This window comes from Gossypium hirsutum, chromosome D11 (assembly GCF_007990345.1).
Source record: "Gossypium hirsutum isolate 1008001.06 chromosome D11, Gossypium_hirsutum_v2.1, whole genome shotgun sequence".
NCBI lineage: Eukaryota > Viridiplantae > Streptophyta > Magnoliopsida > Malvales > Malvaceae > Gossypium > Gossypium hirsutum.
Window position 1 is genome coordinate 9936999 of NC_053447.1, and position 119796 is coordinate 10056794.

The following is a 119796-nucleotide window of genomic DNA, read 5'->3' on the forward strand; positions in this document are numbered from 1 at the left end:
TCTGTCTTGGAATAGACCAGTATATAATCGATAAACACAACCACAAATCTATCCAAATAAGGTTGAAAAATCAGATTCATTAAATCCATGAATGTAGCAGGGGCATTAGTCAAGCCAAATGGCATTACCAGAAACTCATAATAACCATATCGAGGTCAGAAAATAGTCTTCGACATATCACACTCTTTAACCTTCAGCTGATAATACCCGGATCTAAGGTCTATCTTCGAAAACACTACGGCACCTTTCAGTTGATCAAACAAGTCGTCAATACGTGGCAAAGAATATTTATTTTTAATTGTAGCCTTATTCAATTGTTTGTAGTCTATACACAATCTCAAAAAACTGTATTTTTTTCATAAATAAGACAGGTGCATCCCAAAGAGACATACTCAGCCTGATGAACCCGTTGTCTAATAACACTTGCAACTGTGCTTTTAAATTCCTTTAACTCAGCTATTGCCATACGATATGGTGTTATTGATATAGGAGCTGTTCCAGGAATCACATCAATCATAAACTCAATTTCACGATCAGGTGGCAAACCTGGTAATTCTTCAGAAAATACATCAGCAAACTCATTAACAACCAGTAACTGTTTTAATTTCGATTTAAAATCCCAAGTATCAATAATGTAGGCTAAAAATGCCCCATTACCTTTTCGCATTAATCTCTGAGCTAAAAAAGCTGAAATAATTCTAACAATTTCTTTTGGATTCTCAGACTCAATTGAAATTACTTCCCCTGTCTGACATTTCAAATCAATCCATTTCTCTCTACAATTTACTACAGCATCATGCTTCGTTAACCAATCCATTCCCAGAATAATATTAAATTCTTGAAAAGGTAGTAATATTAAATCAGCATGGAATTCACAGTCTCTTACTTTCAGTGGACAGTCATAACACACTAAATTAACTATTACACTTTGGCCTAATGGATTAGTGACTTGTATATCATAATCAGTAGGTTCAACAGACAATTTCTTTTCTAATACTAACACAGTGCAAATATAAGAATATGTAGACCCAGGGTCAATCAATACATATACAGTAAAATTAAAGAGATAAAATGTACCAGCAATCACGTCTGGAGCCGTAGCTTATTCTCTCGCTCGGATGGTATAAGTACGTGCAGGTGCCCTAGCTTCTAATTGGGCAACAGAATCTCTCATACCTGAACGAGCAGTCCCAGTAGCACTATTCTGGCCCGAATGTCTACTTCGTTAAGAAGTGCCACTTGCTTTTCTTTCTGCTCTTCATTCTCTTTTCGCAATTAAAGACAGTTTCAGATAAAATGGTCAGTGGCTCTACATTTATAACAAGCCCCCGCTTTACTTCTACATTCACCGGGGTGGTATTTCCCACAATACTTGCATTTAGGCCTGGGAGCATTTTGCACACTACCCACACTAACAGCGGGTCTAATAGATACCTCGTAATCTTGTTGAATCATCTTGTCATTTTTGATCGTTTAGGCATTGGGGTGGCTCGACTGAAATCATCTCTAGACTTTTGCGCAGGTAAAGCTGAAATCGACTTGAAAGAACTTCTTTTATAAGACTCTTTATTTTGTCAATCTCGTTGTATTTTTTTGTTGTACACATCTTCCATTTTCTGAGCACAATCTGACAAAATGACAAATTTTCGTATTTTCGTGCCCCCAATCATCATTCTGATTTCATCATTAAACTCTTCTTCAAACTGAATACACATTTCTTCTTCGGTTGGTACAATTTTTCGGGCGTATCTACTGAGGTATATAAATTCTCTTTCGTACTTGGCTACCGATCTGTTTCCTTAGCGCAGGTTAAGAAATTCTCTATTCTTTTTTTGTCTAGATACCTCTTGCGAACGTATTTATTTTTAAATTCACTCTAAAAAAATTCCCAAGTGATTTTCCCTTTCGACATTACAGCCACTATAGTCAACCATCAATTATAAGCTTCTTCTTTCATTAGTGACACAGCACACCTCAGATAATCTTCGGGAGAACGAGCTATTTTTTAAAAAACTCTTATCGTATTTTGAAGCCAATACTCGGCTTTGACTGGATCATCATCTGACCTACCTCGAAATTCTTTGGTCCCACACTTTTTGAGTTTTTCAATTGGAGTACGTTTACTTTATTCAGTCGCTGGAGGAGGTAGAGGTGTAATCGGAGGCTCTAGAGATAGTACAGTAGGGGGAGGAGGTTGTTGAGCCAAGTTTCTTTCTTGCATAAACTCACTAAACCATTGATTCATAAACCCCAAAAACATATTTTTAAGTTTTTGTTCTTCAGCCGGAGGAATTAGGACATTACTACTTGTCCCTTGTTCAGATGTTTGTGCTCTACTATTAACTTCATCATTATTAGCATGTTCGGATCTTTTTGACATCTTTACAACATATAAGGAAACAAATGTTAGATCAGATCATACACATCACACTATCACAGATTTATATGGCATGTATTTTTAAAAATTTTACACTTTACGTTTGTTTCCAAGAATCGACTCAATTAAGCTCTGATACCACTAAATGTAACACCCCTAACCCTTATTCGTCGTCAGAATAGAGTTACATGATATTACCAGACCTTACAGAATAAATACGAATATTTTATAATATTTAATAATCATATCAGAAACCAATAACAATTCACTCATATTGTCCCTTATATGGGCCATCGAGGCCCAAAATACGTGTTAAAAATAAATCGGGACTAAACCGAAAATCAGAGAACTTTTTCCCAAAATTCTAAAATTTTTCCTAAGTGCAAGGGATACACGCCAGTATGGCCAGGCCATGTGGGCATTCGATGTGAGGCACACGACCATGTCCCATCCTGTGTCCATACCCGTGTAACTCTCTGACTTTGGTCACACGGCCGGACCATACTCTCATGTGTTAAACCGAGTATCACACACAGTTGAGACGCACGTCCGTGTCTCTGCATGTGTGGATGAAAATAGGTCATTTTAAGCCACTTTTCTCACTCATTCTTGATTTCAACCTACACATCTCAAATTTCATACTCACAAGCCATAACAATGCCTTCAAAAAAACTAAATTCCTAGCTCTAATATTGTCATATTATCACATATCCTAACATTCTAATTTACCACCTTAGTCAATTCACTTATATGCCTATAAGTTAACCATTACCTAATTACTCTAACACATGTACCAAACATAATTAAACCATACATAAATAAGTTGATTAGGAATATAACAAAAAGTAATTCTTAACATTTACACAAACCAATCCAACCCTATACATACCATATAAACCATAATATATGTTGCAAAAACTACATGAACAAGTTGGATAGTGTGGCTTGATGTATTGATCTGATCTCTCGACCTCACGTTAATTTACAAGAACATTTAACAATACAAGTAAGCTTAAAGAAGCTTAGTAAGTTCAATGGCTTAAAATATAAATCTTACGGAACATACTATAACACATCAACTAAAATAAATTCATTCAATATATTTTCCCTGTCAATCACAACTTCAATTGATGAATGTATTTAGTTCATAACAATTCCAATAATAATAAACCTTCCAATAGTAATTTTATAACTTCACTTACCAATCCTTACTGAATCGGAGAACGACTTACGGATATGAGTACATCGTATTTAGGAGCCCGAAGGCTGCACAGAAGCACATAAGTGCTAAACAGAAACCCATAAGGATTGAACGGAAGCTTATAAGAGCTTAATGACAAAATGGGTGAGAAAAGTAGCCTCAAAATGGCCTATTTTCGTCCACACGGGTAGAGACACGGGCATGTGTCCCTTGCTTCTAAGAAAATTTTTAAATTTTGGAAAAAATTCCTGAGTACCTGGTTTAGTCCTGATTCACTTCTAAGGTGAATATTGGGCCTCGAAGGTCCATCTAAGGGACAATATGAGTGCTATATGATTGATTCTTAATGTGTAACAAAAGTTGGAAAATGTCCGTATTTAATTCGTAAAGTTCGATAATGCTTCATAACCCTATTTCGGTAACGGATAAGGGTTAGGGGTGTTACAATTTTAAGGCCACTTTTCTCACCCATTTTGACATTAACCTGTACTCAACATTCACATACACCAATATATCCCAACCAAGCAATCAATACAAGCTAAAACATGTTCTCAACGTGACATAACATCACAAATATTTCATTTACTTATACCTACCTATTTAACTCATTTCATTGATTTATCAAATTCTACTACTAATTACATGCATACAAACATTTAATATTCACAACCACAATTCAAACTATTTCATTGCCAAACCAACCCTATACATGTCATATAAACCAAAATTTATATTGCAAAAACTACCGGAATAAACTAGATAGTGTAGCTTGATGTGTTGATCCGATCTTCCAACTACACGTTAATCTACAAGAACATTAAACAACACGAGTAAGCTTAATGAAGCTTATTAAGTTTAATAGGTTAAACATTAATCTTACTGAACTTAATATAATATAATAAATTAAATTGTAAATAAATCATACATTTTTCCCTGTCAAATACAATATAATCAATAAACACACTTCCTTCAGATCAATATCAATAATAATTTATAAATCTTTCAATTCAATCACATAAGTCTCTTACCATTTCTTATTGAATCGAAGAACGGCTTACGGATATGAGTACATCGTTCTTTTTGTGCCATAGTCCAATTATGGTCTTACACATGCATTGCCATGGCCCTGCCATGGTCTTACATTTGTAGTGTCATAACCCAGTTATGGTCTTATCATTAAAATGTCATAGCCCAGCTATGGTCTTACACATGTATTTATACTGCCATGGTCCAACCACGGTCTTATCCGTCAAATTCATTCTTTTCCACGAAACGATCGTACTCAATCTTGTGTTCTACTCGTTTTAAACATTGAATTCAATTTTCATACTTTTACAATAATCTTAATTTCAACAACAAAATATGAATAAATATATTATACCATTCCTAAATTAACAAATAATCATGAAAGTTTAATCATATGAACTTACCTGGGTTGGATTGTAAAATTGGTAATAGTTCAGAGACTATGTAAAACAAATCTCAGCATCTAGTAAAACTTGTTTCTTCTTATTGATTTCAGGTTTTTGTTATGTTATTTATTGGTTTTTCATATCCGATAATTTAAATATAAATTATTCAATTTATTTTATTATATATATAAATATTTTTATATTTATATTTATTTATTTTTGTTCGCTAACGTGTATTTTGTCCAATAAATTATATGCAGCTCTCTGCAAAAATCGAAAACAAAACGCTAACACGAAAACAATACTTTTAATTGTTAAAGATTTAATTGATTATCAAATAAACAATATTTCAAAAACTTCTTTCCTCAATTTTATATCCCGTGAAATGCAAGGAGATCGGATTACCGCTTATTTATTGGAAGACCGGGTATAGTCTAGATTAATTAAAAGTTGATTGATTTGGACAAAATGACAAAATATGAAATAGTTATTTTGGCTTTAGTATCATTATCATATGATAATCTTTCAAAGTTTCTAAAGCAGCCATGCTTATACGTCACATGATATCCTTAAACAAATATAGAAATTTAAATTTAGCAATTTATGATTAACTAAATCCATGAATTGCATTTATATTATTCAATTAACTAAAACAGCCATTTCAGGAATTCAATTAAATTCTCAAAGTGAAATTAACACTTCTAACATTATCATTAAATTCCTAACCACAAATAAACATTCAATAATTTATGTAAGAAATTAACATAAAAATATTAGTTGAACAATTTACATATATTAAATTAATAAAAATAATAATTGTTTAAGTTTATGTGTTTATCAATAGCTAGATGAACTAAACAATTTTTGTAAAGTACAAATCAAAAATCAATTTGAATCAAGTTGTTTGGATCGTTTACAAAATATAAGTTAAAAAATTATGGTTACCGAATCATTTTTGTAATGTAAAAATAAATATTTTATATTTAAATTTTTGAAATAACTAAAATTAAATAAAATTATATAAGAGTTATTGATTTTTTATTTACTTGAAAAATTAACTTTTTTTTACTAATATTTATGATTTTTTTAAAACTTTATCAAATAATGTTGAAAAGTCACAAGACAATATTCATTTTGTCAAAATAAATCTAAAAACTCAAAACTCAAAAATAATATGAAAAAAATCGAGAACCGAATCCAACCCAACTTAAACATATACACCCTATAAATTAAAATAATAACTTCTCAAGTTTTTATAAAATAGGGAGGTAAAATTCATAATTAGATATAATCATGATTGGGCTACTAAATTTTAAGCTTTGCACATTCACGCATTCGTGGTCCTCTGTGCAACACATTTTAGACTACAGCTAGCATTTTATCATGCATAAAAACTTTGATGATTGCGGTCTGCAGGTTTATTGGTTAAAACTTAAGATGCATCCACAGTCCACACCCTCCCCTATTGAATTCCTAATTCAAAATCTATCATTTATTATTATTTCTCATTTGGTTAGATACAGTAGCCTTAGAAATTAATCATATTGTTGGAGTAGAGATCATCTTCTCTTTTCACGAAAGCTTAGTTAATTGTTACATCCTAATCAACCCCTTTAATCACCCTATCATTATTCACTGCAAACCAAATAATGGTCAAATATACCAATGTCGACACAAAACTATAATTTCACTATCATCCATGTTGTACAAAGTTGGCATGTACCCATAATTCACATACAACAATGACGAATGCTTTCACTTTCACACCCACACACCAATAAATAAATCAAGCTACAAAAAGTAAAAGCATGACATAAACGACAAGCATACCTATACCTTACCCATGATAGAAAATGGGGTTTTAAGGCAAAACCCTGAATGGTGAGAGAGAGGCTAAGATTGGATGTGTTCATGGCAAAGTCAGACCAAACCACGGGCCAATTTTAAAAAGAAATATAGACCTAAGACCAGTTGGGCCAAACAAACTTATTCTACTATTTAAAAAATAATAAAATATATATTTATAATAATATTATAGATTTTGTAATTAAATTTAAATATTTAAAATATATATATATATAATAAATACAAAATTTTTTGTCCAAATTTAGACTGAGTAAATCACTGGACTCATAAACAGATCTGATTAAGGTTAAAAGGTGTTTCTAGAAACACTGCTATTTAAATTTTAAAATTTCCATTTCTTAAACTTGACTTCGTATAAGCTTTAGTTAATTTTGTGTTTTTTTTTCAATATCCAAATATATATATTATTGCTTAATTAGAGAAACGTCTTATTACATCATGTAAAAGGGAGTCAAAAAAAAATTTTGAGGACAACATTAAATTGTATATTTTATTATAGTAAAAATACAATTTTACTATTTTAATAGTCTATATTTTTATAATTTTTAAAGGATTAAATTAAATTTTTATTATTTTTAAGGGGCCAAAGTGCAATTTTACCATTACTAATTTAAAATTTTATAAACTATAAAAGGTTTAAATGGAAATTGTTTTATTTTAGGGCCCTGAGTACATCAATTGCCTTTAAACTTTATATAAAATTACATTTTGATCACCCAACTTTTAAAACTATTAATGTTATCGAGTTGTTACATTTTTGCCACTCATCCGTTATCTCTGGTTAAAATGATGATGTGATATTAATTTAAGGGGCTAATAACCAATTTGGTCACTGAAATATAAATAAAATATTTTTTTGATATTTTTTAAATATTTTCTTAATAATTATTCTAAAAAGTTTTTTAAAAATTTTAAAATTAAATTAAATTTATTAAAAATATAAAATGTATTATAAAACATTATCTTATCTTAAATAAAACAACTATATTAATATTATATAAATTTAAAAAAAAAAAAACCTTTTCCCCCACCCTTGTCCCTCACCTCTCCCCCACCATCTCCCCTCCTACTCCCTCTTCCCCACCGTCTCCCCCTCACCTCCCTCCCTCTCCATCTTCTCCTATAGTGTAGTAATCGTACAGTTTTTTGGGCTTGCTTAGCATTGAGGACTATTAGTATTATTTTTGAAAATTTTGAAACCTCTAAGAAAATGGAGGAAAGATTTGAGGAAAGGGGAAAAGATGGAGGGAGAGGGCGAGGGCGAGGGAGAGGGAGAGGGGAGGGTTTTATTAATTTTATTTAATATTAATTTAAATTTTTATTTAAATTTTACAATAATAATTTATAATTTTCATAATACATTTTATATTTTTAACAATTTTAATTTATTTTTAAGATTTTAAAAAAATAGAACAATTATTAAGAAATTATTTAAAAATAAGAAATTAATGTTTTATTTATACTGCAGGGACCAAATTGGTTATTAGCCCTTTAAATTAATATATTACGTCATCATTTTAATCGAAGATAACAGATGAGTCAAAAATATAACAAATCGATAATATTGATGGCTATTACATGAGTTTCAAAAGTTAAGTGACTGAAACATAATTTAATAAAGTTCAAGAACAGTTGATATAGTTTACCCATATTAAATATACCTACTTGCTTGATTAAAAAATAAAATAGAAGGAGTTAAACTAATATTGGATTGGATTATTACGGACCCCCATTGGTGAAAAAAATATTTAAATTATATTTATAAAAAAATATCTATGTAAAAAAAATTTAGTTAATATGATAAAATTATGATGATTTAAGTTTAAAATTTATTATACTTAGTCATTTTATAGGTTTTTATAATAAAAAATCCTCATAATAGCGTAAAAAGAGGTAGTTCTTATTTACTTTCCAGCTGAACTAGAGTTCGATTAATTTGTGATATTAACTCAGTCAAATATATTATATAAAACTAGAAATCCTATCACACGCGTATACGTGTGGAAATAACAAATTTAGAACATAACTATCTATTTTAAAATAACATGCAATAAATAATGAATCGTATGATTTGAAATTAATTAATAATAACACATGAAATATGTATGTTATTAAAATGAAAAAAAATAGATTAAATTGTTTATCATGGTGTTATCATCAATCTTGAGTTGGTGTCGAGTTAACTTGTGACACTAACTCAATCAAATGCATTATTAATACCAAAAACCCTATCACACGTGTATGTTTGTTGAAACCATGTATTTAGAATATAAAATTGTGTTTCAAAATAACATACAATATATAATGGAATGTATGGTTTGAAACTAGTTAATAATAACACATACGATAAAAAATAAAAAAATAGATTAAATTATAAGTAAATGAAATTTAAGCATATGAATATGTCATGGGGCTAAAACTTTAGTCTCGCAAACCGCGCGGCCTTAGGTGATTTCTTTGCTCCGAATCTGCCTAAGTCAACCTAACTCTCGAAAGATGAGAATTCTCCTGAAAATTCTCTAAGGCTCCGAAAAATATAGCGAAAGCAGCTCGAAACAAAAAAAGCAATAAGAGAGTTGAAAATTCACAAGAAAGCAATGCACACCAAGAATTTGAGTAAATGCTCTCAAATATATTCTTTAACTATCAATGGGATGAATACAAATGAGGGGGAAAGCCTCCATTTATAGTTGAGCTCCCCAAAAACCAACTGTACAAATTGAGTTATATCGACGGTTGAGATTAAAGCCTATCTAAAATTAAGAGTTGATGTGTCGTAATTTGATACGTCAAATTACGCTCTCCACTACACTTAAAGAGCTTTCTCGAGCAATTTAGGTTTATTTTATATGTTTTTGTTAAGTTTTGGTTTTATCGTTAATAAATCATTTTTTATTAGTTTTATGTTATTTTTGAGACCTGAGTTAGTCAAATGTGTCATAGTGAACTTAATGAGTTGATTAAATATTGTAGGGCGTCAATAATGACCCGAACGTGAAGAAAATACCACTCAAGAAGGGGATCTCCCGATATCAAAGCATGAAAGTCGTGATACCCCTGGCAGTGTTGAAATGAAGAGAATTGAGGTCAGCTTCAGTGATATCGCGATACCAAGGATGGGTATCGCGATACCATGACACCCCAGGACCCCCCATTGCAGGATTGACATGGGTATCATGATACCAAAGTCTGGGTATTGCGATACCACTATTGAGTGGAGACAAAAGATTACTATAGGGATAGTCTGTAATAGCCTAATTTTAGGTCTAGTTGGAACAGTGGTTTCAGAACCACAAATCCGATGAAAAAAAATTATTTTAAAATTATGACATGGGATGCATTATGATAGAAAGGTTGCATGAAAATACTGATATGAAAATTTTATCGATTTAGTGATTAATTAAGGAAAGAACCTATTTGTATAAAATGTAGAATTTGAATTTTGGAAGCTAGAAGGGTTAACTAGCTATGAAATTGTAATATCCCGAAAATTTCTACAGTGAGAAAGTAAGATAATATCCCTGATAGGGAAAAATAAGGAAATAAAGTGATAAAAAGGGTAATTGGTTTATGTCAACATTGGTAAGTATATTATGACATATTAATTCAAGAAATGATTAAATTGCAAAAGTGAGAAAAGTTTTGTTACCCAATGGTAAATACTCAAAAGTTTAGGGGTTAAAGTGTAAATATGAAAAAGTTAAAGGACCAATAGTGTAAATATTTTAAGGGTAGAATAATCTAGAAACTAAGGAAAATGGATGAATTGGGACCAAATTGAATAGATGAAGAATTATGAGGGACTGAATTATAATTTTACCAAAGTAAGTGATGACTCAAGGATGGAATTTTAAAAGATCTAAAGGGCAAAATGGTCAATTAGAAGAAAGAGGAATCTAGAAAATAATGATGATGTTGGAGATATTTTAGATTAAATAAATAAATAAATATTAATTTATTAATATTTTAATTAGATTTTTAAATGATATTTTATTATTTTATTATTAATTTATTTAGTATATATATATGGAAGAAAAGATGAAGAATCATCTTCCCCCATGCACTCCAACGTATGAAGAGAAAAGAAAGAAAGAAACTTTCTTTTCTTTACAATTTGGTCCTCTAACCAAAAATCCTCCATTTACACTTTGAAATCAAACAAATTTCCATAACCACCAAGAGAGAAAATTGATATGGAGACTATGGGGAGCTAGAATATCAAGTTAGATTCATGAAATAAAGGCTGAAGGAGAGAGAAAATCAAGTTAAAGATTGAAATCAATAGCACAAGGTAAGAACATCAATATTTCAATATATTTTTAAGTTTGATATTATTGAAAAAGCATGGAATTAATGCTATAGTGGAGTTTTCTTATATAAGGTCTTATGTTCTTGATATATTAGTGAAGAGAAATAAGTGAAAGTAATGGGAAATATTATGGAGAAAGGGAATAAGGGAGTTATACATCTAGTAATCAACATTTTGCACTAAAACAGTTTTGGACAGCAGCAGTAGTTTAACTTTGAAAAATCACCAAAAATTGTGGGAACTGAATTAGAGGGTGAATAAAATATTAAATTAAATATTATTGAGTCTAGTTTCTTATAGAAGAAACGGTGTAAGAAATAGAGTTGTAAATCATGAGATATGATAAATTTTGTGAGACAATGTCAGAATGAATTCGGGTTCCCCTTTCCTGACTTTGGAAAATCATAAAAAATTGAAGAAAAATAATTAATGGACTTAGTTTATATTTTTAAAATCCTTAATGAGTCTATTTTCAATAGAAACAAATAGAAACATCATCCAAATCCCGTACGAGGAGATAATTGATTTTTAGTGAAGAATGGTCAAAACTGTCAGACAGCAGAATAGGGATGACTTTAAAGAATAAACTGTACTTATTGGCTACATCAAAAATTCTGAAATTTTTATGGCAAGAAGATATGTGAGTCTAGTTTCAGAAAAAATTAGCAGATACTAATTTGGAATTCTGTATCTCAAGATAAAAATAATTTAGTAACAATGACTCAGATGGACAGCTTTGAATAAATTTACAAGTAAATAGTGAAATCATAGATAATGATACTTATAAGCATGTTATATAAATTAAGGATGTGGAATGGAGAGGAGGAGGAGGAGGAAAATAAATGTATGGATATTCTGCTAGCATGGGTTTGCATTATAAATGGTTAATTTGCATGATTTGGGCTCGGGGACTAAATTGAATAAAAGTACAACTTTAGGGGTAATTTTGGAAAAATGTCAGAAATGACCAAATTGCATGAAATGAGTTGTTTTATTAAATGAAAAATTAATTTAGATCAAGATCGGGTAGAAAATCGAGAAAAATAGAAAATTACCAAAATACCCTTGTTCTTGGTATTTCTGCATATTAGCCTGGTAAGTTTGTAGGAACTATATTTTGTATAATTTTAACTAAAGTGAATGTTATTTTATGATGAATATTATATGGATATGTGTTTTATTATTGAATTTGAATTATTATTGGTAATATGTACAATTATTAGATGCAGTGAGATGATTATCGGAAGCTTGATTATGGTTGGTAGGAAATGTTGCATTATTTATATTGTGAAGAATTATAAAAGTATGTTAATAATTTGAAAGTTTAACAATTTATGGAATTTTTATAACTCGGTTCAATACATTTACAAGTGTATGAGTTCTAGTAATGCCTCGTACCCTATTCCGGTGTCGAATACGGGTAAGGGGTGTTACATAGTCCTTGTCTAACCTCAACACCAATCAAAATTAGACGATCAGGGGCATTTTGGTCACATTTTTTAGGTCTATATTCTGATATTTTAAGCCACTTTTGGTTGGATTAAAAATGAGGTACCTTCATTCTTATTGCTAGAGCATCTTTTTAGCTTAATTTTTGTTGTGATCTTCTTCTAGCTTTTTAGGGTTTAGTGTTTTTTTGGTTTCTTTAGTTAGTTAGTTAGTTAGTTAGTTAGTTAGTTAGTTAGTTAGTTAGTTAGTTATAAGTTACTATAGCTTAGTGTTTTTTATGCATTTGATGCTTCCAACTCTTTGTCTTTTCAGTTCAATCCATAGACTTAATATAGCTCAACTTTTTTTAAATTTATCTAGTAAAAATCTTATCTTGTGTGTTTTTTCCTTTACCACAATTGTTGCCATTGTTGTTTACTTTAAGCTCTTGCAAGAAAGGTAAAAGTTTTTCTCATCTTTTTCTTGTGCTTCACTTTGATGAATATGTTACTTGCATGTTGGATGATTGCTTGTTTGGAAATGAGTATGAGTAGTAAATTTAAGGTGGTTGGTTGATGAAAATGTTGGCTAGTTAATTTTTGGTACAGGGGCTAAATCGTAACAAACTGGACTAAATCGAATAGACTTCAAAACTTAGGTTGCCCCTAAGGTAAAATTAAGATAAGTGAGACCGAGAGGAAATCTTATTGGGCACCAGTTTGATAGTCTCGGGTTAGTTGGGTGAGGTCGAGAGATAAACATAACTAATTTTTCTAACTTGGTAAAATCGAGATCAAGAGGTAAAATTGAGACAATTTAGTAGTTTAAATGATTTAGTTCATTAATTCAAAGATTAACTAGCCACATGGAAATCAACCAACCAGTGTTTGTCATTGATTTGTTAATTTCGTAAGTTTGTCAATTTTTACAATTTAGTCCTTTTTAGCATTAGATAGTTAATTAGCTCAATTAATCTTGACCATGACTTGTTGTAATATAAAACTTAGTGAGTAATTAGCTAGACTCTTTGATTGCATGCTAATTTTTTTAGAAATCACTTAGTTTCAGAACTCTCTTTGGTTTGATCTTTAGAATACGTAGGTGTTCCATTGAAACACTACAAATATTACAACGGACTTGTCATACTTGCAGCACACCGCACTTAGATTGTTTGTTTTAGTGTTGATTCTCAGCCTCGATGCACACACGTCAAGGCGGCGGTCAAGAGTCCTAAATGATTTAAACTCTATACAGTCTTATTCCTTTAGGATTTACCCTAACCCTGGTAACTCTAGTTTTACTGGAGTGTTTCATTGTGTTACCAAGGCTTCAAGTAGATGGACTCCAAATATCATATTAAAAGGTTAGACGAAACAAAAGTATAAGTATCAAATTGGACAAATTAAAACTACAGATACCATATTGACAAATTTATTAAAGTAAAAGAATATTTCTTGCCATTATCCCAAATATTAAAATAAAGAAATTCACTTTAGAGAAATTTTATTCCATTACTTATTTATATTTTAATTTTAAATGATGTATTTAAAACCATTATACTTTTGGACCTTTTTAACATAAGCAACTAATTTTTTTTAAAAAAATATTTAAATAATTATTTTTGTTTTAATTTTTTTATCATTTTCTTATGACTTTATAAAACTTTATATATATTTCTATATATTTTATAATTTTTTATGATTTTTATAATCTTTTTCTAATTTTTAATAAAATTAAATATTTCTTATATTTTTTATTAAAAATTAATAATTTTTATAGCTTTTTATTTGTATCAGTTTTTTGTCACATGTCACGCTGTGGTTGTGGCACGTGGTGACTTTAACTGAAAAAAATTAGGGGCGGTTGGCTTTAACGGCCAACCGTTAAAGTTAACGGTCAAAGGACCTTTTTGATGCATTTTAGCAGTTCAAATACCTAATTGAGTGAAAAAGAACAGAGACTTAATTAATTTTTTTTGAAAAAATTTGAGGACTTTTTACACCCTTAAACCATTTAATTAGAACATAGTATGTTAACTTATAATTAAGTTATTAAATTCTAAACTTTAAAATTACTTTTTAAAAAATAAAATTTGTCAGAGGTAAGTTTTGGATATTTAATACTTTATGAAAAAAAATGATAGTGAATGGACATATGTGGAAAATTTATATATAAATTTAAAATTTTACGTAATATGTTAATATAAATTATAGGAAATTTTACCCTTTAAAAACATAATCATTTACATTAAGTTTAAATTAGGTTAACAATTATAATTGTAAAAATACATAAGCTAATTAACAAAAATTAAAACAACGTTTATATTTGAAGACATAAAAAAAGTATAGCATAATATAATATCGTAATTATACTTTTAAAATTTGAAATTATTTCAACTTACGTTTTAATTTATAAAATATTCAATATTTTAAATAGAAAGGGTTTCAATCTTAAATTTAAACAGATTAATATAATTAAATTTTATTGATTTTAAACTAAACTAATATAGTAGTAACTCTAATTTTGAATTTTTAATGATTTTTTAAAAGTAAATTCATTAATTCATTCAATAAATGGAAGCATATAATTTAGGGAAAAAAAATAACAAACAGTCGTTGTAAACGGGGAAGGACAAATTCTATCAACACAGCAAAAGCTTTAGCTTCAGCATCAATAGAACATTCTCACACGATGACAATTGGTTTTGTCACAACTCAAGCATAACATATCTGGAGTGATTGTAAGCACTTAACGCGATAAGAAAATCAGGCTCGGATGGTCTAAAGCGGCGAGCAAAAATCGACAAAAGAATCGCGCATTCACCAAACTATAGAGGACGACAACAAAACTATCCCTAAAATCACTTGTAAAACTAAAATTACATGCATAAGCAAGACTAAAAACCGTGCTATAAGAACACACAAAAACTTCTAAAACTAAAGACTTATTAAATAATGGGAAAACAAAAAAAATATAAAACGTAAGACAACACGAGTTCAAATCGACTCGTGAAATCATTTATTGTTCTGAAATATTCTCAAAACAGAAACAAATTAAGAAACTGATGAAGAGCCACCCACTAATTTCCAAAAAAACTACTGGTAGCTGGTGGAGTTTTAGCAAACGACAAACATCGTCATCTATCCATCCTAACTTGTGAAGACAATAAAGATACTCACAAAATAGATCTGCAAACTGAAAAAAAAAAGGCATGTGGAATAAATGAGAAGAAGAAAGGAAGAAAGAGTTAGTGAGGGGGAAAAAATTGTGCGATAACTAGCCTGGACCAAAAGATAAGAAACAAATTAATAGCTTGGAGAAAAAATTTTAATGATTTTTAAATTGATAAAATAATTAAAGTACATATTTTAAAAAGATTAAAAATTATTTTTAATGCCTCTAATATTTTTATATTTATTAGACTAGTTGATACTATTATAATTAATAATCCTGATAATTAATTAATATTACAATCGAAAGCTCTATATATAAAATAAAAATTAATTTTTATGGTTCATGTAAATAATATAATGAATAATGAAAGGAGTCTAGTTCTCTCCAAACTAAAATATATACTAGGCTCAATGGAAGTAATGCATGCACAAACTATACGGTTCTTATTTCTGATGCATCCAGCTCCTTGAAAAAAGTCTCTTCTGCGGAAAAGAAAGATGGGGCATGAACTAGGGAAGCATGGCATGATGGAAGAGCTGGCTGAGACAGGGAGAAACCTCGGGTCATCTTTTCGCCACTTATCTTCAAGCTTCAGGAGTACTACCTCGGACCTCGCTGTGTCCTCCTTCAGACAAAATAATGACGACGAGATGGAGTTGCAGTGGGCTGCAATTCAGAGACTGCCCAGTTTTAAGCGCTTAAGAACCTCGTTGTTTGATCACAAGCTTTTAAATGAAACTACCAAAGAAGAAGAGGAAATCAAAGTTGACAGGAAGAGGAAAGTGATCGATGTTACAGAGCTTGGAGCATTGGAACGCCGCGTTTTCATCGAGAAACTCATTACCAAAATTGAGGACGATAATCTCCGACTGTTAAAGAAACTGAAAGAAAGAATAGACAGGCAAGAATCCATATGTCTTTCTTTTTGTTTTGAAGCAGTTGTTACTATTCACGTATGAAAACCTGCATTCAACAGAAAGCTAGGGGATGATGCCTTGCGCTTCCATCCTTCTTTCAATAACTGCTAAAAGACAAAAGGAGTTTCGCATCAGTAGAAAATTACAAATAAATAAAAAATCAATATTTTTTAACTTAAAAAGTAAAACATATATTTAATCAAATGCTGAAAGAAGCAAAACCTTTTAACCAATGCTTTGTCTACCAACATCAACTTGAAATTGATTTAAGAATAACTAAAAAGTCAATCAAAAGCTAAATTATTTTATAGATACATGACTTGCAACTGAAAGGGACATTTGTGCTTAGAGTGGGGCTGGAATTTCCAACTATTGAGGTGAGATTCCAGAATTTGTCAGTGGAAGCAGATTGTGAAGTAGTTCAAGGAAAGCCCATTCCCACACTTTGGAACACCATCACCAGTGTATTCTCTGTAAGTTTTATTCCCCAGATCTTTGCAATATGTCCCGCTACTTGTAATATATCTTACTAAATATAATATCTAAAAATAGGCAATTAAATGACTGGAATCATCTTCTTCTGACTGAAACACTTCCCTTTATTAACACTTAGAATAGTAACATATTGGCTTGACCTTCCTGAAGTGTCCTCTTCTTCACTAAAATTTGGATATATATATATTCTTTTCACTTCCTGAAAGTGTATATATATATTCAATTACTCTAATGGGAGAAATTTAAGATGTTGAACAGGCTTTAACAACAGTTAGAAGATGCAAGTCTCAATCGTACAAGATAAAAGTTCTCAAAGATATCAGTGGCATCATCAAGCCCTCAAGGTTCATATTCATGTCATCTGTGAATGATCTATGAGTTTAGGCTATTTCTTTTTTAGACAACAGCTATACCAAACAAGTAATTGATAAGCTGTCGTAAACTCACTTTTTTATGCAGGATGACTCTATTGCTTGGCCCTCCGGGCTGCGGAAAGACCACTTTGTTACGGGCGCTTTCAGGGAAGCTTAATCCATCTCTCAAGGTTTTCTATTTTCCCATCAAATCCCTTTTGAATTAGCAATGTGAATAATCTGCATAAACTGACACTGGAAATACAATACAAAGTTTTAATGACTGATTCCAAAACTACAACCAAATGACATGTAGTATCTAATAAGTCCAAAAATAATGAAAAGTTTGTGGATTGGACAACAATCAGTCTTGAGGAATACTTTTATTTCAGGTCACAGGGGAAATATCCTACAATGGTTACAAGTTCACAGAGTTTGTGCCTCAGAATACATCAGCTTACATAAGTCAATATGACCTACACATTTCTGAAATGACTGTAAGAGAAACACTTGACTTCTCAGCTCGTTGCCAGGGCATTGGAGGCCGAGCAGGTATACATTACTTTGCATCTTGTACTAACAATCAAACCTTCACAACGGTAAACTGATCTTAAATGTTGTCTATGAATAAAGATATGTTAAAAGAAATTAGTAGAAGGGAGAAGCAATCTGGCATTGTCCCGGAACCAGATATAGACACATACATGAAGGTAATTTGCAAGTATCAGTGATCATGTCAGCAGTTAGAAGGGGCTGGATAGTATTGCCTTTGGAGCCACCTCTGACTATAATTTGTGTTAACAGGCAATCTCTATTGAAGGACTAAAAGGAACTCTCCAGACAGACTATATATTGAAGGTAATTCTCTCAAAAGAAAAGAATGTATAAAATGAAACTCGTTTTCTTCTCTAACAGTTTTATACATCCGTAGTCTTCTCTTAACAGTTCCACAATCATTCATTTCCTTTCAGATTCTTGGACTGGACATTTGTGCTGATACTATAGTGGGAGATGCAATGAACAGAGGAATCTCAGGTGGTGAAAAGAGAAGGCTGACAACAGGTTGTGCAGATCTATCACCTTCCAATTAAAGTTTTAAAGTTAAAGGGAACCGAGATCAATGTTCCATAAGGCATAAAGCCCTTGCAAATAGCAAGGGACCTTGCTGAAACCCTGATCAGCATAACTCCTTGAACAGTACAACATCATGTCAATCTAATAGATTTTCTATGTTCTCTTTTGATAGGGGAAATGATAATTGGTCCAAATAAAGCTCTCTTTATGGATGAAATATCAACTGGCTTAGACAGCTCCACTACCTTCCAAATAGTTACCTGTCTACAGCAACTAACCCACATAACAGAGGCAACAATTCTAGTATCGCTTCTTCAACCACCACCAGAGACTTTTGATCTCTTTGACGATATTATTCTAATGGCAGAAGGAAAGATTGTATACCAGGGACCACGCAATTATGTTCAAGAGTTCTTTGAACATTGCGGTTTTAGGTGCCCTGAACGCAAAGGGGTTGCTGACTTCCTCCAAGAAGTATGTATCTTTAATCTACTTTGTACGTCTATGATATTTTCCTTTAACTGGTATTTTAAAATAAATTAATTTTAGGTGCTTTCTGAAAAGGACCAAGCACAGTACTGGTATCGTAAAGACCAACCTTATAGTTTTGTTTCTGTGGACAACTTCATAGTTGCATTCAATAAGTTTCACACAGTCCAGAAGCTAAATGAAGAACTGTGCACACCTTTCCATAAATGTGAGAGTCATAAAAGTGCCTTGTCATTCAACATATATTCATTGGGAAAATGGGAATTACTCAAAACATGTATGGCAAGAGAGTGGCTTCTCATTAAGAGAAACTCATTTGTTTATGTCTCTAAAACATTACAGGTAATAACAATCATAATAAGCATAAATGTATAATATCAAACATTGGCAACCCATCTTACCCACTAACAAGCCTTGGATGCTTCCTACACGCAGCTTGTAGTTATTGCACTGATAACGATGACCATCTTTATTCGCACTCGGATGAAGCTTGACCTTGTCCATGCAAGCTATTACCTGGGTTCCCTGTTTTATGCTCTCATAAGACTTATGACGACCGGAGTTGCTGAGTTGGCATTAACTGTTTCCCGACTTTCAGTATTCTATAAGCAAAGAGATTGCTACTTATACCCAGCATGGGCTTATTCCATTCCAGCTGCTATTCTAAAGATTCCATTTTCATTTATAGATGCTTTTTTGTGGACAGCTCTAACATACTATGTGATTGGTTACAGTCCTGAACCGGAAAGGTTTATTATGTTAACTCAGATTATAATAGATAAATATCTAACAAATGTTATCATCTTCTAAGCTGAGTATTATTTTCAGGTTCTTCCGCCAGCTCTTCCTCCTTTTCCTTATTCATCAAATGGCAATATCACTATTCCGTTTCATTGCTTCAGTTATTAGAGATCCACCTTTTGCAGCAAATTTTGGTCTTTTTACAATAATGGTGATATTTTTATTCAGTGGCTTCATAATTCCACAACGTAAGGCCATTCATTACTTATCTGAGGAGATTAGAAAGATGTAAAGAAATTATATTAACGATCCAAACCTTCCCTGCAGCTTTACTACCTTCTTGGCTCAAATGGGGCTTTTGGCTTTCACCACTTGCATGTTCTGAAATAGGTATCGCAGTAAATGAATTTCTAGCACCGAGGTGGCAACAGGTGAAGGGAAAACATTTTATATTTTGTTGATCAAATGCAGATCAGCATATCTACTCTGACTCTCATGTTTGCTGGCCATTGTTCACTTGCAGGTTTCATCTTCAAGTGCCACCTTAGGACAGCAAGTTCTAGAAAAACGTGGGTTAAACTTCAGTGGCTACTACTACTGGATATCAGTAGCAGCATTGATAGGATTTTGGATTATTTTTAACATTGGATTCACCTTCGCTTTGAGCCTTTTAAAGCGTAAGTTGAACCTTCGCAAGCATGTACAAGAAATAATGATAGAAAAAGGAAAATTGAGGTGAATAAAATCTTTAAGTACTAACCTGTATATGTTGTTGCAGCTCCAGGGAGTTCTCGGGCTATTATTTCTCATGAAAGATTTTCTTACCTAAAGGCAAAAGAGGATTTGAGTGATACAACTGAGGAAAAAGAATTGCCTAATGCCGACTCTCTAAAAGCTCCAGCTGAAACAAAAGTTAAGGGTGAGAAGCTCTTGTTGTTCATGTAGTACTACTTTATATGATAGAGCTTTTACTGGAGGTCATATAAAGTAAACATATAATATAGATTGGCATGCCAAAATACTACAATCACGTCTTTTTACTACAGGTATGGTTTTACCTTTTAAGCCCATATCGATATCGTTCGAGGATGTGCAATACTTTGTTGATACTCCTAAGGTAACTACTCAAGCCCACATTTTTCAGAAATAAATAAATTATTTTTTAATGTCTTCTATGTATTCCCAGAAACTGAGAGAGCAAGTGTGTCCTCAAAAAAGACTACAGCTACTTCAAGATATTACCGGTGCATTTAGACCAGGAATTCTCACAGCTTTGATGGGTGTTAGTGGAGCTGGGAAAACAACACTAATGGATGTCCTTTCAGGAAGAAAAACTGGCGGTTATATTGAAGGAGAGATAAGAATTGGAGGGTACCCCAAAGTCCAAGAAACATATGCTAGAATATCAGCTTACTGTGAGCAAACTGACATCCATTCTCCAATGATTACAGTAGAGGAATCAGTGATGTACTCAGCTTGGTTGCGTCTACCAACTGAGATTAATAAGCATCAAAGATTGGTAAGAAATGTTCAAACCTTATTCACGTTTACAATGCTCAATTAAACAGCTTGCAGTCGCTAGGCAAAGATCGAAAATTCAGACCTATCCTTGCCACATGACCTCTATATCTAGAAAGGATCAGTTGCAGCAGTGCTCTTATACTTTTGCGTGGAACTGGAAAAACTGTATATACCTTATGTAGAGAAAAAAGAAAGTGTAAAAAATTGAAAAATAAGTAGCAAACCATCACCTAGATAGGTGTGACATTGGCTTAAATTGTCCCTAAGACTTTTTATACAGGCTAAGATTATATCATAATTATGAATAACATGACTAAAGTGTTTAACTCACTTACCTATCCAATAGGAATTTGTAGCAGAGGTTCTTCAAATGATTGAGTTGGATGAAATCAAAGACGCTTTAGTTGGCATCCCCCATGCAAGTGGAATATCACCAGAGCAGCGTAAACGGCTAACCATAGCAGTAGAACTTGTTTCTAATCCATCCATAATATTTATGGATGAGCCTACTTCGGGTTTAGATGCCAGAGCAGCTGCAATTGTCATGCGAGTTGTGAAGAATATTGTTTACACAAAGAGGACAATTGTATGCACCATCCATCAGCCAAGTATTGACATATTCGAAGCATTTGATGAGGTAATTAACTGGCAGACTCACATAAATGGTAATTGTTTCTTGTAATAAAATATAAACACAGCATTTCAAGAGAACTATTCTGGTTTTTTCTCTTCCACGTTTTAAATTACATGTACATGTAATTAGATGTAACTTAATCAAGCAGCAGACATGAAACACCAAAGAGCAAATAGAAGCTAGTATGTATTCTTAAATCTTTAGCTCCTCATCATAACCTCAAATATCCCTTGGTTTGTATTAAAGGAAAAATCCTCACCAAAAGTTAATTGGATATTAGGTGCCAAGCTTCTTCTTCTTTTTTTTTTTTTTTTGCATAACGTGTACATATCCTTACAGCTTATTTTGATGAAAAGAGGAGGACAAATGGTATATTCCGGAGAACTGGGTCAGCATTCTAGTAGGCTTATCGAATACTTTGAGGTAATCCTAAAACTCAATATCACTAAGTTTATTTTGCTTTACTTGTCTACATCCTTTCTAGCTAGGACCTTACTCCGAATGTTTGACTTGAAAATGGTATTACAGTAAAGGAATAGCACCCTAAATAAAATAAATGGCCTTTCTATGGTGACTCTCTTTTTAAGTCATCCAATGATCGTGATAACATTTTTACACCCTTCTGGCAGGGTATACCTGGAGTACCAAAAATTAAAGAAAACCATAACCCAGCAACATGGATGTTAGAAGTCACTAGTACTTCTGTGGAGGCTCAACTTGGAATAGACTTTGCCCTTATCTACAAAGAATCCCATCTCTACAAGTAAGTCATTATCATAAATGTGTTAAAAAACTACTAAGTTTTCATGGATTCATATTTTTCAAAAGAAAAAAAAAAGGTTGTCATGGTTTCAGCACTTAAAGGGTAAGTACGTTTGGGTATTTTGCAGTTTTTCTTTTGATTTTAGTTCGAGGAGCCATAAACACTAAACAACATTTGAATCAAACAATTTTTTTAATTTTCAACAAATCACTGAACCATCCCCATTTAGTTCTTCATAGAACTTACACATTCAGTTTAAGTGTTTAAGCATGCACCCTCTTTGCTTTCTTAGACCACTTCCCCCCGCCACAAAATAATTGAACAAAGCTTTTATCAAATAAGGTTTTGCATGCCTAACTTTTAATTATCATACCAAGGTATATAATGTTCCTTCTCTGTAGGAGAAACAAAGAAATAGTTAAAAGCCAAAGCCTTCCAGCACAGGGTTCGGAGAAACTACAGTTTTCTACACCCTTTCCGCAAAATGGATGGGAGCAATTAAAAGCATGCCTTTGGAAACAACACTTGTCCTATTGGAGAACTCCCAAATACAACTTGGCACGCTTGGCTTTTACTATTTCATCTTCTTCGTTTTATGGAGCCTTACTCTGGCAGAAAGGACAGAACCTGTAAGCTGCTTTCTAGCTGTTTTTTCTCCCTTCTTTATTACTACTACTACTATTATTATTAGCAAGATATATGCCATAGAGTTAACTAAGTCGATCATTGGCACAAGCCCTTCCACCCCCACCCCCCAAAACAAATTTTTTTTTTTTGAAAGTTAAAGGAACCATTTAATGAAATTTTATTTTATTATTTTGTTAGTCTAATACTCTCAAGCATTCTAACAAACGTAACTACGTTTACATTCAAATGGTCATATGTGTACTGTCGTCCGTTAAGGAGATAAATAGAATGCTAAAGAGGTAAGGAAATGATATTAGTAATAAAAACTTATCTCCTCGTGCTAAAATTTAAAGAAGATAGAGGAGGCGAGAGCAAGAGAAGGTAGTCAGGACATTCAAAATAAAAATCAGCAAATTAGCAAAAATTTAAGGAATGGGATTGTGTCATGACTCACTAGCATACCCTGACAATTCATTTTCCACAAGAATGCATTAAATTCCTAGCACATAGTTATGGAAGTTACTTGGTGGAAAGAGAAAAGACTTTAAATTCAATCTAGAGAATTGTATCTATTGAAAACTTGGGAGTAAAAACCACAAAAAATAATTGCTTGGAGTATATTAGGTTATATAAGTACTGTGTGACATGCTGACATCCTATTCCCCTTTCTGAAGACATGATGAGCAGGATTTTTTCAACATAATCGGATCAACATATGTTTTCATCATATTCACTGGAACAAGCAATTGTTCATCTGTTCTTCCATTCATATCTACTCAGCGTACAATAGTCTACCGTGAAAGGTTTGCCAGAATGTACTCTTCATGGGCATATTCAGTTGCACAGGTCAAAATTTTTATAGAATGCCTTCTAAGCATTTACAAGTACTATGACACCTTTGAAGGTCGCATGTCTTGGTATAAATTTGCTCCTTCATATTTGCAGGTGATTATTGAGATTCCTTATATCTTTCTTGAAGCAGTATTATTCCTGACAATCACTTATCCAGCTGTAAACTTCTATGGATCCGCTTACAAAGTATTTTGGTACTTCTACACCGTATTTTGTACGCTGCTCTATTACAAATATTTAGGCATGATGTTGGTTTCTTTGACTCCAACTTACCAAGTAGCTACAATATATGCAAGCCTCTTTTACACTTTGTTAAGCTTGTTCTCGGGGTACCTCATGCCAGGACCGGTAAGCCAATTCTATCCTGTATTGCTGACAGAAAACCAATTTCAATTCGCAATTTTTACAATTCTCGATAAAATGCTTAAATACTTCACCAACTGAATTGATGCTTTATTCGCATTATAGCAATCATCAATAGTACCACTTATTTGTATAGACATATTAAGCAACACATATCTGTTACTACTTCCTTGCAGAAATTTCCTAAATGGTGGGTTTGGGGATACTGGATTTCCCCAAGTTCGTGGTCCCTGAAAAGTCTCCTCACTTCACAATATGGAGATATAAAGGAAGAAATTGTAGTATTTGGAGAGAAAAAAGCACTCAACTCCTTCTTGGACAGTCAGTATGGCTATAAATATCAAGATTTACCCATAATAGCCATTGTACTTCTTGCTTTTCCACTTGTCTTTGCATCTGTTTTTGCATATGGTATAGCTAAACTAAACTATCAAAGGAGATAACATGCTTCTACTTGAATTTCTAGCCAACTCTCAGGCGAACTTCAGTAAAAAGTATAAATTTATTTGACAATTATTTGTAAATATACATTCCTGCAATCAGTTTTCATAACCCTTAACATACAATTCTAACCTCTCTCTATATTAACTGTTAGTCTAACAAAGAAAGGTTCTACTATTGAGCACTTGTACATGTTAGTGTCATCCTATTCTGCTTTAATTATATCTTTTATATTATTATCACTTTTTAAGTGATGAAAGATAGTTTGCACCATGAAAACAGAAACTTACGCAACTGGAACACGTTTAGAAAATCATCAGGGGATTGTAATAGTCATTTCAAGGAACAGTTGACATGGTGTTGGGTGCATCCCTCCTTAATTAGGAATTAGGGAGATGAACTTTGTTCCAAGAGAGGTGTATCACATATTTGGAGATTAATTATCCACATTCATGTATGTTATTAACTCAATTTACATTTTTCGAAGTTCATCAATTTATGGTGGATTTGTCTAAAAACTATGAATGATGTTTTTTGGAATCCTGTTGTTCTACTATAAATATGAGGCTTTGGAGAGGCTTTTGGTAGAGAGAAAGGAGCATCAAAACTCAATCACAAGTGAGTTCATCAAGAGAGGGGAAAAATAGAGAGAAAGCGCCATCAGTATGAAAATTGTAAATCATCCTAATTGGATGAGATACTGGATTATGTAAATCATCCTAATTAGATGAGATTCTGAATATAATCCTATTCGTATAATAGAAGTCAAGTTTATATTGGACTAAAGTCTCACAATTTTTCTCATTTAGGTTTCTTTTCAATTTTCACCTATTATTGCCCATTTCAGTTACACCAAAAGGGAAAGAAGTAACATACTCGTTTTCTTAACACATGGATTGTATCATTGCAATGTAACGTAAAAAAAAAGTGAAAAAGTGCTCACAGAAGAAAGGGCTTTAATCTTCCATTGAATTATGGGTATGGCAATTGGTGGATAATTCTTCACAAGTTAGCTCTGCTGCATTTGTATGTGAAGAAGATTAGCCGTTATGGTAGAATTTGAAGCTGACATTTCCGTGCATTTGGCATTGATAATATTAAAGATTATTTGATGACGGAGTGGAGTGACGTAAGTCCGTAAATGCAATTATTGATACATGTTCAGCCAACACAACGGTTAATTTTTATTGTAATTTTTTTAGAAAGATCTCTCCAGTTATTTTTAATTTTGAATTTGGGTAAACTGGTCCATCTATATAAAAGAAAATAAAATAATTTAATCTCTGTCTAGTTCGAAAATGAGTGAGCGATTAAGGATAATTAATAATTTTTTCATTTATTTTACATGATATTAATTGATATAATAACAAATGGCTTTCAACCTTTATATGTTTTGTTAACTTAATCTTAATTTTAACAAATTAAATTGATTTTGATTAAAAAAAGCATATGAAAAAATAAATAAGTTTTTTTTAAAATCTAAAAATTTTAAAAATAATATATAAAAATAATTTAAGCTTCAAAAAATAAATAAAAACTTCTCTATCGGTTTATCCTTCAAGGCTTCAACTTTTACTAGCTTTTGAGTTCGGGTTTTTAAGTTTGAAGGTATTTTTTGTGTGTTAATATTGTTGTTATTCGTGTCAAGATTGAAAATTTAATATTTGAAAAGTATATGGACTAAGAATGAGCCAATTAGAGAACATGGGTTAAATCTACAATTTTACATATAATACAAGATTAACAAAAAATTTTAATAACTGAATTTAACTGTTATTGTTTGGGTCAGGATTGAAATTTTAAAAACTGAAAAGTACATGAACTAACATTGATAAGTTCAAAAAGTATAAAAACTAAATTTGATCAAATTAAGATATAAAAACTAAATCCACAACTTATCCATAATACATAAACTAATAGCAAAATTTAAACTAATTAAATCTAGCATCCTTGCTAAGGCTTGATTAATTTGTGTGTGTTGCGAACAAAACTTTAACATTGAAAAGATTGATGCCTTCAAATTTTAAGTGTTAAAATTCAAGTTCATGATAAGTAATCATATATCGATTCATAATTTAAATTATTTTTATTCAAATTTTTATCATGTGTGATTCCTATAAAAATATATGAATAATGAGGTCCAAGTATTTCACTTTTAATTTTTTATATATTACAAATTGAAGGAAAATGAATTTCAACCCTGATTTTTTTTTTGAACCCTGATCTTAAATATACATTTAAGCACAGCTGTCGGAACTTTTGATTTTGTTCAATATTTATTTATTTTATTAATTACTTTCGTATGGGATGCTGTCCTATTTTGTCTTCCTATTATAAAAGCATCTCAATTTTATTTTATGATATTATTAATGTGTTTTAGTATATTATTTTAAATTTATCGATAGTTTTTTAGATATTTATAATTTAATTTATAGTTATTTAATAAAATATTATATATATACATATATAAAAATGCGAATATCAGGAAGGTAATCAGAATCAAAAGGGTTAAATATTGATTTAGTCCAAACCTTTTTTTTTTCTGTTAAGAAAAATATCAATTGACGCAGCCCATTACAAAATAGTTATACATGTCAATTCTATTCTAAATCCGAAAGTTCTACTTGAAATCAAAAAATTTCACCCGGTTAATTTGAACTTGACCCATCTTAATTTGACAATCAAAAGTTATCAATTTAAATCCGAATTGACTTGAACCTAAAATTGATCTAACCTAAAATTTACTTGATCCCAAAATTGAGAGAAAAAACCCGAAATAATTTATACTTAATTTTAGTATAATTTTTAAAATAATAATATTATACTTGTAACTTAAATTATAATTTATTTTGGTAGTAAATTACAAATACATTAAACACTTAATGAAAAGAATATATATCATCTTTTTGTTTACAAATTAACAAATAAAGGGAAATGATCAAAATACATTTTAGTCTGCAAAAAAAAAAACTACTATCATACAACGAATAAACCTAAAAGAATTAAAATTATATCGGCAAAAAAAATAAAAAAATATATTGTAAAGGTAATAAGAAAGAGATGTATTATAAAATCTAGACTTCAAAGTAAGTGGTGGTGTCAGGAAAATTTTTTTGAGACCGGAATAGTAAAAATATAATTTTATTATTTTAATAGTCTATATATTTATAATTTTAAAAGATTAAATTAATTTTTTATTATTTTTAGGATCAAATTATAATTTTATTATTGTTAATTTAAAATTTTATAAATTATAAAACAATTTAAATGAAAACTTTTCTATTTTAAGAGGTGTGCCACTCAGCCACTGTTCAAAGTTGAAACGAATCACCTATTCGTACAGAAATAAAATCAAAATTTAATATTAAACACAATTACAATAAATTGATAAAGACAAGAAGACATAAAAGAAGGGGATAGAGTAACATTTAAACTCTAAACTTCACAATTTTTTTTCAATTTCGTCCTTGAACCTTTGTTTTTATCCACATTCGACTCCCAAACAATTTAATTTACTTTTCAACGACCTAAAAGGCTTACAGCTTGAAATTAATGCTGGAATCGAATCACAAAAAATCCGGACATCATGGAAGAAAGAATAAAGATCAGACCAGACAACTACTGCGAGGCTCATTTATTGCTTAAGACACACACAGTTTGCGCATCATCTCTTACAAAACACGCCTTCTGTTTGCCTCCCATTGGTTAAATTGGAAGGCAGTTGCCAAATTATTTAAATGTTCATTGGTTAGGGCAGAATGATATGGTGAAGATTTTGTAGCTTCAATATTAATCTACCATACATCATTCGATAACACTTCATATTTTCTAAAACAGCTGTACTTATACATCACGTGATATGCCCCAAATATATATACAGAAATTTAATGCTAGCAATTTATGATTTAACTAATCCCAAAAAACTGCACTTATTTATTATCCAGGTGCTCTTTGCTGAAAACAAGTGCAATGGGGGAGTTTAGTAGAGGTTCAAGGGTCATAAGTTTAAAATTTTTGTAATTTAGTCCTTTATAGATATACTATAGTCCTCCTAAAAATATAAGTAGATCTTAAGTTTTAATATTTTTTGCAATTTCCCCCTTTGCATATATATATATTTGTTTTTGGATGATCAAATTTGGTTGATTTTGGATGATTATGAATTCGTCAAATTTGGAATGAACCGATTGTAATGTTAGAATATTGTTTTTTTAATCGATTATTTTTATGTTTAAATTGATTGTCATGTTAGAATACTGCTTCTTTTGAATTGATTGTTTAAATCGATTATTATGTTAGAATACTATTTTTTAATCGATTATTTATATATTTATATCTATTGTTATATTAAAATATTTTTTCTTTTAAATTGATTGTTTATTATGTAGTAAGTTGATCCTCCAAAATTAAAATCCTAAATCCTCAGCTAAAGAAGCGTGCATTTCAAAAAAAAAAAGTGTGCATACATAGATTCATTTATTACTCAAATCAGGTGATATAATAATTAATTCCCCATTTTCGGTACTCCACAAGACATCTGCACGCATTTCAAGATTCAATTAATTTGGAAAGTCGACGTTTAATATATATAAATTTCAAGCTTTGCCTGCATTCATGAACGCATGACTTTCTCCTTTAACGCATTTAGACTTTGATAGTAAAGCCGTAACCATTGACCCTAAACCTCCCTTCCACACCGAACCGCAGCCTGCTGGTTTATTGGTTAATTATGACATGAACCCACATTAATCAAGTTTAGGAATAGATATATGAAAAAAAAATTTAAATGAACATTTTAATATTTTTATTTAATATTCTTAAGTAAACCTTGAAATTATTGCTCAATTAATTTTGAAATAATGAATTCAAAGTCAGAAAATTACCAACCTTCGAGTGTACATCTATCATTTTTTTCTCATTTGATTGCTATAGCAACCTCAATTTCCATATGATATGAAATTTTGTTAAGTGGTACATCCTAACCAGAGGAGATTCTAGGGGTGGCATGGCCGGCTCCCCTAAAATAAAAAATTATCATTTAAGTTTTTTATTTTTTTTTAAAATTTAAATTAATAATGATAAAATTATACTTTAATTTCTTTAAAATTATAAAAATTTAATTTAATCATTTAAAAATTATAAAGATATATACTATATAAAAAATTAAAATTTTATACAACCCCTTTCACCTCTGATCCTAATCAACCCTTTTTATCACCTTAAATTACCGATTATAAACCAAACCATGGTCAACGTACAAATGGAGCAAAAACAGCGGATGTTAATGGGAGCCATGTACTTTTGCCTTCCAAATTTTTGCAACTTTTATTAGTAGCCTAAAATTTTTTGAAAAATTTACTTAGGTTTTCTTAAAATCTTTCATTTTGAAAATTTATTAAGATTTTCGCAACTTTTAAAAGTTAAACCTCCAATTTAAAATAATAATAATAATAAACTATCAAAATAGTCACTTTTGTTTACTTTATGTTACATTTTAGTCACTTATGTTTGAAATGTTACGTTTTAGTCACTTACGTTATCGTGTTGTAACATTTTAGTCACTGAGCCATTAATTGCCATTAATGGTATAACGGTAAACTGACGTGGCACGTTAAATCATTATTTCAAACAAAAAATTTAGGTTAATTTATACAACCGGATATTTTTTCGTTTTAAGCAGTTTACTTTTTTTCTTTTATGTTCTTTTAATTTTTTTTTTTTCTTTATTTTTCATTTTCTTCTGCTTCTCCCTCTATTTTCTTCCCCTCTTCATTTCTTTTAACGTAGTTTTTCTATATTTTTCATTTGTTAAAACTAGTCTCTATACTTTTATTTTTTAAAACAATTTAAATTTTTTGAGTGAGGCGAGCTTGTGGACTAATTTTAATAAATGGAAAACATAAAAAAAACTACGTTAAAAGAAATAAATAAGGGAGGAAAACAGAGAGAGAAGTAGAAGATAATGGAAAATAAAGAGAGAAAAAAAGAAAAGTTAAAAAAACATAAAAGAAAAAAAATAAATTGCTCAAAATGAAAAAAAATATAAGGACCAATTATAAAATTTAACCTAAAATTTTCGTTCGAAATGATGATTTAATGTGCCACATTAGCTTACTATTATATCGTTAACGACAATTAACAGCTCAGTGACTAAAATGTTACAACACGATAATGTAAGTAACTAAAACGTAACATTTCAAACATAAGTGACTAAAATGTAACCTGGGACAAATAAAAAAGACTAATTTTAATAGTTTACCAAAAAAAATGGTTGAACCCTTAATTTTTTAAAATTTTTTAAATTTCAATTAGATTTATTCTCAAAATTCCGCACTACTCAAAACTATAACTTGGCAAAATGTTGGATCCTTAATTATAATAAGCATTAACTAAAGGGAAAAAAAGCACTATAATTTCAAAAAATCCAATTTTGCAATCGGCGGACTGTATTGCTAGTCTGACGCATCAGGTTATTAGTTTGAGGATGTTCACAGATCCTCCTCTACTGATACAAAGTTTTCTTGATGAGGATTTGATTGCTTTATTTAAGGCAAAGTCCTTGGAACTTTTCATATGAGGTGTTGATCCTCCTTTTGTGTTATGCAAGCGGTTGAATTATAGCATTTAAGGTTAAATAAGATCTGCAGTTGAAATTCTTTATTATTATTATACATAAAAGTACATATATTATAATATAAAATTAAATTAATACAAATAGAAATGAATAAAGAGTCAAACAAAACTCATATATAATATATACACATGATTAATCGAAGATCACATGAAATTATGCTTATGTAACTTAAATTCGAATGTTCAAAAATTCAAAACTTCCTCTAAGTTGTTGGAAAATACTTATTAATTTTATTTTTAAAATTTATTATGATTAATATATTAAAAAAATCTTAAATTACCACACTTTATTTAAGTACGCCCTTAAATTATTTTTTTTAAATAAATAATATAAGGGCTTGTTTAAACAAAATATAATAGTTTAAGGATGTCTCCCACAAAATCCCACAACAAACATTTCACTTTGACAACCATACAAAAAATAAATTAAAAAAAAAACAATTGTTGAGTATGACTTGTATTTATTTGTTTAAAGATGTCTTCCAGTTAAACATTGTTTATTTGTTTAAATCGAATTCTGATTATTCTAGATTATATTTGACCCATTAAAATATTAAAACTCATAACACATTTAGAAAATTTTATATTTATATTTTGATGGTTCTTTATTTTCGAGGTTTTATTTTTATCTCTATTTTTTTACTTTTCATCATTTTACCATTATAATAAATTTATCTTTCTTCATAATTTTTTATCCTTTTTATAAAATATTTTCACGTTAAATTTATATATTTAATTTCTCAAATTCTTCCACTATATTTTATCAGCAATCTTTTGTACTCACAACAAAGCTTTGTTTTTGTTTCGTATTATTTTGACCAAATAATTAAGGCAATATATATATAGTGCACACATAAAGCAGCCCCATACTGTAACTTTGACCGAAGCTCAAGATTTAAAAAAAAATTGGGCCTCGCTGTATTGCATTCAACGTAGTAACGTAAGCAGCTTTAGCCTTTACTTGATAATAAAGAGATAACTAAGAGGCAAATAGAAACATGCAAAAACACGATACGGTTCATATTTATCATCCAACTCCCTGAAAGAAAGGTCTCTCTTTAGCGAAAAGAAAGATGGGGCATCATGAAGTAGGGAACCATGACATGGAAGAGCTGGGTGAGACAGAGAGAAACCTGAGGTCACCTTTTCGCCACTTATCGTCAAGCTTCAGGAGCACTACCTCGGACCTCGCGGTGTCGTCGTCGTTGAGAGAAAATAATGATGACGAGATGGAGTTGCAGTGGGCTGCGATTCAGAGACTGCCCACTTTTAAGCGCGTAAGAACCTCATTGTTCGATTTCCAGCTTTTAAATGACACTACCAAAGAAGAAGAGGATATCAAAATTGAGGGGAAGAGGAAGGTGATCGATGTTACCAAGCTGGGAGCATTGGAGCGCAGCGTTTTTATCGAGAAACTCATTACCAAAATTGAGTACGATAATCTTCGCCTCTTGGAGAAACTGAAAGAACGAATAGGCAGGCAAGAATCTATACGTCTCTCTCTCTCTCTCTCTCTTTTGCTTCGAAGCAGTTATTATACCATTTACCTTTCATGCTTGAAAAACTTGCATTTAACAGAAAAAGCTAGCGAATGCCTTGCGCTTCAATCCTTTCGAGTCTCGCTTCAGTTGAAACTAAAAAAATATTAATTAGGATGTCACAATATTTTCTGTTTTCATTTTTTTTTAATTTAAAACAAGTTTGGTAAATAAAAAAATTTAGTTATAACTAATGAAAATATAAAAACACTTTTGGCACACGTGTTCATAGTTGAGTCAGTTAGATTCAACCAAATTTGTTCATGGTATCATATCATACATATAGTTATTTAAACTGGGATAACCTAAAATATGAGTTTCAAAATTCACTCAAATTTATCTATGTTATTATTATTTTTTAAAACTTTTAAAAGTATGATTATTTTTATTTATTATTTATATACATCTTTCACTATCCTTATATATTTTCTATTAAAATTTTAAAGATAATTACCTAAAAAAATCTAACATAAATAAATTAAAATATTTTAAAATATTTTATAGTATAGTATAGTATATTTAATCAATTATGGAAAAAGCAAAATCATAAGGATTATGGTTTAATGCAATGCTTATGCATGTATTATATCTAATAGTATGAGTAACATCAATGATTCAATATATATGAAATTGATTTATGAAAAATAAGTCAATCAAAAGATAAAATATGTTATAGATTCCTAGCTTGCAGCTGACAGTGACATTTGTGCTTAGAGTGGGGTTGGAATTTCCAACTATTGATGTGAGATTCCAGAATTTGTCAGTGGAAGCAGATTGTGAAGTAGTTCAAGGGAAGCCCATTCCTACACTTTGGAACACCATCACCACTGTATTCTCTGTAAGTATTTTTTGCAATATGTCCCACTACAATTGTTTCTTACTAAATATAATATCTAAAAAGACTATAGAAAATGAAATATCTAAAACTTCTATTCATAATAGCTTACCTTACCCATCCTAAAGCAAATCAATAATACAGGTTTTCTTCCCAAATCTTCGTAGCTTTTTCAGCTTTATATGCTTAAATAATGGGAAATTCTTTGTTTTTAGAAAATTAAATAACTGGGATCATCTTCTTCACTCTCATAATACATAAAATTGTAATATTTTGGTTTCATCTTCCTGAAATGCGCTCTTGTTCATTACAATTTGGATATATATCACCCTAATGGGAGAGATTTATAATGTTAAACAGGCTTTGACAAAAGTTAGCAGATGCAAGTCTCAATCACACAAGATAAAAATTCTCAAAGATATCAGTGGCATCATCAAGCCCTCAAGGTTCACTTTGGCTACCGACTTCTACATTCTTGTCGGCTATGCATGATCTATGAGTTTAGGCTGCTTTTTAGAAAACAATAGATATACCAAAAAAGTAACAGATAAGCTGCCAAAAACTCACTCTTTTTATGCAGGATGACTCTATTGCTTGGCCATCCAGGCTGCGGAAAGACCACCTTGTTACAAGCACTTTCAGGGAAGCTTAATCCATCTCTCAAGGTTTTCTATTTGTCCATCAAATCCCTCTTGAATTAGCAATCTGAATAATCTGCATTAGCCGAACTGGAAATACAATACAAAATTTTAATCATTGATTCCAAAACTACAACCAAATGACATGTAGCATCTAATAAGTTCAAGAATAATGAAAAGTTTGTGGATTGAACTACAATCAATCTTGGGGAATACTTTTATTTCAGGTCACAGGGGAAATATCCTACAATGGTTACAAGTTCACAGAGTTTGTGCCTCGGAATACATCAGCTTACATAAGTCAATATGACCTACACATTTCTGAAATGACTGTAAGAGAAACACTTGACTTCTCAGCTCGTTGCCAGGGCATTGGAGACAGAGCAGGTATATTACTTTGCATCTTGTACCAACAATCATGCTTTCATAACAGTAAACTGATCTTAAATTGTCTATGAATAAAGATATGTTAAAAGAAATCAGTAGAAGGGAGAAGCAATCTGGCATTGTTCCGGAACCAGATATAGACACATACATGAAGGTAATTTGCAAGAAATAGTGTTCATATCAGCACTTAGCGAGGGCTGGATATCAAAGCCTTTGGAACCACCTCTGACTATAATCTGTGTTAACAGGCAATTTCTGTTGAAGGATTAAAAGGAACTCTCCAGACAGATTATATATTGAAGGTAATTCTCTCGAAAGAAAAGAAATGTATAAAATGAAATCCATGTTCTTCTCTAACAGTTCCACAATCATTCATTTCCACTCAGATTCTTGGACTGGACATTTGTGCCGATACTATAGTGGGAGATGCAATGAACAGAGGTATCTCAGGAGGTCAAAAGAGAAGGCTGACAACAGGTTGTGTAGTTCTCTCACCTTCCTATTAAAGTTATAAAGTTTAAGAGAACCGAGATTAATGCTCCATAAAGCCCTAGCAAATAACAAGGGACCTTTATGAAACCCTGATCATATAACTCCCTGAGCCATACAAAATCATGTCATTCTAATGGATTTTCTATGTTTTCTTTTGATAGGGGAAATGATCATCGGTCCAAATAAAGCACTCTTTATGGATGAAATATCAACTGGCTTAGACAGCTCCACTACCTTCCAAATAGTTACCTGTTTACAGCAACTAACCCACATTACAGAGGCAACACTTCTAGTATCACTTCTTCAACCGGCACCAGAGATCTTTGATCTCTTTGACGACATTATTCTGATGGCAGAAGGAAAGATTGTATACCAAGGACCACGCAGTTCTGTTCAAGAGTTCTTTGAACATTGTGGTTTTAGGTGCCCTGAGCGCAAAGGCGTTGCTGACTTCCTCCAAGAAGTATGTGTTCATTAATCCACTTAGAACGTTTCATGTCATTCTTCTTTAACTGATGTTTTAAAATAAATTAATTTCAGCTGCTTTCTGAAAGGGACCAAGCACAATACTGGTATTGTAAAGACCAACATCATAGTTTTGTTTCTGTGGACAACTTTATAGTTGCATTCAAGAAGTTTCAAGCAGCCCAGAAGCTAAATGAAGAACTGTGCACACCTTTCAACAAACGTGAGAGTCATAAAAGTGCCTTGTCATTCAACATGTATTCAATGGGAAAATGGGAATTACTCAAAACATGCATGGCAAGAGAATGGCTTCTCATGAAGAGAAACTCATTTGTTCATATCTTTAAATCGTCACAGGTAATAACAATCATAATAAGCATGTGTATAGTATCAAACTTTGGCGATCAACATACCCACTAACCAGCCTTGGATGCTTCCTACATGCAGCTTGTAGTTATTGCACTCATAACGATGACCATCTTTATTCGCACTCGGATGAAGCTTGACCTTGTCCATGCAAGCTATTACCAGGGTTCCCTGTTTTATGCTCTCATAAGGCTTATGACGACCGGAATTACTGAGTTGGCATTAACTGTTTCCAGACTTTCTGTGTTCTATAAGCAAAGAGATTTCTACTTCTACCCAGCATGGGCATATTCCATTCCGGCTGCTATTCTAAAGATTCCATTTTCATTGATGGATGCTTTTCTGTGGACAGCTCTTACATACTATGTGATTGGTTACAGTCCTGAACCAGAAAGGTTTATTATGTTAACAAAAATTATCTAATGTTAAAGTAGCTAAATTTTAACAAATGTTATCATCTTCTAAGCCTATTATTGGTTTTCAGGTTCTTCCGCCTGCTCTTCCTCCTTTTCCTTGTTCATCAAATGGCAATTTCACTATTCCGTTTAATTGCTTCAGTTGTCAGAGACCCACCTTTTGCAGCAAATTTTAGTCTTTTTACATTATTGGTGATATTTTTATTCAGTGGCTTCATAATTCCACGGCGTAAGTCCATTCATTAGTTACATGAGGAGATTAAAAAGACGTAAAGAACTTATATTAATGTTGCAAACCTTTTCCGCAGCTTTCCTACCTGCTTGGGTCAAATGGGGCTTTTGGCTTTCCCCACTTGCATATTCTGAAATAGGTGTTGCAGTGAATGAATTTCTAGCACCAAGGTGGCAACAGGTGAAAGGAAAACAATTGTTATTTTGTTATTCAAATGCAGATCAACATATCTATTGACACTCCCATGTTTTCTGGCCATTCACTTGCAGGTTTCATCTTCAAATGCCACCTTAGGACAGCAAGTTCTAGAAAAACGTGGGTTAAACTTCAGTGACTACTACTATTGGATATCAGTAGGAGCATTGATAGGGTTCTGGATGATTTTTAACATTGGTTTCACCTTTGCTTTGAGCCTTTTAAAGCGTAAGTTGTACCTTAGCAAGCATATACAAGAAAATAATGATAGAAAAAAAAATTGAGGTGAATAAAATCTTTGAAGTACTAACCTGTATATGTTGTTGCAGCTCCAGGGAGTTCTCGGGCTATTATTTCTCATGAAAGATTTTCTTACCTAAAGGCAAAAGAGGATTTGAGTGACACAGCTCTGCAAAAAGAATTGCCCAGTGTTGACTCTCTAACAGAAAGAAAAGTTAAGGGTGAGAAGCTCTTGTTATTTATATAGTACTACATTATATCAGAAAGCATTTACTGGATGCCATATGAAGTGAACAAACAATATAGGTTCGCATGCCAAAATAATATAATCATGTTTTTTTATTACAGAAATGGTTTTACCTTTTAAGCCCATAACGATATCATTCAAGGATGTGCAATACTTTGTTGATACTCCGAAGGTACTATGTTCATTCTCAAGCCCAATTTTTCAAATATAAATAAAATATTTTTTAATGTCTTCTATGTATTCCCAGAAACTGAGAGAGCAGGGGTATCCACAAAGACTACAGCTACTTCAAGATATTACCGGTGCATTTAGACCTGGAGTTCTCACAGCTTTGATGGGTGTTAGTGGAGCAGGGAAAACAACACTAATGGATGTACTATCAGGAAGAAAAACAGGTGGTTATATTGAAGGAGACATAAGAATTGGAGGGTACCCCAAAGTCCAAGAAACATATGCTAGAATATCAGCTTACTGTGAGCAAACTGACATCCATTCTCCAATGATTACAGTAGAGGAATCAGTGATGTACTCAGCTTGGTTGCGTCTACCAACTGAGATTAATAAGCATCAAAGATTGGTAAGAAATGTTCAAACCTTATTCAAGTTTACAATGCTCAATTAAACAGCTTGCAGTCACTAGGCAAAGATCGAAAATTCAGACCTATCCTTGCCACATGACCTCTATATCTAGAAAGGATCAGTTGCAGCAGTGCTCTTATACTTTTGCGTGGAACTGGAAAAACTGTATATACCTCATGTAGAGAAAAAAGGAAGTGTACAAAATTGAAAAATATGTAGCAAACCATCACCTACATAGGTGTGACATTGGCTTAAATTGTCCCTGAGACTTTTTATATATGCTAAGATTATATCATAATTATGAATAACTTGACTAAAGTGTTTAACTCACTTACCTATCCAATAGGAATTTGTAGCAGAGGTTCTTCAAATGATTGAGTTGGATGAAATCAAAGATGCTTTAGTTGGCATCCCGCATGTAAGTGGAATATCACCAGAGCAGCGTAAACGGTTAACCATTGCAGTAGAACTTGTTTCTAATCCATCCATAATATTTATGGATGAGCCAACTTCAGGTTTAGATGCCAGAGCAGCTGCAATTGTCATGCGAGTTGTGAAGAATATTGTTAACACAAAGAGGACAATTGTATGCACCATCCATCAGCCAAGTATCGACATATTTGAATCATTTGATGAGGTAATTAAATGGCAGAATTGCATTCATGGTAATTAGTTCTTGAAATAAAAATTACAACTTAGCATTTTGGGAAAACTATTCTGGTGCTTTTTTTTTCACATTTAAATGAAATGAACTATCGTATGTTATTAGATGGAACTTAATCATGCATTAGACAAGAAACACCAAAGAGCAAAGAGAGCCAATTATAGATTACTTCTCAAATCTTTAGCTCCTCATCATAAGCTAAAACATGAAAAACCCTAATGGTTTATGTTAATGGAAAATTCTCACCAAAGTTAACTGGATAGAAGAATTTGGGCCTAAATACATTTTATCAGGTCCAACATTTGTTTCTGCATAACATGCGTGTATCCTTGCAGCTTATTTTGATGAAAAGAGGGGGACAAATGATATATTCTGGAGAACTGGGTCAGCATTCAAGTAGGCTTATCGAATACTTTGAGGTAATCCTAAAAATCAATCATTATGAAAAGTTTATTCATTACATGTCTACATGCTTTGTAGCTTGGAGTCTAGGACCTTAATCCCTATGCTTGACATGGAAATGAAAGTATAATAAAGGAATATCACCCTAAGTAAAACATATGGCCTTTCTATGGCGACTCTCTTTTTAACTCGTCCAATCATGACAACAATTTACACCCTTCTGGCAGGGTATACCTGGAGTACCAAAAATTAAAGAAAATCATAACCCAGCGACATGGATGTTAGAAGTCACCAGTCCTTCTGTGGAAGCTCAACTTGGAATAGACTTTGCCTGTATCTACAAAGAATCCCATCTCTACAAGTAAGTCATTATCATAAATGTGTTAGAAAACTATTAAGTTGCCATGGTTTCGCCACTAACTAGGGTAAGTATTAAAGATGTCACATTTGGGTATCTTGCAGTTCTTATTTTTTATTTTTGACCGAATCACTGACCCCTCCCCATTTAGTTCTTCATAGAACTTACGCATTCAGTTAAGTATTTAAGCATGCACCCTCTTATCTTTCTTAGACCACTTCCCCCACCTAAAAGTAAATGAAGAAAGCTTTTATCAAATAAGGTCTTGCATGCTAACTTTTAATACAAAGTGATATAATGTTTCTTCTCTGTAGGAGAAACAAAGAAATTGTTAAAAGCCAAAGCCTTCCAACACAGGGTTCAGAGAAACTACAATTTTCTACACCCTTTCCACAAAATGGATGGGAGCAACTTAAAGCATGCCTTTGGAAACAGCACTTGTCCTATTGGAGAAGTCCCAAATACAACTTAGTACGGTTGGCGTTTATTATTTTATCTTCTTTGTTGTATGGAGTCTTACTTCGGCAGAAAGGACAAAACCTGTAAGCCGCTTTCTAGATCTTTTTTCACCCTTTACTATTATCGCCAATCATTTAACACCATGTTCACATAGCTATACCAAGAAATGTTCATTTATGAAGCGTCACTAAGATTTATCTGATAGAGTTGACATAAAATGTGTGTTCATTAAGAAAATATGGTTGTTGGATATTCTGATTCCTGTACGTAAGTTTGTGTTCTTTTACTAGTCTAGCTGATGAAACTTTCCTGTTCAATTTGCTAGCTTACTTACAAGGATAAATAGAATGCCAAAGAGACAAAGAAAAGATATTAGTACTAACAACCTGTCTCCTCATGCTAAAATCTAAAGAAGACAGAGGAGGAGAGAGTAAGAGAGTTAGTAAGGACATACAAATTAAAATTTAGCAGATTAACAAAAATGTAAGAAATGTTATATCAAGTTAATTAGTAAGTGCAATTAGCACACCTGACGATTCATGTTAGAAAAAAATGCATTACTATCCTAGCACATAGTTATGAAAGCTACTTGGTGTAAAGAGAAACGAATCAGATTTTATATGAATGTCAATTCATACTAGAATTGTATCTATTGAACTGAAGTAAAAACTACAAATTTTAATTGCTTGGAGTATATTAGATTATATACTTACTGTGTGACATGCTGACATTCTATTCCCCTTTCTAAAGACATGATGAGCAGGATTTTTTCAACATAATGGGATCGATGTATGTTTTCATGATTTTCACTGGAATAAGCAGTTGTTCATCTGTTCTTCCATTCGTGTCTACTCAGAGGACAATAGTCTACCGTGAAAGATTTTCCAGAATGTACTCTTCATGGGCATATTCGTTGGCACAGGTCAAAAATTTTATAGAATGCCTTCTGATACTATGACACCTTTGAAGGTCGCATGTCTTGGTATAAATTTGTTCCTTCATATTTGCAGGTGATTATTGAGATTCCTTATATCTTTCTTGAAGCAGTATTATTCCTGACAATCACTTATCCAGCTGTAAACTTCTATGGATCCGCTTACAAAGTATTTTGGTACTTTTACACCGTATTTTGTACGCTGCTCTATTACAAATATTTAGGCATGATGTTGGTTTCTTTGACTCCAACTTTCCAAGTAGCTACAATATTTGCAAGCCTCTGTTACACGTTGTTCAGCTTGTTCTCAGGGTACCTCATACCAGGACCGGTAAGCCAATTCTGTCTTGTCTTGCTAACTGAAACCCAATTTGATTTCACAACTTTTACAATTCCCAATAAAATTAATCAGTAAGGCACCTGTAAAACGTAAATAGAAGAATGGCTAGATTAACCATAAGAACATGCTTCAGCTTAAATGCTCACCAACTAAATTGATGCTACCACTCAATTTTTGTAGATAGCTAAAGTAACACATATCTGCTACTTCATTACTTGCAGCAATTTCCTAAATGGTGGGTTTGGGGCTACTGGATTTCCCCAAGTTCGTGGTCCCTGAAAGGTCTCCTCACTTCACAATATGGAGAGATAGAGGAAGAAATCATGGCATTTGGAGAGAAAAAAGCACTCAACACCTTCTTGGACAGTCAGTATGGGTATAAACATCGAGATCTACCCATAATAGCCGTTGTACTACTTGCTTTTCCGCTTGTCTTTGCATCTGTTTTTACATATGGTATAGCTAAACTAAATTATCAAAGGAGATAACACGCTTCTACTTGAATTCCTAACCTCTCAGGCAAACTTTTGTAAAAGTATAAATTTATTTGCCCATTAATTGTAAATATATATTCCTACAATAAGTTACTATGATCCTAACAAACAATTCTATCCTCTCTGTATAGTATCTGTTAGTCTAACAAAGAAAGTTTCTGCCATTGAGCACTTGTAAATGTTAGTGTCACCCTATCCTGCTTTAATTATATGATATACACTGTCACTTAAAAAGTCATAAAGCACCAAGAATACAGAAATTTATGCAACTAGAACGCGTTTAATAAATCATCAGGTGAATTGTCATAGACATTTTAAGGAACAGTTAAAGTAACTGAATTCATTCATTGCAAAGTGACGGAAAAAAGAGTAAAAAAGTGCTCACAGAAGAAAGGGCTTTTATCTCTTCACGTGAATCACGGGTATGGCGATCGGTGGGTCATTTTTTACTTCTCCAGTGCAGAATTACCATACCAAACCATTCATTGGAGAACCCTAGGCATCAGTAATCGATCAGCGTTGAAATCCTTTTCAAACCTGATTTGTGCCCATAGGAAAAATTGATCTGTCGGTTGTTTAACAACAACTTTTTAAGATAAAAGATTATTTTGCGATCCTGAATGGGTTAACGTGTATATAGTTGAAAAATGCAAAAGATCGTCAAATAAGATTAAGATTAATCAAAATCCTCCACCATCGTGATCAGTGCAACCCCTAATGTTACCAAGGTCGAAGTCGAGAATTTCAAAGCCCAGAGAGAGAGAGAGGAGTAGCATGCATGATGTATAATGTTAATATATTGATAACATTCCATTGACGACTGACCCACAAATAAATATGTATGCTACGTGTGTGTAAACAATATTACTGCATCCGGAACTTGGTCCAAACACTGGTGTTATACACCACATCTCAATTTTACTTTTACAATCTACCGTAAAACGGATTACAGATACATACAAGCCACCTATTAAATGTTAACGACTTAGGAAGAGTTATTGGACTTCAGCTAGTTCCATAGTCCAACAATTCCCACCTGAAGGGACGGAAAACATACAGAACTTCAGGACAGCTCTTAAATAGTAGAGCAACACACACGCATACTGCAGCTATTGCTACCATTGATAGCATCGCAGGCCTGTATGCCAATGACCTGCTGGCTGTTCCATACCCATAGGCCAGCTTTTGATCACAAAGCTTGCAATGTCGCTTCATGGACCTTAATTCTAGTTGGCCAATCTCAAAGCTAGAAGTTGACTCGTTATTTTGCTTCCTGTTTGTGCTGCAATCAGAGAGGGGACCGGGAACGTCAACCACCACATGCTCAGAATGTCTCTTATTAATTTTCTTCTGTACGAGGTGGATGTATGAGTAGTGGCCACGTAGACGAGCATAATCTTCAGGTGTAGAGCCAGTGCTGTCTCGAGCACTCTTCCAAGCACCGATGCCGACCTGAATAGAAATGAACAGTTGTTCTTCAAATGAAATTCAAGCCCCCGAAAAAAGAGAGAAAAGAAGAGAAATATGTTCAGATTTAACGTTGAACACTTGGTCCCAATTTCAGAGAATTCTGAAGCAAACAACTCATGTTCAAATCCTTGTAGAAGTGTAGGGGGAGTGTCTTGGCAGTTTATCACAAGAGTGCACTCTTCAAATGGGTAATAGAGACCTATAAATTATGAATCAAGGAATTGTACTCGTGGCAGAATCCAGATTGAGTGAAGAACAGGGGAATGCATTTCAGAATATCATCAAAACCATGCTAGAAAATTAAAACAATTCTTGTAGTTCCCTTCGTGGAACGCTCAGAAATAAATGAATAAGGGATTACCTTTCCAGGATCATCAGTTAATGCATCCAGTACGTCCTCAGAATCATCTTTACCAGCTGCAATGTGAAGAGGAGTCAAACCTGAAGGGCCTAGGGCATCAGGCCTAAACAAGAAGCTTTCATGAATCCCACCAGCTACCATCTCGTTCTCCAATCCTAATCTACTTGAACCTTTCTCAGGGATGAATCTTAAAAAGAGTTCCACCAGAGGTCTACAATTTTTCCTAACAGCTCTATGAAGAAGACCCATCTCTGTTAATGCAAGGTTAAGTGAAGGGTGCTCTCCTGAACCCACTACTCCATCAAGAAGAACATTTAAGAGTTTCTTTACTACAGCACACCATTCATGGTCCATAGAGAACTCCATAAGCCACTTAAACCGCCTTAGAGAAAAGGGTTCTGAGTTAGGATCCAAGTGGCCCAATCTAGACTTCAATTGACTTCTATGAAGCAGCCAACCAACTTCATGAATGAAGTCCATGGCTTGATTTTTGGCTTCCATTTTTCCAGTTCTGTCAACAGCTGCTTCAGCGTCAGTAATCTCCAGTAAACTCTCAAGCATACGGATCTCTGAACAAACATCATCCTCCGCAACTATGAAAGGAAAGAAACTGCTATTATAACCATCATCTTCAATCTGGAGAAGATCAAGGAAATGTCAACTTCAGCTATTGAAAGGCATATTCAGAATAAATTATATAAGATGCATCTTATGACATGGATGTACGTAAAAGAGAAAAAGAAACAAAAGCAAGTATTACAGTAGATTCTATTTATTTCCCACACCATGAAATGAACATAGTGACAGGAGAACACAGTGCAACCGGAAAACCAGAAATTGTCATGCCTCTACATTTTCACCATAAATACAATAGTCACAGAGCTAGAAATGAATTTATGGAAGTTGTGGAAGCACACAAGCATCTTCTACGACCCACTGTAAATACTTTAACTTAGATAAAGTTCACAACATTTCATTAAACACTTATAGCCCTAGAACATGTCTCTTCCTCCCACCCACCCACCTCCCCCCCCCCCAAATAAAAAAAAATGGAAGTCCACGCAAGGAATTACCTCAAACCAGTATTTAACACCAAACTTGGATGAATTAAAACTACACCTATTATCCACAATCTACATTGTAAACTCTCACTCCATTAAAAAGGAACTTCGCTGGAATTCACATATAATCCTTGTCAAAGATAACAGCAAGGAAGGAGGGAAAACAACAGGATCAATTATAAGTAAAAAAAAAATCACCTCAATGAATCCTCTTCCAGTCACAGTGGGGATAGAGCAAGAAAAGTTAAGATACTGAAGTTCATCCTGCGCCTTGAACTCATCATGGCTATCCATCAACTCATGAGTAGCTTCCTGGACCAGATACTTCCCTTCTACTGCACAGAGCAACCTGGGATAGGAAATGCAAGAAAATTTTAGGCTCTAAAGCAAGCATAGAAATCCAATGCAAAACATACAATGCAGTAAATCTATATCTAATTTTATATACACTCTTAAGCCATTGAGGGTTACAATGACACAAGAATAATCACTGCGAGAATAAAGTAAAGAATACCTTGTAGCTGGCTGAGACAGATTGACACCTTTAACCGAAAATTTAGCTCTCTCAGTTGCACATAGAGCAATTGGCTTGACACTCATAATTTTACTAGAATGGTTGCTTCCGAGAGGTAAAGATGTATCTACGACAACCTGACCTGTAGCATAAAAAAATTGGTCAAGACATTTGGTCCTGCATTAAAAAATGCTTCCCGTGGCCAATCATTTCAACATATCAATTAAATAAACACCGATAACGATAACGACCAAACAGACCTTTATAAATGAAAGCTATCTGATCTTGAACCCTTGTACAAATCCATCCAGTCCTCCAGAAAGTGTCATCTGAACAATCTAGAAGCCGATTCAAACTGAAACTCAGATCACAGCAAAGCTGACAGAAGATGACATAGGATTAAAATTATGAAGAAATTGACAGAATTTAAAAGCAAAGAAGATAAAAATCCATAGTTTCACATAAATCAAGCTTACCTCATCCCATGCAGCCTTGGATTGACAAAGGTAAATTGTCAGAACAATGCAACCGGGCCTAATATAGCTCTCGATGTCAGTGGGACTATGAGATAGCCAGTCAAGAATCTGGAAGTTCAAACATTTTCATAAGTATATTTTTAAGCAATAAAACCCTAAAGTATAGTTGCATTCAGAAACTTTTATGTACCTGTGCTCGCAAGAGCAGAGGAAAATCATTTGGTTCTTTCCCAAATAATTTAAACACAATCCTATCGGTACGGCTCTGCAATGGTTAAAGTCAAAAACAAATCATCAGAGGTTAAAGTTTTAATAACATATAACTTTATGACACTGTGCATATTGCTCGAGGACAGTAGGACGGGAGATAAATTCCCTGCCTATGTTATATTAAGCAGAAATTGTCCAGAATTCTCAGAAGTAAATATTTGAGGTCAGCATAACATGCTAAACTTTGTGGTTCATGATTCCTTAACAAGGCCATAACCTGGCTCACTCTACAACTATTTGAGGAGTTGGCTAATTCATCTTATCCCACATCTATCAAGTATTTTGGGTTTCTTGTGGTCTTATACTTAAGTTGGATTCCTCAATCTATTGCTGTGGTATCAAAGCTCGGGTTGTGTTCTGTTTTCTTCCCATCAAACCCCATGTGAGGTTGTCTACACATAAGCCTTGTTGAGCTACAAGTAAAGGGGAGTGTTATGCGATGTCATCCCACCACAACTACTAAGTATTAGGTTTTTGCACTCTTATATTCAAGTTGGGCCCCTTTACGTATTGCAAATTGGATTTAGGTAGGCTGCTTAACAAAGTCTTCACAGATTGATCTCAGAGAAGAGGCTTGACTACTATCTATTGTAACTCCTAGAACACAAACTTGTGGCACAATTTGAGCTTCCTTCAGAAAATTAAGCCATCTAGCAAAAGTCCTATGCGTGAGAGAGAAATTCCATGGAATTTTAATCGACCAATGGCATTCGATCAAGCATATTATGCAACATAGAGATACCTGAGTATCACCACTAGAACTAGAAGGTGATTGGGCAGATACTGAATCTGAATTCCCACTGGTCTGTGGTGGACTTGACTGATGAGAGTCTTGTTGGACCCATGAAGGGCAATCAAGAGAGCTAGTCCCCATATTTAAGGGTGCAGGAAACCCTTCTATGTCATCTGCACCATCGTCTGAGTCAATATATGTGTCATTCAAATCAAAATTATTCATCTTGACCGATCCAGCTGCATTGCCCTGGACATTGGTAACCCTAGCATCATGAGAATGAACTCCTTTCTGTGGCATCTCTGATGCAGCTTCAGTGATGTGCTGCCTAAAAGGCCGAGAAGGGCCTTCACCATTCAAAAACAAAGCCGAACCAGCTTCTGAACCTTTAGGTTCTGGCAAAAGCCCAGATATGTTTCTTCCTCCTTGTTCATCAGTATGGTTTGCAAGGCTCTGTAGAAGCTGAGGTAGCACATCCTGATCTGTGGTCTGGTCAGATCTGTTAGCTGTAATATAAGAAAAACAGAATCATCCACCCCATGAAATGCAAATACAAAATATCCCAGGCAAAAATATGATAAACAGAATCATGCTACTGTCAAGAATGATTCCAGCTCTTCTGTGTCTTAGTTCTAAGTTTTCTTCTGATGGAAAAAAGGAGAAAAAGGAAAAGAAAGAACTCCTTAAGTTCACCTAGAACATAAATTTAGAGAAAGTATAAACTAATTGAAAATTCCTTTAGCCTTGCTTGTTCAAACATGGCCATCAAATCGCCTTATACACACATACACACACACAAAAAAAAAAAGGATTTGGAGAATGAAAAACCAGTCCCATTATTCAGGAAAATAAAATGAACAAAGGTTATTATCAAGACATAAACCCATTAGCATTGGTTGTAGCAAAAAGCCATTGAGATACTTACAATGCATGTTTGAAAGTATTTTCAAGAGACTTAACAGTAGATAACCACTAGTCTGCTCATCATTCAGTGAATTGCCATTCACAACAGTGGCAGGGTTAGTTTTCCTCCTCCTTTTATTGTGGCCAGCCAAACGTCTGCGACAACTTCTCTTACCATCATCAAACTCTTGAAGAACATGAAACCTACAGAAAAAGGAGAAAAAACAAATCATCCAAAATTTTTATTTTTGGATTGGAGTACACAAAATCATCAGACTTTCTGTCTGTCAGAACTTCTACAGATTAAACTAGCCTCTCTAATTCATTTCTACAAAGCAGGGAAAATCTTAAATGCTTACCTACTACACTGCTGACAAAATCGCTGCATGACATTTCCAACCAGTGCCTTGCTAGCCTTAGAATGCATCTCACAAACTTTATGCCGTCTATGATAATCCTTGGCATTGGTCAGATCAGCCCCACAGTCTTCAACCTGACATACTGCACGATTTCCAGATCCTCCATTCAACTTAGTCTTCTTCCCACTAGTTCCCTCCCAATTTTTCATCTCCCCTTGGCTGATTGGATAGCCATGATCACCTTGGCCCCCAAGCTTCAAAGTAAGGCTACCTGTTTCCTCATTCAAACTGTCATCTTCTACAACAGTAACCCTTCTCTTCTTCCCCAATTCCCTTTTCCCTTTCTGAGCTTTCAGATTCAATTCATCAGAGCATGATGATGAACTATTGGATGAATTCCCAGGAATCCCAGATCCCAGAGGAAAAAACTGCCTTCCCATGGTATCAGCAGACATCGGATTTATCGAGCTAGCAATGAAAAGGTCACCATCCCATTTCCAGTCATTCAAATCCCACTCCACTGTCCTTTTCCCGACTGCCCGCAAATCTGCTGGACTCATACCATAAAAATGATGAGCTTCACTTCCAAATCTAGCCTCCATTTATGAAACCCAGATAACGAGAAGATCCAAACCCAGGAATTTAACCTCAGAAAACACAATTTAACAAGAAAAACCCCGAACTTTAACGCTATCCCAGCTAGAGATAGCTTCAAAACCCTAAATAGAAAAACTATAATAATTAATTACAACCGATCAGCTTCAGCTCTTCCCCAGAAGTCCAAAAACAGTACACCAACGCATCCATGATTCCAATTAAGAACAACCCACATACCAAACCAAGTTATATATGAAAAAGAGACCAGTTTTCACAGAACCCCAAAATCAAAGCACTGAGCTCTTTTCCTCCCCTTACCTCACAACATTTCCATCAAAAAGTGAAAAAAAAAACTACAATTTAACCGCGCATATAGAATCAAAGATAAAGATTAACAGACTTAACGGTTACTTGCTAAGATAACAGCCTGCAGGAAAAAGTAAGGGAAAGTGTTCGCCGGGAAGTGAACGGCAGTTGAGACAAGTTCTAAAAGGTTTCTCAGAGGATGATGAATGATGATGGGAACGTGTTTGTTTCTTTGTAGGGAAGTGTTTGGGTAATGGTTTGGTGTGGTGTGGTACACAAAAAATCATAAATTTATTGATTTTAAAAATATAAAGTCACTGATAAAAGAATACCCCTTTATTTTACCTGTTCGATGAAATTCGTGTGAGAGAAAGAAACTCGAAAATAAAGAAAAAGGGTGAGAGAGGCACAGACAGAGAGGAAAGAAACCTAAATAGTGGGTAAAGGTGCACACCGCATGTCTACAAATATAATTCACAAAATACCAAATAAAAAGTGATTAAGATATCATATAATATAATAAACATATATGTTTATATCAATATAAAATAAAAACTCGAAAAACTCTTTTAAAATAATTAAAATATTAATTAAGTCAATTTGCAATAATTAGATAATAGAAAATTAGTTCAATTAAGCTTTTAAATATATTTTTTGGTCGAATTTTATGATGAGCAGTTAGATGCTGACCTAATGGTTGACATAATATTATTAGTTTCACTGATTTTCTAATTATTTTTTAAGAATTTAATTGATTTTTATAAATTACACAAAATTTTGTTTAAAATATAGAAACAAAAAAAAAGACTATAAAGAAGCAATAGAAAATTAATTAAAAATATTAAAATGATAAAAAATTATCAAAGTTACTATAAATTTATAAAGGAAAAGTATTTTTTTAATTTTATAATATTTAATATTTTATTTTTATAACTTCTTACAATTTTTAATAATTTAAGAAAAAATTTTAATAAAAAATTATTACTCTTTTTATTTCCCTTCGTACTGCCTTACATCATATCATACCTTAATCAATCTTTATCAATTTCCTCGCATCATTCCTCCTCAACTAAAATGATTGTTCTCCACCCACCTTAAGCCACCAAATATTAAATTAATTGTCACTCAAACACATCACTCGAAACCCCATACAAATCCCATCAACATAACACTTCAAGCTTATCGATTCTCTTATTGTCAAAACCAAAGACTTCAAACCTTCAAATTAACAAAATTTTATATATTTTTGTAACTTTTTAATAATATTTAATGTGTTTTAAATTTTTAATATTTTTATAATTTTTTATTATGTCAATAAATTTTATATAATTTTCTATAACTTTTTATAATTTTTGTAATTTTTATAATCATTCATATTTTTATAATATATTGATAATATTTTATAATATCTAATACATTTAATAATTTTATTTTTCTTTCAAAAAATACATTTAATATTTTTTATATCTTTATATTCTTTTTATGATTTCTAACTTTTTAAAATTTTTCATTATATATGAATAATATATAATTTTTCTAAATTCCATTATATTGTAACAATTTTTAGGGTTAAATAATTAAAAATCAATTAAACCCTCAGAAAATATTAAAAAATCAATTAAGTCATTCACGTCAACAATTTTCAATGTCAAATGCTAGGATAGTCACCGTGTCATCATTTTTTTCCATGTCAATTATCATGGTAATCTCTATTTCAACTAACAAGTCATCACTTAATGGCCCATTAAGAACTCCAACAGAAAGCAATATTTCAAGGACTTAATTAATTGCTAACTTTTGATCGATGACTCAATTAATTGCACATTTCAATTAGAGTCTTAATTGATTTTTGTAAATTATTTTATGAACATTTTTATAGCATTTAAACCTAAAATAAATATAAATATTTCAAACTTCATATAAAGTGATAGTCTTTTCTTCTCACTAAATTTGTCATATTTTAATTTTGTGGTCAAAAAATTCAACTTTAACTTATTATTTTTTAAACTTTTTTATGAGTAAAATTTCTTAAAATATATATTATAAAAACTTTTAATGAAATAAATTCTAAATTAATTTTTGTAAATTTTAATTGATTAAAAATAATTAATATAATTAATATAATAGCCTTTTTAACTCTATCTATCATATCTAAAATTTTAACTAGCTTTTTTCATATATGAAATATAATTATAATATAAAACAAAGATTGGGATTTGGTCTAGTGAGTTTTTTTTTTCCTGCAACATATCTCATTTTTCATATATTTTTTTTCTCAAAAACTTCACTAGCATATAATATGCTAATGATAAACTGTTTGAGTTCATTGTCACCAATCAAGTCACACTAACTAGGTGAAGAAAAATTAAATTGTAGCACATGGGGTGAAAACATTTGTGTGGCAAATATTTTATTAAAAATTTATATAATAATTAAACAAAATTTTGTTAAAATGATAAAGTCGAAGATTTAAAAATATAGTATTTTAGGTTTAAGTTTTATTATGTGTAGGTTTTTATTGACTTTATATAAGTATAAAAAGATAAAAAAATAATTTCATAATATAATTTACTTGTAAAAAAATTAATTATTTCACAACTGAGTTGGTATTTAGCTAACTCGTAATATTAACTTAATTAATAATTTTAAATATAATATAAATATAATAAAACCACTAAATCATAAAAATAATATAGTAAAGATATTTATGGATGTTAACTTATATATATTTGAAATTTTATACAACTATAATCCTTAATATATATAAAAATATAAAAGAGCACATATGTGAAGAAACGTTTGAACTTATAATAATATCATTTATCGCTCTTTATATTAGTAAGTTGATATTAAGATAATAATTTATTAATATATTACTAACTATATGTTATTATTAAAAAGTAACAGCAATTATTAATTTATTGAATATAATTGGATAAATTAAAAATAATAAAATTTTATTATAAAAGTAATATATAGATATTACATATATTATTAATGAAGGAGGAATCCACTTATATTTATGTAAAATAAAAGTAATTTTACATCTTTTTGTATATTTTTATATATTTAATATTTGAAAATAAAAATAATTAAACGTGTAAACATGCGCTTAAAAAACTAATTTTTTTACGAATGCAATCCCATTTTCGTAATAACATTTTAATTAAAAATGAGTACTTTATTTTTTTGTCAAATATAATGTTTTTTTAAAAAAATAAACCAACAAAATGAATTCTAATTATCTACAATTAATTTCCTTCAAAAAAAATTAAAATTGTATAGTGTTGCGATAATGACCCATAGGCCATAACCATGTTCAACGGAGATGGCCCCATCTTCACACCGCCACGATCCCCTGCTTCTTATTTTCTATGATTTCTCTTTCAAGGAAGGTTTCTTTTTTCTGGTGCTTCGCGCACTTTGGCAAGTCGATGCGGTGGACCTGTACGGAAAAATGTTGAAAAGTAGAGTAATATTTCACTGCGACTGTTTGTAGAATATGATTCGATTTGAGATGTCGTGATAGAGAAATCACAGCCCTATTTGTTTGGTCACTCTATCACTACACTGTACACGAGGCATTTACAATCATTGGTCATACTAGACTGATTAATAATTTGTCAATCAATTTTTTTTCAACAATACATGATTACCATATGCACAAACTACCATAGAGACATCACCACGGAAAACAGTCAATTATTGTAGCATGACAGGTGAAATTTATTTTTATATATAATAATTAATTTTTAATAAGGATGACATTTTTAATAAAATAATTATTATTTTTATTTAATGTATAATAATTAATCTACTTATTTTTTGAATAAAAATAAAATACAATTTAATTTCTAATACAATTACCTCTATAATATTTTTACCACAATTATTTTATAATAATTAATGTAGTAAAAATTTTCTATAAACAGACTTAAAACATACTAAATATAATTTTTAATTGTTTTATTTTTTTACTATACCCAACAAACAAATCATATCATTTTGTAGAGTTTCTTTTTTTTTTTTTTACTATACCCAACAAACAAATGATATCATTTTGTAGTTTTTTTTAAGAAAGGGAGAATAAAACAGTTTACACCCTGAAATAGTGTTACAGTCATTACAGAACAAATCATTAACAGAGCAAGGAGGCTTCTCAAAAACTTGTCTGTTCCACTGAAGCTTCGACGCAAATCGGGGCATACCATCCGCCACCTCATTCTTTGTCCTCAATATGTGCACTAGTTGAGCCTCCCATAGCTGATTAAGAAGCTCCCGCAATCTGTTGACTATCGCCAAACAACTTGCACCATAGCCCTGCAACAAATCAACCGCCTGCAAACAGTCCGTCTCTAACTCAACCCTCCTACAACCATTTTCCCAAGCTAACAACAATCCTTCAAACGCCCCCACAGTTCAACAATCAACGGCGGACATGATCCAACCCCTTTGGTGAACCCCCACAGCCAGGAACCTTGGTGATCTCTAGCAGCGCCACCCACAGCAACTATGCCAGAGACACTCTCCCCAGAGGCATCCGTATTCAACTTTAACTCGTTTCTAGAGTTTTTTTTTTTACGTCATTAGCGGTGTATAAAATAATCATTCTTATTATATTGTGTGATATGAAATCTTAACTTACTCCCCATTATCGAAAAAAAAAATCAATTTCTATTATTACTCTGTTTCAAATAAATTATGAATTTAGTCCATATACTTTAATTTGGTCAATTTTAGTTTCAACACTTTTTGAATTGATTACCATTCCATATATTTTTTTGAATTTTGAAATTTCACTTCTAAAAGGGTAACAGTTAAATTTGTTTGGTTAAATTTTGCTATTAGTCATGTACAATGTGCAAAATGGTAAATTTAGTCCATGTTCTCCAATTAAATCATTCTTAATTCTTATAAATTCAAAATTTTAGTATTGATATAAATGATGGTCGTTAAATCCGTTAAATAACTTGTTGTGAATAATATGTGAAAATAATAAATTGAAATAACATTATACATGTGATAATATGTTTATTGCATCAAATTTTGAAAGATAACAAAATATAATAAATTTAACAGCTATCATTTGGTTATGACTGAAATTTTAAAATTCAAAAATTGTAGAGACTAAAACTAACCAAATTAAAATGCATAGACCAAATCTACATGTAACCTCCCAAACCTAGCTTAGAAGTTGTGGTCGAATTCGAAAAGTTACATTAGTCACCGAAATGGCCTAGTACAACTACCGGAGTTTACAAAACAGTAACTTTTGTTTATCTTAGTAGAAAAACTTATCATGTTCCTAAGATATACAATTTAATTTCAAAAATCGATTGATTTCGATGTTTACTTGGCAAAAGTTGTTTTCAATTTATTTCCTACTTAAAACTCATTTATAATATTGCATCAGAAATAGTGATATTCGACAGGGTTTTAAAAACCAAATTTTCATGCATCAATAATTCAATTTCCAAATTTCAAATCTAAAATCAATTTAAACCTCATGCATGCCAGACTTAACCCAAAATCCAAGTTTGTTCAAAATAAAGCAATACAGTTCTCAAATAACATAAATTATAAATAATATGTCTAGATACTTTTAAAAAATAAACTACCAGAGACGAGCCCTCCGAATGCTGAGTCCGTGCCCTAATCTTGAGAATTATCTGTAAAGATGGGAATTAAAGGGGGTGAGCTTAAGAAGCTCAGTGTCAGTCCAATCACAAGAAAATCAACGTAAAACAGTTAACAATAGACAAAGCATACGAACTAACAATTCTTAGAATAATCACAACCATATAGCAATTCAAAGTATCAGTTTTTCAGATCAACACATCAGTATAATATTTTAGAATCCACAATTTTGCATGAACATGCTTATGAATGACAATGCAATTTCAGTTTATCAGAAAGGATCCTTCCCAACTCCGCTACACACTACAGTAAGAATTCCCCAAAACTCCTCAATCTGTTACACACCGCGTTGTGGATAAACCACCACTGATTTTCTATTAATCTGCCAGTAAAAATTATGGGTAAACCACTAGTATTTTCAAATAACCTGTCACTATGTTGTGGATAAACCACAACTGTTTGAAGATTATTAAATTGCCATTTCTTATTTGTTCATATCGTTCCACCCTATGACATGCTTGTAACAAAACAGTGCAGAAACAATAGACATGCTTAACATGTATTCAGTTCAACAGTAACAGTAGACCTATTTAACATGTACTCAATAGAGCAGTAACAATATTAATAGTAGCAGGTTGTCAATATTACAGTGATAGAAAGCCTATAACATTAACATATCATACAATATAACTATAGCAATTCAACCATTAACTCACATATTCTAGAATAAACATACTATTAAGAACCCAATTGAGTGAATAAAAACTCTAAAAATAATTTAGGGTCTATATAAGGACTAAACTAAACAATTCACAATTTCTGTGTAAAATTGTAAAACATGGGTCACACGGTTGTGTGGCTAGGCCGTGTAACAACTTGATATCGTATGAAAAACAATAATTTACCCTATAGGAAGGACACGACTATGCGGCAAGCCGTATGATATGCTGAAGCCATATTGATGCCGTGTGGTTCACGAAGTCCTTAAAATCTACAGGTGCACATGGTCGTGTGGTCCACACGCTTGTGTGGCCCTAAACCTACTCAAGATCGCCATCGATTAACTTGGAAAAGACATACACCTTTCACCGTATATCTGATTGGCATTCCTCACTATCGATTTTGGTCTGATTCACCTAGATCCGTTCCTTCAAACGACAACCATACAAGTATTCATATGTTAAATTCGACGGTAGGGATTCCGGCGAAATCCAAAACAAATTAATTAAACGAATAGAAAATATTAATATCAGGGATTGACACAATGGATATACGATATCTAATCATTGAAACGCAACATACTTACCAATTCTTGGGAAAGGTAACTGTAATGACCTAAAATTCACGGGCATCAGAAAAGTATGATATCGGGCCTCCATCTTAGTAAATTGAGTTTGAAATAATTATTAGAAATATTTACGAGACTAGTTGTGTGTTTAATTAAGTTTTAGATAGGTGAATTTAGTCTAATTAAGAATAATTAGGAAAAAGGATTAAATAGAGTAAAGGGTAAAAGTTTACTTAAAGAAAGTATAAAGGACCAAAATGGCAATTAAGCCAATTCACAAGTATAAAGCGGCATAAGTAGGTAAGATTGAAGACTTTTATGTGATATTTTTTTTAATTTCATTAATAATCATTAAGGTTTAATATTAAATAATAAATTATATTTATTATTATTATTATTATATTATGAAATAAGTTAAACAAAGACAAATGTATAGAAGTGATTTAATACAAATGTATTGATAGAAGTATATACATTTGTAATAATTATATTAAATTATTAGATAGATATTTATTAGATAAATAATTAAATTATAAGAATTTTGTGTGATAAATAAAATAAATGATGACAAGTGTATGGTATAGATGATATTGTACAAATTATAAATAAAATATATATGTACATTTGTAATATTATCAATTGTTGTTAAATAGACTTTTATTAAATAAATAAAATGATTGAAAAATAAATGGTATAAAATTTATACAAGTGTAATAAAATAAATATGTACAAATGTAATTAAACAATTGGTTTACTTAATATTTAAGCATAAGATATTTTATATTAATATTATATTAATTATTTATTTAGTAATTAAAAACAATAAAGCAAATAAAATAAAGTATCAAAGCACCCAGATTCACAAAGGAAGGGAGTATTTTCCAAAATGAATTCTCCTAGAACTTCTACTACTAAAGCACCTTTATCTTTACCTAGTTTTCCTTTGAAATCTCATTCTGCTAGAAAAATTTCTTCTTTATATGAAGTTGAGTACTTCACTAAAGAAGAAAAGGTTCAAGCCACAGATTTGCCTTTTGTAAACCCTTATTCTACATACCAAAAGCTTGTTTTTTCTCCTATTAAAAGTATAAAATCTTTAATTACTACCAGCAGAAAAAATGTTCGTAAATATGAGCAGTCCTCTAAGTTTGATAAGCATCTTATTTATGGTGGTCAAGAAGAACAGTTTGTTACTCTCGAAATTCTTCCAAATTTTCCACAAGAATAGAGTCAGCATGGATATTCTTATATCCATTTTGGAGCGGTCAGACTGGCTCTAAACTATCATGGAACTTCAGGGAAACCTGTTGTATCCAGGATAGCTCTTTTAGACTCCAGATACAAACGCTATCAAGATGCCTGCATCGGAACGGTTGAAGCCACTCTAAGCTCAGGAATGGCCATAGTAGCTTTGTTTCCTAATTTTACCATGTATCTACAAGATCCAAACTTGATGGATACTCTCAAAGTTTAGATTCAAATTATTGGAGCTGAGATGGTTGAATCGGCAGTTACAGCGATTCTTCACTATCAGATAGTGTACAGAGTCCATGATCATACGTTCAAGTTATTAAATCAAGGATCTGAAGATTCTCTTCTCATTTCTGTAAATACAATAGAAGAGCCACACCGTGTTCATGTCCCAAAACAAATACCCAATCAGGAGCTGTTAAAGCTTTTGCCAGAAAAATGGGTAACTAACTATGAACAGATCCACCAACATGATCAACCGATCCGTTCCACAAAAAGTCAGATCATCACTAGGGTTGATGGAACTAGTGAGATCAAGTTTGATCATAGTCACTTGAAACAACTCCCAACCCCTCCAATTTTCTCCACCCAGATGATGTTACAACCAATACCCTCTGATGGTTCAGAACCTGGCCTAGAAGCACCACTCATACAAAGCTTCCAGCCAAATAGGAAGCCTTTGTATTTCTTCAAAGATCCTACAGGACATTGTCCTTGGGATATAAATTGTTCCTGTAATGGATGTCAAAATGCAGCATTTGATGATTTAGATGAAGAAATCCAGAAGACTCGCAGGAAGAAAAACCGTAAAAAATCAACTTAAACAAAATTTTATGAACGATGGATGAACGGAGATCCAGACATTGGTCCCTTAGGAGAAGACAATGGTAAATTTGTCTACCTTGTAAATTATTCTACTGGAAAGTCAAAACCACAACCTCCCAAGATCCAAGAACAACCTCATGTACCTCCGCCATCACCACCAAAGAAAGACCCAGATCAAAAATGGCTAGCTAAGCCTTTAAAGCAGCCATGCTATAAAAAAATTAATAGATGGGTCCAGAAGCACAACCAATTGAAGTCATATACTCAAGAGGAAGGAAAAATTGTTGCCCCTGTACAGAAAATTCCAGAAGTTCAAATGTATGAGGCAACTTCCTCTTATGAACATGAATTTCCACCATTAGAAGAATTCTCAAAAAAGGAATATCTTCATGCCCCGAAGATTCTTTCGAAATTGCAAGCAGATGCGGAAGGCCGACAAGTGAAGATTGCAGCAGCAGAAACCACTTTGAATTGGCAGACAGAAAATGCTTTGGCCCAAAATTCTGCATTGAAAAATATAGATCAGAAAGTCAGTCAGATAGACACCAAAGTCTTGAAGATAGAAAAGACAATTGATGCAAACTCCGAGATGATCAAGAATCTCATTAAGCTTTTCCAAAAAAGGCTTAAAGAAGTTACAACTGAACCAGCTGCTCCAGGACAAGATTTTTTCTCTCATATTGCCCAAAGAGAAAGAAATTCAGAGACTCAATGAACATATCAAAGCCCTGAAAGCAGGAAAAATACCATCTCCTCGACCACTGAAAAATGGTATTGAATTATTTTCCTAGGTAAGGTAGCTAGATAAGCCAAGATCATCCGAAAACGTGAAAATAATTTTTTCTCCACCTGAAGAAAAGAAGAAACCAAGCACTTATGATTTGTTTTTACAAATCAAGGCTCAAAGGGAGGAAGAAAAGTGAAAAATTACAGAAAAAATAAACAAAAAGAAAAAACTCTGGGGAAAAGACCAGTAGAGAAACATGAAGATGAACAAGAGAGTCCTCCTCCATCTCCACCTAGACAGGTATCAAAATCCTTGATGATCCAGAAGGAAAAACAGTCTATTAAAAATCCCTTAACAAATTTTTTGAAGGATTATAGTCAAAAAGTGCTTCCAAAGATATCTGTTCTAAAAGAAACTGGAATAACTCCAGAATCCCCAATTAAAATGTCAGAATCTTCAGAATCCATTTCAGAAGATTCAGAGACATCAGCAAGTTATTCTGAAACAGACTCAAAAGCCCTAAAAATAATGGCCACAACACATCCAGATGTCAAATTTGATGAAATGTTAGAAGAAAAAACCACTGCAGTTGGAGAACCTTCAAATGTAGGATCTGCATCCCATGTTTCAACAGGGAAAATGATTTTTACTCTTGATGACATTCCAACAAACAAATGGCCAGAAAGACTACAGAAATTCCATGCATGGCTTGAAACCAGAAATTTGACAGAGGAGAGCCATTATAATGTCCTGGTTGAATTTGTTTCACGATTCACAGGGATGTTAAAAGACTGGTAGAATTCTATTGATCAAGCAAACTAGATGCACTTATTAGTGTTAACTCTAAAGATAAGAGAGTTCTTTAAGAGAAGATGTTGCTCTTACAAGAAAAAAGATTTGTATAAGCATTTTTATGCGATGACAAAACTTTTCTGTGCCCTTGGATTGGATCCCAGTTTGAAGCAAGCAGTTGTTGTGTCTATTCCAGATCCTCTTCAGGTAGTAATAAATAAGAATCTCTACAGGCAAAACAAAAATATTCTCAACCTGATCATTGGAGAAATCCAGCAAGAGACGTATATTGCTTTAGAAGATCTGTGCAACATAAGAAAGATCTTCAAAGATTATCTACCTGGTGATAGAAGTTAGACAAAGCCTGTTATGACTCGTATCTTAAGATTAAGTGTGGACATGACAAGTCATGTTATTGTCATACCAAGAAAAAGAAACATTTCAGAAAAATGAAGAAATTTTCTCTAAAAATTCCCAAGAAAAAATATAAATGGAAATATCTCAAGAAGAAGAAGAAGAAATTTCACAAAGGAACAAAAGCCACTCGATGTTACATCTGCAATCAAAAGGATCATTTTGCAAAGTCATGCCCAAACAATAAGAAAGGCGCTAAGATGATCCAGCAGATACAACAAAAGTCAGGAATCAAGATAATTGAAGAAGATGATATTGAATCCCTATTTTCTATTGACGATGAGCTCAATGATCAATCAGTGTGTGCAATCCAAAGCATAGAATACAACGATTTAGAATCTTCATCAAGCGAGATACTCATGGCACAACCTCAGATTCTCTTCCATTCTCTGCTATCAAACTCACAAATTCTTTCAACCTCAGAAGTTTTGGTGCCATATGTTCCTATCTCTATCTACTTGGACAAATACAGTAAGCCTATTACTGTAATTGCGTTCATTGATGCCGGTGCAGCAGAGTCCATTATGAATCCAGATGTTTTACCATCAGGATGGTAGGAGCCTCATACTAGGCATTTTAGCTCAGCAGCAAATAAGGTTTTCACAACACATTTGAGAAGTAAACCCATCAAAATTCAATTCTTCCCAACATGCTCCATTACTACTACAGTTTTGGGATAAAAAATTCCTGGAAAAGATCTTATTGTTGGCTTTGATCTTTACACCAAAGCTAAACAATTAAGAATTCTACCAGATGGATTAAGGTACAAAAAAATGTTCAGACCTTTTGTGCCTATTCCAAAGATATTCTCAATACATTCTGAGAAGATCCAGGAAATCATGGAAGAGTTAAAAGAAAATTCATGTGCAGAATCTCATTCAGAGTTCTTTCAAAAATGTAAAAGTCCTTTGTGGAAAAACTATGAATTCTTCATCAGACTTTCTTTTAAGAAGAATGAAGATATCAATCCGACCAAAGTTAGTCATATGGGGATGAACCTAGAATATTTGAAGCTAGCTAAAAAGGAGTGCCAACAATTACAAGATGAAGGATTGATTGAAACTTCAAATTCACAATGGGCTTGCAAAGCATTCTATGTCAACAAAAGATCAGAACAGGCTAGAAGGAAGTTAAGACTGATAATAAATTATCAGCCTCTTAATCACTTCCGACAAGATGACAAATTTCCCTTGCCTGACAAAAATTCAATATTCTTAAGTCTCGTAAAAGCTCGAGTTTTCTCTAAATTTGATTTAAAAGTAGGATTTTGGCAATTGGGAATAGATCTAGAAGACAGGCCCAAGACAGGATTTTGCATCCCAAACAAACACTTCCAGTGGACAGTTATGCCTTTTGGGTTAAAAACTGCTTCATCACTATTCCAGAAGGCCATGATAAAGATTTTTTCAGCCTATAATGGATCAAGCTTTGATCTACATAGATGACATTCTCCTATACAATCCAAATCAAGACAGTCATGTCATCCTCCTTGAAAAGTTCAAGCAAATCATTTTTCAATATGGAATCATGCTTTCTGAAAGAAAAATGCAAGTTAACAGAGACGACATAAAGTTTCTTGGTATGATTATCAAGGAAGGAAGGTATCAGCCTCATCCAAGTATTGCAGAAGAGTTGAAGAAATTTCCAGTCAGAAACTTTTCTCAGAAACAAGTTTAGAAATTCTTAGGAATTGTAAATTATCTTAGAGACTTTGTTCCAAAAATCTCAAAATTTACAAATCCTTTGAGAAAAATGCTGAAAAAAGATCCTCCTCCATGGGGAATCAAGCAATCTCTAGCAGTCAAAAAACTTAAAGAAAAGCTAGCTCATCTACCATCATTGCAGATTCTTTCAGAAGGAAAAAGAATCTTGCAAACAGATGCCAGTGACAAATATTGGGGAGCCATCTTATTTGAAGAAGAAAATGGTAAAAGACGACTATGTGGATACAAAAGTGGGAGATTTACTGATGCTGTAACCCATTATCATTCCACTTTCAAAGAGATCATTGCAGTCAAATGAGGTATTTCTAAATTTGAATTCCATTTACTTGGATATCATTTTCTTGTTGAAATGGACATGTCTTCTTTTCCCAAAATGTTGAAATTCAAACAAAAAGAAGTACCTCACCCCTAACTTCTCAGATAGGCTGAATGGTTTTCTAAGTTTTCCTTTAATGTCATTCACATAAAAGGAAAAACCAATGTTCTTGCTGACATTCTCACCAGACCTTTTGAAAAATTCCCTAGAAACTTCATGATCCAACCTTCATCATCTTTCAAGGCAAAATGTAAAAGGAAAAACTTTCAAAATCCACTCTCACCATTTTCAATACCTTGCCAACTAAATTCTCACTCTGATTATCCTCTAGAAGTTCTAAGTTTGATCTTAGAAAAGAAATTGCATAGGGAAGCCATGAACATGATGCTATCCTATCAGCTAAACATTTTAAAAGATTTTGGTGGATTATTTCTGAAACCATTAGGTCTTCATCCTGATTACCCATTTATCCATCCCATAAAATTCCAATTTACTGAGTTCCCTGATGAACTGAAATAGATGCTATGGTATTTAACCCACTTGTTTCATATTGGTATTGAATTCTTCATTGAAGATCTCCAATACTATTTGACCATGGCTATACAAGGAGAACTTAGTCCAGAAATGAAGAACTTAGCAATCTTTTTTGCATGGTTCTACCCATTAGAATAATGGCACGAAATGGTTGGGCTTGAATTCCTTAAAAACACAAATGCCCAGTAGATTGTAATCATCTTTTACAAACCACAATACTTCATGCAGAACGGCCCAACAACTTAACTAGGAGCATTCCCCAGTGCATGTATTCATAAAACTTATGCCACAGAAGTAAGTATGAGCCTTTGTCGCTACAGGAGTTTACAAAAATACTTGTGCCAGATAAACAGGATCATTCCTACTAAAATATGGCCCTCAGAAAACACCCTAGCACCATGGGATAAAGATAATCCACTAACACCTATAAGGAACAGTTAAAACAAGCTTTAGTGGAATATCAAACAAATATCCCAGATCCGAAAGAATGGTCACAAGAGTATCCAATGTATTGTAGCCAAGCAACTCAAGCCACGCCAGCATAGAAGGATATACATGAAGACACATCAATCTGAAAATATATTCATGAAGTGACACCACCTGATGACTTAGAAAAAAGAATTGAACAACTGGAATTAAAGTGCTACAGAGCAAGAGAGGAAAAGAAGAGAAAAGTAGAAGAATTGAATATCACCTCCGACATAAGTACAGACTATGATACTGACTAAAAACTGAGTATTTTGTTCTGATAAACGTCTTTGCTTAAAATTAAGGGTGAGTCATTGTACTAAAAGCAGATTCCTTTTTATCTGCTTTGTCCTTATGTAAATTATTGTACTTTGCTTTTTAAAAATGTGTGATGAGTCATTGTATTAGAAAGAAAAAGCAGATTCCTTCTTATCTACTTATCTAGGTTTCCTTCTCTATATAAAGAGCAAGGATGTTCAGTTGTAAGATATAGCCAGTTTAAAAAATAAAAATATTCAGAGTGTTTTAAAAATCATGTCTTGCTAAATCTCTCTGATCTCTTCCTGCCTGAGTATGGCATATCTGTGAAAGAAAATCTTCCGTTAGTTTAAAAGTATGCTCTGTGCTTGCCATACAATAGATCTTGCAGATCAGAAATTAAGCTTAGACCAGGGATACTAAGCTCAAATGAGTTTGAAGAAGTAGTCTAAATTAATGGTATTAACAGCTAAAAGGCAGTGCCTGTTTAAGTGGCCAAGAGGAGAAGGCCAGACCTTTGTTTTGGCATAGCATACCTGCTGTTACGAGCCATTAATTTTAGATATTCCGTCTTCTTACTCACCTGTCGGCTTTGGAAACAGGGGAAAGGAAAGAAAGAAAGAAGAAAAAGAAAGAAAAAGGGAAAAGGGGTTTTTAAAGCTTGGAGTTTAATTTGGTAAGTCAATTAAGCCCTTTTCTTTTAATTTTGATGTTTTAGAAGCTTTAGAGTAGAGTTTTGATGAAATCAAGTTGAGGTTTTAGAAGTTTATAGGTTTTTAAGCATGGTTCATGTTGAATAAATTGTTGAATTAGGGATTTAATTAAATAAATTTTAAGTTAGAATTGATAAAAAGGATTAAATTGTAAAAGAAACTATAAGTTTTTATGTTTTAGGGACTAAATTGAGGGAAATTCGAAATTAGGAAAATATGTTGAAATTTTAATAGTTAAATTTGAGTTTGGATGAAATTTGAATAGAAATAGAGTGTGAATTGAATTAGAAAAGTAAGAAAACTTAGTTAGGATTAAATTGAGAACAAGGTAGGAATCGATTAGAAATTCAATTATTTATTATAATTAGTGCTGTAATTAATAGTGTAAATTATTATTTTCGTAGCTAACAAAGAACCCGAGGCATCAGCATCAAGAGGAAAGGAGAAAGCTATCGATGACTAAAACGAGAGATTTACGGTTTGTATTACTATAATTCAAATTATTTGTTATTAAATGCTATATTTAAATTTATATGTATGGTAAGTGAAATATATGGTAAGTATTATTATTAAGTTGAAAGAAATTCAATTGAATGATGAATATATGTGTAGAATTGAATTGAATATTGACTTGAAAAATGGAAAAGTGAATTTTGAATTGAATTGTGATTGAAAGTGAAAAAGTGAAATTGAATTGAAATGTGAATTTGGAGACCCTATTAACTAGTCGAGCTGAGTCGAATATAGTTGGCATGCCATAGGATTGGAAGAGTTCAGGGATACTTTGACCTCGAGTCGATGAGACACTAGGTGTCATTATATTTCTTCGGATAGATTCGATGAGGTACTGGGTACCAACTTTCTTCGGCTTTGCCGATGAGACACTGGGTGTCCACTATTGCTTCGAACTATCCGATGAGGCACTGGGTGTCATACTGGAGTGTTTGGTTGGATCCGTGTATCCGCCAAAGTTTGAGTTTTGTTAATAGGGTAAATAATAAAATGATAAACTGAATGAGTTGTTCAATCGAACTATTGAAATGAAATGAGAAGTCGAATTGTGAATTGAAATGTGATATGAGATTGAGAAATGAATCTAAGGTTCATGATGTGTCCAAGTTCCAAATTGTGGATATATGATATTAATTGATGAATTGTTATTGTGGAAATATGAAATGTGAGTTTAAATTTGTATGTATGATTTTATGCATTACATGTTTATTAATATTATATTTTGAATTATGGTAATACCGCTGAGTATGAAATACTTAGCGTAGGGTTGTTTTCGTGCGCAGGTCATTAGAGTTCAAGGTCCAGTTCAACATCTAGAAAGATCCCGACTCCATCAAGAAAATTTTGGTGATGTATTTCTTCCTTTTGTTTAAGTGGCATGTACTAGGTGATTGAACACAAGTTGTATATATATAAATATATATATGCTAAATGATCTTGGTTGTGAGTAAATGGTTATAATCTTTTGAATGATAAATAAAATAGTGAATCAATTTATTAAGCATGATTTAGTAGCGTTTTAAAGTATAAAATCATTGATTGAAATATTGGTATTGGTTTGTTTTTGGTTTTAAGTTTGCAAGGGGTTTTATGTAAAAATAAGCAGAAATATTGTCGAAATTTTAAAAAAAATGAATGAAGTCAATTAGCATAAATTTATATGAATTTATAATAATTTTATAATATGTTTGTTATTTATTTAAGAATTATTTGTAAATTGTCTGAGATATCCGGTAATGCTTCGTAATCCTATTCCGGTGACAGTTTGGGGTTAAGGGGTGTTATAGTAACGGATGCTACTAACGATAATCTAAATTCCAATATAAATTAATGAATGTGGAACGTTTCGATAGGAGAGATAAATAATTAACAACACAAAGAAGAAAATAAGGTGCAAGAATGAGAAAAAAGAAGAAAAAAAGAAATGAAAAAGAAGATGGAGAGCAAATTCTATTAGGATTTGGAAAGGGACAAGATGTAAATTCTAATTAGGAAAGAATTGATTAAAACCCTAGGGGCATTACATGCAATTTACCCCAAGGCTTGCTGAATTCTCAATTTTTTTTTAAAATGAGGGCTCGGGCTCAAACCTAGGACTTTTAGGAAGGAGTACTAATGCTTAACCATTGAGCCTATTGCTCATTTCTTACTTAAGTTAGATAATGAATCGTACATATATTTTGAAGTGTCACAATTGAATTGCCGAAAATAATGAAAACATGAGAGGGAGGGGGTTTGAACTCTAGTCTCTAGAGTGGATTTACTAACCCTTAACGATCAAATCAATACTTTCTTAATTAATAAATGCACAATGATGATTTTATAAATCGAGGTGTGAACACTCTCAGCTTCACAAACCAATTCCACTAACTCGATTTTTTGGATGTGACACTACAACTTGCACATAATATAATTACTAATAGTTTAATTTAATAAAAATATTATTTTTATATATTAATCAGATAAACAGTAAAGAAGGGTTAGAAAATAAAATAAATGAAAATTAAGGCCAACTTAAATACATTCCTTGGTGAAGTCTTTTGAACTGAAAAAAAAATCATAAACTTAATAATTAATATACTAAGCATGCGAATATTACTACGTACTACATATCTTTTTCAATGTTTTAAATAATAATCAAATTCAGAAATAATGATATATTAAGCAAAAAGTTTTGTTAATTTCTCACAAATTGATCTGTTTTGTTATTATTTTCGTGCTCACGCATATAATGAGCTACACAAATATGTCTATATACATTCATTGTTTAGGTTGATTCCAAATGCGTATATTTTTAGTTAATTTATATATTTTATAATTTTAATTAAAAATAATTTAAAATCCTGATATTTAAAAAAAATCTAGTTTTTTTTAAAGAAAAAAATTCAGTTTTTGGATTTTTTTTTATATTTTTTAGAATTTTTTTATAGTGAATGAAGGTAACTAAAGATAAAAAAATCATATTTTTATAACATAAATATTAAAATATTATAAAAAACTATTAAAAAATATAATCACTGGTAGACTTTGAACAAAATGATTAGGGTCAAACATCCTTTTTGTGTTAATTGACATATTTTTATATTATTTCAATATTATTTATTATTTTTATATATTTTGTGATTTTTGTCATTTTTATAATAATTTTTCGAACAACGTTTTAAAGAAATATTGGAAAATTGTAAGGATATTTTTTTGTTTTTATGTTTTTAAATTTTTTTATCAATTACCACGTGATCAAGCCAGTGAGCATAAAGTTAACAACATTAAAGGCTTCTACAGAGAACATAATTTTGAAGGCTTAATTAATTGTTGGTTTTTGATTAAGAACTTAATGAGTGTTTTTTTTCCTTTATTATCGCTCAATTGATTAATCATTTAATTCGTAAGTGCTTTTTTACTAGTTGAGCCTTTAATTGCCATTCGATATTCACAATTGAAAAAAAATAGGAGATTTTAGCATATGAAAGATGAAAAATGTTGAAAAGAACAAATATAAATGTTAAAAAATATATAAAAAAATTCTATTTCTTTATAGAAAATACGCCTCATTGAAAAAACCACTAATCAAGAGAAGAGTGGAAAAAAATGCACCATGAATCATTCATTCAATAATAATATATCATACAAATCTATCGTTTGATACAAGATCTTTCGATATCTTAGTCGAAGTATTGTACATAAGTTTAATATCTAAAAAAATTAAATTTACATGAAATTGATATTTATATAATCTTAATTTATTAATTTATTCTATTTTATAATACATAACTTTTTTTTTATTAGGAAAGAGAGTATAAGCTATTACATAGCAATCAATCTAGGAAGAGATAAACCAATAACATCCTCATGCAACACATTCAAAGCAAAATAAGGAGGTTGGGACTAAGAGTAAAAGCCAATAACCATTCATTCTGCAGTTTTTGCTAAGCAATCAACCATCCTATTGCATTCTCAATGCACATGCCTAATATCAATGCAATAGGTCTCGGATGGCATAAGTGACATACGAATCCGGTTGATGTATCATCAGGGTACTTTTAACATGATGTAACGCTTCCAAATAATTTATTTCTAACAACACATCATAGCAACCATGCTCCCAAGCTTGCTCAAGACCATCAAGAATACCCAAAGTTCTGCCTAATAAGCACTGCACATCTCGATATTCTATAACAACTCGTTTTTCAGTGGTACTGGAAACGACGATTTTGGAACTCCGTATTCTAATGATTGAGTCGGTAAATATTATTTAATAACATTTATGAGTTTATTTTAGTGTTTTATTAAATTTTGATCTGATAATTTTTATTAATTGGTTAGTTAGTCAAAGTACAAGTAGTGCGTACTGAAAGTCAGTGGTTTTGGAAAATAATGTATCAGGACCTTATTTTCATAAACCGAGCTCATAAATAATTAGTGTTGAATATTTACGGAGCTATTATATAAGTGAATTAACTTTTAGACTAGTGATTTTGATGTTTAGTTGGTCAATTAAAAAAAAAGATTAAATTGTAAAATACATAAAACTTAATTACTATTGAATTTTATTAATTAAATGATTTATTTAGTAATTGTGAGAAGACTTATATGATAATTAGACGTTTTAAAAGTTAGTGGGTGGTTAGTGAAGGAAATTAAGTTAGAATATGAATTATATAATATTTAATTATAATTAAAATATATGTTAAAATAAGTTTAAAAAAAACTAATTCATCTTCTCCAATAGCTCACCCCACCGAAATTAGGAAACAAAAACACCATTACCAAGCTTTGATGTTCATCCAGCACAAAGCTCTTGCATGTAAGTCAAAATCGAGCCCGTTTCTTGTAATTTTTATAATTTTGAGATCGTTGCAACTAGGTTTAGCTAACCCGTATCTTTGTTTTCAAAATTGTTAAAGATTTCTAAAGTTACCATTAATGAATTTTATAGTTTTTGATGCTATTATGTTAGTGGTTAAACTTGGAGATGAAATAGGAACTAAATTGTAGAGTGAAATTGTTAATTTTGAGTTTAGAGATTAAAATGTAAAAATTTCGAAATTAATGCTAATTTCTATAATTATAGAAATTAGATGGCTGCATAATGAGGTAATTGTAATTGTATTAAAAATCAGAGCTCAAATTTGATAGATATAATTATTTTGATTTTAGGGGCTAAATTGAATAAAATATAAAAATTTAGAGCATATTTGAAAAAGGAAATTAAATTAATTCACGATTAAAATAGGTTGTTTTGAGATGTTTGAAATTGATTAATTGAATTAAATCATATTGTAAATTGAGATTTGAAACAATCGGAAGATAAACGCAAAAATAGGAAATTTTGCTTGAAAGTCCTTGGTGTAGTATTCGTTGCCGATTTTGATTAGGTAAGTTTCATATAAGACTTAATTTTTTAATGATTTTTTATTATTGTGTTATTTAATCGCTTGATAGTTTAATTGTTGTAATACAATAATTATTGGCATCGAAAGAACTATAGTGCAAAATACGATATATGTGGCTAACACGAATGGTTATATGATATGGAACGGTTATGGAATATTAATTGGTTTAAATAACAAGTATATGGTTACTTGATAAGTGAACGAAAATGAATAAGTATATGGTTTTTTGATATGTGTACGAAAATGTTAAAAAGAATGGAAAAGATTGAATATGTGATACAGGGCCGCGTGAACTTGGTGAATAGTTAGGACACAAATGACATGTTATTAGGGTTTATCAAGTACTATGTGCCAATGATTACAATTATCAGGTACTTTATACCGGTGTTATAGTATTAGGCACTCTGTGCCGGTGTTATATATATTAGGTATTATGTACCAGTGGTGGATATCATACTGATGACTAGAATCTAGCATTTGTTGCAGAGTCTCAGCAACTTGTGTGAGCAACATTGAGTAATGATTAATGTCCTTATTGCGAGCTTGTATGAGAATTATTATCCCGTTTATTTGAGGTATATTCTATAGTTCTCCGGGCAATGAAAATAAACGTGATATGAAATGAAATTGTTTAAATAATGTGAATATTAAATCTGAAATGAATACATGAGAATGGAGTGATATAAATGTCGTACTTGCTAAAAGTTTTTTATATAGATTAAATGGTATCGTTGGAAATGTTATTTGATTTGTGTGTGATAATCTCATTTGTTGTTGTTAAATGTGAAAATTTAATTAAATGTTATTTTATTTTAAGTTGAAAAATGATAAATAAACAAAATAATTCGAGTTATAATTGGTCAAATGTGTTGGATACTACTAAAGATAAATGGTTATATTATAAGCCTGTGTAATATAATGTATTAACCTCTAGAAGTGTTAAATGATGTACTTGTGGATGTAACAAGATGCCAAATGATATTTATACATGTTACATTAGTTTTTCATAATTTATTTGTAAATTTATTGAGGTAGGTTAAATGAATTTCATACGAGCTTACTAAGTATTCGTAATGCTTATCTTGTTTTCCTTTCTGTTCTAAATAGGTTATTTTGTGGAACGCGTCAGTTAGATCAACTCGGAGTTCACACTATCCAGTCTCTAATTTAGTAATATTTATTTATTCCAGATTCAGTTATATGGCATGCATATAGGTTTCTATTTGCGTTTAAGTTATTTTGGATGTTGATGATCTTGGTATAACGATGTTGATGATCTGGATATAAGTGTAATGTTTGGAAGTGATAATCTTATTTTGGTTGATTTGCAACATGAGTTGCATATATGTTTTGGTCAATATAATATATTTTACTTGATGAGTATTGACACTTAGAATGGAGGAATTTTGTTGATGAAATCTTGACATTTGAAATGATAGACATATGTGAATGTTAGGTATGAATATTGAGGCATGGATAATGATGAATGGTAGGATATGAATTGTTGAATTGAGGTGTTAATTGTGACATATTGGTTAAGCACTTAGGATGAATGATATAAGTATTGTTTTGGTATGCTTTTGATGTCTTTGTACAAATTGAGAAATGGTATATGGCATGGTTGTGGTATATTTGGATGTTTGGTGTGGTAACTTGCATTGTAGGGTATTATTTAGGCATACACGGTCTGCCACACGATTGTGTGCCATATACGGGCATATGGCACGACCATGTGGCTTGTATGTTTTGGGTAACAAATGATGCACACAACCATAGTCTTTTACACAGCCTGGCGGCACAGCCGTTTGAATATTTACAAAGTTTTACAATTAGGTCCAACACGGTCACACTTAGTTACATGGCTTGTCACACGATTTTAGTTCCCATGCAAGGTTGGGCAACACGGCTGTGTGTTTTAATCCCACACGGCCTCAACCTGTCACACGATTTGGTCATATAGCCGTATGACCCCCTGTTTTTGCTTTTTACCTATCTTTTCATAAAAGCTTCAAATTAGTCTTGATTTATTTTTGAGTTGGTCTAAGAGCTTCGTAAGCTCGTTTGGGACTCGAATATGTTTATAAGTCATATTAGGCTTGGATTATATCATGTTAATTATTTAATGGAATGTTTAAAGTCGAAATTATTTGTGATATGGTTGGTTAATTGTGGTAGCATCCTATAGCTTGGGTCCAGTGACCAGATCAGGTGAAGGGTGTTACATATTCCTTGTAAATCCCAAGCACCACAAACCAAATGCACATCAAATCATACAATTTACTTGTATATATATATTTAGAAAGCCAACATCATCATAAAAAAGAGGTTACGAGTCACACAAAAAATACACTAAACAAAGAAACAACAACAAGCTAGGAAGATAAAAATATGGCAAAACAAACAAAAACAATCAATATAACAAAGCAAAGAACATCCAAACAAGGACATCAATCAAGACCTCATGAGTCATGTTCAACCAAAGCCTAAAAAGCCACTAGTCACTAGCTCCTAGTAACTCTCCTCTAGTGTCACGGGGCTGGACCTTTCGTCTCGCGATCCGTGCGGCCTTAGGCGATTCGCTCGTCCAAACTCGCCCAAGTCAGCCTTTACTCGATTGAGGATTCCTTAAGAACTCCTCCAAGGCACCAACTCGTACAGCGGAAGCAAACTTATGCCAAAAGAAGCTTATAAAGAACAAAAGAAAGGGACGCACACAAAGTGTTTGAGTAAATGCTCTCTATTCTCTTATTCACAAAGAATAATGAAACAATGAATGGAGTGAGTACAAATGAGGGGGAGGCTCTCTATTTATACTTGAGCTCCCCCAAAACCAACGGTCAAGATACAATTACATCGACGGACGAGATTAAAGTTTACCTACCATCAAATCTCTAAGAATATAATATCATATCTTCTAAGATTCCATATCTTAGATAAGATATGTAATCTTATAAAATAATATCTTATAAGATTCCATATCATATCTAAGATCTCTAAGATTATAATATCATATCTTCTAAGATTAGTTACCATATTAGCCTAAGTTGCCATCTCTTCGCTATCGGGCCAACCAGGCTTCAATCTGACAGGCTTCTTTAGTATCTCATTGAATCGGGCCAGTTCTCGTGAGCCAAATGATCCCCATCTGAGCAATAGACCTCCATTGGATGCATTTGGTGCGATGGTCACGGGCTTTGAACTGCGGCCCGTGACATTCTCCCCCACCCATTCTCGCAACGCCCTCGTTGCGGCTTCTGAATGGCACTGGCTTGATTCGTCTCGATCTCGTCTCGACGCCTTAGCCTTTCCCTTTATTTGGGAATTTTGCCTCGGCTTTCGTCGCTTCTTAACTCTAGCCGTCCTACTCGTTTATACATCTCGACGACAAGGAGTTATGTCACTCCCTTGCCCACATTCTAACTTCCCTCGAACAGAATCCTCATGATTCGCGACACTTGGCTTCGCTTTGCCCACAGTCTCTCGGCCTCCTTGCTCAAGAACTTCGAAAGGGCCCCTACGTTCTCGCCAAGTACACAAGTTAGAATGCAAAACACTATCAGAGTGTTTCGAATGTACCTTTGCATTTACTCGGGTCAACTGTCCCACATGCATCGCTTCCTTTTCATTGAAGTCTGATGCACCACCCACCTCTCCCATAGGTGGAAGCCTTGTCGACGACTCGGCCAACTCTGACGCTTCACTCAACTTGAGCCTCATTGGTCCCAGCTTCTCTGTTTTCATTGCAACTTTCTCTACTAAGTTCGATGACAAACTCACCTCTTCCTTGGGTGGAAGCCCCTCCGACGACTCACCACGCTCAGACGTTGCCTTTCCTTTGACTCCGGCTTGCTTTGGACAGTTCCGCAACTCATGCGGACCACGGCACAAGAAGCACTTTACTCGCTTCTCTTTGCTCCTCTTAGCCCTCTTGGCTTCGGCTTTACCCTTGCTCGAACCAAGCTTTTTGGGCTCCTTGTCTGCTCCATCGTTTCCTTTGATGACAGACTTGCTCCTCTTTGCCCTCTTGGCTTCGGCTTTTCCTTTGCTCGAACCAAGCTTCTTGGGCTCCGTATCTGCTCGATCATTCCCATCGATAACAGACTTCCTCGGACACTTCCGCAACCGATGCGGACCATGACATAAGAAGCACTCGACTGGCTTCTTCTCGCTTTTGGCCTCCTTAGGTTCAACACCCCTTGCGCTCGAACCAAGTCCCAAGGCCTTACCCACCGGCTTCTTCTTAAGCTCGGATTTCCTTGGACATTTCTTCAACATATGTGGACCGTCGCACAGAAAACATTTCAGCTTGTCTCTTTTCCTCTTGGGTTTCTTCTTCCCAACTCGTGGTTTCCCATTACCACCATTGTCGCCGTTGCCATTGCCATCCACACTATCTTCCTTGTGATCCATTTCACATACGCCCCTTCCATCGGACTTGGAAGACCCAAGCTTGTCGTTCCCTTGACCAAGCTTCACTATGGATTCAACTACCGTCATGGCTTCCGACAAGTTTTGGACACCTCTTTGTTCCACCTCTTGTCTGACCCACGGCTTCAATCCCTTTTGAAAAGCAAGCAATGCTTCTTCATCGGTCACATTTGCAACTTGGAGCATGAGTTCCTTGAACTCACGAACATACTCCCCCACTGTGCCCCGTTGCGTTATTCCTTGCAACTTTGCCCGAGCTTCTTCCTCGGCAAACTCTGGGTAAAACTGTCCCTTCAATTCGCATTGGAACTCCTGCCACGTCCCAATCTCACCTTGCCTTTTATCTGTGGTCCTACGTCGCCACCATAAAAGCGCAATGTTAGTAAGAAACATTGAAGCAGTATTTACCTTAACCGCATCATCCACGATTCCTTTGGCACGGAAGTAGTGTTCCATCCTCCACAAGAAATTGTCCACCTCACATGCAGACCTTGTCCCCACAAACTCTTTCGGTTCCGGGACACACTCGCTACTGAGTGCTGCACTCGACACTCCTTTCCCCACGGCTGCTTGACACAAGGCTAACTCTCCCTCGAGCTCCTCTATCCTTGTGCTCAAAGCCCTCGTCGTGGCTATTGTTTCCTCCTTTAAAGCCATCATCATGGCTTCGAGAGCATTGTTCCTCTCCGTCAGCTTCTTCCTTTGGGAATCTAGCAACTCTTGCACACTATCCCTGTGGAAGGTGAGACACTCGGTAACAAAGTCCCTTGACTGCTCCCTCAAGTCATCAATGCTTTCCCCAAGCGCATTGCTCGACTCTTTGGCGTCCTCCATGGACTCCTCAAGTTTCCCCACGCGTTCCTCAACAGCCGACAACATCTCCCTCAAAGACTTCCTCGCCCACCTTTGTTCAGACTCTTCTCTTGACATCCCAACGGTGCCTTCGAACCAACAGCTCGGATACTTCTTGGTTCGAACTCTAGCTCTGGTACCACTTGTCACGGGGCTGGACCTTTCGTCTCGCGATCCGTGCGGCCTTAGGCGATTCGCTCGTCCAAACTCGCCCAAGTCAGCCTTTACTCGAATGAGGATTCCTTAAGAACTCCTCCAAGGCACCAACTCGTACAGCGGAAGCAAACTTATGCCAAAAGAAGCTTATAAAGAACAAAAGAAAGGGACGCACACAAAGTGTTTGAGTAAATGCTCTCTATTCTCTTATTCACAAAGAATAATGAAACAATGAATGGAGTGAGTACAAATGAGGGGGAGGCTCTCTATTTATACTTGAGCTCCCCCAAAACCAACGGTCAAGATACAATTACATCGACGGACGAGATTAAAGTTTACCTACCATCAAATCTCTAAGAATATAATATCATATCTTCTAAGATTCCATATCTTAGATAAGATATGTAATCTTATAAAATAATATCTTATAAGATTCCATATCATATCTAAGATCTCTAAGATTATAATACCATATCTTCTAAGATTAGTTACCATATTAGCCTAAGTTGCCATCTCTTCGCTATCGGGCCAACCAGGCTTCAATCTGACAGGCTTCTTTAGTATCTCATTGAATCGGGCCAGTTCTCGTGAGCCAAATGATCCCCATCTGAGCAATAGACCTCCATTGGATGCATTTGGTGCGATGGTCACGGGCTTTGAACTGCGGCCCGTGACACTAGTGCGTTGAAATAAGAATCCAATTTCTTTCATAGTGATTAAACCAAAGGTAAGGTGGCCTAAAGTATCGGTGGTTTTTAACATTAATCTCATACAAACAAAAGGAAAAGATTCCAAATAACATCATGAGTTTAGGGGTTTCTCATAAAGTATCTAAGAGCATCTAAGGCGGTCCAAGTCTAGATCTTATGTCACCTACGCTTCTAGGCCACAAAAGTGACTTTCCATCTTTTTGTATAAGACCTTTTCTTGAATTTGTTTGCTTTTGACACTTAATTTTTTTTAAACGATTGAGATTTCTTAGATCCCTTGATTGTGCCAAAAAATCTTTTCATGAAGCCTTTTGTCAATAATTGGGAGAAGCTATCTTAAAACCCACGCAGAGGAGGAAAACTCAAGAAAGAAGTAACACATTGTTAAAAATGACAAAACCTTAAGCAGGTGAGCCAATTTGAGCTTGAAAATGTTCCACTTCTCAAAAGCAAGAGAGAACAAATAAGCATAATCTAATTTAATATATAAACAAACACATATACTTAACAAATTGTCAACAATTTAAAAATATACCTAGTAATTTATCAAAAATCTTGCCAAAGCCCTTATTGTTTAGAGGCTCTCTCTACCCACCAACACTAAAACCAGTAACCCCTAAAATTGACACAACCATGCTTCATGATAACATATGCGTATGTATATATTCTTTGATGCATGAAACTACTTTCTTTTAAGGTTTTATTTAATAATATTTTTAGGACTTTTCAAATCATAATAATGAAAATAACACAAGAAAGTGAACTTTATATAAACAATATAAAATTAATAATTAAAATGACATGTTTATATATTAAAATTACAGATTATATCTATATATATATATATTATGACCCAAAAAATTATATCCATATAATTATAGTCCGTATCTATTCAAGAAATAATTATTAGTAAAAAATTAAATTAAATTTTAATAATTCTTAAAGTAGAGTTAGTAATAGTAAAATGACATATATCTAAAGCACATTTATGGTAAATGAGTTAATTCATCATGATCGTCGTTGTTGGAATGATGAACTTTTCAATAAATTTTTCTCTCTTTATGAAACATTGATTCAAAATTTTCTCGTAAATTCTGATTTCATTGAAGATCGATTAGTATGGCACTTCCACTAGAGATAAAACTATTCAATTAAATTAGGATATGTCTGCTTCCCTAAGATATCCCTATCCATCTAGAAATATGAAAGATAGACAAGCAGTTTAGAATATCATCTGAAAACTTAAATACCCACAAAAATTATAAAATTTTATTTGGAGATGTTATTGAGATGCCATTGCTTCAAAAGAGAGTTTCCTTAAACTACATAAAGCCAGTATGGACCAATGCCATAGATGTAAGACTATGATGTGGAACCTAATGAACACTTAGCTTTTCTTTTGTCCTTTAGCTAAGGTTATTTGGAGTTGCTCTAAGTTTGGATATAACCCATCCACTCCAGGTTTTGATATTGTCTTGACTTGTGGATCCACATCGTTAAGGTGTTTAACAATCATAACCAAGTTGACGGTCTTGACTTAGTGGCTTTCATTTGTACGGAAATTTGAAAAGCAAGGAATGAAGGTTTTTGAAGGTAATAAGGTGAATCTCCTCCAACTTTGGCTCAAAATAAAGAATCAGCTGAATTTTGTAGTTGCTATCATTTTCCAACTAGCACTTGGACGTCAAGGGTACCCTCTACTTAATGGAATCCTTCTCTTCCAATAGTGCTCAAGTTGGACTACAGCACAATGTTTGATAATCACAATAACTAAGTTGGTTTAATAGTTATGTTCCGAGGTAAAAAGGGTCAGATGATTGATGGCGATGATAAGATGACTTTGCTCTAGCTCCTTAATCATTGAGGTCTAAGTGATTATCTTGAAAATTGGATGACAATATGTGATCATTAAATCTAATTACCTTGAAATAGTCATAATTTTGAAGGAAATAACTACGATTTCAAGCAAGATGTGAAAAAATATCTTTTATGCATTATCATTAAAACTAAAATAGTGTGGTTGATTGGGTGGTTACTTAGGCCTAACTTAACTATTGTAATCAAATACATTTTCATTATTCTAGAACAAGAAAAGGCTTGTAACTTAATCCGATGAATTTTGAATTTAAATCCTTGCAGCCCAAATATATATAGAGCTATGGTACCTAAATCTTTATTTGTGTTACGACTCACGTATTGGAACACCCGATCCTAAACGTGGATGTGATCTAATTTGATGGAATTACTGTTCCACTAGCAAACAAATCTAAAAGCTTTTATGAGAAATAAAGAAAATAAATGGAATTTGCAGCAATCCACTAAGCAAACAAACCTAAAAGCTTTCATGAGAATCGGAGAAAATAAAAAAGAGGCGCAAGTTATTTATTCAACTTTTCATAAATAAAATATGTTTTAAATTTAATTTAATTTTTTTATCAATTAAACGTAAATCAAATTAAGTAGTTGGTCATAAATTTCTTTTTTATGACTGGTTGTTTTATAAAATTTTATCATAAAATTTATGAAAATAAATTATTTTTATATGTAAACTATAGGAAAATATATCATTTTAATTCAATTGACATATATATGTAAATTATATAAATGTTTTACCTTTCACTAAATTGTATTTCGTTACTATTAAAGGAATCAAGGAAGACTACCCTATTAGAGCAGTAAAGGATTTATTAAGTAGAGATTGGGAAATTCGGGTCAAACATATCTACAGGGAAGCGAACACAGTGGCGGACTACATGCCTAATGTAGCAGGGTCGCAGATGTTGGGAGTTCGTATAATCCAGGATCCTCCATTAGAGGTGATGACTCTCTTACAAAGTGATGTTGAGGGGCAGGTTGCTGCTCGAAGGATAGTGATATAATGTCTTCTTTGGTCTTCTTTATCCAGTAAAAAGAAGAAAAAGACTAGTTTTTTATTGGTACAAGAAGACTACCCTATTGAATAACTAAATTGTATTTTGTTCTTACTAGACCACCCTATTGAATTAGGTTTTGGATAATTAATGCTTTCTATTCCGATTTAAGTTACGCGTATTTTAGCTAACATTGCTGCAGAGTCAAGTCTGGCTACCTCAGTGTAGAACAGAAAAAAGAACAAAAAAAGAAAAAAAGAGAACGTATATGTATAGATAAATCATGCAATAACGCAATCTAAGGGAAACTGCAAGCAAAAAAGTCAAGACTCTGATGTTACATTTCATCCCACACACCCATCGGTTCGCCAAATGTACGCAGCTTTCGCTGGGTTCAGCGTCTCAGACCTCCCGCTTAACTAATACGTATAGTCTCGTATTGGACTGGTCCAGCTATAAGTACTTGCTTCACTTCATCGGCGTCAAATATCAGGTGATATTTTACATAAACTTTTTCTACTTTAATTTTACTTTCGTCCTTTTATTCTAATAGTTGGTGAGTTGTGGATTTCTGACATTTTCAATCTGTTGCCATGGCTAAAAAACCTAAGCTAACTTCATTTCCAATGTGTTTTCATGCATGTGCCATTTCAAGTTTGATTGTGAGCATGAATTCATGTGATTGCTTTGGATGTTTGTGTATTTTATGCTGCATTTGGATGAACCGATGAAAGGTTTAACTCATCTTACCTCTCTTTTTATATGTAAGAATGAAATGCTACAATTTTGTGAATTTACAGAATTAATCTCATATGCAGTCCTACAGGGGTTCTGTTTTGTTTTTGGTTTTATGCCTTATTCAGATCTTGAATGGAAATGCTCATTATGCTAAAAGAAATGAGAGTCTGCTTTGGGGCCTTCTATTTAGATTTATAGAGACCAATATATGATTAAACATTCAGCAGTTAGTTGAAATTCAGATCAAGCCTGATAACAATGCATCTCTGTGATTTTTACTCGATATTACTGTATCGAGAAAAGTAGGATAGCATAAACTCCTTTGGTGCTTATGTAAATATGCAGTTGGAGTTTTGTAATAATTTATTTATTAATTTATTCTATGCTTTTAGATTCTTATTAGCAGGAATGCAGGATATATGTCTTTTTTTTTTCCTACCTATTTTGTTTTACTACTAATACATGTCTGTTCTAATATTATCCTTTGCATTTATGTTTAGATATACCTTTTGTTAGCTGTACTGAAGCTATTGCTGTAATCTCGGTTGAATTTGATCATGCAGGAAATGATGTTATGCAGGAAACTGCATCAAAGAATGCTTAAATTGTGAAGGTTTCAGCCTATTGAAGCCCTTGCTATTCCAGCAGATGAATTGAAGGAAATCACAGATAAGTGATAACTTTGGTACAAATTCTTTGATTGGAGAAAGTTCATACGGTCGAGTTTATTATAGACTCAAGACTGGACAGGCTTCAGCCATAAAAGAAGTTAGATGCCAGTAAGCAACCTGATGATTGGGTTTTTGACCTAGGTTCAACCGACAGTGTTAATTCATTGCATTTAACCCTTCTTCAAAATTAGTTTTAGAGTTTCAGCTCTATATCCATTTGTGCGTGTATTTTTAAGTTTCTATGGTAGAACTTTGTCCAGTTGCTTGGTTACTGTATTGATGGGAGCTCCCGTATACTTGCCTATGAGTTTCATCTAATGGCTCATTGCATGATATTCTCCATGGTATGTGTGAAGATGCTTCATTTATTGCTCCAGTTATACAAAGTTGAATACTGTTGAGGAGTGTAATGGTGCTTGAAGTTACTCCCTATATGGAAACAAAGTCTGTTGTAGCGGTTGGTAATATTTATTTTATTGCTACATTTCCTTTAATGCAGGGAGAAAAGGTGTTGAGGGAGCTCAGCCATGCCCTGTTCTGACATGGGCACAAAGAGAAAAAATTACCGTAGTAGCTGCAAAAGGGCTTGAGTACTTGCACGAGAAGGCTGATCCTCGCATCATTCATTGTGACGGTAAGTCTTGCAATGTGCTAGTATTTGATGATGTGGCAAATATTGCTGATTGTATTCCTAATATTGCAGCCCGTCTTCATCTTACTCGTATACTTGGAACTGTTGGTTATCATGCTCCTGAGTTATAGTGAATGCTTTTTGTACTACCATCTATTTTATTTATTTTTTCAAAGATCATTTTGCTTGTTGATGATAAGTGGCTTTGGAGAAAGTTGCTCTACATCTTATGACACCGTATTTTATATAACAATCATAAATTGCTCTAAGCCTTATAGTTGAGTAGTTCTTATTTGATTACTGAGATATTTCTTGCTAAAAGCCTAAACTTAATATCCTTAGTTTTCCCTTATATAAATTAATTTCAGAATGATCATCTTGAACCCTGCCTGTCTTTTGATTACAATTGGCAAATATGGGCAATTAAATGTCAAGAGTGATGTGTACAGCTTTGGTGTTCTGCTGCTTGAGCTTCTGACTGGGAAAAAAACCTATTGATCATACTTTACCTCATGGACAACGAAGTCTTATGACATTTCTGTTACTTATATTCTTATATTCAGCCTGCGTTTCATCATTAAACATTTCAGACATGACTAATTAATGAGTTGTGAGTTGTGTTATGCTACACCAAATCTTTGTGCAAACAAGATTAGGCAGTTTGTTGATCAAAGACTAGGTGGAGAATGCTCCCAAGGTTGTTGCGAAGGCATTAAAATGCTTAGTTGCTCCTGGTAGTGTCTGTGTTTCTATTAGCACATGTTCTCTGTTAATGTTCCTCCTTCCTCAAGTTTTCAAGTAATGCTAAATTAAGAGGCTGCATTGACCCAAATACCTTTTTAATTTTGTATTCTTATTCGCTAGAGAAAGATGAAAGAGCTGGCACATGTTATTTGCTCCTGGATATCAATTTCATCCATCTCTAAAGCATTTAGTTGTTTAGATTGCAGATGGCAGCTGTTTCTGCATTGTATGTGCAATTTGAAGCTGATTTTCGGCCAACTATGAGCACTGTTGTCAAAGCTCTTCAGCCTCTGTTAAATGTTTGACCTGGACCTTCAGGTGAAACACCAATCACCTCTCTCTCTCACACACACACACACGCACGCACACACTCATTTCCTCTCCCTTTCTATCTCTCTGCGCCTGTGTGTGCGGAAGTGCACTCACTTTGAAGCATTCAAAATATATAATGAGGGGACGAACTCTAGAAAGTGATGACAATTTGTTTATTCAAAGTTCCATGTGCATGCATTATATACTTTGTGTTCAATTTGTTAATAATGCGTAAAATTTTTTCTTTCTTTGCATATTTTCTTTTTCTAAATTATTCCTAACCTTTCTTCCTCTTATGCTCATCTTGTCCTTTACTTTAGTAATGGTTTCGCACCTTTGGTTGCTTGGATTACAAGAAAATCGTGTAGAAAGAGAAAGAAAAAAATGGCAGTAAGGCATATAAAAACTTCATTCATCGGGTTAGGTTGGTGAGTATTGGAAGAAAGGGATGAGAAAATAGTTAAAAAGATACAATTCCGGGTTGCAGCATTCTTGGGGTAGGAATTAATGATTGAAGATGTAGAAAAATATAAGTTTAGAGATGGAAAGAGTGGGGTATGATTGCCGGACCCAAATGCTTTGTTTGAACATTTGAGAAAAGAATAATGGATTGGTGGGGGGATTCGTTGGGTTTTCGGTCTACTGTTCCCATCTTTATATGTATGTCGTGTCATATGCAACGACGCATCTTTAGTAACAGTCTACAGTTGGAGTTGGGTGCGAGGACCGGCCCCCGAGTGAGGTGTTAATGAATAAATTACAAAAGCTTCTCCTTGGGGCCGGCAATAATTTGCTGATTAGGTAAAACAATACAACCTTGTTTATACTAATACTGCTTTAGTCTAATTAACTATCTAAATAAATACATCAGCAATGCTTTACTCTAATTAAGCAATATAACATTTGTCATTATTATTAGGAGTTGGGACACAATTAAAACTTTATTTACTATTATTGGGAATAATAATAGCAAATTAACTTCCCAATGCTTTTCACTTCGAGGGTTTGTCGCAAAAGATACTATCAATTCAGAGATCACAGATTGCTAATTATTATTTCACTTAAGAAATTTATAATATTTCAAGCTCTAGAGATATCAAATTAAATATAAGTTTATAATTGTAAATAATTACTTAACTAATTTTAGAGCCGACTAAATCTTAGTTTGAATGGCATTGTTGTTGTAACATATTAGATGATTTAGATTTGAATATGCTTAAGCGTGTAATATTCTATTTTATTAGAGGATATTGTGGCACTCATTAATAATTTTTATACTATCGCGATCACGGTTACTAGATACAAAATTCAACAAGTATTTATATTTATTATAAAATTTCTTATTGAATTAGTGTCACCTAATACTAACTCAATTGAGAAAATATTGGTATACTTATTTTTAAAAAAAATGATAATTAATATTATTATAATGATGTTTGCCTTTTTATATTTTTATATATTCTTTACATGAAACAATTAAAAACCATATATATATAAGGATTGAACATGTATCAAGAAAGATTTATATATATGTTCTTTACCGCTCTGCGTATAATCAATGTTGAATAAATTTTAAAAATGTTTTATTTTTGTTACAAACTTAAAAAAGAGAAAAATGAATGAATTTCAGTGTGAAAGAAAATTATTACTTTTTAATTTACATTGGGTTACATAATCTATTTATGATAGAAATTAGATACACAAATAAAAAAAGATATAATATGATATAATATTATACTAATAAATTAGATACAAATAAAAATTATATGATATAATATGAATTAATTATGTAAGGTATCATATTGACACTTTTATTTATACAATAAATGTGATATAATTTAATATAACTTTAAATAAAAATAGTTTCATAGGTGGATACTTAAATAATTTGATTATATAGGTTGAGACTGAGACTTCAAGGGTTTTTAAAAAAAAAAATCAAAAAGTTCAATATGATTAGTGAAAACTCTTGCAACGAGTGTAGACGACGAGAAAATAAGAAATTTAGAAAGTAGTTATATTTTGAAAAGAAACTTCCATTATTATTTGAATAAGAAAATATAATAAATATCTTAAAAGTACAAACTAGGGCTTGCTACGAGTTATGATTCTTGCGTGAGGCACCTGCAAGCAATGGTTCCAAGTGATGATTTTATGATTTGGATGTGTATATGCGTATGATAAATTATTTAGTTTATTTTATTATTTAAATTTTTAATTGAGTTAGCGTCAATTAAATATTAGTTCTGTTAAAAAATTATAAAAATATATTTTTGTAATTAAAATAAATAATATCATTTGAGGGAATTTTAGTTTTTTTATTTAAAAAAAACAAAAAAATATATATGCATATTGAAGGATTTGAACTCATACTACTTAGGATAATAAAATCGTTATTTTACCTATCATCTAAAGAATTATTTTGGTATTTTTATTGATCACATTTTATTAATTTTAACAATTGTATATATTTTATGTGTTATTATTAATTAGTTTTAAATTATACATTTGATTATTTATTATATTTATTTCTAAACACATATTTGTATTTTAAATTCGTGGTTTATATAGGATTTTTAATATAAAAAAATTGGAGAGAATTGAAGTTAAGGGTTAAGTTAAAATTTTTATATACTTGAAAAAATAAGATTGTTTTTAGAAATAAGAATAAAAATATCCTTATTTGGAAAATAAAATTTCATAATATTGGAAAATACTCGGAAGATGAGATGCATTGTACTATGTTTCCTGAACTTTCTTTGCGAGATCCAAGCAATGAATGAAGTTTAAAGACCTAGCACATATCATTTAAAAATTTAATATATTATTTAATATTTAAATTTTGATACTTTTCTTAAATGTGATATCTGTCTTTTTTTTTAATTTAATGTGGTATCTATTTTTGAGAAAAGTTATAGTATGTGAAGGTAATAATATTAACTTTAGTATTTAATTTAGATTTTAAGATTATTTTCAATGAAAAGTTAAATAATATTATCAATTATTTTTTATTAAATTAATTTTAAAAATTGAAAGAAGACTTCACAATAATCAAATTGTATTTAATGAATTAAACATAAAATTATATAAAATTACAATAAAAATAAATATATTCTATTAATAAAATCATGAAAATTAATAGGAAAATTTTAAAAATTGTGAAACTCAAAATATATTAAGCCATTCTTAAAAGAAAAAAAGAGGGAAGATGAGGCGTCGATTGACCATTTGGCGTTCTCCCTACACCATGCCTTAGTGCATTCAATCTCAACCAACAACCATTGGTGCAGTTAACGCAGTGCCGCGTTAATCAGCGAAAAGGAGAAGATAAAAAAAGAAAAGAAAAGAAAAAGACTTTTAAATGCCGTGTTGAATGGTTGAGTGTACATATATTCCAAGTCTCACCCCACAAGCGTAATCAAAGGGTTAGAAAACTTACAACCACGAACCCCCCCTTCTTATCTATATTAGAAATTAGATCCTTCACCAAACTAGGCCTAAGCAAAAGCACAAAGCAAAGTAGAGATTCATCATCTTTAGTCTTCAAGACTCACTCCAAAGCAGAGCAAGCAAAATAATATAAGAGAAGATCAGAGCTAAGCAATTCAAAGCAGAGCAGAGGCAGAGGGAAGCAAACAACCCAAGCCAATTTTTTCTTTAGTTCTCTTTGATGCTATCTTGCGCCTAGCTACTGTCTTTTTTTTACCATTCTATCGTGCGCCACTCATGGGAGGAGATGTAACCGGACCAATCACCTCCGCCGTCGTTGCCACCTCGGCAGCCGCGGCAGCCCCACCCTTTGGTGGAGGCGCGGCTGAATCTCAGTACGTTGCGGCGAAGACGTCGGTTTGGTGGGACATAGAGAACTGCCAGGTCCCTAAACATTGCGACCCGCACGCGATCGCGCAGAACATTAGTTCGGCGCTGGTTAAGATGAACTACTGTGGGCCCGTTTCCATCTCCGCCTACGGCGACACCAATCGGATTCCTTCTTCTGTACAGCAGGCGCTTTCAAGCACCGGCATAGCACTCAATCATGTCCCCGCTGGTAACATAATCAACACCACCTAAGTTCCTTTATATCTTAATTTTCTTAAATAATAGTAATTAAAGCTTGAATCATTGCTTTTTATTGTGTTAATTTTGCAATGATCAGGAGACATTAAGGCAATATTTTAGAAACGTGGTTTTTCCCTACTGATCTTTGAAAAAATGGTTTACTGTGCTCCTCCGCTCGAGGGTTTATTTTATTTTTGTCTTGAAATTAAATACTGAACTTAAGATGTTATAGAAAAAGAAGGTTGTTGATTAATTGAGGTTTCTGCATGGGCAGGTGTGAAAGATGCGAGCGATAAAAAGATTCTAGTTGATATGCTGTTTTGGGCAGTTGATAATCCGGCTCCCGCTAATTATCTGTTGATTTCCGGCGATAGGGATTTTTCTAACGCTCTCCATCAGTTACGCATGAGGAGATATAATATTCTCTTGGCGCAGCCTATGAAGGCATCAGCACCCCTGGTTGCTGCGGCCAAGAGTGTATGGCTTTGGATGAGTCTTTCAGCTGGTGGACCTCCGCTTTCGAGGTGTGAATCAACTAAACTTGCCAATGGTCACAATAGTTTTAACCCTGAAATGTATAACCCGATTCCTGAAGTGGTCCAGTATATTCAACCAATGGTTTTCAGTTCTGAAAATGGTACATTGGGGAATCAAAATGTGCCTAGTTCTGGAAGGAATGGCGATAGCAAATATAAAGGGAAATATATCAGGAAAACCCCCTATCAGCCAAGCATGTCAAGAGCCTCTAGTGCGCCAACAACTATCATTCAAGAAAATACTAACAATGGACACCCTTACCATTCAGAATATTCACAGGCAATGTCATTTAAAAAAGCACCGCATGAATTTTATGGTGGCAGTGACCCTGCTGTCTCTGCAAGCAAGTCTACTCCTAACTTCTTTCCTAGCAATCCTAACCATTCAGGGAGTAACAATGGTAATTTCATGGGCATCCATCAAAATCATCATCCTCATTCATTGAGGCCAAATAACCTTCCTCTGCAACCAGTGTCTGCTCAAGATAATTTGTTACCCCCTAATGCACAAAGTCATGGTTTCCGTCCAATGCCTCCTAGAGTGGAGGGGCCTAGATATTTGGCCCCACCAAATATGCCTGATATTGGTAAGTTAAATTTTTCTCAGCAGTCCAATTATGCTCAAAAACCTTCTAATTTTCCCCATCGAATCGGAGAAGAGTTTAAAACAAGCTCTATCGATTCATTGCCTAATCAAGGTATCTTAAGTGTACCGCAAAAGAGCCATGTGTCGCACAACAGCCAAGCAAGCGAGCACATTAGTAATAGGTATCCGCGTGGCCCTGAATTTCTACCTCCATCATCCTCACCAATTTCTAACAATGGCACTTGGGGAGCTCAAGGACGCTCACCACCATCTGAATATGTGCAAGGTCTAATTGGTGTTATCTTACTTGCATTAAACACACTGAAAAACGAAAAAATTATGCCTACTGAAGTGAACATTACTGATTGCATTCGTTATGGAGATCCAAAACACCGCAATACTGATGTAAGGAGGGCTTTGGATAGTGCAGTTGAGCAACATATGGTATTGAAGCAAACTTTAGGTTCAATGCAGTTGTATGTTGGTAGAAATGAGAAACTATGGAAGTGTGTCAATCCTATTGGTGGGAACCCTAATCAGTACTCGAAGACGACATGGGAGGGAATACAAAAGTTTTTATCATCCCCTGCTGGACGATCAGCAATGATGGCTTCTCAATGCAGGTAACTTTGCTTTGATGATCTTCTCTCTGTTTCTCTTGTTTTGACTTTTTTAGTAGCCAGCCCTAGGTTTTATAGTGGGATTCCTTTAGCCTAAATTTTTATCAAATTTGCAGATATGAAGCGGCTTTGGCTTTAAAAAAGGCATGCTTGGAAGAATTTGCTTTAGGTGATGCTCTCCTGATCTTGAATATGATAATTTCCATGAAGAAATGGATTACACTTAATCAATCAGGATGGCAACCAATTACAGTCACCCTTCCAGAGGCAGAGTCGATTACTGAAACGGGTACTGGAACTGCTGCTTGATCTGATCAAGAGTATTTTTGGTACTGAAAGTGATTCTAAGGTGATGAAAGACGATAAGCATTGTGTTTGGGGGGTGGGGGGTGGTAAGAAACAAGGGTACTTAGGCAAAAAAACACAAATAATCTAGTATCAAGAAAGGTGGTGGTGGGGCTGTGATATTTGGATCATGACGAAAATAAGTAGGAATAGGTTTTCAATCATTTCATGTATTTGTTTTGTTTTTTTTTTCCTTTTATCTCGATTTGCTGCGATACTATATCAGGGAACTGCAGAAGGGGAAAAGGGTTTAAGAAGAAGATGGAGTTAGGCTGGAAATGATCAGGATCAAGGGTCAGATTTTAAGTAATGAATTCATTCTCTGCGACCATGTGGATTTGGTATATGTACGAGCTATCGCTAGTATGTTTGGTTGTTGCTGGTATTGATTGAGAAGTCATATGCTAAAGGCTTTCTTCTCTCCAGCGCAATTTATTCAGAATTTTACTGCTAGGGGTAGTTGTAATCTTTTGTTTGTTTCGGCAGATGCTTACATGTTGCTTTATTGAGCTGGGTTCTAGTTTCAGCTTGTGTATATACCATCTGCAGTATCTCCACCCGTTTCAGCTTTATTTGAGATGTAGCGAGGCTTCCGGATCCCGTCAGACAGGTTCTTGTTCAGTTGCTGCTTTATAGTGATGGAAATGACAAAAAGTGGCAAAGATTCATGCGACTATAGACCTTATCAAAGCTGTCAAAATGGAACTTTATTTATTCGGAGGTCATGGAATGTTACTATGATAAGGGAGTTTTATTCCTGGCGCAGTACATTGTAAGTAATTTTTAAGCCTTTATGGGCCAAAATCATGGCCACTACTACTATGAAAAACTGAAGTGAATTGTATTAGCATGAGCCTTGGAAATGGTTGTTCTTGTATCCTTGATTCCTTGAAGTACATACTTGGAAAATGTTTTACATTGAATGGATTTGGCTAGTTGCAATTTGTACACATTTGGTCACTTAATTCGAAGCAAGCAGTGGAAGCTAAAATCTTCCAAAGTAGAACAAACCAAATTCATTAATTTCAATCCAAGTACAAGAAAAGTGAGGTAAATAAAAAAAATCTAAAAGAAACCCTAAAACACCAGAGCTAAGAGCAACATAAAGGAGGTAAAAGAGGGAATGAAACAAATAATTTAAAATAAACTAAAAGTGAGGATTGTCTTGTACGTTTTTGCATTGTTTCACTCAACTTTATAATTTGTTTATAAACATAATTTCAGTATGTGTAATATTTTTCGTATAATTAATAAAGATAATATACATAACTTATCTCGTACATTAGTAGAGCAACTTGAGTTTTACCCTTCTTACAATCACCCCGCATTTTACTGGGGCTGAGTCACCTCATGATTTTTTTAACTTCCGGTGTTGTGTTCTTTTCTGGTAATAATGGGGAGGTTTTAAGGGTTTACTGCTGGAGAAATTGGCATGTGATGTGGTCGCCGCGGGGCTCACTCAATATTTACTCGTACAGTGAAACGTCGACGCCATGTTGGAGCAACTTATGGTTTCATTGGATCTGAAATCTGAGTTTCTGGGCCTCTTTATTATCCATTCCTAGATGATACCTGGGCCGCCTGTTCCTGGCCCTTAATTTCCCATCACCTGAAGACGGAGCCAAGTCCCCAACTCGCAAGGCAGGCAATTCTTCCGCCGGAAACTGAACAACAAACACAGCTTAGCAATTCATAAGGCGAACTGAAGTAAAAGAAGAAATAGTAATGAAGAGACTCAGTCGAGGGCTTATTCCGTGCATGAATTCATTGAGGCAAATTCAAGTAGCAAAATCAAATCCCCATCCTCGTAATCAAAGATCATTTCTTTTACCCGCGATTCCCAACATTTTTCTTTCTTTTTGTCGCTATTATTCCACCGGTAAGCCTTTTTATGTACTTACCAGATTATGTTTCAGAAGAAAAAAAAAGTGTAGCTTTCGATTCATTGGAACAATATTCTCGTAATGGGCAGAGCTGCAACCTCAGCTTTCTACTGACCTCCTGAAAATAATGGAACAAAGATTAGTCGCTATTGAGCATAGGAGTGCTTTTCTCGAGAATTTCATGAACCAGGTAATATCTTTTAATTTCAAATTCTTTTATGCTTCTGTTTAATTGTATTTTGATTTTTTTTTTAAATTGAGCTTGTGGGTGTTGTTTGAAGACAGCCAGAAGCCTCACCTACCGAGTATTCGAAGGCTAACAAAGAGCTTCATAAACTTAGGGACTCAATGGACTTCATAAATGAGCTGAGAACCAAACAGAAGGTATATTTTTGTCTTCATTTTCTGTCTTGTACTAATGTTCTGTATACAGTTTTATTCTGTGTCGATGAATCAACCTTTTGTCCCTTGTCTGAAGGTATCATGTATCTTGTATATTTCCGTAGCTTTCCTAATTAAGCCTTCAGTAAGTTGACCTGTGTTGATAAATGATGACATAGTATACATACTATGACCCTAGAGGTATCTTTATGCGTTATCCTATTGTTTCCTATAGTTGCTATTATGTTGTGATTTGGTCCAATGAGGATGCTGTTTTAAGTTTCCTTTTTGTTCCCCATTTTAAGTAGGAGATTGATAGTTTGAGGTCATTGATGGCTGAATGCCCCAATGATAAAGACATGCTTGAGATGGCAACTGAGGATCTTGGTAAGGCTTTGGAAGAAGAGAAAAGACTGCAGAACTTGTTACTCAAGTTGTTACTTCCTAGAGATGATGCTGATGAGAGGGACTGCATTTTGGAGGTTAGAGCAGGTAATAACTATATGTTGAGGTGGCACATGAATACTGTTTTTTGTCATTGTTTTTTGTTGAATATTTTTCCTGCTTTTTTAATCAGGAACTGGTGGGGAGGAGGCTTCTTTGTTTGCGATGGATGTGTTCAAAATGTAAGTCAGTACAACATGGTGTCATGGTCTGTGCATGAATCACGAGTTTTTTCAGAAGCTGCTTATCTGAGTTTTTACATGGTACACATGGTGTCATGGTCTGTGATGAATCACGAGTTTTTTTCAGAAGCTGCTTATCTGAGAATTCTTTACTTGGATGGTTACAACAGGTATGAGAGGTACTCACAGAAGAAGGGGTGGAAGTTTGAAGTGGTAGATATAGCAGAGTCTGATCTGAAAGGGTATAAGGTATCTATTTCATCTTGTGTGTTTTCTAGGATCTTGGTCTTTCTAAAGTTTATGGAATTATCTTGTGGAGCTTATCTCCTGTCCGCATCACAGAACCTTGACTTCTTGTTCTCCTTATCAGGAAGCTAGTGCAGCAATCTCAGGAGCTGGTGTTTATGGGAAACTTAAATTTGAGAGTGGAATTCACAGAGTTCAGGTTTTTGTTTCCGACTTTTTAACATGCAATATAATGCTTTAAAGCCCAACATAAACGGCGTTTTCTTTTGGCAGCGTGTTCCTGTGACAGAGAAGTCTGGACGGATCCACACTAGTGCTGTATCAATTGCTGTTCTCCCTCAGGCTGATGAGGTGCTTAAGGATATGTTTTGTGTTTCAATTGTTTTTTTTTTATCTGTTTGGAAGATTGTTAGATTATTTTGTTGGGAGTTTTGTCGGGTTCTCAGACTGCTCATACTAGTTTTGGACATTCCATTGTCACAGTTTATCTGATTTATATTTTTAATTACTATATCCTTTTTGCCTTCTCTGATTGATGTTCTTGTTGAGGTTCTGCAGGTAGATGTCCGGTTAAGGAATGAAGATTTGAGAATTGATACTTACAGGTCTGGTGGTTCTGGCGGTCAACATGCAAACACCACCAACAGTGCAGTTAGAGTCACACATTTTCCCACTGGTATAACAGTAACTATACAGGATGAACGATCCCAGCATATGGTAAAGAGTACTCAAATGTTGTAGTTTGGATTCTTTTCTGTTGAGATCTTTTGCTTTGAACTTCATTTTTTCCATACTGTGCAGTAGTGTGCCAAGACATACTTGTGAAGTTTGCAGCCTTTCTTAGGTTTTTTTTTGACCTTGGCGTGATTTATTTGTTTCAATATCATCTAAACAGAGAAAAGAGTTTTTCGTTTGAAAAGTTAATGATGCATGCTTAATTTTTATCCACATTGCTAGTTTCAGCTTTTTGGCAATTTTACTGCCCTATCATGTAATGTCTTTAGAAACTACCTCTACTTGTTTGTATATAGAGAAGGCACTTTATCAGTTGAAACTTGACTTTCAACCTGGTCTTAGGTATGAATCTCAGCATGGGGGAGAGTTATCTCTATTTGTGTAAGATCTGTGGGTATGCGCATGAAGTGGAAAAGAAGCTAGTCTTGCATAGATAGCTTTGTATTTCTGTATTGACTTGATTGCATCCATGAGGACAGAAAGTTATAAGTCTTTGAAACTTTCTGGTTACTAATATATATGGCATATTTAAGGTCTCTTAAGTAAAGCATGCAATCTATGGTTATATGTTAGATATGGACTTTAACTTGAAAGCACTAAAATATGAATTTGGATGGTTTGCTAAACAGTATCATCCATCGATATTTTTATCCTGGTGCTTTCGTAACTACCCCTTCTTTTTGCTTCCTATGACAGAACAAAGCTAAGGCCCTTAAAGTACTGTGTGCAAAGCTGTATGAAATGGAGAGGTCCAGAATTCAGACAAGCCGATCAAAGCTTAGATCTGAACAGGTATGGGTTACTAAGAGATGAAATTTTAGATTCTGTCCTTCAGATCCAGATGATTGGGAATTAATCACTTTGATATTAATAGATTGGTAGTGGAGATAGATCCGAGCGCATTCGAACCTATAACTTTCCTCAAGGGCGAGTCACCGATCATCGTGTCAGCATCACTTATCATGCAATAGATGATGTGATGCAGGGAGAGAATTTGGATGTCTTTGTGGATGCTCTTCTTTTGCAACAGGAAATGGATGCAATTGCAACCTTCAGTTCTGATCAATGACGTTTATTACGGGTAATGTCTTACCCGTCTGCAGAATTTTATTTGCCTCATCATTTTCACACATGAAACGGCCATACCCTTTGTTCTCTTGCAACCTGAATCTTTAAAATATTCAACTTCATATTGGTGATGCATGGACTAACAGAGAGGAACAGGCAATTACATTTTCATGACATGTGCTATCGCCTGTTGTATCTTTTACTGATTGTTCTGGGAGCAATTACAGCTTTACAATATTATTATGTAGCGTGTTACACAGATATTATAGGCTTAATTAGAGTTGACATATGTATGGTTGCCCCCACCTGATTTTTAGCAGACTCGATAGCCATGTATTACAAGTTTGCAATTAATATCTTTTTCCCTTACTAAAGCTGTGACTGAGAATGGTTACTCAACATATTTGCATCCAAACTACCAACTGGACTAGTATTAAAGTGTATTTAATCTCATCCAATCCCTGTTTAAAGAAGCTCGTGGGCATGAGATTGACTAGTTTTTAAGTCGTCCTTTGTTGGCATGTGAGCCATTTGGGCCACCTAGACACCGACCCTATATAAACCGGTAAGATAACACCAATCGAGTTGCTTCCACCCAGGAGAAATTGATGGCTCATGCCACTAGACAGACAAAATTCCATGATTGCAATCCTCCGGCTCCTAAACAAAACCAAAACTATTAGAATCATATAAAATTAGATTGCCTAAAATAAAAGTCTATTAGTTTAGCATTAAAATCAAATGACGAATATGACTGGATGGGATTTGGTTGATGCGTGGGCGGTGGGGTACGGTTTTCACCTTTCTTACTCGTCCGGCTGAAATCATTATGTGGGGGCAACAACTTCGTCATGGAAAATGTCGCTACTTCTTTTCTTAAAATGAAATCTTCCCACTTTTTAATTCTTGACTTGAAACAAAAATTTTTACAAAAAAAAAAATTATGGACTCACGTGAAGCGATGAAAAAAATCATTATATTTTTAAATCATTAAGTTGTTAAGTCCTTTTTGAAGTCGACTTGTGAGTTTCAAGTGACGAGTTAAAAATCAGTACAGTGGATCAGTATCCATCAATAAGTAGAAGATTGTACTTTAAATTCAAAGTCAATTTGATGATTAGTATCAGAAATTGAAGAAGAGAACTGTTTGAGTTTTGGTTTGTAAATTCGTGACGTTTAAAATTATTTTTGAATTGTAGAAGAGAAGTAAAATGATAACTTTCAATTGGTGTAATGATTTTAATAGTCTAGTGGCTTAAATGAAAACTTTTGAATAATTCGTTGAGTGATCGAAATGTATATTTACTAATAGTTTAATAACTTTAGTTGTAGTTTACCCTTGATACAATTATATGATGCTAATTGATGTGTTTATTAGGAAAGCCCTCGAATATGGTTAAAATCGATTGGGGGGTCCCAAAAGTGTCCGGACTGAAGGAGACAGGTTAACACATCAATTAAAAGGCAAACCAAAACCTTACCCTAAGAAATGAAGAAGGAGAGTTTTGAGTGGCAACGACGGGGTCCAATAAGGGAAAAAGAAGAGAGGCGGTAAATGTATGTTTTCTTCTGCAACCAAGTCTATTCTAGCCATTAAAAGGTCCTTGAAAATGACCCCCCGTTCTCAACTGTAGTAATTACTTGAGAAAAATCAAGCAAAGATGTAATCCTGCCCACAAAAGTCTCTTTCTTTAGTTTCAAGGTAGAAAAATTTGGGAAAAATGTGATAACTTTTTGTTGGCTTCAAGATAAAATCTTGGTAGATTCGTTTCCATTATTGGGTTTTATAATTACTTTAATATTGCATGTAATGCTGTATTTGCCGGATCTTACAATATTTTAGAATCCGATGCAATGTAATACGTATAGGCAAGAAATGGTTAGTGAAAGTCCTCAAGTTTTGTCTGTTTTCCGCCATTGATTCTCCTGTTTTAGACCCTGATTGATTAAATTAATGGTACCATTATTTTACGTTGAGTTCATTTTTAACTTTTTTTAATATTTTTTCATCGCCCATGGTTAGATCTAAACTAAAAAAAAATTCCACCCTGTTGTATATTTGACAAAAAGACTCATCAAAGAAAAAAAAAACAAAAAAGGGGAAGATTTGCTGCTCAAAACAGGTATCTGACACCTCCCCAAAGACATAGGGGTGTTAGAATCTGGTCTGGAAAATCAAACTTAGTTTACCCTGTCCATTTTTTTCTTCGATGAATCCTAGAATGCAAAGCAATTATTATTAAGTCTTTCATTAATTGCCTCAAAAGAACCATTATTGAATTCGTCAAAGGAAAAAAGGGGTGACATATGGATAAGTTCCCTGATGTTCTGTGTGGTTGGAGCTGGGAGGAGAACAAGTTGTTTGAGCTGGCTTTAGCAGTGGTCGATGAACAACACCCTGATCGTTGGGAAGTGGTAGCCGGCATGGTTGGAGGGGAAAAAACTGCAGAAGATGTGCATAAACATTATGTCATACTTTTGGAGGATTTGCAGTTTATCGAATCGGGTAAACTCGACCATAAACTTGCCGAAACTCAGTCCTGTATTCAACTGGACTGCACTCAATCTGTATGCTGGACTGATGATGATAACAAGTACTCACGATTCTTTTTCTTTATTTTCTTCTTCTTCTACCAATTCTTTTTTATTCTTTTTCCCCTCTCTAATCCATATTCCTTATTCACTAGGATCCTTACAAATCACAGCTAAAGAGAGTAAATTTCGATATACATGCATCTGAGTTTGTTGACCCTATCATTTCTTCACGCATGCATAGCCAACTGGGCCAATTCCCCGCTCAACCTTGTCTTGGCCGTTCATAAAGGGACAAATACAGGAATCCTGTTTTCCAGCCCCAGGGAACAGTGCCTCTCAATCTAGGACATTTCATTGTTTCTACTTACCTTATTTGTTCCGTTTTTTCTTTCTTCTCCTGCATCGTAAATTCATAATGTCAAATTTCATAAGACAGGCATATTTCAGAGTGGTTAATGTGGATCAATGATTCTGCTATATTTATGTGGTTCTACTTCCATGATGATGAATTTTTAAACCATAAGCTTTTGTTATCCTCATTTTCTAGCAATCAATTAGTCTAGTTGTAGGCAGATTTGAAGTTGTTCCTTGCATAAGGCCAATCAGAGTTAAAACAGTGCTTTTTTTAGTTTCTGATGTTTAGTTGTTTCTCTGCGCCTTACAGCTTGCTGGTTCGATTAGACATAAATTGATCCCCAGAGCTACTGTATTGCTGGTTTATTATGAAAGCAGATTTGGTCACTGGTGGCTGTGCCAGAACTTACGTCCCACACGAATGCAGGTCATATTAATATATCAATTCTAATGTTATATCCCTTGTTCCTTGATGTAATCACTCTCTTCATTGTAAAACAGAATTTATGAAAAAAAAAATCAACTTTGCAATTTGTAGATAGTAGAAATGGGTCTTTGGGCCTTGTTTATTTGAAGCTGATGTCCCACACTTGTTATACTACTTCTTCAGTAAAAAAATTCCAGTTTTAGGGTGGATTTCTTTCATGAAGGTTGCAAATAATGTGCTAGACTTGTTTTACTCATCTCCCTAGTGATTATTGGTTTGAATCTTAAACACACTCAACAAAATTCCAAATCATATTTGCTTAATATGGATGTGATTTTTACTCTTTGAAGGTGTCTTCCAATTCCGAAATCGACATTAAGGTACCAAGAACTTGATTTCATAAAATATCAGTACTTTGAAGCTAAAAACACCCAGAATTTAGAGTGATAGTTTTTTTTTCCCGAAATCACGAGATAACAAGACAAAATGGAAGCAAAAGCAGATAACATTACATCTGAGGAAATAATAAATCATCATTGTTGCAGTCTTGTCCATTTGCATGAAGCTAGTTCTATTCAAAACCCAGATCAAAGAACACAAGCTTGTTCCAAGCATAAAACATCCAACAGTAGTTTACAGTTGGTAATTGAGGGTGTTGTCCTGGGGTGCAGGTGTGAAGTTCCATTTTCTGAGAAGAAACCTTTCTTTGCCCAAACAACCTGTATCAGAAACCTAGTGGCCATGCCACGGGGTGAATTTAAAAGCTGGATTGTGGCAAACCCTGATATTCTTCCTCTCCTCTATCTATCTCCAGTCTGTCACTTAAAGCAATGCAGCATTTATTCAAGTCTTCTTATTGTGTCATTTCCCCCAATCAATGGTGATAGTGGAAAAAACAATAAGGTTCCTGGAAATGGTTGGAGAATCAAAATGCAAATTTCCATTACCAGTAAAACGAATAATCTCTATACTTGGAATGAAAAGAATAGAGAGAAAATGAAGAAAAAAGAGCTGGGGCCATTGGGGCTCAACAAAAGTCACCACAATTACCTTGTTAAAAGGTACCTATCATGAACCTGGATCTAAATTACAGTCATAATAATAATTCCAAAATGGAATAAGGTGAAAAAGTTAAATAAAAAAAGAGGGAGGAAAAAAATGGAGGAGGCAGAGCCAGGGAAGAGGCAGTGCATGGGCGGAGAAACAACAGAATCAGTTGGTAGATCCATCCATGCTCAGCCTGTTCCCTGTCTTTGTCTGTCTCTCCCATCTTTCTCACTCTCTCTCAATATTGACTGTTACCTCATCTTGTTTTGCCTCTGTTGGAATGCCCCCAAAGAAACCTGCCACTCTGATGTCTATGGCTCTATGCTATAATAACCCAAACTCTGAGCTATTTAAGCTAACCCCCCCCCCCCAATAACGTTTACAGTACAACTTGTACTAAACGGACTCTGTACTACAGTACTAGCAACTTCTTTGAGTGCCCGTTGAACATACAAGAACCTATTTTGGTGGGATGAATTTGTACTACACTTGTATCTGCTAGTACTCTCATATTCTCCAATGATACGTTGACTCTTACCAAATAAATTACTTCCATAAAAGAATTTAGTGGTGCCGTTAGCCTAATGCAACCACTTCAAATCTTTGAATAAACAGATTCAGCTTGTCTTGCAGATTTCAAATGGTATGTTGGATTATGATGAAAATCAAACATGGTTGTATTGATTGATAAGAACAATTCGTATTCTATCTATTTGGAGAATATTGGTTTCTTTCTGTAAAAAAAGGATTACTATAGGTATTTGGAAATGGCGAGCTGGTGGTGAAATTCAGATCAAATGTTGGCTGTCGATCTAAGAAATCCACATGAACTAGAATTAGGCCGAGCAACCTTATAGTCATCCAGCTTATTGCACCAAGACAATCACGGTATGTAAGCTTTTGATCAACAGTTTAATTTTGTTAGTTTATTTTCATTTACCAATTTAAATCAATCAATTTAAACCAAAATGTACTCGGTTTTTTTTGTTAATGAACAAACTTGTTTACGTTCATTTAAATTATTTAAAGTTCATTTAAAAGCTGATTTATTATTAAATCATTATATATTAATAGAATTATTATCTGGGGGCTTATTTTATTTATTTATTTATAGTATATTTGATTTTATCTAAAATATAATATATATATATATTTAATATTTGTGAACATATTCATTTAATGTTCATGAAATATTTGTTTAACTTAAACGAATAAATATGAGACCAAATAAGCACAAATACAAAATTAAAATTCTTAGTAGGAAGAGGTTTAAAAATAAGATTAACAGCTTTAATCCAAAATTCAAACTTTCAATAAAATTTGATTCCAAGTTGTTTGTTTGAAATTAAATTGAAACTAAAACAAATAAAAATTGAAGGATTTGAATTGAAGAATAATAAAAAAGGATAAAGAAACTAAATATAAGTAAAACTGAAATAAATGATAAAAATGGTAGTTTTAAAAAAACAAAGTTGTATCTAGTTCTACATAAATGAACCAATCAATTTCAAGCATAATTAAAGAATTGTATAATATCTCTAATAATCAAATACGAACTTATCAAAATCCGTAGTTTAATATGTGTGTAGGTCGGATCATATAAGAGCTAAACTCATCATCTAATCCAACAAATACATTTATTTAGAAAGTTGAAGAGTGAGTGAAGATAATTTGTATTATGGATCCCTCAATTCCACCTGTAAGATCTCTAAGCTACTTGAACAAGCAAAGAACTTTTGCGAACAAAACGAAAACGAAGGTAAAAGGAAGCATCATCTACGAATATGTATTTACTTTTCATTATATATATTTCAAAAGTGGGGATGATGAATACATAGGCAACAAAGAATTTACAATTCAAATATGAATGAGATCAGAAGCATCTCGTTGCCCTTTCTCTCTTTTCTGATTCCATTTTCTTTTTATATATCACAATATAAAAGTAAAAAAATTGGGATTTCTAACCTGAATGAATGTACAACTCCCCCATGCAAATGCCCTTTTCCAATAACAAGTCTAGAGAATCTCTAGACAAATGAATATAGTTCACTTGGTCTGTTGAATATCACATTTGATATTTTAAGAGATCAGGAAGAGTGATTTTCCCAGAGTTATTTGTATCCAGCTTGCTGAACTGATTGCATATCTGCAATATATCCTTCTCCCTAACCTTCCCCATTTCTTTGAGCTTGTAAATGACATACTCCGATTTACTGCAACCAGAAATTTTAAGCATCACAAGTAAAAGAACTACAAACAAGCCCCATTAGTCTGCTAGAGAATAAATAAACATCCTCATGAATTCATAGACTACAAGCCCTTTAATTTCAAACAAGCAGCACATAGAGTTCATTCCAAAATTACCTAGAAAGATAGAAACCCGACCTGATAAAACCATTGTTGTTTATGTCAGCAGCTAGCAAATCCTCAATAGTGATATCCCTATGTAGTACCCACTTGGCAATCCTCCTATGCCGCTTGTTAACCCTTGCTTCAGCCAAATACAGGAAAGCTCTAGCAACAGCCAGCGTCGAAATCAGGAGCCAAACACCAGCAAACAAGCGTCCAGGCAGAGTCTTAAAGGCCCTGTCCCCATATCCAACTGTGGTAACAGACATAACAGACAAGTAAATAGAATCAACCCAGTCCAAGCTCTCCACAAAGTACAAAATCAGAGATCCGATCCCAATACACAACACCACAACCCCAAGTGCCAAACCGACTTTAAGCCTAATCCTCATCCTTCCTTTGTCCACATCAACAATGTAATCCCTAGCTGAAAACCCTTGTTGTGATTTCTCCATCTGAATCCCAGTTAATATCATGTTCTCTTGCAAGTCGAGGACATAATTCACAACCCCACTCAACAATATATCAATAAAACCAAAACCCACCAACACAAACACACAAGCAAAAATCTTGGTAGCTGGGGTTAAAGGAGCTATATCACCATAACCAATGGTGCACATAGTGACTATACAGAAGTAGAGAGCATCAACAACCGGGTGAGTCTCGATACCCGAGAATTCATCTCTGTTAAACGAATAAATAACAACACCGAGAATTAAGTAAATGGAGAGCAAGAAAACAGCTTGCCTGATAATGGAGCTGGACTCAGATTGAGGTTTAGGCACTTGGTGTGTTTTGGGCTTCAAATCACGCATGACAGCCATGGCCGGAGCCGTTTTACATCGCTTGAGAGAACCGGGCTTCTTTGACCCTGTACTAGGAACAGGATAATCAAAACGGGGAGGGGGTTGAATCTGCGGGTGGTCCTCGATTTCAGATTGCAAGAGGGCTGGTGTTGAGATTGACTGTGGGATTGTGAGATAAAAGCCATGATGAGAGTCATCAAGGATGTGCCGAAATTCGGGTTTTGATTGGGGGGAGAGAAAAGGCTCATCTGCCATCTCAGAAAACCAACACAACAGAAAAAGAAGCCTTTTACTTTTTTGCGTCTTCAAGATCGTGGTGGTTGTTGAGAGGTAGTTGGCTTCAGGTTTAAACTTTCGACATTGTGACATTGCTTTTAAGGAACACACTCTGCTTTCTCTTTAGTCAAATATACATAAAAATTAAAAATTAAAAATTAAAAATTAAAAATTAAAAATTAAAAATATACCCACTGCACTGCACCTTATATACTATAATCGTTGTTTGGACGCAATATGGATTATGTTGCTTCATTTAGTAAAATGGTATAATTAGGTTCCAATTGACAACTATCACTATTTTATTCCTATAAATACCAAACCATCCTTTCTTTGTTTAGTCATCTCATTTCTCTTGCTTTTGTAGTTCTTATCCATTTTAGACTTAAGTATCAATAATAATATTGTTTAGTGTAGACAAGTAAAACAAACTTGGGTTATTTTCATCTCCAATTATTACATGTTAACCAAATTCTTTTAAAATAAATCTAAATAACTTCACTTTTATGCCTCTTTCATTAGTTAGTGCAATAATATTATAACTCTTTTCCTACTCCTAAATAGGAGGATAAAACACATTTAAATACATTTAAACTCATGTCCTCTTCTAGTGGCGACAATACTGATGTCAACTAAGTTAAGACTTAATTAATTGTATGTAAAATTGTAGAAGAAGTAAAACTAATGTATTACTTTATGAGTCTTGATTTGAATAAAGAGATAGCTAAAGCTCTTATCAAATAGATATTTGACATGGACACGAACTAAGTTACCTTCATCCCCTATCTCTGTATAGAAAAAAGTATTTCTTTATGAAACATAACTTTTGTCCAAAAGAAAAAAATTCCAATAAGAAGTTATTTTATAAAAGTGTTAATTTCCGTATTTTTTTAAAATATATTTATCAAATATATATTATCTTTTATAAAATTAAATAAATTTTATTTTTTTAAAATTAATGAAATTATTTTATAAAACATTTCATCAAATAAAATATTTTACAAAATAAAACGCAAAAAGAATTTGGTATGTATTTTTATTGGAATAACATATTGAAAAAGAATTGAAAGTTGGGAATCATTTAAAAAAAATCAAATGTATTCCTTAAAAATAATGTTAGAAATGCAGGAGAAAAAAACAGAATTTTAATATTAATTTTTGAGTAAGGACCTAAAAATAAGGGAGGAAAAACTTTTATATTAGAATTTACAAATGTAATAGCCTGATTTTCAGTAATGTCGGAAACAGTGTTTCGAGGCCACAAAATCTGGCGAGTAAGTTCGTAAATTTTATTATTTAATGTTTACGAGTCAAATATGGTTAAAAAAATTGAATTAGTAATTTATGTCTTATAATGAATTATTAGATTCGAATGATAAAACCCTAGTTCAAATGGTTTTAGAAAATGAGGTATCGGGACCTCGTTTCTATAAACTGAGCTGTAAATATTTTTATAAATATTGACGGAGTGCCATTAAGGTAGTATTAAAGTTTCCTTGAAAAATTTTAACGTTTCGACAGTTAATTAATTAAAAAGGACTAAACTGAAAAATGTGCATAACTTGCTAATTATAATAAAGTGACTAAATGGCTTGATTAATAAATGAAGAAGGACCTAAATAGCAATTATGCCTAAATGAAAAGATGTGGCGCATAACATGGAAAAAAATAATGAAATAAAGTAAAATTGTAATTAAATTGAAATTAAAATAAAATAAAAGTGAAATTAGAAAGTTTTTAGGCAATTCTTTATTTTTCTCCCAGTTTTCGGTTGCCGTTGATGAATCTATATGATTTTAGTTATTAAATGATGAATTTTAGATGTTGGTTGATATTTAAAAATATTTTATTAAGTAATTTTGATGAACTTTTCGATTAGGGACTAATTTGTTGAAATAGTAAAAATACAAGGGTTTTTTGAAATTATTGAAAAATTGGGCTGTATTGAATGCCGTGAATATTTTGCTAGCATGGGTTTGCATTAAATATGGTTAATTTGCATGATTTGGGCGTAGGGACTAAACTGAATAAAAGTAAATTTTTAGGGGTAATTTTGTAAAAATATAAAAATGACCAAATTGCATGAAATGAATTTTTTTATTATTTAAATTAATAAATTGAATGAAACATTAATTTAGATCAAGATCGGGTGGAAAATCGAGGGAAATGGAAAATTAACAAAATGCCCCTATATCTTGTTATTTATGCAATTTAGCCTGGTAAATTCGTATGAACTATGTTCTGTATAAATTTGATTAAAGTGAATGTTATTTGGTGATGAATATTATATATATATGTGTGTTCTATTGCTGGAATTGAATTATTATTGGAAATATATTATCGAATTTAATACTCAATTGGATTGAATGCGAGATTGAGTACAATTGTTCTGTGGCAAATGATGAATTGACGGATTAGACCATAACTGGGTTATAGCACTATGAACATAAGACCATGGTTGGACCATAGCAGTGTTTATATGTAAGACCATAGCTGGGTTATGACATTCTGATGATATGACCATAACTGGGTTATGACACTACGAATGTAAAGGATGAGTTGACGACAAATTACCCAAGCAAACCGAAGTTCAGCATTTGTTGCGAACTTTCGTGTTTACTTTCTGTTTAGCTCTCATGAGCTTCTGTTCAACCTTCGAGCTTCTGAAAGCAATGTACTCATATTCGTAAGCCGTTCTTCGAATGGTAAAATAACTAGAGTTGTTTTTGGATGACATATGTATATGAAGAAACAGTAAGAGAATGATATGTGTCATGATATGTATATATATCAATATCTTGATATGTTGATACATGGAAATTATGTAAGTCGTGATGAGTAATAAACTCAAGTGTGATATGTTGATAAAATAAGTTTATCAATATTGAATTTATATGAAATATGTTCAAGTATGCTAACAAGTGTTGTTGTTGACGCTTAAACAAGTGTCAAGCTACTGGTCAAATGGTAATATGTTTATTATATGATGCGTTGAAAGGGTAAATGCTCAAATGAAAATATACTTGTGCTCATGAAAGAATGATAAATTTTTAGTTATGCAATTTCTTATAAAATGAGTTGTCGTGTGATTAATTCGAAAAAGGTCTGTGTTTAAATGCACTAGCTTATATCTATGGTTGAATGATATGCTTATGACTGGTGTGTTATGCATATGGAATGAGTGTGGAAAGTAAAGAAACACAAATGAAAATAAAGAAATTTTGGAAAAGTTAAAGTTGTTTAAAATCTTATTATGCTAGGGATATCATGTGTAAGTGATACTGTAGATTTATTCACTTAGTGAGTTGTTAAATATAGCTTCATGAGTATTGTGGTAGCAACATTAGATTATTCTTGATAAGTATAAATTTCATATTTGAAAAGGAAGTATTATGATTAAAGTTTATACGAGCTTACTAAGCATCCATTACTTATGTATTTGTTTTCTTCTACTTTTTAGATTATCGGAAGCTCAATTGGGTTGGAAGCTTGTCGGAGATATATCACACTATCCATTGGTTATATCAGTATTTTCGAATGTTTTGATTTTGGTTATAATGGCATGTATAGGTATTTTGTTTAATGATGGCTTATATATAGTGTGTTGAGTTTAGCCACTTATTTTGACTTGTTTTGAATGTCTAATTATGGCTTGTTGATATATGTAATGTTGATTGTTAATAGACACAAAATTGGGTGAGAAATATGGCTTGTAAAATGACCTAGTTTCGTTCACACGGGCAAAGACACGGGCATGTGTCCCCTACTTCTAAGAAAATTTTTGAAATTTTGGAGAAAATTCCTTGAATACCCGGTTTAGTCCCGATTTACTTCTAAGGTGAATATTGAGCCTCGAAGGTCCATCTAAGGGACAATATGAGTGTTATATAATTGATTCTTAATATGTGTAACAAAAGTTGAGAAATGTCCGTATTTAATTCGTAAAGTTTGGTAGTGTTCCGTAACCATGTTCTGATAACGAATGAGGGTTAGGAGTGTTACATACAATGTGTAAAAACATTTTAAATGATGTAATAGGTATCGAGATTTAATAAAAAAACAAATTTTTAGTACTAGACTTGTTTAACACGGATTTTAATAACGTGATCTCATCTCTTATTATTAATATTGTATAAAAAATTATTATACTAAAAAATGTATTATGATGTTAATACCAATGCTAAATGAGGCATTAATAATTTATCATCGTATTATTCAATATAAAATTTAGTGAGTGTAATTTGTCCTACTATTATAAAATTAAACTAATTCAAAGCCACCTAACATAACTTATTGTGCACGCAACCGCTATTGGGCAAACTTTATAGTTTTCCATTGCCAAATTGAACTTGAAAGCCAAGATGAAGATTAGTCTAGTCTTAAATACAGATATCCAGTATCTGGTTTTACATATATAAGGATGGGTGTCTGTTAAAAGGGCAATCATCATTTTCTTAGCCATATTCTTTACCAATGGCGCTCTGTGTTGTGAGATCAAGGCGAAGCCTAGTGACTCCATCTCAGCAAACACCATCTGGCAAGCTTGACTTGTCATTCATTGATAAAGTGCCGGTTCTAAGATGCTATACCCGCACATTGCATGTATACAAACATGGCCCTGAAGCATCAAAGGTCATTAGGGAAGCTTTGTCCAAGGCCTTGGTGCCTTACTATCCACTTGCTGGACGGCTAAAAGAGTCCGATAACAATCAGCTTCAGGTTGAATGTTCGGGAGAAGGTGCCTGGTTCGTCGAGGCATCAGCTGATTCTAGCCTTCATGCATTCAATTACTTCGACGATGCTAATTTTGACATTCCTTATGATGAACTTCTTCCTGATCAAGTTCCTAACAGTGAAGGCATGGAACCTCTTGTACAAATGCAGGTACCATAATTTTGAATTTAAACCAGCAATGATGGTAATGTGATTAAGCCTAATGCATGCACCGTGCATGGGTTTTTCTTTTTCTTTGTCTCAGGTGACACAATTTGCATGTGGAGGTTTCGTCATAGGGTTAATATTTTGCCACACCATATGCGATGGCTTAGGATCTGCACAGTTCCTAAACGCTGTAGGGGAGTTCGCGAGAGGTATGGAACATCTAAGCGTTGAACCGGTGTGGCAAAGGGACTTTTTTCCAACTCCAACACAAGAAGCAAATGTTATCCAATTGGCAAACTTGCCAGTGCCACCACCCCCGATGCCTGGCAAGCCGCTAGAGCATGTGAGCATTGATATTTCCATGGATGAAATCAATCAGCTAAAGAAACAATTCCATGAATCGACGGGGCAAACTTGCTCTGCTTTCGAAATCGTGGCTGCTAATTTTTGGAGCCTTCGAACAAGAGCAATAAACTTGAAGCCAGGTACTGAAGTCCGGCTTCTTTTCTTTGCAAATTGCCGTCAGCTAGTGGAGCCTCCTTTGCCTAAAGGCTTCTATGGCAACTGTTTCTTCCCGATAACAATCACAGCTCCCTGCGACTTGCTTAAACAAGCATCAGCAATCGAAGTGATTAAACTGATACGAGAAGCCAAGACTAAGCTACCTTCTGAGTTTGGTAAGTTCAAGAATGGAGATTACTTGAGAAATGGGAAGGAGCCATTTCTAGCACCTCTAGGGTACACCACTTTGTTTATATCGGAATGGGGTAGGTTGGGGTTCAACCAGGTTGACTATGGGTGGGGCCCCCCGGTCCACATGGTTCCAATTCCGGGCTCTAGCATCATCCCTGTTGGCATCATGGGATCGCTGCCATTGCCTAGAAAGGGTGTCCGCTTGATGACATGGTGTGTTGAGAAAGACCATACCCATCCCTTCGTTGATCTGATGACGAAACTAGTCTAACAAGTTACCAGTGCTTGAAGTCTTGAACTGCTATTGCTTTACCCAACGCCAATGTCAATAAAACAACACAGCGCCACCACATGTTCAAAACATTTGTGCTTTTTATTTATTTGTATTTGGTATAATCTTCAATTTGATCTTGAAAATCTTCTCCTTATTAAAATTATCTCATTCACTTGTGGTCATTTTCAAATAAAATTATTATTTCTCATTAAGTAAATGCCATTGTGTGTAGTTTTATTAGAAAGCAATTTTCTATTTTTATGTTTGGTTCGTATTTAAGACTTGTGATTACATTTCCCATTAATATTATCTTTTTTTGAAAGTAGTAAGATAATCATAATATAACAATCACATAATTAACTATATATATTTTTAGAAAACTATTGATGGTTTATTTACTTTATAATAATATATAATTAAATTAAGGCTCTGCTTGTTTCATTGAAAATGGTTTTCGAAAAATGATTTCTGGAAAATGACTTACCTTTTTGGAATAGCTGATTATTTCTGGTGTTTGAATAAATCTGTGTAAAATATTTTCTATTGTTTAGTAGATTTCCTGAAAATATTTCATAAAATTTGTTTCCAATGAAACAAACATACATTTGAGATTTTATTATCTTTTCATTGTTTAATTGAGTTTATTTCATAAAGCTTATTTAGATTTTAATTAATCATGTTTTAGTTTTATTTAATCTTAATTTTCTTAATTAAGCTTAATTGTTAATTTCATACATTAGGGCATATAAATTTATGTTTAATTAATTTGAAAGTGGTAAATATTTATTTTTAATATTATTTGGATGAGTAGGTTAAAAAATGATTTAATTTGATAAAAATTGAAGTAAGGATCAAATTATAAAATTTGTAAATTTTCGAATTCTAAGGGTTTGAGTAGTGAAATTCGAAACATTGATGTAGTAACTAAATTATATGATTATGAAATATGAAATTTTGGAAAGTTGAGCATAACATAGTAAAGTTTGAAATTATAGGGGTTAAATTGTAAAGATTTCAAAACTTGAGTTTTAGGACTAATTTACATAATTTGAGAATTTAAAATTTTGCAAAATAGAATATGAAAGTTTAATTGTTCAAAAATCAATTGCTAATTTTTGGAAATTTTGACAATTTTAGTTGTAAGGACTAAATTATTAAATCTGGAAATTTTAGAAAATGGTCTATTTTGAAAAATTGTACAAAACGAGGTTTAGGATTGAACTGTGGAATAAGAAATCTATTTTTGAGGAATTAAATTGTAGAGCACTAAAAATTTGGATTTTAAGGACTAAATTATAAAAATAAAATAAAATTGAAATATAAGGGGATATTTTATTCAACAGTGAAAGAGCTTCTCCTCTGTTGCCCTAAAGCTTCCCCTTTTTATTTCTTCGATAGCGAAGACAATGAACAAAATCTTATCAGCTTAGAAAGTGTCTTACGGAAAAAATTTGGTATTACAATATTTACTTCTCTATTATATTGCTCAATACATTCACGGATAATATTACTAATTTTGGCGGCTCTAATAGTTACCATGAGTATTTCCTAATTATTTTTTGGAAGAAAAAAAAATAATGCCTACAATCTACAATAATGTAAAAGGTCAGAAAAAGGCTAATAAATTATTTCCTTCATCACCCCAAACAAGCTAATATTAACACTAATGGTGGGTGCGTAAATGTAACTCATTGTTTACAGAACTATTTGGAGTTCCTAAAGCTTCTTGTAAAGCTTGTTAGAAAACCTGTTGTCGGGCTTAATTAATCGCTCTTTGTTGTTTAAAATAAATTGTTTCATTTTTGTAATTTTCTAATTGTTTTAAAATCTTATAAATTGAATTAATCAAATTCAATTTTTCTCGTTCTATCTCATAGAAAACTTTGATTTTATCCTCTTTTTGGAGAATGATTTCTTTTGATAATTTATTTTTCACCAAACAAACATTTTAAAATAATAAAAATATTGTATGGAAAATATTTTACATGCAAAACAAACAGACCATGGGTAAATTTTTTTAATATAAATTACGTTAAAATAAAGATAGTTTATTATATATAAAAGTAAAATGTGTGCAAACTGCAAATTCCAATGGGTGCCAGCCATACTTGAACTACTATTTACCGGTGGCCGGGTTATAAATAATAGTTGTCTTGACAGTTGGCCCATTAGTGTAAGATTTGTTAATTTGAATAAACTGGAAGCCCAAATCTGACTGATTTAGGTCATGAATCGCAGTGTAGAAAAAACCATTGAAGCTGGCCCATACCCAGATGATAATCGAATATTGATGGTAATGACTGATTTGATTTCCTCATTATTTTTTAAAGATCAAAAGAAAATAATGTTTTATGCTATTCTCAAGTTGAGATTTGGATTTTTTTTGTCCATTTTGCGGATGGCATTGGAAAATTCCCCCATACTCACCGGAGACGGATGATAATGTCCAAATGCACCCCCACTCCAACTTTTCTTGGTGGGTTAGTCTTTTTAATCTCATCGAGGGCGAGGCGACTACAATGGGAGTTTTATTAGGGAATGATTTTCTTCCATAATTCTTGTTTTACCACTTCAAAATTTCATCCGTATGTGAAGACATGAATTTCAAATAAACGAAAAAAGAAAATCATCAAAACTAAATTATTACAACCCTATTTCCCACTCAAAAGACGTGATTGATCTAAATTTGATTGATCTAACTTGTTAAGGTAGTTGTAGTTAGTGGTAGAGTCAAGAAGTTGGTAACCGCTTGATTTTCCTAAATTGAAAAAAAATTATTTATATTTTTTTATAACCTAAAATATTTTAAATTAATGATAATAAAATTGTACTTTGTTTTCTTAAAAAATAATAATAAATTTATCTAAACACTAAAAAATATTAATTTTTCTAAAAGAATAAATTATTTTTCAAACATTATTTTTCGAACTAAATATAAACATCATATAGTATATTAAGCCAGCAACAATATTAGGCTATTTTATCAAACTAGTCCAAAAAATATTATATTTACAAAAATAACCTAGGTTTAAAAACAATCACCAAAATAACCTAAAAGGAACAGTAAAATTAGGTTGTGGCCTGTCAATGGCCGGAAGTCATGTATTTTTTTAAATTGTATAATACTGATATACGAAAAAGGGAAAAAAGAAAAACAAAAAAAAAATTTGGGTGCTGGCTTGTCAATAGCCGGCACCCAGTACAATTTAAAAAAAAATTTGTGTCAGAGTCAGATATCAGTATACGAAAAAAATAAAAAAAATTTTGGGTGTTGGCCTGTTAATGGCCGGCACCCAGTACAATTTAAAAAAAATTCTTTTTTTTTTCGTGTCAGAATCAGATATCAGTATACGAAAAAAATTAAAAAAAATTTAGGTGCTTAAAAAAAATTTCGTGTCAGAATCAGATATCAGTATACGAAAAAAATAAAAAAAAATAAAAATTTTTGGGTACTGGCCTGTCAATGGCCGGCACCCAGTACAATTTAAAAAAAATTTCTTTTTTTTTCGTGTCAGAATCAGATATCAGTATACGAAAAAAATAAAAAAAATAAAAATTTGGGTGCTGGCCTGTCAATGGCCAGCACCCAGTACAAATTAAAAAAATATTATTTTTTTCGTGTCAGAATCAGATATCAGTATACGAAAAAATAAAAAAAATTGGTGCTGGCCTGTCAATGGCCGGCACCCAGTACATTTAAAAAAAAATTTCTTTTTTTTTCGTGTCAGAATCAGATATCAGTATACGAAAAAAATAAATATAATTATATATAAACGATAACACAACGGTAACATATAGAATTTATCAACTGTTATTAGCTCTCTATATTAAACATTTTAATAGAACAATTTATGTAAGGTTAGATTAAATTAATGAAAATTTGAAAAAGAAAATTTTGTTCTCAAGAAACATTACATGGAAATGTAACTTTTTTAATCTTTAAAATTGTATTGCTAAGTGGACCTTAATCGAAGATGCAAGAATTAAAGAAATAAGATTTAAATTCTGTCATAGAAATTCTGAAAAAAATTTAACCTTAATGTATTGAAAAATATGCGCTATTAATCACACAATTATCTAGAAATTGCAAACATTTAAATTTTGTTCACATATTAGTTGCCTTTTTTTTTTCTATTTCCTCCTATTTACTATTACAAAATTAAAATCCCTCAAGTCCTATATATTTTTTGTAAATTTAGAATTTAGTTTGTATATTTTTATTTTTAAGAATTTAGTCCTTATATTTTTAAATATTACGAAGTCATATATTCAAACAAATAATTATGTTAGATTCATTAAATAAATATTAAAAAAAGAAAAAATGTAAAAATAAAAGAAATATTTACATAATAAATTTTAAGAAAATAAAAATTAACATAAAAAATTAAAATTGTCGCGATCCTAAGGACGTCCCCGGCGCTGGCGTGTAACGATCCGAATGCCTCCGTCGGTGATGCCGTGCACCTTGCTGAGGCTTTTGATAATTGCTCAGTCCAGAGTCCTGTGTCCCTTCCGGTGTAGTTAAAAAGGTGGAATAATTATATTCACCATAATCGGGACTTAATTGGTATTGCTTGACCGGAGGTGCCGATGGAAAAATATCCTCAGTGGTGGGTGTACGTGCTTCGGGGTGAAAGTCCGGGTGGTATGAGGATGACGATCCGGATCGTGTCGGATGTTGACGGTGGAGGTTGTCACCAAAAAAATCTTCAAATGATGGAGGAACTTCATGCACTGGATCCGAATCTATGAACTGTGATGATGATTCGTATGCTTCATTTTCGGCCTCGAGTTTGGCCCCGAATGGCGGAACTCGGTTACTACGCGGTTGGGCGTTCCTTGGTACTGGGTGCCGGCCATTGACAGGTGTAATAGCCCGATTTTAGGCTTAGTCGGAACAGTGGTTTCGGGACCACAAATCCGACGAAAAAAAAATGTAATGGCTTGAATTTTCAGAGGTGTCGGAACGGTGATTCGAGATCACTAAATTCGACAAATGGGTAGAAAATATTATTAATTTAGTAAGTATAAGTTAAATATGAAGTTAGGAAAATTTTTGAAATAGTGAATAGTGCACTAGAAATAAATATTAAAATAATTAGAATCGAAATGAGGTATCAAGACCTCGGGGATTTTAAACTGAACCATAAATATTTTTATAAATATTTATGGAGTGTTAAAAAGTTAGTATTAAAGTTTCGTTAAGAAATTTTAAAGTTCCGATAATTAATTGAACAAAAAGGACTAAATTTTAACAAATGCAAAATTTTGGGAAATGATTAAATAGCTTAAATGATAAAAGGAAGAGGGCTTAAAAGGCAAATAGACCCAAGGTCTATTTGGGCTGGACGGCAGAGGCATGAAATCAGCAAGAAAGTAAGGAGAATTAAGGGCAAAATTGGAAAATTGGAAAATTTGCTTAATAAAGTTAGGACCCAAGTGGAATTATCTAGATTTCTCTTCATTTTTCTGAATTCTCATCAGCTAAAACACCATGGAAGGGCTTCTTCAAGCTGGTTCTTCATATTTTTATTACAAGTAAGTTCAATTCTTGACTATTTCTGGAAATTTTTGTATTTTTATGACTTTTACAACTAGGCCCACTTGTTAAATCCATTAGTTTTTGATTTTATGAAAGAAGTTGAAAGTTGATATGAATATGTGCTGCAAGTATATGATGATTTAGCATGAAATTAGAGCTTTAAATTGTTCATATGCTGATTTTATTGAAAGAATTGAATAGAAAGTGAATGTTTGGGACCTAATAGTAAAAGAGTTTGAAGATAGAGTTATATGTGGAAATTCTGAATTTCAATAGTTGTGTAACAACTTATAATGTCTAGTAAAGTACTAATTGAGAAAATTAGATTAATTGAGGGGTTAATTGAGAAAGGACCGAATTGTATAAACTGTGAAATTTGGGGCAAAATGGAAATCAACATTTTGCACTAAAGCAGTTTTGGACAGCAGCAGCAGTGTAACTTTGAAAAATCACCAAAAATTGTAGAGATTGAATTAGAGGATGAATAAAATATGAAACTAAAGCTTATTGAGTCTAGTTTCTTATAAAAGAAATGATGTGAGCAATGGAATTGTAAATCATGAGATATAATAGATTTTGTGAGGCAAGGTCAGAATGAATTCGGGTTCCCCTGTTCTGACTTTGGAAAATCATTAAAAATTGTACAAAAATGATTATGAGTTATAGTTTATATGGTTAGAATCCTTAATGAGTCTATTTTTAGAAGAAACAAGCTAAAACATCATCCGAATTCTGTACAATGAGATAATTAATTTTTAGTGAAGAGTGGTCGGAACTGTCAGACAGCGAAATAGGGAAACTTTAAAGAATAAACTGTACTATTTGGCAGAACCAAAAATTATGAAAATTTTATGGTATGAAGATATATGAGTCTAGTTTCAGGGAAAATTAACGGATCTTAATTTGGAGCTCTGTAGCTTCGGATAAAAATAATTTAGTGACTCTGACTCGGATAAACAGCTTTGAATATACATGTTAGTGAATATTGAAATTATGGTTAATGTTGTTTAAGTGTGTTATACACATTAAGGATGTGGAATGGAGAGGAGGAGGAGGAAAATTGTGAAATATATGAATGATTCGTGTATAAATGGTCATATGTTTGATTATAACTCATAAACGATGAAATATGAATGATGCTTATTTTTGTGCATTATTGGTCATGGTTTAAGCTCATGTGTGAAAATAAAGTTTCATAGTATGTGTATATGGTATATTCAGTATATGATTTGGCATGAAATAATACCATGAATGGTTTATGAATTAACACATGTTGGTAAGCCTGATATATGAATAAATGATCAAATTGAGCGGAACGCCGGATTTGAGTACTTCTGATCAAGTGACAAAGTGATAAGTGGTAGCTTTAGCTACACTTATCTGATCAAGTGACAAGTGGAAAGTGATAAGTAATAGCTTCGGCTATACTTATCTGATCAAGTGACAAAGTGATAAGTGATAGCTTCGGCTACACTTATCTGATCAAGTGACAAGTGAAAAGTGATAAGTGATAGCTTCGGCTATACTTATCTGATCAAGAGACAAAGTGATAAGTGATAGCTTTAGCTACACTTATCTGATCAAGAGACAAAGTGATAAGTGGCTACACTTATCTGATCAAGAAACAAAGTCTACACTTATCTGATCAAGAAACAAAGTGATAGGTGGCTACACTTATCTGATCAGGGACAAGTGATAAGTGATCATACGTAAGACCATAGTTATACTATGGCAAAGTGAAAGTGAAGTACTCAATTTTCCGTGACCGTTCCCTAATTTGATTAAGGATGGTAAGTGACAAATGAGCCCAAAAGAATTAAAGTAAATGGATAAGTGGTAGTGTATTTATATCAGGACGATGTTGTTATTCAAACTAAAGTGATATTTTCATTGCTAAATTGAGAATTTCATAAATGTGTTATTGAATGGTAATATCAATAAACATTGAGTTAAATGGTAAATACTTATTAGTTTTAAATTTGATGTCATTGAATTGTACGTGAATTAAATGGAAATTGCTAGTGATATGATTTAAATTATGAGCATGAGAAATTGCGAATTGAATGAAATGGAAATGAAGCATTAAATTGCATGAGTATGTATCGGGTCTCGCAGGCCCTAATTATTATGATTATAATATTTTGAGGATATATTGTGAAAAGTTATAGAAACATGTTAATTATTTTGAAAGTTTTAATTTTGATGAAATTTTATAACTCGGTTAAATACGTTTACAAGTGTATGTGTTTTGGTAATGCCTCGTACCCTATTCCGGTGTTGGATACGGGTAAGGGGTGTTACATTTAGTGGTATCAGAGCTACGGTTTAGTCGGTTCTCGGACCAAACGTAGCATATGTGAGCCTAGCTATACATGCCACGTTATTACTCTTGAAGATGTGATATCTCCGGGCTCTAACGAAATTGCTTTGTTAAGACAGAGATGATTTTCAATCGAGCTATTTTCGATATTGCTAAAAATGATATTGAGATAAATGAAATATGCTCACGTTATGTTGGAATTTGGAAAGGTAAGTATAAAAATTTGTGATATGGATGTGTTCATGTATGAAAAGAGATGACTATAAGTTAAAAAAAAGTTTATGTTGTGACAAGCTCATCCAAGTATGTTGGTGATTATATAATGCTATGTGCTCAACATATTTGATTAAGTGAATATGATAAGCAAATTTACTTAAATAGATGGAACGTGTGTATGTACATATGCTTGAATAAGTGAAATTAGTATGTTCATATGATAGAATCTTATGTTTAATTGTTAAATTAAAGATAATAAGATATTTTGTTTTATGTCTAAACCATGAATATTATAATAGTATGAAAAATTGAATTGGAAGTCAAATTGAGTAGAACGCAGGAATGAGTACTTTCGTTCAGTGATATGTGATGAATTGACGGAAAAGACCATGGTTTGACCATGGCAACATGTGAACATGTGATTATGTGATTCCGTGTAGGACCATAGCTGGGCTATGGCATCGGTAAGTGATATGTGTGATATGTGATTCCGTGTAAGACCATAGCTGGGCTATGGCATCGGTAAGTGATATGTGATTTCGTGTAAGACCATAGTTAGGCTATGGCATCGGTATGTGATTTGTGATTACGTGTAAGACCATAGTTGGACTATGGCATCGAGAAAACGAAGTACTCAATTCCGTAAGACGTTCTCTAATTTGGCAAATGTCGGTAAGTAAAATAGAAGCCAAGTATTGGAATTTAATTAGATATTAACGTTGAGCTTGAGTAAGTAAATTCGTTGTGTGAAATTGTGAGTGACAGAAAACATTTGTAATAAATAGATGTGTTAATTTGCTTGGAATGAATTATGTGGTTATGATGGTATTACATTGATGATGAATACAAAATCATATATATATGTATCTATGAGAGCAAGTTGAAAGATTTATGACTTCACCATCACCCCCTTATCAGTGTTGTTCTATGACGAAAATTATCTTGATGAGACATATATGTTTTTCAACTGAGTTAATTCTAATAGTATAGAAATAAATACTAAAATGTTTGAGTGAAAATGTATTGATTATGAGTTGAAACTCATAAAGGTATGGATCAAAGAATAAAACATTTTTTTTATTGATGAATGTTATAATTATACAAGCATATGAGTTATGATATTTGGATTATGATGCTATATAGAAATTTTGATTGTGAATTAGTGATTTGAGTTAGAATTTTGTGTTGAGAACAAAAGTGATTAAAAGCAAATGTTTATTAAATGCTTTGAGAATGTGAACTTAGTAATGAATTGGCTATTTGTGATGGTATGTGTTATGCGCATTTATGTGTAAGATAAATTTGAGGCTTTACTACACTCACCCCCATATTAGTAAAATGTTACAATGAAATTTGTGAGATTTTGGTTGAATAAGCTTACGAGTGTAGTGTTACAGAAGTTCGTGTACGGGAGAATAATAATGTGGTCGGAAAAGTGAATGAATTAGAAAATGAGGACAATATAAAAAGAGAGAAATATTTGATAGTTCTGAAAACTACTCAGGTTATCAAAATGGATATCATTCTATATGGATTGTAACTTTTCGATACTTTGTGTAGCTTCAGATGCTGAAATATCGCTATCCTGATTTTCTTATGAATCTATGTGATTATCTGTAAAAGATATGAAAATCCAAAATCATGTGTGAATTTGAAATATACTGTGGAAGTAAATCATTAACCTACCATCTGGTAAGATTTTCGGGGACGAAAATCCCTAAATGGGGGGGAGAGTTGTAATAGCCCGATTTTAGGCTTAGTCGGAACAGTGGTTTCGGGACCACAAATCCGACGAAAAAAAAATGTAATGGCTTGAATTTTCAGAGGTGTCGGAACGGTGATTCGAGATCACTAAATTCGACAAATGGGTAGAAAATATTATTAATTTAGTAAGTATAAGTTAAATATGAAGTTAGGAAAATTTTTGAAATAGTGAATAGTGCACTAGAAATAAATATTAAAATAATTAGAATCGAAATGAGGTATCAAGACCTCGGGGATTTTAAACTGAACCATAAATATTTTATAAATATTTATGGAGTGTTAAAAAGTTAGTATTAAAGTTTCGTTAAGAAATTTTAAAGTTCCGATAATTAATTGAACAAAAAGGACTAAATTTTAACAAATGCAAAATTTTGGGAAATGATTAAATAGCTTAAATGATAAAAGGAAGAGGGCTTAAAAGGCAAATAGACCCAAGGTCTATTTGGGCTGGACGGCAGAGGCATGAAATCAGCAAGAAAGTAAGGAGAATTAAGGGCAAAATTGGAAAATTGGAAAATTTGCTTAATAAAGTTAGGACCCAAGTGGAATTATCTAGATTTCTCTTCATTTTTCTGAATTCTCATCAGCTAAAACACCATGGAAGGGCTTCTTCAAGCTGGTTCTTCATATTTTTATTACAAGTAAGTTCAATTCTTGACTATTTCTGGAAATTTTTGTATTTTTATGACTTTTACAACTAGGCCCACTTGTTAAATCCATTAGTTTTTGATTTTATGAAAGAAGTTGAAAGTTGATATGAATATGTGCTGCAAGTATATGATGATTTAGCATGAAATTAGAGCTTTAAATTGTTCATATGCTGATTTTATTGAAAGAATTGAATAGAAAGTGAATGTTTGGGACCTAATAGTAAAAGAGTTTGAAGATAGAGTTATATGTGGAAATTCTGAATTTCAATAGTTGTGTAACAACTTATAATGTCTAGTAAAGTACTAATTGAGAAAATTAGATTAATTGAGGGGTTAATTGAGAAAGGACCGAATTGTATAAACTGTGAAATTTGGGGCAAAATGGAAATCAACATTTTGCACTAAAGCAGTTTTGGACAGCAGCAGCAGTGTAACTTTGAAAAATCACCAAAAATTGTAGAGATTGAATTAGAGGATGAATAAAATATGAAACTAAAGCTTATTGAGTCTAGTTTCTTATAAAAGAAATGATGTGAGCAATGGAATTGTAAATCATGAGATATAATAGATTTTGTGAGGCAAGGTCAGAATGAATTCGGGTTCCCCTGTTCTGACTTTGGAAAATCATTAAAAATTGTACAAAAATGATTATGAGTTATAGTTTATATGGTTAGAATCCTTAATGAGTCTATTTTTAGAAGAAACAAGCTAAAACATCATCCGAATTCTGTACAATGAGATAATTAATTTTTAGTGAAGAGTGGTCGGAACTGTCAGACAGCGAAATAGGGAAACTTTAAAGAATAAACTGTACTATTTGGCAGAACCAAAAATTATGAAAATTTTATGGTATGAAGATATATGAGTCTAGTTTCAGGGAAAATTAACGGATCTTAATTTGGAGCTCTGTAGCTTCGGATAAAAATAATTTAGTGACTCTGACTCGGATAAACAGCTTTGAATATACATGTTAGTGAATATTGAAATTATGGTTAATGTTGTTTAAGTGTGTTATACACATTAAGGATGTGGAATGGAGAGGAGGAGGAGGAAAATTGTGAAATATATGAATGATTCGTGTATAAATGGTCATATGTTTGATTATAACTCATAAACGATGAAATATGAATGATGCTTATTTTTGTGCATTATTGGTCATGGTTTAAGCTCATGTGTGAAAATAAAGTTTCATAGTATGTGTATATGGTATATTCAGTATATGATTTGGCATGAAATAATACCATGAATGGTTTATGAATTAACACATGTTGGTAAGCCTGATATATGAATAAATGATCAAATTGAGCGGAACGCCGGATTTGAGTACTTCTGATCAAGTGACAAAGTGATAAGTGGTAGCTTTAGCTACACTTATCTGATCAAGTGACAAGTGGAAAGTGATAAGTAATAGCTTCGGCTATACTTATCTGATCAAGTGACAAAGTGATAAGTGATAGCTTCGGCTACACTTATCTGATCAAGTGACAAGTGAAAAGTGATAAGTGATAGCTTCGGCTATACTTATCTGATCAAGAGACAAAGTGATAAGTGATAGCTTTAGCTACACTTATCTGATCAAGAGACAAAGTGATAAGTGGCTACACTTATCTGATCAAGAAACAAAGTCTACACTTATCTGATCAAGAAACAAAGTGATAGGTGGCTACACTTATCTGATCAGGGACAAGTGATAAGTGATCATACGTAAGACCATAGTTATACTATGGCAAAGTGAAAGTGAAGTACTCAATTTTCCGTGACCGTTCCCTAATTTGATTAAGGATGGTAAGTGACAAATGGGCCCAAAAGAATTAAAGTAAATGGATAAGTGGTAGTGTATTTATATCAGGACGATGTTGTTATTCAAACTAAAGTGATATTTTCATTGCTAAATTGAGAATTTCATAAATGTGTTATTGAATGGTAATATCAATAAACATTGAGTTAAATGGTAAATACTTATTAGTTTTAAATTTGATGTCATTGAATTGTACGTGAATTAAATGGAAATTGCTAGTGATATGATTTAAATTATGAGCATGAGAAATTGCGAATTGAATGAAATGGAAATGAAGCATTAAATTGCATGAGTATGTATCGGGTCTCGCAGGCCCTAATTATTATGATTATAATATTTTGAGGATATATTGTGAAAAGTTATAGAAACATGTTAATTATTTTGAAAGTTTTAATTTTGATGAAATTTTATAACTCGGTTAAATACGTTTACAAGTGTATGTGTTTTGGTAATGCCTCGTACCCTATTCCGGTGTTGGATACGGGTAAGGGGTGTTACAACAGGCCAGCACCCAAAATTTTTTTTATTTTTTCGTATATTGATATCTGATTCTGACACGAAAATTTTTTTTAATTTGTACTGGGTGCCGGCACCCAAATTTTTTTTTTAATTTTTTCGTATACTGATATCTGATTCTGACACGAAAAAAAAAGAAAAAAAATTATTTTTAAATTGTACTGGGTACTGGCCATTGACAGGCCAGTACCTAAAATTTTTTTTATTTTTTTCGTATACTGATATTTGATTCTGACACGAAAAAAAAAGAATTTTTTTTAAAATTGTACTGGGTGCCGGCCATTGACAGGCCAGCACCCAAAATTTTTTTTTTCGTATACTAATATCTGATTCTGACACGAAAAAAAATTTTAATTTGTACTGGGTGCCGGCACCCAAATTTTTTTTTTATTTTTTTCGTATACTGATATCTGATTCTGACACGAAAAAAAAAGAATTTTTTTTAAAATTATACTGGGTGCCGGCCATTGACAGGTCAACACCCAAATTTTTTTTTTATTTTTTTCGTATACTGATATTTGACTCTGACACAAAAAAACACAAAAAAAGAATTTCTTTTTAAATTGTACTGGGTGCCAGCCATTGACAGACCAGCACCTAAAATTTTTTTTTTGTTTTTCTTTTTTTTCTCTTTTTCGTATATCAGTATTATACAATTTTAAAAAAATACATGGGTTTCGGCCATTGACAGACCAAAATCTAAAAAATTAATTTTTTTAAGTCTGACACAATTATTAAGCAATCATGGGTGCAAAATACGAGTTGGTTCCGGCTATTGACAGGCCACAACCCAATTTT

General features: G+C 32.9%; 10 protein-coding genes, 1 long non-coding RNA gene and 1 pseudogene across 17 annotated transcripts; 8 read left to right on the forward strand and 4 right to left on the reverse strand.

The window, feature by feature from the left end:
• The first annotated feature begins 16191 nt into the window (after positions 1–16191).
• Positions 16192–25183, forward strand: LOC107912255 (pleiotropic drug resistance protein 3). The gene is made up of 24 exons (XM_016840339.2): positions 16192–16668; positions 17034–17157; positions 17438–17523; positions 17639–17723; positions 17925–18084; positions 18166–18242; positions 18337–18390; positions 18504–18594; positions 18779–19080; positions 19156–19437; positions 19531–19844; positions 19924–20084; positions 20164–20267; positions 20360–20513; positions 20615–20755; positions 20883–20953; positions 21023–21355; positions 21704–21994; positions 22331–22414; positions 22621–22754; positions 23156–23383; positions 24056–24227; positions 24327–24581; positions 24773–25183. Exons 1-24 carry the CDS (start codon positions 16265–16267, stop codon positions 25037–25039), a joined length of 4374 nt encoding a protein of 1457 aa, XP_016695828.1. The 5' UTR covers positions 16192–16264; the 3' UTR covers positions 25040–25183.
• Positions 25184–32465: 7282 nt separating this feature from the next.
• Positions 32466–42291, forward strand: LOC107912252 (pleiotropic drug resistance protein 3). The gene is made up of 24 exons (XM_016840337.2): positions 32466–33150; positions 33923–34046; positions 34404–34489; positions 34624–34708; positions 34909–35068; positions 35146–35222; positions 35317–35370; positions 35455–35545; positions 35722–36023; positions 36101–36382; positions 36473–36786; positions 36876–37036; positions 37116–37219; positions 37309–37462; positions 37564–37695; positions 37823–37893; positions 37969–38298; positions 38647–38937; positions 39300–39383; positions 39594–39727; positions 40039–40266; positions 40934–41105; positions 41194–41448; positions 41679–42291. The coding sequence occupies exons 1-24, from the start codon at positions 32744–32746 to the stop codon at positions 41943–41945; spliced, it is 4365 nt and encodes a 1454-aa protein (XP_016695826.1). The 5' UTR covers positions 32466–32743; the 3' UTR covers positions 41946–42291.
• LOC107912254 (uncharacterized) lies at positions 34298–41739 on the reverse strand. 3 transcript variants are annotated; one of them, XR_005921068.1, is made up of 5 exons: positions 41604–41739; positions 40897–41500; positions 38636–38833; positions 36439–37673; positions 34298–34771 (listed from the first exon to the last, which is right to left on the reverse strand). It is a non-coding gene; the product is annotated as an uncharacterized lncRNA (long non-coding RNA). The 3 variants fall into 3 exon arrangements; XR_005921070.1 differs by having other exon boundaries at positions 40897–41476; positions 41604–41737; XR_005921069.1 differs by lacking the exons at positions 38636–38833; positions 40897–41500; positions 41604–41739 and adding an exon at positions 37835–37972.
• A 646-nt stretch (positions 42292–42937) lies between the features above and the next one.
• LOC107912253 (squamosa promoter-binding-like protein 1) lies at positions 42938–48740 on the reverse strand. The gene is given in 10 exon segments (NM_001327065.1): positions 42938–43403; positions 43783–44418; positions 45042–45192; positions 45358–45499; positions 45618–45735; positions 45834–45941; positions 46024–46098; positions 46846–47342; positions 47762–47943; positions 48099–48740. Coding segments are annotated over 10 exon segments (2958 nt in total). The 5' UTR covers positions 48701–48740; the 3' UTR covers positions 42938–42956.
• Positions 48741–52387: 3647 nt separating this feature from the next.
• On the reverse strand, positions 52388–53653 carry LOC107910927 (uncharacterized). Its single transcript, XM_016838843.1, has 4 exons — positions 53647–53653; positions 53418–53511; positions 53129–53370; positions 52388–52446 (listed from the first exon to the last, which is right to left on the reverse strand). Exons 1-4 carry the CDS (start codon positions 53651–53653, stop codon positions 52388–52390), a joined length of 402 nt encoding a protein of 133 aa, XP_016694332.1.
• A 3768-nt stretch (positions 53654–57421) lies between these two features.
• Positions 57422–58000, forward strand: LOC107910926 (uncharacterized). Its single transcript, XM_016838842.1, has one exon. The coding sequence runs from the start codon at positions 57422–57424 to the stop codon at positions 57998–58000; it is 579 nt and encodes a 192-aa protein (XP_016694331.1).
• A 20252-nt stretch (positions 58001–78252) lies between these two features.
• LOC107910924 (probable receptor-like protein kinase At2g47060) lies at positions 78253–81633 on the forward strand (annotated as a pseudogene).
• A 3034-nt stretch (positions 81634–84667) lies between these two features.
• LOC121223727 (uncharacterized) lies at positions 84668–88559 on the forward strand. Its single transcript, XM_041105983.1, has 3 exons — positions 84668–85513; positions 85799–87269; positions 87383–88559. The coding sequence occupies exons 1-3, from the start codon at positions 85192–85194 to the stop codon at positions 87573–87575; spliced, it is 1986 nt and encodes a 661-aa protein (XP_040961917.1). The 5' UTR covers positions 84668–85191; the 3' UTR covers positions 87576–88559.
• Positions 88560–89064: 505 nt separating this feature from the next.
• Positions 89065–92924, forward strand: LOC107912249 (peptide chain release factor 1, mitochondrial). Of its 3 annotated transcripts, XM_041105984.1 has the most exons (11): positions 89070–89490; positions 89584–89684; positions 89780–89878; positions 90184–90367; positions 90453–90501; positions 90672–90750; positions 90872–90946; positions 91021–91098; positions 91306–91464; positions 92179–92274; positions 92357–92924. In XM_041105984.1, exons 1-11 carry the CDS (start codon positions 89337–89339, stop codon positions 92549–92551), a joined length of 1269 nt encoding a protein of 422 aa, XP_040961918.1. In that variant the 5' UTR covers positions 89070–89336; the 3' UTR covers positions 92552–92924. The 3 variants fall into 3 exon arrangements, 2 of the variants coding, with proteins under 2 accessions (XP_040961918.1, XP_040961919.1); XR_005921071.1 differs by lacking the exon at positions 92357–92924 and having other exon boundaries at positions 89065–89490; positions 91306–91591; XM_041105985.1 differs by lacking the exon at positions 89070–89490 and having other exon boundaries at positions 89776–89878.
• Positions 92925–93938: 1014 nt separating this feature from the next.
• On the forward strand, positions 93939–96084 carry LOC107912250 (protein RADIALIS-like 3). Of its 2 annotated transcripts, none has more exons than XM_041105986.1 (2): positions 93939–95144; positions 95238–96084. In XM_041105986.1, the coding sequence occupies exons 1-2, from the start codon at positions 94858–94860 to the stop codon at positions 95257–95259; spliced, it is 309 nt and encodes a 102-aa protein (XP_040961920.1). In that variant the 5' UTR covers positions 93939–94857; the 3' UTR covers positions 95260–96084. The 2 variants fall into 2 exon arrangements, with proteins under 2 accessions (XP_040961920.1, XP_016695824.1); XM_016840335.2 differs by having other exon boundaries at positions 93962–95144; positions 95750–96084.
• A 2606-nt stretch (positions 96085–98690) lies between these two features.
• LOC107912247 (two-pore potassium channel 5) lies at positions 98691–100646 on the reverse strand. 2 transcript variants are annotated; one of them, XM_016840330.2, is made up of 2 exons: positions 99299–100646; positions 98691–99126 (listed from the first exon to the last, which is right to left on the reverse strand). In XM_016840330.2, the coding sequence occupies exons 1-2, from the start codon at positions 100435–100437 to the stop codon at positions 98979–98981; spliced, it is 1287 nt and encodes a 428-aa protein (XP_016695819.1). In that variant the 5' UTR covers positions 100438–100646; the 3' UTR covers positions 98691–98978. The 2 variants fall into 2 exon arrangements, with proteins under 2 accessions (XP_016695819.1, XP_016695818.1); XM_016840329.2 differs by having other exon boundaries at positions 99278–100646.
• Positions 100647–104700: 4054 nt separating this feature from the next.
• On the forward strand, positions 104701–106435 carry LOC107912245 (acyl transferase 4). The gene is made up of 2 exons (XM_016840328.2): positions 104701–105228; positions 105323–106435. Exons 1-2 carry the CDS (start codon positions 104818–104820, stop codon positions 106187–106189), a joined length of 1278 nt encoding a protein of 425 aa, XP_016695817.1. The 5' UTR covers positions 104701–104817; the 3' UTR covers positions 106190–106435.
• Positions 106436–119796: the final 13361 nt, after the last annotated feature.

What these genes read in the sequence shown, in the direction of transcription:
- LOC107912255 (XM_016840339.2), top strand. Translation starts at nt 16,265, where the DNA reads ATGGGGCATGAACTAGGGAAGCATGGCATGATGGAAGAGCTGGCTGAG. An exon ending in TTGCTGACTTCCTCCAAGAA is followed by an intron (nt 19,081 to 19,155) that starts GTATGTATCTTT and finishes AATTAATTTTAG; the next exon opens with GTGCTTTCTGAAAAGGACCA. An exon ending in TACAGTCCTGAACCGGAAAG is followed by an intron (nt 19,845 to 19,923) that starts GTTTATTATGTT and finishes TATTATTTTCAG; the next exon opens with GTTCTTCCGCCAGCTCTTCC.
- LOC107912252 (XM_016840337.2), top strand. Translation starts at nt 32,744, where the DNA reads ATGGGGCATCATGAAGTAGGGAACCATGACATGGAAGAGCTGGGTGAG. An exon ending in GGCATCATCAAGCCCTCAAG is followed by an intron (nt 34,490 to 34,623) that starts GTTCACTTTGGC and finishes CTTTTTATGCAG; the next exon opens with GATGACTCTATTGCTTGGCC. An exon ending in ACTTTGTTGATACTCCGAAG is followed by an intron (nt 37,894 to 37,968) that starts GTACTATGTTCA and finishes ATGTATTCCCAG; the next exon opens with AAACTGAGAGAGCAGGGGTA.
- LOC107910927 (XM_016838843.1), bottom strand. An exon ending in CCGCCGTTGATTGTTGAACT is followed by an intron (nt 53,371 to 53,417) that starts GTGGGGGCGTTT and finishes AAATGGTTGTAG; the next exon opens with GAGGGTTGAGTTAGAGACGG. An exon ending in CTCTGTTAATGATTTGTTCT is followed by an intron (nt 52,447 to 53,128) that starts GTAATGACTGTA and finishes TTTTCCGTACAG; the next exon opens with GTCCACCGCATCGACTTGCC.
- LOC107910926 (XM_016838842.1), top strand. Translation starts at nt 57,422, where the DNA reads ATGGTTGAATCGGCAGTTACAGCGATTCTTCACTATCAGATAGTGTAC.
- LOC121223727 (XM_041105983.1), top strand. Translation starts at nt 85,192, where the DNA reads ATGGGAGGAGATGTAACCGGACCAATCACCTCCGCCGTCGTTGCCACC. An exon ending in ACTCAATCATGTCCCCGCTG is followed by an intron (nt 85,514 to 85,798) that starts GTAACATAATCA and finishes CTGCATGGGCAG; the next exon opens with GTGTGAAAGATGCGAGCGAT. An exon ending in ATGATGGCTTCTCAATGCAG is followed by an intron (nt 87,270 to 87,382) that starts GTAACTTTGCTT and finishes TCAAATTTGCAG; the next exon opens with ATATGAAGCGGCTTTGGCTT.
- LOC107912249 (XM_041105984.1), top strand. Translation starts at nt 89,337, where the DNA reads ATGAAGAGACTCAGTCGAGGGCTTATTCCGTGCATGAATTCATTGAGG. An exon ending in TTGTCGCTATTATTCCACCG is followed by an intron (nt 89,491 to 89,583) that starts GTAAGCCTTTTT and finishes CGTAATGGGCAG; the next exon opens with AGCTGCAACCTCAGCTTTCT. An exon ending in GTGGAATTCACAGAGTTCAG is followed by an intron (nt 90,947 to 91,020) that starts GTTTTTGTTTCC and finishes TTCTTTTGGCAG; the next exon opens with CGTGTTCCTGTGACAGAGAA.
- LOC107912250 (XM_016840335.2), top strand. Translation starts at nt 94,858, where the DNA reads ATGGATAAGTTCCCTGATGTTCTGTGTGGTTGGAGCTGGGAGGAGAAC. An exon ending in TGGACTGATGATGATAACAA is followed by an intron (nt 95,145 to 95,749) that starts GTACTCACGATT and finishes TGCGCCTTACAG; the next exon opens with CTTGCTGGTTCGATTAGACA.
- LOC107912247 (XM_016840329.2), bottom strand. Translation starts at nt 100,437, where the DNA reads ATGTCACAATGTCGAAAGTTTAAACCTGAAGCCAACTACCTCTCAACA. An exon ending in TCGGGTTTCTATCTTTCTAG is followed by an intron (nt 99,127 to 99,277) that starts GTAATTTTGGAA and finishes TTCTGGTTGCAG; the next exon opens with TAAATCGGAGTATGTCATTT.
- LOC107912245 (XM_016840328.2), top strand. Translation starts at nt 104,818, where the DNA reads ATGGCGCTCTGTGTTGTGAGATCAAGGCGAAGCCTAGTGACTCCATCT. An exon ending in AACCTCTTGTACAAATGCAG is followed by an intron (nt 105,229 to 105,322) that starts GTACCATAATTT and finishes TCTTTGTCTCAG; the next exon opens with GTGACACAATTTGCATGTGG.